The sequence below is a fragment of the Ranitomeya variabilis genome, chromosome 4 (genome assembly GCF_051348905.1).
Source record: "Ranitomeya variabilis isolate aRanVar5 chromosome 4, aRanVar5.hap1, whole genome shotgun sequence".
Taxonomy (NCBI): domain Eukaryota; kingdom Metazoa; phylum Chordata; class Amphibia; order Anura; family Dendrobatidae; genus Ranitomeya; species Ranitomeya variabilis.
This window is the reverse complement of record NC_135235.1, coordinates 770,976,335-771,104,725: the sequence shown is the minus strand read 5'-3', so window position 1 is coordinate 771,104,725 and position 128,391 is coordinate 770,976,335. Positions and strand designations below refer to the sequence as shown.

At 46.5% G+C, this 128,391-nt stretch overlaps 1 protein-coding gene across 1 annotated transcript; it reads right to left on the bottom strand.

The window, feature by feature from the left end:
• Window positions 1–34,254: 34,254 nt before the first annotated feature.
• LOC143766952 (uncharacterized) lies at window positions 34,255–128,160 on the bottom strand. Its single transcript, XM_077254971.1, has 7 exons — window positions 128,136–128,160; window positions 89,669–89,818; window positions 89,360–89,539; window positions 89,153–89,276; window positions 88,972–89,069; window positions 74,467–74,557; window positions 34,255–37,364 (listed from the first exon to the last, which is right to left on the bottom strand). Exons 2-7 carry the CDS (start codon window positions 89,744–89,746, stop codon window positions 35,842–35,844), a joined length of 2,094 nt encoding a protein of 697 aa, XP_077111086.1. The 5' UTR covers window positions 89,747–89,818; window positions 128,136–128,160; the 3' UTR covers window positions 34,255–35,841.
• Window positions 128,161–128,391: the final 231 nt, after the last annotated feature.

The window sequence follows — 128,391 nt, the reverse complement described above, 5'->3', positions numbered from 1 at the left end:
CGTACTCTCCGCAGTCGGCACCCGCTCCGTACTCCCCGCAGTCGGCGCCCGCTCTGTACTCCCCGCAGTCGGCGCCCGCTCCGTACTCCCCGCATTCGGTGCCCGCTCCCTACTCCCCGCAGTCGGCGCCCGCTCCGTACTCCCCGCAGTCGGCGCCCGCTCCGTACTCCCCGCAGTTGGCGCCCGCTCCCTACTGAGTGCGACCAAATCAGCGACATTGGCACGGGATCTAATGTTAAAAATAATAAAACAATAAAAAATCATTATATACTTACCTTCCGGATCCAGCCCAGGCCTTTCCCGCTCCTCGTGACGCTCCGGTGACCGGTCCATGGATTGCAGTCTCGCGAGATGATGAGGTAGCGGTCTCGCGAGACCGCTACGTCATCATCTCGCAAGACCACATTGCACTCTTGGGACCTCTCGCGAGGAGCATCGGTAAACGCCTCGGCTGGATCCGGGGGCCGACGGAAGGTGAGTATAGACCTTTTTTTTATTTTAATTATTTTTTAACAGAGATATGGTGCCCAGATTGCTATATACTACGTGGGCTGTGTTAGATACTGCATGGGCTGTGTTATATACTACATCTCTGTGCTGTATACTATTTGGGCTGTGCTATATACTTCGTGGCTGGGCAATATACTACGTGTCTGGGCAATATACTATGTGACTGGGCAATATACTACGTGGCTGGGCAATATACTACGAGGCTGGACAATACACTACGTGGCTGGGCAATATATTATGTGTGCTATTTACTACGTGGCCTGTGCTATATACTATGTGTGTTATGATTCTGAGGCAGAAACAAGAGTGGACCCTCTGGTCCGTGGAAGGCGACCCTCCGGACGAGCAAGCCAGGTGTAACCAACCCCTATACAGGGATCGTTAGGGAGCAGGCCCGGAGATAACCAAACCACGGTAGCAGGCACCAGGAGAGACGGCTCTTGATAGAGAAATAAACAAAGGAGAGGATTAGGCAGGGATACTTTAGGAGCGAGAAGGGTGGAATCCTGGAGGAACGGGTAGGGACGGAGCAGAGGGAAAACAGAGGCTGACAGGAACTGAGGGAAGCAGGAGGAGAGGGTAAACCGAGAAGAGACTGAGTACGGGGAACTAGAGCTGAACCAGTACGGGGGTTCAGAGCAAAGCACAAGAGACAAAGGAGGCCAGAGACAATAGCAAAAAACTAAAGACACTCAGGCACCTCCTAGCAGGGGAGGCGACCTGATATACCGTGAGGTCCACAGGGATTGGTTGCTGGGGGACCAAGTGGATCAGAACATCCGGCGCTGGAACCAGGAACCGGGAGGAAGATCTAGCGTCGGATCCTGCGCGCCTGCGCAGAAGCGGACATCTGACGGTGCAGTGAAGGCGTGCGCTGAGGACGGGCATGCCGCTGACCGGAAGCAGGAAGTGCGGCAGCGGGGAAAGGAGACGCAGCGGTGAAAGGAACAGAGCGCCGGAGCCTGGGAGAGGAGCGAGCGCTGAGAACGGGGTCGGCAGCGGAAGCAGCAAGTCGGGAGCGGTAAGTATGCGTAGTAACAGTACCCCCCTCTTTAAAATCCCCACTCTTGAATTTGGCAAGAAATTTTTCAAGAAGACGAGGTGCATTAATATTCTCCAAAGGTTCCCACGATCTCTCTTCAGGACCAAACCCCTTCCAATCCACCAGAAAAAAACTCTTTTCCACGAACTCTCTTCTTGGCTAAAATGTCCCTCACCTCAAAAATGTTATTGGCTTGGAGAGGCTGCGGAGAGACACAGGGAGAAGAATGGAAGCGGTTAAGGATAACAGGTTTGAGCAGAGAAACATGAAAGGTATTGGGAATACGGAGCGAGGCAGGCAACTTCAGCTTGTAGGCGACTTCGTTGACCCGACTCAGAACTTCAAAGGGCCCGATGTAACGAGGACCGAGTTTGTAGGAAGGAATTTTGAGCCTAATGTAACGTGAGGCGAGCCAAACCTTATCGCCAGGCAAGAATGGAGAAGAGTCTAGACGCCTTTTGTCTGCGTGAGTCTTCATTTTGACAGACGCCATCTCAAGAGCCTTTTTAACCTCAGTCCATATTGCAGAGAAATTCGAAGTCAAAGAGTCAGCGGCTGGAACTCCAGTAGTGGAAGAAATCGGCAGAGGCATATTCGGATGTTGACCAAAGACAACAAAAAAAGGAGATTTAGCTGAAGACTCACTAGAGTGGTTGTTATAGGCGAATTCGGCCCAAGGCAGAAGGCTTACCCAATCATCGTGGTGAGAATTAATGAAGTGACGAAGATAGGTAGCCACAATCTGGTTAGTCCGTTCAGCTTGACCATTAGTCTGGGGGTGATAGGCAGAAGAAAAATCGAGAGACACTTTCAAAAGCTTGCAAAGCGCCCTCCAAAAACGAGACGTAAACTGAACTCCTCGGTCAGACACGATGTTTTGAGGAAACCCATGAAGTTTGAAGATGGTTGAAATGAAGACCTTTGCCAATTCTGGAGCCGTGGGAAGACCAGGCAAGGGAATGAAGTGAGCCATCTTGGAGAACCGATCTACTACCGTAAGAATGACTGTGCAATTTGTGGATTTTGGTAAATCGGTAATGAAGTCCATGGCGATGTGTTGCCACGGACTGGAAGGCACAGGAAGAGGAAGCAATCCTCCACGAGGTAACTGTCTTGGCACTTTGCATTTCGCACAAGAAGGACATGAGGCGACAAACTGTTCGATATCTTGTCGTAATGAAGGCCACCAATAGTAGCGGGAGACGAGAAGGAGAGTTTTCTTAACTCCGGCGTGGCCTGCCAATTTAGAGGAATGTCCCCAACGCAGAACTGTCTCTCTGTCATTTTCAGTGACTAAAGTCTTACCCGGAGGAGGACAGATCACCCTCAAAGGGGCTACAGTAACGATCTTACTGGGATCCATGATATGTGCTGGCTCCTCGTTGAAGTCCTCAGGCTGCGAAAGTCTGGACAGAGCGTCTGCTCTGACATTTTTGTCACCTGGCCGAAAACGAAGCTCGAAGTCAAAACGGGCAAAGAATAGGGACCATCGAGCCTGCCGAGGATTCAGCCTGTGCGCAGTTTGAAGATAGGCCAAGTTCTTGTGGTCAGAAAAAATCACAAAAGGATGAACGGCTCCTTCTAGAAGATGTCTCCACTCCTCCAGAGCCAACTTTATGGCCAAGAGTTCTCGGTCCCCAATAGTATAATTACGTTCCGAGGCCGAAAACGTTTTGGAGAAGAAGCCGCAGGGGACCAGACGACCGGTAGAGGTTCTTTGGGAAAGCACCGCTCCGGCACCAGTGGCAGAGGCATCCACCTCGAGAACGAATGGTTTATTGATCTCCGGACGATGTAAAACTGGGGCGGAGGAGAATGACTGCTTCAGAAGCAAAAAGGCTTTTTCGGTCTCAGGAGTCCAAGTCTTTGAGTTGGTCCCTTTATGGGTGAGAGCAGTGAGAGGCCGCACTACAGAGGAGAAATGTGAAATAAATTGCCTGTAGTAGTTGGCAAACCCTAGAAATCGTTGGATGGCTTTAGTCCCATAGGGACGTGGCCAGTTGAGAATGGCGCTCACCTTTTCGGGATCCATTTTAAGGCCGGTGTCAGAAATGATGTATCCAAGAAAGGGCAAGGAAGTTTGCTCGAAGAGGCACTTCTCATACTTGGCGTAAAGACGATTCTCTCTTAGACGTTGCAGAACTAGACGAACGCTTCTTCTGTGAGAAGGTAGATCTGCCGAAAAAATCAGGATGTCGTCTAAATACACCACCACACAGGAATAAAGAAGGTCTCGAAAGATGTCATTCACGAATTCTTGGAAGACTGCGGGAGCATTACTGAGTCCAAAGGGCATGACTAGGTATTCGTAATGCCCGTCCCGGGTGTTAAAGGCAGTCTTCCATTCATCGCCAGAGCGAATTCGAACAAGGTTGTAGGCTCCCCGTAGATCTAGCTTCGTAAAGATTCGCGCCCCTCTTAGTCGGTCGAAGAGCTCTGGAATAAGAGGCAGAGGATACTTATTCTTGACTGTAATGTTGTTCAAACCCCGGTAATCAATGCAGGGTCGAAGAGATCCATCCTTCTTCTTGACAAAGAAGAACCCCGCACCAGCAGGGGAAGAAGATTTTCGAATGAATCCTCTAGATAGGTTCTCTTGGACGTAATCGGACATAGCCTTGGTCTCGGCGGGAGAGAGCGGGTAGATTCTCCCTCTGGGAGGAGTGGAACCAGGCAGAAGCTCGATCGGGCAATCATAGGGCCGGTGCGGAGGTAGAGTTTCAGCCTCCTTCTTATCAAAGACATCCAAGAAGGACCAGTATGGAGTTGGTAGTCCGGAGGGAATGGAGTCAGCAGGAAGCGGGGCTACAGGACGAACTGGAAGAAGACATTGGTTTTGACATGTGGATCCCCAACGAAGCACATCACCCGAGCGCCAGTCCAGAGTTGGTTCGTGCGTGCGGAGCCAAGGTAGACCTAGAAGCAGAGCATGGGTTAGATTAGGTAAAACATAGAAAGTAATCTTCTCACGATGGAGAGCCCCAATACGCAGTTCGATCTCTTCCGTAACCAAAGTGATGGTGTCTTGCAAGGGTTTTCCATCCACGGAGGAAATCAAACGAGGAGGATCCAAAGAAAGAACTGGAATGCGAAGCCTCCGAACCGCCTCAAGACTGATAAAATTGCCTGCCGCGCCCGAATCCACATACGCAAGCTCAGAAAAGCGTTTTCGATTGAGAATAAGTAAAACAGACAAAAACAAAGGTTGAGAGGAGTCTAAGTCACCTAGGGAGGCCTCTCTTACCTGTCCTAGGCGGAGGAGTTTTCCGGCCTCTCAGGACATGCCCGTAGTAAGTGTGAAGCGCTACCGCAGTAAAAGCAGAGTCCCTGGGAACGTCTCTCCCGACGACGTTGCTCTGCCATCTTGACTCGGTCGACCTGCATGGGTTCTGGTACGGAAGCTGTAGGTGACGAAGAGAGCTTAGGACTCCCTGACCTGCGGAGAGATGGTAGAGGGCGAACCGACCTCCTCTCTCTAGCGGACTCTCGTGATCGCTCTTGAAAGCGAAGATCAATGCGCGTAGAGAGGGATATGAGGTCCTCTAAAGAGGTTGGGGTATCTCGTCCAGCTAACTCATCCTTAATTCGACTGGACAGGCCCCGCCAGAAGGCGCCAACCAAGGCCTCGTTATTCCACCCTAATTCAGAGGCCAGGGTTCGGAATCGAATAGCGTACTGGCCAACAGATAGAGAGCCCTGCTGAAGATTGAAAAGCGACTCAGTTGTGGAAGCTAAGCGTCCGGGCTCGTCAAAGACCCTACGGAAGGTCTCTAAAAAGGAGGGCAATTGAGAGACTACGGGATCATCCCGCTCCCACAGAGGATTGACCCAGGACAAAGCCTCTCCCTCCAAATGAGACACTATAAAAGCCACCTTGGCTCGGTCAGTGGGATACTGCTGGGGAAGGAGCTCGAAGTGGAGGCGACACTGGTTTAGAAATCCCCTACAGAGTTTGGGATCCCCATTAAACCTCGGCGGCTTACCAAGGCGAGGTGGCGGATGAGGCAAGGAAGAAGAATTTGGGTCCTGTGGAACCGAGGCGGAGGCCGCGGAGACAGACTGCAAATTAAATAAACGATCGTCTATGGAGGCCATGTAGGATAGCATACGTGTTTGCGTATCACGCTGTTGGGAAAGTTCCTGCTGCAAACCCGCGATTTGATTAGCATTACCCGGGTCGGCGGTCTGTATAGCAGACAGGCGGGACTCCATGTTTTTCATGAAAGACATCATGCGCTGTTGATTGTCGCGCATGTGCGCCAACTCCTTCTGAGCAGAGAACGTGGTACCTGCGGGGTCCATGGCCTGAGTGTGCTGTTGTGATTCTGAGGCAGAAACAAGAGTGGACCCTCTGGTCCGTGGAAGGCGACCCTCCGGACGAGCAAGCCAGGTGTAACCAACCCCTATACAGGGATCGTTAGGGAGCAGGCCCGGAGATAACCAAACCACGGTAGCAGGCACCAGGAGAGACGGCTCTTGATAGAGAAATAAACAAAGGAGAGGATTAGGCAGGGATACTTTAGGAGCGAGAAGGGTGGAATCCTGGAGGAACGGGTAGGGACGGAGCAGAGGGAAAACAGAGGCTGACAGGAACTGAGGGAAGCAGGAGGAGAGGGTAAACCGAGAAGAGACTGAGTACGGGGAACTAGAGCTGAACCAGTACGGGGGTTCAGAGCAAAGCACAAGAGACAAAGGAGGCCAGAGACAATAGCAAAAAACTAAAGACACTCAGGCACCTCCTAGCAGGGGAGGCGACCTGATATACCGTGAGGTCCACAGGGATTGGTTGCTGGGGGACCAAGTGGATCAGAACATCCGGCGCTGGAACCAGGAACCGGGAGGAAGATCTAGCGTCGGATCCTGCGCGCCTGCGCAGAAGCGGACATCTGACGGTGCAGTGAAGGCGTGCGCTGAGGACGGGCATGCCGCTGACCGGAAGCAGGAAGTGCGGCAGCGGGGAAAGGAGACGCAGCGGTGAAAGGAACAGAGCGCCGGAGCCTGGGAGAGGAGCGAGCGCTGAGAACGGGGTCGGCAGCGGAAGCAGCAAGTCGGGAGCGGTAAGTATGCGTAGTAACAATGTGGCTGTGATATATACTATGTGGCTGGGCAATATATTACGTGGGCTGTGCTATTTACTATGTGGCTGCTATATACTACATGGCAGTGCTATATACATTTCTGTGCTATATACTACGTGGGCTGTGCTATATACTACGTGGCTGCTATATGCTACATGGGCTGTTATATACTACGTGGCTGTGCTATATACTACGTGGCTGTGCTATATACTATGTGGCTGGGCAATATACTACGTGGGCTGTGCTATTTACTATGTAGATGGGCAATATACTACGTGTCTGTGCTATATTCTACGGGCGCTGTGCTATATACTATGTGGCTGGGCTATATACTATGTGGCTGGGCAATATACTACGGGGCTGTGTTATATACTACGTGGCTCTGGTATATACTACGTGGGCTGTGTTATATACTATGTGGCTGTGCTATATACTACGTGGCTGGGCAATATACTACGTGGGCTGTGCTATTTACTACGTGGCTGGGCAATATACTACGTGGGCTGTGCTATTTACTATGGCTGGGCAATATACTACGTGGCTGTTATATACTACGTGGCTCTGCTATATACTACGTGGCTGTGTTATATACTATGTGGCTGTGCTATACACTATGTGGGCTGTGGTATATACTACGTGGCTGTGCTATGTACTATGTGGGCTGTGCTATATACTACGTGGGCTGTTATATACTACGTGGGCTGTGTTATATACTACGTGGCTGTGCTATATACTACGTGGGCTGTGTTATATACTACGTGGATGTGCTATATACTATGTGGGCTGTGCTATATACTACGTGGGCTGATATATACTACGTGGGCTGTGTTATATATTTCTCTGCTGTATCTGTGCATCATGAATCGTGGTATGTGTTAAAGAGGGGGGCCCACTGAGACTCTTTCGCCCGGGGCCCTCAAAAACCTGGAGCCGGCCCTGGCTTCACTGATTGTTCACGCCCGACCGACCGCGAACAATCAGCGACAGTCGCAGCCCGCGAATTGGCGCGGAATTTGAACCACGCTTCACTAATTGGTCACGGCCGGGCTAATCCTGTCTATAAATTGCATTATTATGAAAACTTCATAAATAAACTACATACATAGTCTAGAATACCCGATGCATTAGAATCAGGCCACCATCTAGTTGTTTAAATAATCAGGTAATGCTACTTGATCACATCTCCATTCTTACCCTTTATGTAAATAATGAATGACGGACACTTGTTAAGTCTAAAAATAGGTTACATGCCTCTGTATAAAGAGACTGAGAGAGAAAGAAACAGCCAGAGAGATTCTGCCAAGACATCCATACATCTCAAAAGGACCAGAGACAGGACAACAGCCATTTTACATTATGGCTCCATCACGAGGGACACAGATCTATCATTCTATAGGAAACAACCTAGGGGTTTTCAGCCTCGGTTAAAAGAATGCAGATCTGCTCCACTGACCATTGCTGAACCATGGATACGTTTGGAGAAGCCAGGTTGTGATCCTCAGATCAACTGGCCTTGTACCTTGTATGGACTAAATGGACTGTCATCTTCCTACACTTATTACCTCCTCTCTGTGTGCGTGCCACAGGTGGAGTAACCGACCCTGGAATATGAAGTCAGGTTGTGATCCTTGGATCAACTGGCCTTGTATGGACTGACATCTTCATACGCTTGTCGTTACCTCCTGTCTGTGTGCGTGCCACAGGTGAGGTAGCGACCCTGGAAGATCTGTAGTAACAGTTGCCATTATCCTGGTGAGTCAGTGGAAGAGCGAGACTCTGTAATGTGCACCATGTTGGGTACTGTGCTGGGACTGTTCTATGTGTTATCTGCCTGTTTTGTGGTACAATAAAGCTTTGCCACACTGTTTTATCCTCACCCTGTGTTGCCTGAGTAGCGTTTTGCTCATGTTAAAAGGAGAGCGGGAGTTCGGCAAGACGATCCCTGCATTTTCTCCTAGCGGGCGGTGCTCATAGCTATCAGGTAGTGACAACGATAGACTTCTGTTGGAGACCTCTGGTTGTCATGCCAACCCATCGGTGACCCACGATCATGTGACGGGGTCACTGATGGGCAGGATTTCTGGCGCACTTGCTGACATGTACCAGCAAAGATGTGGGCCCAGCACTGGAGCCCACATCAAAGGCAGAAAGTCCGACATCGGCGTACATTTATGGCTGATGTCGGAAAGGGATTAAAGGGGTTGTTGTTTTTACAGAGATAGAAGTGGTAATCAATCATGTATACATACAAATAATTACAGAAATACACAGCTTATAATGATAAATAGTATATAGTTAAGACAAGAAAATATAATTTGTGTAAACCATGTGTAGATATAAAAATTCAGGCAAATGTCAAATGTCTCTCCATCTAGTGGCTATGTGCAAAAGTGCCATCATACAGTAAAATGTATCCTAAGAGATTGTCACGATCAACGTTGAAATGAGATTAAAGGGAAGGTGCCGTGATTTTTGATAATTTATTGTAAAAATGAAAATTATCTAAAAAGATGTTTTCACCTAAGCGTAACTCTGTAATGGCTGCTGAACGACACTTTCCATCCTCAAATACGGCAGTCCCTGGGCCTAGGAGACAGTGGTCGGATGCCACCCTATCTCTAACATTGCAGCCACATCAGCTGGGCACGCCTCTGGGCTGCTCAATTCACAGCTGTAGGTGTGGCCAGGCGCCATTTTATTAGAGACCAGCGCTATCCGCTGAGTTCCATTTACACTCTATTGCATGCCCTGTTATGCCGGATGCTGTACTGTTCACTTCCGGCATAACAGGTCTCGGATGGTCTTGCTGCGCATTGTTGAGGAGCTGCAGGAGATCAGGACAGGATACCTGCCGAGCTCCTGGAGACCCGACGAGCTGCTGCCTGCTGTAGACCCGACGAGCTGCTGCCTGCTGTAGACCTGACGAGCTGCTGCCTGCTGTAGACCTGACGAGCTGCTGCCTGCTGTGGACCCGATGAGCTGCTGCCTGCTGTAGACCCAATAAGCTGCTGGAGACAAGATGACCTGCTGTCTACCAGGGATGCTGCAGTGACGACAGGAGTGGGGTGGTGACATCATCCATTGGTAACTATTAGGGCTGCAGAGGTGAAGGGCCAGGAATACTGCTTTTTGAACAGAGGCAAAAATATGAGAGGTGGTTGATGGTGTTAGGGGGGAAATAGCATATGGAGGTTGTGCACGGCATATACGGGGTGAGCTGACATATGGAGGTTTTGCATGGCATATACAGGGGTGAGCTGACATGGAGGTTGTGTGTGACATATACAGGGGGAGCTGCCATATGGAGGTTGTGCGTGACATATACAGGGGGAGCTGCCATATGGAGGTTGTGCATGGCATATACAGGGGGAGCTGCCATATGGAGGTTGTGCATGGCATATACAGGGGGAGCTGCCATATGGAGGTTGTGTGTGACATATACAGGGGGAGCTGCCATATGGAGGTTGTGCGTGACATATACAGGGGGAGCTGCCATATGGAGGTTGTGCATGGCATATACAGGGGGAGCTGACATATACAGGGGTGAGGTGGCATATAGAGGTTGTGCATGACATATACAAGGGGAACTGGCATATGGAGGTTGTGCATGGGACACTGCTCAGTGCGTGCAATGACAGGAGCTGCCGATAAGACCGCTGTTCAGAGCGCTGCGGGGTCATGCTGTCAGATGTCAGCGTGACCCCACAGCTGTAACTGCCACCCGGCAGTAATGCTACCACCGGTACTGTCGGTCACAGCGCTGCTGGATCATGCTGTCAGATGTCAGCGTGATTCCGCAGCTGACTGTGACCCACAGAGGTGAAGCAGGCATGAACCGATGAGGCTACTGCTCCCATCGGGCTATGTCTGGTGTCACTGATAACAGTGACCGCAGGTACCGCTGACGGGAGAGTAGTATAATTTGCGGTTGCCTGTGCTCACAGTTAAAAACAAAGAAGAAAGTAAAATTACATACACATTCACATAAAAATACCCACTATACTCACCTCACACCAAATCCCCAATGCCCTCGTCTCCTAGAAATCATGTAAAATAATAACCAACATACACTGTGTTCCAAATTATTATGCAAATCATATTTCCTCCTATTTTCTCTAAATTACCTATCTGAATTGCAGTCATTGTTATTTTCCAGTCATCTACTATTCTAGTATAATTGCAATGTTTTGGAACAAACTGCCTATGAAAACAGGATCTTTAAAAAAAAAAAATAAACACTCAAAATGCATGTTCCAAATTATTATGCACAGCAGAGTTTTCAACCTTTTTTTTTTTATTTTGAACAAAAAAATGGTCAATTGTGAAGTTCTAAGCATTATCAGCTTATTACAAAATGAAATCAAACAGTTTTCAAGTGAAAACTTTCTTCTAGGTGATGTTACATTTGCACATAGGACCCCTTGTTCGAAAGAAGCTTCTGAACTCTCTCGTCCATTGAATTTCTCAGTTTTTGGATGGTTTCTGCTTCAATTGTTTTGCATGTGGACAGAATCCCCTCCCAGAGCTGTTGCTTAGATGTGAACTGCCTCCCGCCATCATAGACACTCCTTTTGATGATGCTCCAGAGGTTCTCAATGGGGTTGAGGTCAGGGGAAGATGGTGGCCACACCATAAGTTTGTCCTCTTTTATGCCCATAGCAGCCAGAGATGCAGATGTGTTTTTTGCAGCATGAGACGGTGCATTATCATGCATGAAAATGATCTTGCTGCAGAAAGCACGGTTCTTCTTCTTGAACCATGGCAGGAAGTGTTGTTTTAGAAACTCCACATAGATTATGGAGTTCATCTTTACCCCTTCAGGGATCATAAAGGGGCCGACAATCTCTCTCCCCATGATTCCAGCCCAAAACATTACTCCACCTCCTCCTTGTTGGAGCCTTAGCCGTGTTTTCATGGGGTGTCCATCAACCAACCATCCTCCACTCCATCCATCTGGACCATCGAGCGTTGCACGCCACTCATCGGTGAACAAAACAGATTGGAAGTCAGTCTTCATGTATCGTTTGGTCCACTGGAGCCGTTTCTGCTTGTTGCAGTGGATAGAGATGGTCGACAGAATGGCTTACGCACAGCTGCAAACCTCTGAAGGACCCTGCATCTTGTTGTTCTGGGGACGTTGGAGGCACCAGCAGCTTCAAAAACTTGTCTGCTGCTATGACAAGGCATTTGTGCAGCTGCTCTTTTAACCTTACGCAATTGCCTGTTGGAAAGAGTCCTCAATTTTTCCTTATCAGCACGCACACGTGTGTGCTGGGAATCAGCTACATACTTCTTGAGCGATAATCACGATAAAGTGTCTTGGCAATGTTGATTGTAGTCATGCCTTGACCTAAATACTCCACAATTTGTTGCTTCTCAGCAGCCGACACATCCTTTTTCTTTCCCATTTTGGCAATAAATGTCGGCTGCTTAATAATGTGGAACAGCCTTCTTAAGTAGTCTTGCCTTTATTTGGACACACCGGCCAAACTAATGTGCACAGGTATCTGCAATTGCTGTCACTGATATAAAGAGCCCTGACACACATCACCATCAATGAGTTTAGATGACAAACAAAAAAAATTCCAACCTCATCACTCCTAAACTCTATGTGCAGAATCATTTGGAACACAGTGTATACTCCCTGTCCGCCGTAGTCCAGGTAATCCGAGTGTCCCACTGCGATCTTACATGTAGACCAGTCACATCGGGAGAGTGTGAGCATCAGGGTGTGAGCGTCAGTGTGTGAGTGAGCATGAGCGAGTGAGTGTGTCAGCATGTGAGCGAGCACGTGAGTGTGAGCGTCAGCGTGAATGTGGGTGTCAGCGTGAGAGCATCAGCATGTGAGCCTGAAAGAGCATGAGTGACTCAGGGTGTGAGTGTGATACGGCAGAATCCTTGCTGCCTGCCATCCTCAGTGTCAGCATAACTTTGTAGTCACCAACAAAATGGTTCCGCACTGTGTTCCTAAATGTCGTCCTCTCTTATCCCTTAGCAAACACCAGAAGGAGAGGAGAGGAGACATCACACACGTTGGCAGACCCCGCCCATATTTACTGCAGTGCAGTAATGTGAGCTAGTTGTACACTTGGTTTTTGTCAAATTTCAGTAGCTGCTTCCCCAAGTGTTTTTTCAGATTTTACTAAATTATAAACAAATTATATTTTTGTAAGAAAATGTAAACATTAATTCTTTACACTTCTTCAATTGCTGAAAATTTTTTTTTTTATGGCATCTTCCCTTTAAGTGCACCGTATTTATTGAGTATAAGATAAATACATACATAGATATATGTAAATGAATTGTAGATATATCAGTTTATAAGGTCAATAGATACTGTGCACTTATAACTGAATAGCTTCTATAATGAGAGGACACAGAGCAAAGGGTATAAATAGTAAGAAAATAAAGCGCTAACAGTGCATTACATTCCTGGAATAATAGGAGATATAAAGTACAGCAAGTGCTCTATGGAATATTCCAGGAATACAGTACAGCCCATATAGTGTAAAGGAGTAAACATCCTAACAATAGATGGAGATTACAAATCCTGTAGACGACATGCCAGTAGTATACAGATAAGGATGAAATATTTACCACTATTCCCTCTTACGCTCGTTTCGCCCCGTCAGCTTCCTCAGAGGGTATGGATAAGTGTTTCCAACAAACCAAGGTCCTGCACTAATCCAGGCAAGGTGAGTAACTCTGGGATACAGTGGGAGAGTTTCTAAAGGAATTGGGGCTGTTCTCCGGTCACAACTATGGAACACATGACTGAGTCTGCCAGTGTAAGCCAATCACATTGGTGGTTATTGTTTATACCGCCCTGTCCTATCCAGGGTCATGTTATTGGCGTGACACCTAATAGTGGTTGGGACATACCCCTGATGACTTATTGGTGTAAACCGAACGACCTGGGGCAAATGCCAATCAGCTCCCAGGGAGCGAGTATACCCCACGTGGGTAAATGCATCTGGGACGCCCCCGGGTGGTGCGTCATGTGCAGGATCCAGGAAACAGCGTCACGCCATCCCGGGTAACTCCGCCTCTGGGCACCTCCGATTGGATGGCGTCACCGAGGGGGAGTATCCGGAAAGACACTGGATGGAGACTGGACGGGCCCACACCATGCGAGCATTCAGCATCCCCAGTGAAGCAGGAGGCCCAGGATGAACCTGTTGGTAAGACCAAGATGAATAATGCGGCATAGAGCCATCTGGTAGCGATCAGTCAGGTAAAGTGATAGTGAGGGGTGTCAGGAAACAACAATGCATGTGAACAGTGCCAGATGTGAGACCACCAAGGGACCAGTGACCGTGCAACGGGTGAGAAATGCAGAATAAAGTGAGGCTAAAGTTATAAAGATAAAAGCAGCTTAAAAAACAGCGATGGATAATAATATATATGCAAAAGTGGTGTTGGGAAGTGTATACACTGATAACAATGTTTTCTGTAAAATATAGACATATAAATAATCAGTATTAGGGTGTGCACACATTGCGGATTTGCTTGTGCAATTTTCTGCGCGGATTCTTCCTCTCTTCAGAAAACGCAGTTGAAAATCCGTGCGGACTTGATGCGGTTTTTTCATGCAGGTTTGTATGCGTTTTTGTAAACTAAATAGAGATATATTATTTAACAAAAAAAGAAAGAATTGTGATGTCATTTCCTCATCTAACCTTTTCTTTTACATTCTCTACTGAAGAATAATGTTTACACACAGATAGATAGATATGGGATAGATACATAAATAAATAGATGGGTATATCGATAGATCGATAGATGCTGTATCTCAATAAATGATTTTTTACACCTTATTCTGATTTGTTTTTCACATCTTATTTTTATTTTGCTTATATATAAAGTACAGACGAAAAGTTTGGACACAACTTCTCATTCAAAGATTTTTCTGTATTTTCATGACTATGAAAATTGTACATTCACACTGAAGGCATCAAAACTATGAAGTAACACATGTGGAATTATATACTTAACCAAAAAGTGTGAAACAACTGAAATTATGTCTTATATTCTAGGTTCTTCAAAGTAGCCACCTTTAGCTTTGATGACTGCTTTGCACACTCTTGATGAGCTTCAAGAGGTAGTCACCGGGAATGGTCTTCCAACAATCTTGAAGGAGTTCCCAGAGATGCTTAGCACTTGTTGGCCCTTTTGCCTTCACTCTGCGGTCCAGCTCACCCCAAACCATCTCGATTGGGTTCAGGTCTGGTGACTGTGGAGGCCAGGTCATCTGGCGTAGCACCCCATCACTCTCCTTATTGGTCAAATAGCCCTTACACAGCCTGGAGGTGTGTTTAGGGTCATTGTCCTGTTGTAAAATAAATGATGGTCCAACTAAACGCAAACCGGATGGAATAGCATCCCGCTGCAAGATGCTGTGGTAGCCATGCTGGTTCAGTATGCCTTCAATTTTGAATAAATCCCCAACAGTGTCACCAGCAAAGCACCCCCACACCATCACACCTCCTCCATGCTTCACGGTGGGAACCATACATGTAGAGTCCATCCGTTCACCTTTTCTGCGTCGCACAAAGACACGGTAGTTGGAACCAAAGATCTCAAATTTGGACTCCTCAGACCAAAGCACAGATTTCCACTGGTCTAATGTCCATTCCTTGTGTTCTTCAGCCCAAACAAGTCTCTTCTGCTTGTTGCCTGTCCTTAGCAGTGGTTTCCTAGCAACCATTCCCGGTGACTACCTCTTGAAGCTCATCAAGAGAATGCCAAGACTGTGCAAAGCAGCCATCAAAGCAAAAGGTGGCTACTTTGAAGAACCTAGAATATAAGACATAATTTCAGTTGTTTCACACTTTTTTTGTTAAGTATATAATTCCACATGTGATAATTCATAGTTTTGATGCCTTCAGTGTGAATTTACAATTTTCATAGTCATGAAAATACAGAAAAATCTTTGAATGAGAAGGTGTGTCCAAACTTTTGGTCTGTACTGGCTGTATGTATATATATATATATATATATATATATATATATATATATATATATATATATATATATATATATATATATATATATATATATATACACATATACATATACACACACACACACTATTAAAATTATATATTCATATGAAATTTGTACAAATCCATATGTGCTATTTTTTTACACACCCTGTAGTCACATTTGGATTCCTCCTTACTTTCTTGCTTTCTTGTATAATTTTGCTTTTCACTAAGTAATATGTGTATGGTTCTTGTAATTGGGTCATTGCATGTCACATGAACCAATTAATTTTTAATTCTTTTGACATTTTGTTCTCTGGTAATAGTGTTAGAGAATGCAAAAGGTGAAGAAAAAAATATATGTATGTTGATTTTCAAAGTTTTGAAAAATGTGAATTTTTGTGTTTTCTGCCTTTACGTTTCTCCTCATAACTCAGGCCAGAGCCAAGACAAAGAAACGGAAAAGCATTATTGTTCTCAGAATGTTAATATTTTACATGGACTCAAGTGCAAAATTTTGAGAAGCATTTCCAAAGAAACTATACGATATAAAAATGTAACAAAATTCCCATGCACCTCCTACGCTCCTAGCCACATCAGTACAAAAATTCAAGTTGGGATCTCACAGGGATAATACTTCAAAAAATGGCTATATGGACAGTGTCAAACTGAAAATCTTGAATTCAGATCTGCTCAGCTTGCTTCCTGACTTGTCCTGATGGTAAACCAGGAAATCATTGGATAAATCTATAGTGGATACGTGACAGGTTTTTACAATAGTGATGACGTGAGCCGGATTATATCTGGCAGGAAAGACTGTGCGTCTATGAAAGAGAACAGTGAGAAAACGCATGTCCATATGACTCTGCTTCTTGCCAATTTGAAAGAGATCTATAAATTAAAGTAAAATTCAACTTCTGCCAAAGTAGGATTTTCACAATGTGCTGCCCTGCAACCTAAGAATTGTGTCCTGGCTGGGGGATGTAGCACACACTCAGTATGCGTATGTACCGCACACCAGAAAACTAAGCTTATGACTGAAGGAGGTCAACTGAAAGATACTGTAATGCAACAGCAGGGCTGCTGCGTGCAACCACCACCAGGGGATAGGAGAGGGGATAGCACAAAGGTGGACCTGAGGTAATGTCACGCAGTCGCAACTAGATGGCAAAAGTGTCAGACAAGCCGGGTCAGTAACAGATGGTAAACGCGGTATCAGAGGGAATCAACAGTACACAAAGTCAGAAGCAAGCCAAAGAAGTCAGAGCCGGCCAGGAGCTAGAACGCCAAGACGGGAGACAATAAGACAGGTCAGAATGCAAGCTGAGTCATACACCAGGGGGTCAACGCATGGAGGATTAGAACTAAGTCGGGGCGGGATACCAGGTGAGGATGGGCACAGGAATACAGCACAGGGCAGATGACGAATCAGGTTATAATGGGGTCAGCCGCTCTAGCCAGAGGCAGTAACTATAACTGACAAAGCCTGCTGGCAGCGGTGGGGAGAGATAGCCAAACAGAAACCAAAGAGAGGCAGAGAAAGTTAACCCACACATGACTGGGCCGGGAAAAAGATAACAGGTGGCAAAACCCGACCTGGATCATGACACACTAAGATTGGCGAGTTCGACCATGGTGATTACAAAGTATGTGTCTCAAATAATGTGTCCAGAAAAGAGTTCAATCTGTTACCTAAATATCTGCAAAAAATGCCCTCCAGTAATGGCTCTCCAAGAAAATCTACTAAATCATTTTGAAGATTCTATGATAGAAAATATAACTTATGAACAGTGGATAACTGGTGACAGATGGACTCTTGACATTGTTTCTAAAAGTGCAGAAGGCTTTGTAGATCGCTTTTGTGACCAGCTGATAATCCTTAAAGGATTAGTCGAAAACCAAAAAGTAAATTTCAATTAGATCTTTAAAAACTAATAACTTTTGTAATTGAAGTCATTTTCTAATTCCACACCATTCACTCTGTACTGAACTTAGGGTTCTGCTGATATTACCCGCTTCCTATGATGATCAGTTTGAGAATCCTCGGTGCATGATGGGATTTTCACACAATGCATCATCTGCTGGCTGACACTGCTGTCACTCCCCTGATATGTAGCATCATTGAAGGGGGCTGGGACATCCCAACACTTCGCTTACTTAGTTTGCCGCCCTGAAACGAAGCATTATCAGTCACGCTCATTTCGTGGGCTGGTCCCTGGAGTGTCCCCCTTGTGCAATGTCTCCCCCAGTGCCCTGTGTGATGAGAGCAGCGTCCGGTCTGTTATCTGCTTAGCTGAATACTAATAAGCCGGCTCTGCTTACAGTCAGAAATAAATACAACAGTGTACTTATAGTATCGGCGGGCTTACTTTACGATTCATAGTTGTTCATTTGTTCCCCCCAAAAGTGATTTCAGTGATAAAAACTGACATCCCGCCATGTTTGAGCAAGGTCTACTACTTCTCGGATGCCTCTTCTGCACAGTATAAAAATAAGAAAACACAAGAAAGATTTTGGAGTGGAAGCCGAATGGCCCTTTTTTGCCACAGCTCATGGCAAATGTGTATGTGATGATTTAGGATGCCCCGTGAAACGTTTTGTAGCTCGGGCTAGCCTCCAGAGGACATATTCAGACCAAATCTTATCACTCTTGCAACTTTTCAAGTGGAGTGAGAAAATTATTCCTAACATCCAGATCTTGTACTGTACAAACCAGGACTATGAAGAAGAGGAGAGTTTGTTAAAACATTGATTTCTGTGAGCAGAACCCATCAGAGAGACTCAGCAATACCAAACTGTCATCCCATATAGTAGAAAAGAAAGAAAAACAATGAATTTTTCATTCAACAGTGAAGTCCATGAAGGGATTGGAGGTGGCACAAGATTGGCAATGGATGACATAACTGGTGATGTGATATGTGAATATGATCGGCACCGCTGGCAGCTAATGGACTCTCCAAAGATTAATAAAGTAAAAGTGACTTTTCTGCACCCTCCATCATTTCCCTTTGTGTCTCCAAGTAAACCAGATATTTTAGAAGTAAAAAAAAAAATCAGATATAACTCAGGTGGAGGCAAACCCCATAACAGCCGGACATACTGTCACGGGGTTACCGCGACAGTGCGGAGCCAGAAGACTGCAGCGTCTGATAGCTCCTACTCCGGCACTGAGAAAAAGCACTCCTTCATTTTAAAGGTGTTTATTCCTTCTGGCAGAACAGGGGTTAATAGGCCTTGTTGGAAATCCCTGTGCTCACAGCTGTGCTCGGTTAGCCACTCCTTTCCCCTTTATAGTCTGGGTCCTGTTAGAGGAGTTCATATGAGAAGGCGAGTTGGAGAAGTTATGAGTGACTGTTGCTTGGTTTGTATGTGTTTGTGTGTAATTGCCTATCCTTCTCTATTTTGGTTCCCCTACCTCTACGCCCCGATGCATTCCCGTTATATGTGAGTGAATATTTTGCATGCCTGGAGTATTCTGTTTACCCTTGCTTGTGTTGCCTTGTTTATCGGGTTTGTGTACTACAGTGCACAGTAGTGCCCCCTCTTTCCTGGGTGGAAGAAGAGAAGAGACGGAGGGCCAACTCAGGAGATAAGGCAAGGGTGGAGGCCCTGGCATCTTCACCTTCAGAAGTATCACGGGAAGTAGGGAAAGCTAAGGCGCCTCCTAGTGTTAGGGACAAGGAAGGAGCAACTGATCACGGGTCACCAGACAGCTGTGTTGTGACACATACTGACACAAGGAAACAAACATTTTTAGGAAGAGATTGCGGACAAGATCACATTTAACCCAGTAGAAGGGACAAGGTGATGATATATGAAAAAATGCAAAAGCGCAGTATCTAATGTAAATAATTTGTGCAGAAGTGTTGATTGACATAGCTGTGTGGCATGGTGCATTGTCCTCCTGGAAAATCCAGTCCTCAGAGTTGAGGAACATTGCATGAGCAGAAGGAATCAACTGTTTTTCCAGGATAACCTTGTATGCGGCTTGATTCTTAAGTCCTTCGAAAAGGGTAACCTGCCTAATTCCTGCCATGCTGAAGCATCCCCAGATCATCACCGATTCTCCACCAAATTTCACAGTGGGTGCAAGACACTGACTTGTACACCTCTCCAGGTCTCCGTCTAACCATTAGACCACCAGGTGTTGGGCAAAGCTGAATATTAGACTCATCAGAGCAGATTACCTGACTCCAGTCCTCTATGGTCCAATCCTTATGGTGTTTGAGAAACTGCAGTCTGGCACTCCTTTGCTTCTCATTGATGAAAGGCTTTTTTATAGCTTTACATGACTTCAGCCCTGCCTCTAGGAGCCTGTTACAAACTATTCTTACCATGCTCTTCACTCCAGCTGCCATTCCTTTTATAGGTCACTTGATGTCAGCCTGTGGTTGCTGAGTGTTTTCAAATAAGATGATGGTCATCCTGGTCAGTGGAGAGTTGTTTTCGCCCTCTGCCAGTCTGTAGCTTTGTTGTCCCCAATATCTTCTGCATGACATTGTTGTAATGGACTGCCGTCTTAGAAATTTTAAGGATGGAGGCAACATAACGCTCACTGTGTCCCTCTGCTAGTAAAGCCAGAATTGAGCCCTTCTTTTCCTCACTCAAGACTTTTCTTTTCAACTCCTTTGGCATGGCTAAAAGTTATTTTTTCATTCCTATTAATTTTGGGATACTAGCACAGCACTTGTTTTGCCATCCAGCTTGTCCTATTGCAAGAGGATTGTGAACACCAGAGCAGGGTTTTTTATACTTTCCTTCATTACATAAGATTTGGTTCAGGTGATCATCTAATCAGTAGCACATTAAGTAGAATGAGGTGTCCTCTGTTTGAAATTCAACTGACACTGGAATGGAATGGCTGTCAGACATGGAGAGGAGCTGATTTTTATAAAACTGTGCAGTGGTCTCTTCATTTTTGCCAGAGCTGGACTGGACTGGTGATTTACTGCCCTCTGTGCCTGCTCCTCATATATGGTTTTTATCATATATTTATCATCAACTATGTGGGGATTTTATTTTGATTATTATAAAAGCTTTATCATGGGATTTGCATGTTTATCACCTTGGATTTCATGATATGAGATGACACAGACACTGGACTGATAGTGTAAGCTTCGGCCACGGCCGTAGTCATGGCCCACACAGGTGTCAGCTTTAGCGTGCCCTAGCCACCCGCACCACATATACACAGTCCCACTTGCCTGGTTCTCAGGGTCCTTCCCGAGTCACAGAGAAACTTCTTCCTTTACTTTAGTACACAAAGAGACAGAGTCCGGTTCCAACTTTAACCCCTTCATGACCCAGCCTATTTTGACCTTAATGACCTGGCCGTTTTTTGCAATTCTGACCAGTGTCCTTTATGAGGTAATATCTCAGGAACGCTTCAATGGATCCTAGCGGTTCTGAGACTGTTTTTTCGTGAGATATTGGGCTTCATGTTAGTGGTAAATTTAGGTTGATAATTACTGCGTTTATTTGTGAAAAAAACGGAAATTTGGCGAAAATTTCGCAACTTTCACATTTTGAATTTTTATTCTGTTAACCCTCCGTCAGGGGCAACTGATCTGACAGGCGCAGCTCACTTAGTTTAATTTCTCTATTTTCAGTGGTTTGTCTAGGAAACACCCTCCTCTCAGAACCTTCCTAACTTTAAAGGCTGTGTGAAACCCGAGAAGCCTCTTGTGCTGCAGAGCTGCAGGAGATCAGATATCAGTGTTTTGGCTTCTCCGGCTCATTGCCCCTGAATGCGTCACACCTTTGACGGTTAGAATTTGCTGTTTTTACTCATCCCAATTGTTTTTGTAGCTTGTTTTATGAATAACTAGTGCTAAATTTGTGGATTTGTCATAGAAGGTTTTGTTAGAAATAAGAGTGTGCTTCTCAGGCACATTGCGCCCTAACACATATTCTCTCTCTTGCTTCTGAAATGGCGAGAATATTTGACTTGTCCAATGCCCTTCATGTTGAGTAAGTGCAAAATATTCTGCTTGATAATGAGACAGACCCCTTAGGCTAAGTTCACACGTTGCAGAATTGCCGCGGAAATTAGAGGAAAAGTATAATAGAAACATATGCACCACTTCTGCATTTATCACCCACTCATGGTTTTGGCTTACAAATACTGATGAAAAATCCTGACCAAATCCTGATGCAATCCTGAACGTGGACACATACCCTAAGGGGAAGAAAGTGACATTGATTCAGAAGATGATGTGGAAGAATGTCCAGATCTGTCTGATACATATCAAGATGGAGAGAGTGAGGAGTGTCATGATCTCCATGGCCAGAGAACTAGCATAAGCCTATATAGGAACAAGCTCTTGGAAGATGTAACTGTACTGACCATGAACTAAACCTACCGCATCATCTAGAAGTAGCCAGGTAGCATGTCCTACTTTTTATCCCTATATGCCCAGCGCCGGCCGGAGAACTAAATAATGCTAGCAGAGGGAAATATAAGACCTGACTCACCTCTAGAGAAATGCCCAAAAGGAGACAGAAGCCCCCCACATATATTGGCGGTGATATGAGATGAAACAAAAAACGCAGCAGGAAAATAGTTTTAGCAAATTTGAGGTCCGCTTTCTAGATAGCAGAAGACAGAAAGCATACTTTCATGGTCAGTAGAAAACCCTAACAAAACACATCCAGAAATTACTTTAGGACTCTGGCATTAACTCATAATACCAGAGTGGCAATTCCTGATCAACAAGAGCTTTCCAGACACAGTAACGAAACTGCAGCTGTGAACTGGAACCAAAATACAAAAACAAAACATGGACGAATGTCCAACTTATCTAGTAGATGTCTGGGAGCAGGAACAAGCACAGAGAGGCTTCTGATAACATTGTTGACCGGCAAGCATCTAACAGAGAAGCCAGGTTATATAGCGACACCCAGATCTAATCAGAACAGGTGAACAGGGAAGATGATGTCACAAGTTCAATTCCACCAGTAGCCACCGGGGGAGCCCAGAATCCAAATTCACAACAGTACCCCCCCCTCAAGGAGGGGGCACCGAACCCTCACCAGAACCACCAGGGCGATCAGGATGGGCCCTATGAAAGGCACGAACCAGATCAGAGGCATGAACATCAGATGCAGTGACCCAAGAATTATCCTCCTGGCCGTATCCCTTCCACTTGACCAGATACTGGAGTCTCCGTCTGGAAACACGGGAGTCTAGGATTTTTTCCACAACGTACTCCAACTCACCCTCAACCAACACCGGAGCAGGAGGCTCAACGGAAGGCACAACCGGTGCCTCATACCTGCGCAATAACGACCGATGAAAAACGTTATGAATAGAAAAGGATGCAGGGAGGTCCAAACGGAAGGAAACAGGGTTAAGAATCTCCAATATTTTATACGGACCGATGAACCGAGGCTTAAACTTAGGAGATGAGACCCTCATAGGGACAAAACGAGAAGACAACCACACCAAATCTCCAACACAAAGCCGAGGACCAACACGACGGTGACGGTTGGCAAAAAGCTGAGTCTTCTCCTGGGACAACTTTAAATTGTCCATCACCTGCCCCCAGATATGATGCAATCTCTCCACCACCGCATCCACTCCAGGACAATCCGAGGATTCCATCTGACCGGAGGAAAATCGAGGATGGAACCCCGAATTACAGAAAAACGGGGAAACCAAGGTGGCAGAGCTGGCCCGATTATTGAGGGCGAACTCCGCCAATGGCAAAAAAGCAACCCAATCATCCTGGTCAGCAGACACAAAACACCTCAGATATGTCTCCAGGGTCTGATTAGTCCGCTCGGTCTGGCCATTAGTCTGAGGGTGAAAAGCAGACGAAAAAGACAAATCTATGCCCATCCTAGCACAAAATGCCCGCCAAAATCTAGACACAAATTGGGTTCCTCTGTCAGAAACGATATTCTCAGGAATACCATGCAAACGAACAACATTTTGAAAAAACAGGGGCACCAACTCGGAAGAAGAAGGCAATTTGGGCAGGGGAACCAAATGAACCATCTTAGAAAAACGGTCACACACCACCCAGATGACAGACATCTTCTGAGAAACAGGCAGATCTGAAATAAAATCCATCGAGATGTGTGTCCAAGGCCTCTTAGGAATAGGCAAGGGCAACAATAATCCACTCCTCCCCCTGCCTGATCCGCACCAAATTATACGCCCCACGGAGATCAATCTTAGAGAACCACTTGGCCCCCTTTATGCGAGCAAACAAATCAGTCAGCAACGGCAATGGGTATTGATATTTAACCGTGATTTTATTCAAAAGCCGATAATCAATACATGGTCTCAAAGAGCCGTCTTTTTTTGACACAAAGAAAAAACCGGCTCCTAAGGGAGATGACGATGGACGAATATGTCCCTTTTCCAAGGACTCCTTTATATATTCTCGCATAGCAGTATGTTCAGGCACAGACAGATTAAATAAACGACCCTTTGGGTATTTACTACCCGGAATTAAATCTATAGCACAATCGCACTCACGGTGCGGAGGTAGTGAACCCAGCTTGGGTTCTTCAAAGACGTCACGATAATCAGACAGGAACTCAGGGATTTCAGAGGGAATAGATGATGAAATGGACACCAAAGGTACGTCCCCATGAGTCCCCTTACATCCCCAGCTCAACACAGACATAGCTCTCCAGTCAAGGACTGGGTTGTGAGACTGCAGCCATGGCAATCCCAGCACCAAATCCTCATGTAGATTATACAGCACTAGAAAACGAATAGTCTCCTGGTGATCCGGATTAATACACATAGTCACTTGTGTCCAGTATTGTGGTTTATTATTAGCCAATGGGGTGGAGTCAATCCCCTTCAGAGGAATAAGAGTTTCCAAAGGCTCTAAATCATACCCACAACGATTGGCAAAGGACCAATCCATAAGACTCAAAGCGGCGCCAGAGTCGATATAGGCGTCAGTAGTAATAGATGACAAAGAGCAAATCAGGGTCACAGACAAAATAAATTTAGACTGTAAAGTGCCAATGGAAACGGATTTATCAAGCTTTTTAGTACGCTTAGAGCACGCTGATATAACATGAGTAGAATCCCCACAATAGAAACACAACCCATTTTTCCGTCTAAAATTCTGCCGCTCGCTTCTGGACAGAATTCTATCACACTGCATGCTTTCTGGCGTCTTCTCAGTGGACACCGCCAGATGGTGCACAGGTTTGCGCTCCCGCAGACGCCTATCGATCTGAATGGCCATTGTCATGGACTCATTCAGACCCGCAGGCACAGGGAACCCCACCATAACATCCTTAATGGCATCAGAGAGACCCTCTCTGAAAGTAGCCGCCAAGGCACACTCATTCCACTGAGTAAGCACAGACCATTTACGGAATCTTTGGCAGTAAATTTCAGCTTCATCTTGCCCCTGCGATAGGGACATCAAAGTTTTTTCTGCCTGAAGTTCCAAATGAGGTTCCTCATACAGCAAGCCCAAGGCCAAAAAAAACGCATCCACATTGCGCAACGCAGGATCCCCTGGTGCCAATGCAAAAGCCCAGTCTTGAGGGTCGCCGCGGAGCAAGGAAATCACAATCCCAACCTGCTGTGCAGAGTCTCCAGCAGAACGAGATTTCAGGGACAAAAATAGCTTACAATTATTTCTAAAATTCTGAAAGCTAGATCTATTCCCTGAGAAGAATTCCGGCAAAGGAATTCTCGGCTCAGATACCGGAGCATGAATAATAAAATCTTGCAAATTTTGTACTTTCGTGGTGAGATTATTCAAACCTGCAGTTACACTCTGAAGATCCATTATTAACAGGTGAACACAAAGCCATTCAAAGATTATAAGGAGAGAGAAAAAAAAGAAAGACTGCAGCATAGACAGACTGGCAAGTGATCCAATTAAGAGCACAAAGGAAAAAAAAAAAAAAAAAACTCTCAGCAGACTTCTTATTTCTCTCCTTTCTCAGCCAAGGATTTTAACCCTTTAGTGGGCCGGTCAAACTGTCATGATCTCCATGGCCAGAGAACTAGCATAAGCCTCTATAGGAACAAGCTCTTGGAAGATGTAACTGTACTGACCATGAACTAAACCTACCGCATCATCTAGAAGTAGCCAGGTAGCATGTCCTACTTTTTATCCCTATATGCCCAGCGCCGGCCGGAGAACTAAATAATGCTAGCAGAGGGAAATATAAGACCTGACTCACCTCTAGAGAAATGCCCAAAAGGAGACAGAAGCCCCCCACATATATTGGCGGTGATATGAGATGAAACAAAAAACGCAGCAGGAAAATAGTTTTAGCAAATTTGAGGTCCGCTTTCTAGATAGCAGAAGACAGAAAGCATACTTTCATGGTCAGTAGAAAACCCTAACAAAACACATCCAGAAATTACTTTAGGACTCTGGCATTAACTCATAATACCAGAGTGGCAATTCCTGATCAACAAGAGCTTTCCAGACACAGTAACGAAACTGCAGCTGTGAACTGGAACCAAAATACAAAAACAAAACATGGACGAATGTCCAACTTATCTAGTAGATGTCTGGGAGCAGGAACAAGCACAGAGAGGCTTCTGATAACATTGTTGACCGGCAAGCATCTAACAGAGAAGCCAGGTTATATAGCGACACCCAGATCTAATCAGAACAGGTGAACAGGGAAGATGATGTCACAAGTTCAATTCCACCAGTAGCCACCGGGGGAGCCCAGAATCCAAATTCACAACAGAGGAGGATGCTCAAGACATAGAAACATATTACTTTTCTGGTTATTAAACATTTTCTTTTCCACCTGATTAGGTGTATTCTCATTTATTACATTCCTATTAAGGTAACTGATCACTTTTAGAGCACTGAAATTTTTTAAAAAGGAAAATATAGCCAATTTTCTAGCCTGTGCCGGACAGGCGCAATGCCCCTAAACTCGTTATGAAACATATTGCCCCTGACGGAGGGTTAAACCAGAATTATGTGACACAAAATAGTTAATAAATAACATTTCCCACATGTCTACTTTACATCAGCACAATTTTGGAAACAAAATTTTTTTTGCTAGGAAGTTATAAGGGTTAAAATTTGACCAGCGATTTCTCATTTTTACAACAAAATTTACAAAACCATTTTTTTCAGGGACCACCTCACATTTGAAGTCAGTTTGAGGGTTGTATATGGCTGTAAATACCCAAAAGTGACACCATTCTAAAAACTGCACCCCTCAAGCTAATCAATACCACATTCAATAAGTTTATTAATCCTTCAGGTGTTTCACAGCAGCAGAAGCAACATGGAAGGAAAAAAATGAACATTTAACTTTTTAGTCACAAAAATGATCTTTTAGCAACAATTGTTTTATTTTCGCAAGGGTAGAAGGAGAAACTGGACCATGAAAGTTGTTGTCCAATTTGTCCTGAGTATGCGGATACCTCATATGTGGGGGTAAACCACTGTTTGGGCGCACTGCAGGGCTCGGAAGGGAAAGAGCGCCATTTGACTTTTTGAATGAAAAATTGGCTCCAATCTTTAGCGGACACCATGTAGCATTTGAAGAGTCCCCGTGTGCCTAAACATTGGAGCTCCCCCACAAATGACCCCATTTTGGAAACTAGACCCCCTAGGAACTTATCTAGATGCATAGTGAGCACTTTAAACCCTCAGGTGCTTCACAAATTGATCCGTAAAAATGAAAAAGTACTTTTTTCACTAAAATTTCTTTCAGCCTCAATCTTTTCATTTTCACATGGGCAGCAGGATAAAATGGATCCTAAAATTTGTTGGGCAATTTCTCCTGAGTACACCGATACCTCACATGTGGGGGTAAACCACTGTTTGGGCGCACGGCAAGGCTCGGAAGAAAAGGCGCGCCATTTGACTTTTTGAATGGAAAATTAGCTCCAATCGTTAGCGGACACCATGTCGCGTTTGGAGAGCCCCTGTGTGCCTAAACATTGGAGCTCCCCCACAAATGACCCCATTTTGGAAACTAGACCCCCGAAGGAACTTATCTAGATGCATATTGAGCACTTTAAACCCCCAGGTGCTTCACAGAAGTTTATAACGCAGAGCCGTGAAAATAAAAAATAATTTTTCTTTCCTCAAAAATGATTTTTAGCCCGCAATTTTTTATTTTCCCAAGGGTAAAAGGAGAAATAGGATGACAAAAGTTGTTGTCCAGTTTGTCCTGAGTACGCTGATACCCCATATGTGGGGGTAAACCACTGTTTTGGCGCACGGCAGGGCTCAGAAGGGAAGGCACGTCGTTTGGCTTTTTGAATGGAAAATTAGCTCCAATCATTAGCGAATACCATGTCGCGTTTGGAGAGCCCCTGTGTGCCTAAAAATTTGAGCTCCCCCATTTTGGAAACTAGACCTCCCAAGGAACTAATCTAGATGTGTGGTGAGTACTTGGAACCCCCAAGTGCTTCACAGAAGTTTATATCGCAGAGCCATGAAAATAAAAAAAAAATTTTCTTCTCTCAATATTTTAGCCCGCAATTTTTTATTTTCCCAAGGGTAACAGGAGAAATTTGACCCCAAAAGTTGTTGTCCTGTTTCTCCTGAGTACGCTGATACCCCATATGTGGGGGTAAACCACTATTTGGGCACACGTCGGGGTTCGGAAGGGAAGTAGTGACGTTTTGAAATGCAGACTTTGATGGAATGCTCTGCGGGCGTCACGTTGCATTTGCAGAGCCCCTGATGTGCCTAAACAGTAGAAACCCCCCACAAGTGACCCCATTTTGGAAACTAGACCCCCAAAGGAACTTATCTAGATGTGTGGTGAGCACTTTTAACCCCCAAGTGGTTCACAGAAGTTTATAACGCAGAGCCGTGAAAATAATAAATACGTTTTCTTTCCTCAAAAATAATTTTTTAGCCCTCAATTTTTTAATTTCCCAAGGGTTACAGGAGAAATTGGACCCCAAAAGTTGTTGTCCAGTTTCTCCTGAGTACGCTGGTACCCCACATGTGGGGGTAAACCACTGTTTGGGCACACATGTCGGGGCTCGGAAGGGAGAGAGCACCATTTGACTTTTTCAACGCAAGATTGGCTGGAATCAATGGTGGCGCCATGCCGCGGTTGGAGACCCCCTAATGTGCCTAAACAGTGGAAACTCCTCAATTCTAACTCAAACACTAACCCCAACACACCCCTAACCCTAATCACAACCCTAACCACAACCCTAACCCCAACACACCCCTAACCCTAGTCTTAAACCTAATTCTAACCCTAACTCTAATTGCAACCCTAACCCTAAGGCTATGTGCCTACGTTGCGGATTTGTGTGCGGATTTTTCCGCACCGTTTTTGAAAAATCTGCAGGTAAAACACACTGCGCTTTACCTGCGGATTTCCAGTGTTTTTTGTGTGGATTTCACCTGCGGATTCCTATTATGGAACAGGTGTAAAACGCTGCAGAATCCGCACAAAGAATTGACATGCTGCGGAAAATACAATGCAGCGTTTCAGCGCTGTATTTTCCACACCATGGGCACAGTGGATTTGGTTTCCCATAGGTTTACGTGGTACTGTAAACGTGATGGAAAACTGCTACGAATCCGCAGCGACCAATCCGCTGCAGATCCGCAGCCAAATCCGCACCGTGTGCACATAGCCTAATTTTAACCCTAATTTTAAAGGCGCTTAGGACAGGACGGAGGGGTAGGGAACACTGACTGCGGCTGCAGATCAGTCGGTGGGGGGGCCAGATCAGGGTCTCCAGCCATGGCAGATGCTATTGCAGCATCGGCCATGGCTGGATTGTAATATTTCACCAATTTTCATAGGTGAATTATTACAGATTGCTCTGAGTGGCTGTTTCACTTTCAACAGCCAATCAGAGCGATCGTAGCCACGGGGGGGGGGGGGGGGGGGGCGAAGCCACCCCCCCTGGGCTGAAGTATCACTCCCCCTGTTCCTGTAGGTCTGGTGACATTGGAGTTAACCCTTTCACCCGGCCTGCAGGAACGCGATCATTCTGTGACACAGCATATGCGTCACAGGTCGGATTGGCACCGACTTTCATGACGCATACACTGTGTCACAGGTCGGGAAGGGGTTAAATGAACAACTTTACTTGATTCAATACGCAGCATGTCCATATCAGATACAACATCCATGTAGGGTTCCATGCACTTCACAACCTCCACTTTCCCTGTACTATTCCCTAAGCCATTCAGTGGGTGCCCGGGTCATACCATTCCATCCGGTATCGCAGAGTCCTCCCTGTTCAGCTTTACTAGGTTCAGAAGTTCCCTCGTCCGCTTCGCAACAGACAAGAGGGCATCTGAATGAAGTAAGCTGCCACATGCTGAGTGACCTCTGTCCCTGTACTGCTGTGGCTTAAGGTACCGTTACACTAAACGACTTACCAACGATCACGACCAGCGATACGACCTGGCCGTGATAGTTGGTAAGTCGTTGTGTGGTCGCTGGGAAGCTGTCACACAGACAGCTCTCTCCAGCGACCAACGATCAGGGGAACGACTTCGGCATCGTTGAAACGGTCTTCAACGATGCCGAAGTCCCCCTGCAGAACCCGGGTAACCAGGGTAAACATCGGGTTACTAAGTGCAGGGCCGCGCTTAGTAACCTGATATTTACCCTGGTTACCATTTGTAAAAGTAAAAAAAAAAAAAAACAGTACATACTCACATTCTGATGTCTGTCACATCCCCCGGTGTCCACAGGGTTACGCGCTGCTGCTCAGAGCTTCCTGCACTGAATGTGTCAGCGCCGGCAGTAAAGCAGAGCACAGCGGTGACGTCACCACTTTGCTCTGCTTTACGGCCGGCGCTGACGCAGTCAGTGCAGGAAGCTCTCGGCAGCAGTGCGTAACCCTGTGGACGCCAAAGGACGTGACAGATATCAGAATGTGAGTATGAACTGGTTTTTTTAACTTTTACAATGGTAACCAGGGTAAATATCGGGTTACTAAGCGCGGCCCTGCGCTTAGTAACCCGATATTTACCCTAGGTACAAGTGAACACATCACTGGATCGGCGTCACACACACCGATCCAGCGATGACAGCGGGTAATCAGCGACAAAATAAAGTTCTGGACTTCTAGCTCCGACCAGCGATATCACAGCGGGATCCAGATCGCTGCTGCGTGTCAAACACAACGAGATCGCTATCCAGGACGCTGCAACGTCATGGATCGCTGTCGTTCTTGCTGCAAAGTCGCTTAGTGTGAAGGTACCTTTAGGCTACAGCTTCCGTTCCCACTGCTGCTGTCACTGCTGTCCTTCTGGCCCACTGACCCTAGATGGCTGGGATTCTTGCTTTGAACATTGCGGAGGTAACCGCACTGCACGAGCTCTACAACCCTACTGCTCTAAACAGGAAAAACCCTCTGTCTTAACCACAATTGACTCCTCCTAAATAACTATATTCACTAATGTACCTCCATCTAGTTTAATAACTGAGATACTGCACTTTCCTTATTAATAATGTACAAATAACTAGATACAGCAATAAATATACAATAATACAAACAAGGCAATATAAGAAGAGTGGAGCATCACCCGGTCTCAGTACATATACTGTGTTCCAAATTATTATTTTGTGAATGTTTTTCCCAGCAATATGCACTCATGAAGGATGATGATGGAACTCGATATTCTGATTCAAGGATGATTTTTATTTCAAACTAAAATACAACCGGTTTCGACTTCCAGAGCTGCTGTTTTGATGTGAACTGCCTCCCACCCTCATAGATCTTTGCTTGATGATACTACAAAGGTTCTCTATAGGGTTGAGGTCAGGGAAACATGGTGGCCACACCATGAGTTTATCTCCGTTTATGCCCATAGCAGCCAATGACTCAGAGGTATTCTTTGCAGCATGAGATGGTGCATTGTCATGTATGAAGATGATTTTTCTCCTGAAGGCACGCTTCTGCTTCTTATACCATGGAAGAAAGTTGTCAGTCAGAAACTCTACATACGTTGCAGAGGTCCTGCTAGCTGTTTCCCTATGATTCCGACCCAAAACATGAATCCTCCACCTCCTTGCTGACATCGCAGCCTTGTTGGGACATGGTGGCCATCCACCAACCATCCACTACTCCATCCATCTGGACCATCCAGGGTTGCTCAACACTCATCAGTAAACACGACTGTTTGAAAATTAGTCTTCATGTATGTCTGGGCCCACTGCAACCGCTTCTGCTTGTGAACACTGTTTAGGGGTGGCCGAATAATAGGTTTATGCACCACAGCAAGACTGTGAAGGATCCTACACCTTGAGGTTCGAGGGACTCCAGAGGAACCAGCAGCTTCAAATAACTGTTTGCTGTTTGTAATGGTATTTTGGCAGCTGCTCTGTTAATCCAATGAATTTGTCTGGCAGAAACCTTCCTCATTATGCCTTTATCTGCATGAACTCTGTGCTCTGTTTCAGTCACAAATCTCTTCACAGTATGATGATCACTCTTAAGTTTTCGTGAAATATCTAATGTTTTCATACCTGTCCAAGGCATTGCACTATTTAACGCTTTTCAGCAGCAGAGAGATCCTTTTTATTTCCCATATTGCTTGAAACCTGTGACCTGCATAATAATGTGGAACATCATTTTTGAGTAGTTTTCCTTTAATTAGAATCACCTGGAAAACTAATTATCAGGTGATACTCGGGTGACTTGCACTGACAGACACCAATCTGTTTAAAAGTTCAAGCAGCTGCCATAAATCTAGTGGCTCAGATAGCAAAACGGGTACAAGAATCCGGCCAGGTCTTATCAGGAGGGGAGAAGTGCCCTGCCCCTCATCACTGCACAGTGCATACACATAAGACACCTGCAAACAACTATACATAAAAAATAAAAATAAAATAAATTCCAGAATAATAATCTTATATATTCAATGAATACAACCAAAATATATAACCTTCCAAAAAATATTCACCAGACTAATTTAAATAATAAATAATATTTTATTTAGACATAATCACCAAAATATCACCATATTACTTCAGAAAAATGGAAACTTTATTGATTTTGATAATTATTAAAATATTTTTAAAAAAATATTATTAAAAATTAAAATATATATACACAAAATATGGGGGTCAAACACAAAACCTACAGTTGTGGCCAAAAGTATTGACACCCTTGCAATTCTGTCAGATAACTCAGTTTCTTCCTGAGAATGATTGCAAACACAAATTCTTTGGTATTATGATCTTCATTTAATTTGTCTTAAATGAAAAAACATAAAAGAGAATGAAGCAAAAAGCAAAACATTGATCATTTCACGCAAAACTCCAAAAATGGGCCAGTCAAAAGTATTGGCACCCTCAGCCTAATACTTGGTTGCACAACCTTTAGCCAAAATAACTGCGACCAACCGCTTCCTGTAACCATCAATGAGTTTCTTACAATGCTCTGCTGGAATTTTAGACCATTCTTCTTTGGCAAACTGCTCCAGGTCCCTGATATTTGAAGGGTGCCTTCTCCAAACTGCCATTTTTAGATCTCTCCACAGGTGTTCTATGGGATTCAGGTCTGGACTCATTGCTGGCCACCTTAGAAGTCTCCAGTGCTTTCTCTCAAACCATTTTCTAGTGCTTTTTGAAGTGTGTTTTGGGTCATTGTCCTGCTGGAAGACCCATGACCTCTGAGGAAGACCCAGCTTTCTCACACTGGGCCCTACATTATGCTGCAAAATTTGTTGGTAGTCTTCAGACTTCATAATGCCATGCACATGGTCAAGCAGTCCAGTGCCAGAGGCAGCAAAGCAACCCCAAAACATCAGGGAACCTCCACCATGTTTGACTGTAGGGACCGTGTTCTTTTCTTTGAATACCTCTTTTTTCTCCTGTAAACTCTATGTTGATGACTTTGCCCAAAAAGCTCTACTTTTGTCTCATCTGACCAGAGAACATTCTTCCAAAATGTTTTAGGCTTTTTCAGGTAAGTTTTGGCAAACTCCAGCCTGCCTTTTTTATGCCTCGGGGTAAGAAGTGGGGTCTTCCTGGGTCTCCTACCATACAGTCCCTTTTCATTCAGATGCCGATGGATACTACGGGTTGACACTGTTGTACCCTCGGACTGCAGGGCAGCTTGAACTTGTTTGGATGTTAGTCGAGGTTCTTTATCCAACATCCGCACAATCTTGCGTTGAAATCTCTTGTCAATTTTTCTTTTCCGTCCACATCTAGGGAGGTTAGCCACAGTGCCATGGGCTTTAAACTTCTTGATGACACTGCGCACGGTAGACACAGGAACATTCAGGTCTTTGGAGATGGACTTGTAGCCTTGAGATTGTTCATGCTTCCTCACAATTTGGTTTCTCAAGTCCTCAGACAGTTCTTTGGTCTTCTTTCTTTTCTCCATGCTCAATGTGGTACACACAAGGACACAGGACAGAGGTTGAGTCAACTTTAATCCATGTCAACTGGCTGCAAGTGTGATTTAGTTATTGCCAACACCTGTTAGGTGCCACAGGGAAGTTACAGGTGCTGTTAATTACACTAATTAGAGAAGCATCACATGATTTTTCGAACAGTGCTAATACTTTTGTCCACCCCCTTTTTTATGTTTGGTGTGGAATTATATCCAATTTGACTTTAGGACAATTCTTTTTGTATTTTTTCATTTAAGACAAATTAAATGAAGATAATAACAAAGAATTTGTGTTTGCAATTATTTTCAGGAAGAAACTGAGTATTATCTGACAGAATTGCAGGGGTGTCAATACTTTTGGCAATGACTGTACATATCTAGATGGGAAAAGATGTTTAGCAGGACAGAGCGAATATGGAATTAAGAAGGGGAATTGTGGCTAGGGAGAGAAAGCCCAGTAGGTGCTCACCAGCGCTGATTCTACCTGCAAGAATCTTCTTATGCTTTAAATAGAGTCTTCATTGCTAGTGCATAAATCAAGAAGCAGCAGAACATAGCAAACCCCACATTGTCCACATACCAAAGAGGCATACACAGACAAGACAGATCTATAGAGATGATTACATTACCCAGATGCGCCCTTTTAAGCACCTTTCGCTTGTAATGCTTCCTCAGAAAGGGCGAAACGCGTGTAATGTGCAGTTTGCCACGTTCTGCTGCTTCTGGATTTATGCACTAGCAATGAAGACTCTATTTGAAGCAGTGACAGTGTCATGCACATAATGCCACACGTGCCCTATGGAATCGGCTTTGTAACATTTACTGGTTGTACTATTTTTAATATTTATTCATATGTGAATTGTAAACCTGTTCTCTGTATATTGTTTTGTATCTGGGTTTATTGTGAATTGCTATTTACCACTAGGCGGAGACCTTACACCTGAGATATGTAATGATATAGGATGATATGGTATAGAATTGTTATACTTCTTCCATATGGGCTTTCCACTTACAATTATATATACTGTGTATGTAAATGATTTTTCTAAACTATATTTTCGGACAGATTTAGATACATTTTATATATTTACCCGATGATTTTCTCTGCTTAATCTCTTCTTTTTTACATGTTTTTATGTGTTTTGTTGAAATAAAGATATATTTCATACTGAAAGTTTGTTTATGGGAGTAACGTTTGTAGGCTATGTTGTTGACTTCTACTTCTGAATATATGTAGGACCTCATTTGGGCTTTTTATATATATGGTTAGACAAATGAACTGCATATAGCAGCAAAAGGTGTATACATGATAACCTCATACTGCAGGGAAAGACATGTATTTTAGAATACTAAAGAAAGTGATAATACAAAATGACAATATTTAGGAGTATTTCACCAAACTCCATTACAATCCATAAATCCCCATGTCATTACTCACATAACTCTCCACACACTGACAACTTTATTGTCCTTGTCACAGACACTACTTACAACCATATGACACCACTTATTTACGCTCACAATGCCCTGCAGCTGCTCCTATTAACCTTTGGGTATGCCAACCATACCTGCTAATGGCTCTGATGTCATTTTATGTCTCCATTCTGGCCAGAGCTCCCATAAGGTCATCTCATGAGCTGCAAAGTTAGTTAGCAAAAGTTTTTCCAAGATGGCAGCTCAGTCTGACATGGCTGTTCAATATATTTAGTACTGATCATTCTCGTACAATGAGTGTTTTTATATTAACATGGCCAAACATGAGGAATGACAAGGGGTTGTACTAGTAGTGGTCAATCCTTTTAAGAAGATACAATTTTCCTTTAAAGTATTTCCAACATTTTGAACATGAAAAAAGCTTCTCCCCGTATGACTTCCCTGATGTTTATTAAGAGTTGATTTGGGTAGAAAACATTTCCCAGATTAAGAACATGAAAAAGGCTTCTCCCCCGTGTGAATTTTCTGGTGAGAAATGAAATTCGATTTATGTGCAAAACATTTCCCACATTCTGAACAGGAAAAAGGCTTCTCCCCTGTGTGAGTTCTATGGTGATTAACCAATTCTGATTTCTGGATAAAACATTTTCCACATTCTGAACATGAAAAAGGCTTCTCCCCTGTGTGAGTTCTATAGTGATTAACCAAATCTGATTTCTGGATAAAACATTTCCCACATTCTGAACATGAAAAAGGCTTCTCCCCTGTGTGAGTTCTATGGTGTTTAACCAAATCTGATTTACGGTTAAAACATTTCCCACATTCTGAACAGAAAAAAGGCTTCTCCCCTGTGTGAGTTCTCTGGTGCCTAACAAAATCTGATTTCTGGATAAAACATTTTCCACATTCTGAACAGGAAAAAAGCTTCTTCCCAGTGTGGGTTCTTTCATGCTTAACCAAATCTGATTTATTTGTAAAATATTTCCCACATTCTGAACAAAAAGAAGGCTTGTCCCCTGTGTGGGTTATATGGTGCCTAGCCAAAGATGATTTCTTTGTAAAACATTTCCCACATTCTGAACATGAAAAAGGCTTCTCCCCTGTGTGAGTTCTATAGTGAATAACCAAATCTGATTTCCGGTTAAAACATTTCCCACATTCTGAACAGTAAACAGGCTTCTCCCTTGTGTGAGTTCTCCGGTGCCTAACAAAATCTGATTTCTGAATAAAACATTTCCCACATTCTGAACAGGAAAAAAGCTTCTTCCCAGTGTGGTTTCTTTCGTGCTTAACCAAATCTGATTTCTCTGTAAAATATTTCCCACATTCTGAACAAAAAGAAGGCTTGTCCCCTGTGTGGGTTATATGGTGCCTAGCCAAAGATGATTTATTTGTAAAACATTTCCCACATTCTGAACATGAAAAAGGCTTCTCCCCTGTGTGAGTTCTATAGTGAATAACCAAATCTGATTTCCGGTTAAAACATTTCCCACATTCTGAACAGTAAAAAGGCTTCTCTCCTGTGTGAGTTCTATGGTGCCTAGCCAAATCTGACTTCTTTGTAAAACATTTCCCACATTCTGAACAGTAAAAAGGCTTCTCCCCTGTGTGAGTTCTATGGTGCCTAATCAAATCTGATTTCTGGATAAAACATTTCCCACATTCTGAACAGGAAAATCTACTCTCTGTTATGTGAATTTTTTCATGTTTAAGTAAAGTCTTTTCGAGAAAATTATTTCCATATTCTGAATATGAAAATTGCTTCTTTCCTTTAGAATCAATTAATTTTTTAATGCTTATGTTGTGACTTTGATTTTCCTTAGTAGTGGGTAATGAACCAGAAGATGGAACCTGTTTCAAAGTATCAGATGACAGATCTTTGCTATGAAAGGATGATGATATATCTGCAGTAATGGCATTCACTTCAGTTGTGTCCTGTGAGATCTCAAGATTATCAGATTTAAAAATTGAAGATGTCAGCGTTCCCTCTGATCTCCTGGTACAGTCATCTGCTAAAAATAAAACCAATTAATAATTTTGAATAAAATATCCTCAAATGTTATACTTTTGAACATTTCTACTTAAGTTGTTAAAAATAAAGCTTTTTAAAAATATTGAATTATTCACCAAGACAATGACAGTTCACAGTCTAATCTAAAGTCTCATAGCATGAACCAGTGCATAGTTGCGTCCAACGGTTTGTTCATTCTACCTCCCAAACATGGAATAAAAAGCCGCCAAACTAGGTTATGTAGGCGAAAATTATACCAATAAAACTTCTACTCATCTCACGAAATACATGACACCACTAAGGTCCATCATCTGTCAGTGGAAAAACAAAAGATTTCCACAATATTTGTGGCTCAAAACCTCTTGAAAAGCAATATGGCTTCCATAAACCAATCCAGCACTATCCACTCTCCCAAAGTCAAATACCCACTCACTTCTGGGCCTTGTAGTGTGCCCAAACCATATTTAGCATCCATATATTTGGCATTACTATAGTGAGATGAACCCACTTATATTACGTTGTGTGTCTTCTGGAGGACAATCTGGGCATTATGTATTGGATAATAAAATGGCAAATGTGCAATTTTCATGTTGCAACATCCAGTGCGAGCTAATTGCCGTAAAGTGGTTGTGGAGTCAAAATAGTCACTACTCCCATAGAATAATTCACTGAGGGTTATAATTTCCAAAATGAAGTCACTATATGGGGATTTCTACTGCTTTAGTTTTCTGTAATTTTGTTATATTAGGGCATCTGCAAATGGTGTGTCCCCTCTCCACTGGAACCTGCTCCTGCGATGTTTGATTCCATCATCAGGCAGCGCCTTATTTATTGCTGGTAATAGAAGAGACATCGAAACCAGAAGCTTTGGGTGGTGCTGGCTCTGACCAGCCACTAAGATTAGAGTGCCTGAGACAAGTAGTTCCATCCAGCCTGGCAGTATGGGCTTGTGTGCTGTCCAGCAATCTGTTAGCAATCAGCTACCTGCTTAAGCCAATTAGAAAGCACCAAACCCTACTAAAGCTTGAAGCATATTCCCGGAAGCTGCTAGATACAGCCTTATTCACCTCTGGTTCAGTCCTCTGTGCTCAGCTGTTGTATTTGTTTCCTGTTGTAATCCCAGCTCGCTTACTGACTACATTTTGTTACACCCGGGTCTGGCGCTGCCCCCAGTTCTGGTCCCTCACCTGCTCCTGCTCCCGAGGCAGCCCCTGCACCTCTGCGAGGTCCCTGCCAGGATCATTGCTCTCGGTCTATGCCTCGGTGTCCTGCTGCTGCTTCGCCATCCCCCACTTCCTGGCATGCTGCCAGCAGGCCTCCAGGAAGAATGCTTAGGACACATGCCGCGCTCGTACCTCTGGTCTCTTAAAGGGACAGTGCGCATTTTTTAAAAAATATTAATTAACCCCTTCATGACCTTGGGATTTTCCATTTTTCCATGTTCGTTTTTCGCTCCCCTCCTTCCGAGAGCCATAACTTTTTTGCTAGGTTCACTAAATGCTAAAACTGACCTGCCATTATGATTCTCCAGGTCAGTACGAGTTCATAGACACCTAACCTGACTAGGTTATTTTTTATCTAAGTGGTGAAAAAAAATTCCAAACTTTGCTAGGAAAAAAAATAATGGCGCCATTTTCCGATACGCGTAGTGTCTCCACTTTCATGATCTGGGGTCGGTTGAGGGCTTATTTTTTGCGTTCTGAGCTGTCGCTTTTAATGATACCACTTCGGTGCAGATACGTTCTTTTGATCGCGCGTTATTGCATTTTAATGCAATGTCGCGGCGACCCAAAAAACATAATTCTGGCGTTTCGAATTTTTTTCTCACTACGCCGTTTAGCGATCAGGTTAATGCTTTTTTTTTGTTGGTAGATCGGGCAATTCTGAACGCAGCGATATGAAATATGTGTAAGTTTGATATTTTTTTTATTGATTTATTTTGATTGGGGCGAAAGGGGGGTGATTTAAACTTTTATTTCTTTTTATTTTTTTTCACATTTTTTTTTACTTTTTTATTTAACTTTAGCCATGCTTCTATTGCCTCCATAGGAGGCTAGAAGCTGGCACAACACGATCGCCTCTGCTACATAACAGCGATCTGATGTTCGCTGCTATGTAGCAGAATTGCAGGTGTGCTGTGAGCGCCATCCACAGGGTGGCGCTCACAGCTGCCGGGGATCAGTAACCAGAGGTCTCAAGGACCTCTATGGTTATTATTCTGAAGCATCGCCGACCTCCGATCATGTGACGGGGGTCGGCGATGCGATCATTTCCGCCCGCCCGGCCGGAAGCGGTAGTTAAATGCCGCTGTCTGAGTTTGACAGCGGCATTTAACTACTTAGTAGGCACGGGCAGATCGCGATTCTGCCCGCGCCTATTACGGGCACATGTCAGCTGTTCAAAACAGCTGACATGTCCCGGCTTTGATGCGGGCTCACCGCCGGAGCTCGCATCAAAGCGGGGCTTCTAACCTCGGACGTTCTATCCCGTCCGAGGTCAGAAAGGGGTTAACCAATGGCAGCGCACTGATTACTATTTCTGGCCTCTCCATCATAGGGAGGGTGCCGGAGCAACGAGTATCTACTCTTGCTATTTTTGGTTCTGTTCCTGTTCTGACTGCGCTGTAATAGCATTCCATTTTGCACTCTGCTTATACTGTTTGTTTCTGCAGAATATCAGCATCCAGTTGTCCGGCAATCCTAAGGTGACTCCTTCCCCTTTATACTCAAGTGTCAGCCCGTTCCGCCACTCGCCATCCGTACTCCTGGACAACGCTAAAGGTGCCAGAGCCAGCTTCCTCCCATCTACCCAGAATCTGACTACCCTCACCAGAGCCAGCTCCACATCTCATACCCGGTGTCCGTCGGTCTGCTCCACCATCTCTGTTATATTTGTTTACCTGTTTGTCCTGCTGGGACAGCTGCCACGTGTCTGGGGTCACCTGCTGAAGCCTCCAAACAAATGCACCAGCAGGGCGCATTGGACCCGATTAATGATGGCAAAAACACAGGTGCAAAAAATACAGATGAAACAACCACTTTCAATCCAGTATTGGCTGTTTGGCATTAGTGCACAAAAAGAAAAGAGATAATAGTCTGTATGTGGCGTTGTTCACACAAGCAATACAGAGCATCTGGTCTACAGCCTATTACTGACGCACATACAGGCAGGCCGCCTAGTGCTACAAAATGCATGCTTTGTGAATAGAGGCCTACAGTTTACAAAGCCATCTTGGTCCGATGTATTTTTTGCACCTGTGTTCCCGCCATCATTAATCGGGTCCGATGTGCCCTGCTAGTGCATTTGTTTGGAGGCTTCAGCAGGTAATCATCTCTGCTTTTTTCACTGATTTTTTTCAATTTTCTGGAGGATTTTTAAGTCCTCTTTTTGTGTCTGTGAGCTTTTAACCATGTGTCCGGGGTCTAACTGGAGGGAGCACCTGTGTCCCCCAGGTATTCCACTCTGGTCCTGTTCGAGGGATTTTACTATGGATACCTGGGCTCACTAGTTACGCCCCCTTCAGAGCCCACCAGACCGAGGTCCCGAGGTTCCACTCTAAAAATAAAAAACAAATGTGAACTTCATCACCTGTGCCACCATCCCAGAGACCCCCAACTGTGGAGCTTTGCCAAGAGTTGACCCATCTAAGGGATCAACAGGATAAGATCACGACTTATCTTCGCAGGTTGTCTACCCGCATGGATTCTCTGCTGACCCCGGCTGCAACTGACTTGTCTACCAGCACCCAGGAACTCGCCTGCAAGGCACGTAAAAGCAGGGGTGGCATTCAGCCAGTACGACCCGGTACGGGGCAGCCGTTTACTAAAATTTCTAGCTGCCAGCGTTCCGGTAATCAGGGCCGTATTTCCCACGTGCCTAGGGGCGGGAGGATGCGGGGGGGCGGCGCCTGAGCAAGGTGTGTGTTTTTTTTTGTTTTTTTTTAATAATGCGGGGTAGCGCCCACCCAAACCCACCCGCCCTCCCTATCTCCCTCTTCCCCATCTCCCTCTTCTGGCTCCTGTACTGCGCTATCACATATGCTGCAGTGGACGGAGGCCGGGAGCTGGAAGGGGAACACGTCACACTGCAGGCCCCGCCCCCTCCTCGCTGTGGCGCCAAGTTCAGTTTCTGTCTGAGCAGCTGCGGGGCGGGGATGGTGTGAGGTGTGTTGTGTCCAGGTCAGTTGTGCGGTGCTTGGGGTGTAACTGCTGGTCCCAGCATATCCGGCAGCTTCAGAGCTAGCAGGAGAGGCCGGCCCGCTCAGCTACAGACTGCACAGGATTATGCTGACAGCAGGGGCCCTATCCTCACCTGGTAGTGTTAATGCTGCGGTCTGCGGGGACTGGGAGGGAAGGGGCATCGGAGGGAAGGGGCATCACACGGAGCCTCACGCTGTGATTCCCTCTGCTGCTGCCTGTGCCCTGCTGCTGACATGAGGCTGTGAACAGAGGGGGAGGTGCTGAGAGGAACATCACAGTGATCAGGACATGGTTAATGTCCTGCTTCAATTAGGGGGCCTCTGCAGTATGTGGCCGCCCTGCCCCATGTACACCTTCCAGCAAGGCTTGTTTTTATTATTCTGGAGCAGCTGTAGAACCATAAATTCCAGCATTCCCAGCCTTTGTGTAAGGGGGACTTGTACCTTCACGCCCTGACTTTTTTATTCTGTAGCTGCAGAATAACTACAGGTTTAGGTTACATGTCCTGTCGTTCTAATTATGGAGATATAGGACTGCAAATCCCAGCATGCCCTGTGGTTGGTACTGTAGGGACTGCAAATCCCAGCATGCCCTGTGGTTGGTACTGTAGAAACTGCAAATCCCCAGCATGCCCTGTGGTTGGTACTGTAGGGACTGCAAATCCCAGCATGCCCTGTGGTTGATTCACTAGGGACAGGTAGTGATGGCTACTAGCCAACATGTGCGGCACTTGCGGTGAGACAAAAAAACACTGCTAGCAGTGTTTTTTTTCCGTTGCTGCAAGTGCCGCACATGCCCGCAAGTCCCATAGGGAATGAATGAGGCCGTGTGATCTTACTGTACACCGCGCTGAATTACCTGCTTTTCAAAGGACGCCGGTGCATAAAAATCGGACAGCACTCGCATGGTGCGAGTGCTGTAGGATTTTTTTTCTTTGCACCCATTGACTTGCATTGGCGATTCTCAGCTGATATACGAGTGAATTGTCCTGTGCAGTACATTTGCTTTAGTCGTTTGTTTCTTTGAATGACTTTAATACCGTGTGTCACAACGTATTCTTGTCATTAAGGGAGACAAACTGCTTCAAAAAATATGAATCGTGCCACTGGGCATGGCTTATTAGTATGGGCGGGGTTATTGAAAATGGGCGTGGCCAAAATTCCGGCCGCTGCGACTTAGAGGACCTGTTGTTAAAAATTTGAATCCCACCCCTGCGTAAAAGTCCTTGCCTGGCAGCCCCCACCCACTTCCATGGTGACCCCACTCAGTGTCAGGGTTTCATCAATCAGTGCACGCTGCACTTCGAAATCCTGGGGCATATGTTTGCTTCCGACTGAGCCAAGGTGGGCTTCATAATGTCACACCTTGCAGGAGAGGCCCTTGCCAGGCTGAACCCTCTATGGGAGAGAGGGGATCCTATGGTTAATGATCTCCAGTCTTTCCTACAAGCATTTCGCAGGACCTTCGATGAACCTGGTCGTGTCACGTCCAGAACTTCAGCTCTGCTTCGCCTACGTCAAGGAATGCTCACGGTGGCTCAGTATGCTGTTCCGTTCCGCATTCTTTCGGCTGAATTATCCTGGAATAATGCGTCCTTGCTAGCTACCTTCTGGGAGGGTTTGTCAGGAAGAATCAAGGATGAGCTGGTAGGACAGGACAGGCCTACCATCCTGGATGATCTGATTTCACTTGCAACCCCAACAGTCCTGTGTTTTCAGGAACATGCCAAGGAGATCAAATGAAACAAGAGGCCCTACTACCTGGGCTGTACTTCACCTAAGTCGGCTACCTTGTCTTCCTCCCCTGAGCCCATGGAGGTTGATCGTGTAAGTTTGGCCAGCCGCCACCAGGAGGCGCGTCACAAAGAAGGAAGTTGTCTCTATTGCGGTAGTCTTGAACACCTGATTCGTACTTGTCCAAAGAGGTTGGAAAACTCCAGTGCCTAGGTTCCATTGGGAGAGGCCACCCTAGGTAGAGAACATTCCTTTCCATCTTTACAAGTCTCGGTCACCATGTCTTTTGGAGAAATTGAATTCTCTGAACTCTATTTGCTGGATTCTGGAGCTGCAGGGAACTTCATCCAGCAGGCGGTTGTGGATCGTTACCTCATACCAGTCCAGTGTCTTCCTGATCTTTTGCGGGTGACCGCCATAGTGTAACGGGAGTACTGGGTAGACTACAGCTGATTACCCGGGCCCCTGCAATATCCCTCAAACTAGGGAAACCCTGTCTGTCCCTCTCTCAGAGTTTACACTGAAGGTGTGCATGTCTGGGCCGCCAGGCCTGACCCTGAGTCCTGTTTCAGTACTGAGCTGAAACCTCCACCCGCCACCCAGTGATAAGACCTCTCACCAACCCCTACAGAAAGCACAGACAGGGAAAACTAAAAAACGCACCACGCCGCAGACACAGGAAAACACATTAATGTGCACTGGGCAAAACAATACAAATATAGGAAGGAGAAATGTAACGAAGGATAATAGACCACCAGATACGAGATTCCTCTCCTAGACCACCACTCCAGACCGAGATCACCAGGCACAAGACACAAGCTATAATCGGTGACGCCCAAAGCCCAGCAAAACTATTTAAAGGCAATGGGCGTGACTAAGCCTCCAACCCGAGTACCAGCCAGATTAACCCCGGACAATCTGGATCAATCTAGCCGGCGCCACTGAGCATATAGTGGACGAATGAGGAATTACAGCTGTCTGTCGGACGCCCTAGTGTGAACAGCGTCCGACATGACAGTACCCCGCCTTCTACAAGGGACCCCAGGGCCCTCATGACTTATGGGACCCAGCTTGTCCGGATGGCGGCGGTGAAACATACTGACCAGCCGGTCTGCATATATATCCGAGGCTGGTACCCAAGACCTCTCCTCCGGCCCATAACCACGCCAGTGTACCAGGTACTGTAACGTGAGGCGCACCACTCGAGAGTCAACCACCTTGGAGACTTCAAATTCTAAACTGACATCCACCAAGACTGGAGGAGGCATCGGCGCCGCGTCCACAGAACCCACCACCTTTTTTAATAATGATCTGCGGAACACGTTGTGAATCTTATATACCGTAGGGAGCTCCAATCGGTAGGCAACCAGGTTAATGATGGCGGCGACCCTAAACGTACCAATAAACCTAGGACCCAATTTAAGGGATGGTATTTTGAGTCTTATGTTTTTTGTGGACAACCACACCCAGTCACCCACACTCAGGTCCGGACCTGGCACACGTCTACTGTCAGCCACACGTTTGTACCTTGCACCCACGCTCAACAGGCGCTGTTTCACTTTCCTCCAGATGGAAGACAGTTGTGCTCCTAACAGGTCCTCCTCCAGGACACCGGAAGAGCCCCCTGACTCAAAGAACAAAATTGAGGATGGTGCCCGTAAAAACAAAAGAACAGAGACTCCCCAGAAGATTCCTGGCGGTGATAATTTATGGCAAACTCACCCAAAGGAAGGAACGTCGCCCACTCCTCCTGGTTGTCAGAAACAAAACAGCGTAAGTACTGCTCCAAATTTTGGTTCATACGCTCGGTCTGACCATTTGACTGAGGATGAAATGCCGAAGAATGTGACAACTTGATCCCCAGCCGTGAGCAAAATGCTTTCCAAAATTTTGCCACAAACTGAGTACCCCTATCAGACACGATGTCAGATGGGACCCTGTGAAGTCTGACCACCTCCTGCACAAATACCTGAGCCAGAGTCTTAGCATTAGGCAACGAAGGCAAAGACAAAGTGCGACATTTTTGAGAACCGATCAACAATCACCAAGATGACCGTGTTCCCAGCTGAGGAGGGCATGTCCGTGATAAAATCCATGGAGATCTCCATCCATGGCCTACTGGGTACCTCGAGAGGAAGTAGTGTGCCAGCAGGACGGGAGCGGGGTGTCTTAGCCCTAGCGCACGTGGTGCATGCAGACACGTATGAAACCGCATCCTGTCGGATTTTGGGCCACCAAAACCGACGCGACACCAACTCCAAAGTACCCCTAACCCCTGGGTGACCAGCCAGGACAGCATCATGATGCTCTGCCAATATCTTTAGGCGAAGATGGAGCGGTACAAATGATTATTTAACGGGAAGTTCTGGTGGTACTTCCTCCTGAGCCTCGGCAATCTCAGCCTCAACCTCTGTCGTGAGAGCCAAGACCACTACACCTTTTTGGAGGATGGGTACCGGTTCTTCCCAAGGTTCTCCCCCCCGGAAAACACCTGGACAAAGCATCCGCCTTAGTGTTCGTAGACCCAGGTCGGTAAGTAACAAAAAAGTTGATTTGCGTGAAAAACAATGCCCAGCGAGCCTGCCTGGGGGACAGACGCTTGGCTGACTCCAAATAAAGCAAATTCTTATGGTCGGTAATAACAGTAACCTGGTGAACCGACCCCTCCAAAAAGTGTCACCATTCCTCAAAAGCCAACTTGATAGCCAACAACTCCCTGTTGCCGATATCGTAGTTACGTTCGGCGGGCGACAGTTTCTTGGAGAAATAGGCGCATGGACGCAACTCGCTCAAGGATGAGCCTTGAGACAGCACCGCCCTGTTATGGACCTGGTGGTTAGGAGCACCCGGAATGACCTGATGGTTAAACTAGAAATAGGGACAAGCTCTGGGGAAGTGGGAACTCTGCTGACCGCAAACCCTACTCCTATTACACACACTAGAAATAGCCGTGGAGCGTACCTAACTCTCCCTAGACGCCTCTTCACAGCCTAAGAGCTAACTACCCCTAAAGATAGAAATAGAAGCCTTACCTTGCCTCAGAGAAATTCCCCAAAGGAAAAGGCAGCCCCCCACATATATTGACTGTGAGTTAAGAGGAAAGTCACAAACACAGGAATGAAACAGGTTTTAGCAAAGGAGGCCAGTCTTCACTAAATAGTCAGAGGATAGAAAAGGGAACTATGCGGTCAGCACAAAAAACTACAAAAAACCACGCAGAGTATGCAAAAGGACCTCCACACCGACTCACGGTGTGGAGGTGCAACTCTGCACCCCCAGAGCTTCCAGCTAGCAAGGAAATATCATGATAGCAAGCTGGACTAGAATTTAGCAGTACTAAGAAATATATTCAGGAAGCAGTAACAACAAATGAACTAGCAGGGACTTAGCTTCTGCTGGAGTAGACAGGTTATCTGAGAAGTCCAAGAGAGATCTGAACCAATACTGAGAAATTGACAGCTGGCATGAAGTAACGATCTGAGTGGAGTTAAATAGGGAAGCCAGCCTAGCAATAAACGAGGGCAGCTGAGAAAGCCAACCTCGAGGACCAGCAGTTCCACTCAAAGCCACCAGAGGTAGTCCAAGGACAGAACTCACCAAAGTACCATTCATGACCACAGGAGGGAGTCCGAGAACGGAATTCACAACAGTACCCCCCCCTTGAGGAGGGGTCACCGAACCTTCACCAGGGCCCCCAGGCCGATCAGGACGAGCCAAATGAAAGGCCCGAACTAAATCGGCAGCATGGACATCGGAGGCAACAACCCAGGAATTATCCTCCTGACCATAGCCCTTCCATTTAACCAGGTACTGAAGCTTCCGTCTTGAAATACGAGAATCCAAAATCTTCTCTACCACATACTCCAACTCCCCCTCGACCAACATCGGAGCAGGAGGATCAACGGAGGGAACCATAGGCGCCACATATCTCCGCAACAACGACCTATGGAACACTATATGGATGGCAAAAGAAGCTGGAAGGACCAAACAAAATGACACAGGATTGAGAATTTTGGAAATCTTATAAGGACCAATGAAACGAGGCTTAAACTGAGGAGAAGAAACCTTCATAGGAACATAACGAGAAGACAACCAAACCAAATCCCCAACACGAAGTCGGGGACCAACACAGCGACGGCGGTTAGCGAAACGCTGAGCCTTCTCCTGGGACAACGTCAAATTGTGCACCACGTGAGTCCAAATTTGCTGCAACCTGTCCACCACAGAATCCACACCAGGACAGTCAGAAGGCTCAACCAGCCCTGAAGAAAAACGAGGATGAAAACCAGAATTGCAAAAAAAAGGCGAAACCAAAGTAGCCGAACTAGCCCAATTATTAAGGGCGAACTCAGCCAATGGCAAGAAGGTCACCCAATCATCCTGATCAGCAGAAACAAAGCATCTCAGATAGGTTTCCAAAGTCTGATTGGTTCGTTCGGTTTGGCCATTTGTCTGAGGATGGAAAGCCGAAGAAAAAGACAAATCAATGCCCATCTTAGCACAAAAGGACCGCCAAAACCTAGAGACAAACTGGGAACCTCTGTCCGACACAATGTTTTCCGGAATGCCATGTAAACGAACCACATGCTGAAAAAATAATGGAACCAAATCAGAGGAAGAAGGTAATTTAGGCAAGGGTACCAAATGGACCATCTTAGAAAAGCGATCATAAACCACCCAGATGACAGACATCCTTTGAGAGACAGGAAGATCAGAAATAAAATCCATGGAAATATGCGTCCAGGGCCTTTTCGGGACCGGCAAGGGCAAAAGTAACCCACTGGCACGAGAACAGCAGGGCTTGGCCCGAGCACAAGTCCCACAGGACTGCACAAAAGAACGCACATCCCGTGACAAGGAAAGCCACCAAAAGGACCTAGCCACCAATTCTCTGGTACCAAAAATCCCAGGATGACCAGCCAACACCGAACAATGAACCTCAGAAATAACTCTACTAGTCCATCTATCAGGGACAAACAGTTTCTCCGCTGGACAGCGGTCAGGTCTATCAGCCTGAAACTCCTGCAGCACCCGCTGCAAATCAGGGGAGATGGCAGACAGAATTACCCCCTCTTTGAGAATACCAGCCGGCTCAGGGACTCCCGGAGAATCAGGCACAAAACTCCTAGAAAGGGCATCAGCCATCACATTCTTAGAACCCGGAAGGTATGAGACCACAAAATCGAAACGGGAGAAAAACAGCGACCATCGAGCCTGTCTAGGATTCAACCGCTTGGCAGACTCGAGATAAGTCAGATTCTTGTGATCCGTCAAGACCACCACGCGATGCTTGGCTCCCTCAAGCCAATGTCGCCACTCCTCGAATGCCCACTTCATAGCCAACATCTCCCGATAGCCAACATCATAATTACGCTCAGCAGGCGAAAACTTTCTAGAAAAGAAGGCACATGGCTTCATCACAAAGCCATCAGAACTTCTTTGAGACAAAACAGCCCCTGCTCCAATCTCAGAAGCATCAACCTCGACCTGAAAAGGGAGCGAAACATCTGGCTGACGCAACACAGGGGCCGAAGAAAAACGACGTTTCAGCTCCTGAAAAGCCTCAACGGCCGCAGAGGACCAATTCACAACATCAGCACCTTTCTTTGTCAAATCAGTCAAAGGTTTAACCACACTAGAAAAATTAGCGATGAAGCGACGGTAAAAATTAGCAAAGCCCAGGAATTTCTGAAGGCTCTTCACAGATGTAGGTTGGGTCCAATCATAAATGGCCTGAACTTTAACAGGATCCATCTCGATAGTAGAAGGGGAAAAAATGAAGCCCAAAAAGGAAACCTTCTGAACTCCGAAGAGACATTTAGACCCCTTCACAAACAAGGAATTAGCACGAAGGACCTGGAATACCATTCTGACCTGCTTCACATGACACTCCCAATCATCCGAAAAGACCAAAATATCATCCAAATATACAATCATGAATCTATCCAGATACTTTCGGAAGATGTCATGCATAAAAGGACTGAAACACAGATGGAGCATTAGAAAGCCCGAATGGCATCACCAGGTACTCAAAATGACCCTCGGGCGTATTAAATGCTGTTTTCCATTCATTGCCCTGTTTAATATGCACAAGATTATACGCCCCTCGAAGATCTATCTTGGTAAACCAACTAGCCCCCTTAATCTGAGCAAACAAATCAGACAGTAGAGGCAAAGGGTACTGAAATTTGACCGTGATTTTATTGAGAAGACGGTAATCTACAGTATACAGGGTCTCAGAGAACCATCCTTCTTGGCCACAAAAAAGAACCCTGCTCCCAACGGTGACGAAGACGGGCGAATATGCCCTTTCTCCAAGGACTCCTTTATATAACTCCGCATAGCAGTGTGTTCTGGCACAGATAAATTGAAAAGTCGGCCCTTAGGAAACTTACTACCAGGAATCAAATTAATAGCACAATCACAATCCCTATGAGGAGGTAGGGCACTGGATTTGGGCTCATCAAATACATCCCGGTAATCCGACAAAAACTCAGGGACTTCAGAAGGAGTGGAAGAAGAAATCGACATCAACGGAACATCACCATGTACCCCTTGACATCCCCAACAAGATACAGACATTGATTTCCAATCCAATAATGGATTATGAACCTGTAGCCATGGCAAACCCAACACGACCACATCATGCAAATTATGCAACACCAAAAAGCGAATATCTTCCTGATGTGCAGGAGCCATGCACATGGTCAACTGAGTCCAGTACTGAGGTTTATTCTTGGCCAAAGGCGTAGCATCAATTTCCCTCAATGGAATAGGATACTGCAAAGGCTCCAAGGAAAAACCACAGCGCCTGGCAAACTCCAAGTCCATCAAATTCAGGGCAGCGCCCAAATCCACAAATGCCATAACAGAGTATGACGACAAAGAGCAAATCAGAGTAACAGACAAGAGAAATTTAGGCTGTACAGTACTAATGGTGACAGACCTAGCGAACCGCTTAGTGCGCTTAGGACAATCAGAGATAGCATGAGTGGAGTCACCACAGTAAAAACACAGCCTATTCTGACATCTGTGATTTTGCCGATCAGTTCTGGTCAAAGTCCTATCACATTGCATAAGCTCAGGCCTCTGCTCAGAAGACACCGCCAAATGGTGCACAACTTTGCGCTCGCGCAAACGCCGATCAATTTGAATGGCCAAAGACATTGATTCATTCAGACCGGCAGGCGTGGGGAACCCCACCATAACATCCTTAAGGGCTTCAGAAAGACCCTTTCTGAAAATTGCTGCCAGGGCACACTCATTCCATTGAGTAAGTACAGACCACTTCCTAAACTTCTGGCAATATACCTCCGCTTCATCCTGACCCTGAGACAGAGCCAGCAAGATTTTCTCTGCCTGATCCACTGAATTCGGTTCGTCATAAAGCAATCCACGCGCCAGAAAAAACGCATCTACATTAAGCAATGCAGGATCTCCTGGCGCAAGGGAGAATGCCCAGTCTTGAGGGTCGCCACGTAACAAAGAAATAATAATTTTTACTTGCTGAATGGAGTCACCAGAGGAGCGGGGTTTCAAAGCAAGAAACAGTCTGCAATTATTTTTTAAATTCAGAAACTTAGATCTATCCCCAGAAAACAAATCAGGCATTGGAATTCTAGGCTCTAACATCGGATTCTGAACTACATAATTTTGAATACTTTGTACCCTTGTAGCGAGTTGATCCACACAAGAGGACAAACCTTGAATATCCATATCTACACCTGAGTCCTGAACCACCCAGAGGTTAAGGGGAAAAGAAAGACAAAACACACTGCAAAGAAAAAAAAAATGGGCTTAGAACTTCTCTTATCCCTCGTTTGAGATGCATTAACACTTTGTGGGCCAGCTGTACTGTTATGGACCTGGTGGTTAGGAGCACCCGGAATGACCTGATGGTTAAACTAGAAATAGGGACAAGCTCTGGGGAAGTGGGAACTCTGCTGACCGCAAACCCTACTCCTATTACACACACTAGAAATAGCCGTGGAGCGTACCTAACTCTCCCTAGATGCCTCTTCACAGCCTAAGAGCTAACTACCCCTAAAGATAGAAATAGAAGCCTTACCTTGCCTCGGAGAAATTCCCCAAAGGAAAAGGCAGCCCCCCACATATATTGACTGTGAGTTACGAGGAAAGTCACAAACACAGGAATGAAACAGGTTTTAGCAAAGGAGGCCAGTCTTCACTAAATAGTCAGAGGATAGAAAAGGGAACTATGCGGTCAGCACAAAAAACTACAAAAAACCACGCAGAGTATGCAAAAGGACCTCCACACCGACTCACGGTGTGGAGGTGCAACTCTGCACCCCCAGAGCTTCCAGCTAGCAAGGAAATATCATGATAGCAAGCTGGACTAGAATTTAGCAGTACTAAGAAATATATTCAGTAAGCAGTAACAACAAATGAACTAGCAGGGACTTAGCTTCTGCTGGAGTAGACAGGTCATCTGAGAAGTCCAAGAGAGATCTGAACCAATACTGAGACATTGACAGCTGGCATGAAGTAACGATCTGAGTGGAGTTAAATAGGGAAGCCAGCCTAGCAATAAACGAGGGCAGCTGAGAAAGCCAACCTCAAGGACCAGCAGTTCCACTCAAAGCCACCAGAGGGAGTCCAAGGACATAACTCACCAAAGTACCATTCATGACCACAGGAGGGAGTCCGAGAATGGAATTCACAACACCGCCCCCACTCCAACCTCAGACGAATCGACTTCCACGGTAAATGGTTTCGATACATTCGGTTGCACCAGAATGGGAGCTGAAGCAAAACTGTTCTTCAGAAACTCGAATGCGCGCACAGCAGGCTCAGACCAGGCGGAGAAATCGGTACCTTTTTTTGTCATGTCAGTGAGCGGTTTAGCAATGGTAGAAAAGTTTTTGATAAACTTTCTATAATAGAAAACCCAAGGAACCGCTGGAGCGCTTTTAGGTTATCAGGCCGTTCCCAACGCAGCACCGCTTGCACCTTAGCGGCGTCCATTTTAAACCCAGAAACTGACACAATATAACCCAAGAAAGGCAACTCCTGAACCGAAAATACACATTTCTCCAATTTAGCATAAAGCTTATTCTCTCTGAGTAGCTGTAACACCAGCCTAACATGCTCTAAATGAGTATCACTGTCGCATGAATAGATGAGAATGTCATCAAGGTACACAATAACGAATTTTCCCAGGACATGAGAGAACACATCGTTTATGAAATGTTGAAATACAGCAGGCGCATTTGTCAAACCAAATGGCATCACCAGATTTTCAAAATGACCCTCAGGAGTATTAAAAGCCGTTTTCCACTCATCCCCTTGACGGACTCTTATGAGGTTGTACGCCCCCCTGAGGTCAAGCTTAGAGAACCACCTAGCACCAGCCACCTGATTGAACAGATCGGGTATCAGCGGCATAGGGTATGGGTCACGAACCGTAATCTGGTTTAACTCCCTGAAATCCAGACACGGGCGTAAACCGCCATCTTTCTTCTTAACGAAGAACCCTGCTGCCACAGGCGAGGACGAAGGCCTGATGTGCACTTTGCTCAGACTCTCAGGGATGTAGTCTTTTAAGGCTTGCCTCTCAGGACCAGAGATGTTAAACATCCTAGCTTTCGGCAATTTGGCCCCTGGATTTAACCTAATAGTGCAGTCATAGGGACGATGTGGTGGCAATTCTGAACAACCCTTCTCAGAAAACACATCTGCGAAATCCAGCAGAGACTCAGGAATACTAGGAGTCACAGCGGACACACACGTGGCCAGGCAATTCTCCTGGCAGAATCCGCTCCACTGGATGATGTCCTGGGTTTTCCAGTCAATCACTGGGTTGTGCATAGCCAACCATGGAAAACCCAGAACCATTTGGGCAGGCAGATTACTGAGCACCCTACATGTAACTTGCTCCGAATGTAGGACCCCAATGTGGAGTTTAACCTCAGCCACAAACTCAGTAATCTCCCCCTGTGGGAGAGGAGCGGCATTGATGGTGACCACCCGGATAGGATGAGGCAGTTTTTCGATCCTGAAACCGGTTGTGCGCGCAAACTCCTCATCAATAAGATTAGTGGCAGAACCACTATCCACAAACACAGTGATTGGCAGCTCTCTGCCAGCGACCATAACTTTGGCAGGGAGCATGCATTGAGAAACCACAATGGAGGATATGCATAAGTTCAGATTGGCCTCCTCCACACCCTCTGAGCTTAGTAGTTTTTCTGCCGTTGCGCTTTTATTAGATAGCAGAGGACAATTACACAGGTCAACAAAAAAAATTTTTTTTTCTGGTGTCCAAAATATTTTAATGAATTTGGGGTATTTTTGGGGTGCTGATTCTGAATATGCTATCAGTTTTGCCAGATTGGCTCAAGTTTTTGACATTTTTGGTATCTTATTTATAGCACTTGTTGGTAAATGCGACGCATCATCTCATTAATTTCTTTGGATTAGTACTTGAACTGAGCAGTTCTCAATATAGTTTTGTGTTAATTAGTGTTCTAAAAGTTTGTTCATAGCTTGATTTTTGCACTAACTTTATGTTGTTGTCTGTTTTCCAGTGAAAAGCATGAACTCATCAAGAAGAAGTTGTCTTAACGATCCAGACTCATTCTGTTACATTTGTGGTGAATACACACTGCCAAAACATAAAAGAAACATAACAGACTTCGTAAAAAAAGTGTATTTTGCCTATTTTGGGGTTATGCTTGGGGACCAAGACAAGTTTTGGGCACCACACATAGTGTGCAAAGCATGTATCGAATTATTACGAAAATGGAGCAAAGGACAAAGAAAAAGCTTCAAATTTGGTGTTCCAATGGTGTGGAGAGAGCCAAAAAATCATCATGATGACTGTTATTTCTGTGCAGTGCAAGTGCAAGGATTCAATAAGCATAAGAAACGAAAATGGGAGTAACATGGAATCTGCAAGAAGGCCTGTCCCTCATTGTGAAGATGTGCCTGTACCTGTGTTTACCATAAATAACAGTCATCATGATGATTTTTTGGCTCTCTCCACACCATTGGAACACCAAATTTGAAGCTTTTTCTTTGTCCTTTGCTCCATTTTCGTAATAATTCGATACATGCTTTGCACACTATGTGTGGTGCCCAAAACTTGTCTTGGTTCCCAAGCATAACCCCAAAATAGGCAAAATACACTTTTTTTACGAAGTCTGTTATGTTTCTTCTATGTTTTGGCAGTGTGTATTCACCACAAATGTAACAGAATGAGTCTGGATCGTTAAGACAACTTCTTCTTGATGAGTTCATGCTTTTCACTGGAAAACAGACAACATAAAGTTAGTGCAAAAATCAAGCTATGAACAAACTTTTAGAACACTACTAATCCAAAGAAATTAATGAGATGATGCGTCGCATTTACCAACAAGTGCTATAAATAAGATACCAAAAATCTCAAAAACTTGAGCCAATCTGGCAAAACTGATGACATATTCAGAATCAGCACCCCAAAAATACCCTAAATTCGATGAAATATCTTTGGCACCAAAAATGCTGTTGACCAGTGTTATTAACATAATGACCAGTTTTACCACAGCAAAAACAGGCTCTCTGCTTCCTGAGCAAAGGAGCACGATGCTTCACATGTGACACCCCAGCGATTTGCATAGGCTCTGTGGGCTCACCTGCAGCAAACTCACGTGTACCTACGCTCTCTCCCATAGGCGGCATCTCTTGCACGCCCTGACGCAGACGGCGATCAATGCGGACAACAAGACTCATAGCGGATTCTAGAGAAGCAGGAGTCTCGTACATCAGAAGGGCTTTTTTAACCCTTCCTGAAACCCCATGAACAAACTGACTCAGCAGCGCGGGATCATTCCACTGTGTATCTACCGCCCAGTGGCGAAATTCAGAACAGTAATCCTCCGCCATACGCTCCCCCTGGCGGATAGCGCAAATTTTAGATTCTGCTAGACCCATTCTGTCAGGATCCTCATAAATGAGTCCAAGAGCAGAAAAAAAAACTCCACTGAGTTATATGCAGCAGAATCAGATGGTAAAGAAAACGCCCATGCTTGAGGATCCCCGTTCAGTAATGACAACACCAGGCCCACACGCTGGGCCTCATTACCTGAGGAGATCGTGCGCATACGAAAATATAGTTTACAAGATTCACGAAAAGTAACAAATTTACTGCGTTCCCCAGCAAACCTTTCAGGTAAAGGAAACTTTGGCTCAGCAACTCTGCCTGCAAATTCAGCTTGCACATTAGATACTACTAGACCCTGTTGCTGAACTGCCCCCTTCAGCTCAGTGAACCTGCAGGGACAGCGCCTCCAACTGGCGGGTTATGGAAGTCATGGGATCCATGGAATACAAAAAATAAGGCCAATTATAATGTCACGGGGGTACTGGGTAGACTACAGCTGATTACCCGGGCCCCTGCAATATCCCTCAAACTAGGGAAACCCTGTCTGTCCCTCTCTCAGAGTTTACACTGAAGGTGTGCATGTCTGGGCTGCCAGGCCTGACCCCGAGTCCTGTTTCAGTACTAAGCTGAAACCTCCACCCGCCACCCAGTGATAAGACCTCTCACCAACCCCTACAGAAAGCACAGACATGGAAAACTAAAAAACGCACCACGCCGCAGACACACAGGAAAACACATTAATGTGCACTGGGCAAAACAATACAAATATAGGAAGGAGAACTATAACGAAGGATAATACACCACCAGATACGATATTTCCTCTCCTAGACCACCACTCCAGACCAAGATCACCAGGCACAAGACACAAGCTATAATCGGCGACGCCCAAAGCCCAGCAAAACTATTTATAGGCAATGGGCTTGTGTTATGATCCGGTGACTTTGGAGCCGCATGACACTTTCTCAGGAGAGGTGGAATCTGTACTGACCGCAAACCCTGAACTATCTCAGCAACTAGAAGTAGCCGTGGGGTGTGCCTAACAAACCCTAGACACCTCGACACAGCCGGAGGACTAAATACCCCTATAGATAGAAATAGGAATACTAACTTGCCTCAGAGCAGAACCCCAAAGGATAGGCAGCCCCCCACAAATATTGACTGTGAATAGGAGAGGAAAGACACACACAGGCAGAAAACAGATTTCAGCAAAAGAGGCCACTCTAGCTAAGCAGGGAAAGATAGGACAGAATACTAAGCGGTCAGTATTAAAACTCTAAAAATATCCACAGCAGAAAATACAAAAAGTTCCACAATCTAACTAAAGACATGGAATGTATATCTGCAACTCCTGAGAATCCAACCAGACTGAAAAAATACTGATACAATCTAAGCTGGACAAAAAAACACTGAATAAAACTAAATTGTTAAGCACACAGCATGTGTGCCACAAAAAACAGACACTTATCTTTGCAGATTTGGTAGCAAGGCAGAAGGAACCAGGCAAGGACATAACCTCCAAAAACAATGGACAACTGGCAAGGACTAATGAATCCTGCCCGCCTATATACCCCAGTCAGAACTGCAATCAGCGGATACACCTGACCAGGGCTGCAACCCAGAGACAACTGCATTACCACCTACAACCACCGGAGGGAGCCCAAAAACAGAATTCACAACAGGCGTGACTAAGCTTCCAACCCGAGTACCAGCCAGATTAACCCTGGACAATCTGGATCAATCTAGCCAGCGCCACTGAGCATATAGTGGACGAATGAGGAATTACCGCTGTCTGACAGACGCCCTAGTGTGAACAGCGTCCGACATGACACATAGATGGCAAACCACTGACCGAGCCAGTGCGGTTTCAAACCAAGTCTGTGGAATTCTGGGTAGGTCTAACACATTTTGAAAGAATCTGTTTATATGTGTATCCCGCTGTGTCTCATCCCTTACTTTTAGGTCTTCCATGGCTTCAGATGCATAAACTGGCCCTAAACTGGAGAACAGGAGAGGTTCTGCGTAGGGAAGATTGCTGCATGGAATGATGCCTAACCTGGATTCATCCCGTTTCACCTCCAGTCTGACCAGTTTCCCTGCCAGGGTTACCATCCTCTTACTGGCCCTTCTCTGATGTTTTTGGGAAAAAAGAGGCTGAGAAACTACCTCCACAAAGGTCGTAGGACTGTCCGATTGACCCTCTCCCCAGAACATCTCCTCTTCGCAGGGGAGTTTATCCTCTTTCTCAAGCAGAGAGACTCGGGCCATGTTGGACTACATCCAAGAGAACCTGGCAAGAGAATTTATTCGAAAGTCATTTTCATCGGCTGGAGCGGGATTCTTCATTGTGAAGAAAAAAGACGGATCCCTGCGGCCCTGTATTGACTACCGGGGCCTAAAGCAGATCATAGCAACAAACAGATATTCATTACCTCTTATTTCAGAGCTGTTTGACCGTCTCCAATGGGCCAGGATCTTTACTAATTTGGATCTCAGAGAGGTCTACAACCTGATCCAAATCCGAGGAGACAAATGGAAAACAGCCTTCAACACCCGTGATGGCCACTACGAATACCTGGTAATGCCGTTTGGCCTAAGCAATGCACCTGCGGTCTTTTAGGATTTTGTTAATGACATTTTCAGGGACCTGCTCTATACTTGTGTCGTTGTCTGCCTGGACGACATTCTGATCTTCTCTGCAGACTTGGCCTCGCATTGGAGGCAAGTGTGTCTGGTACTACGAAGACTCAGAGAACAGGCTTTATGCCAAATTCGAGAAACGCCTCTTTGAACAATCCTGTTTGCCTTTCCTCGGTTACATTGTATCTTCTAGAGGATTAAAGATGGACCCTGAGAAGTTGTCCGCCATACTCAAGTGGCCTTATCCGTCTGGACTAAAAGCCACACCACAATTTCTGGGGTTCGCCAACTACTACCGGCAGTTCATCCCACACTTTTTCACCTGAGTGGTGCCCATCACAACTCTAACCCGGAAAGGGGTAAACTCCAAGGAATGGTTTTCCGATGCAGAGAAGGCCTTTGTTTCTCTCAAAAAGCCTTTGCTTCTGCACCCATTCTCCATCGTCCAAATTCTAATGAGCAATTTTTCCTTGAGGTAGATGCTTCCACCATAGGTGCAGGAGCGGTTCTCACCCAAAAATCATCTACCGATAGGATGGTCTGCTGTGGTTTTTTTCTAAGGTTTTTCTCCCTAGCAGAGAGAAACTATTCCGTTGGAGATCGGGAATTGTTGGCTATCAAACTACCTTTGCAAGAATGGAGACATGTTCAGCACATTATTGAACACTTTCAAGGTTAGTTTCTGTTGCCTCTATTGATCTTGCCCGACTTCCCCCAAGGAAAATTCCCGTGACCTCCTCGGAACGTAATCGTGTCCTGCGGTGGGGTCATTCTTCCAAGTTGGCTGGCCACGCTAGTCAGAAAAAGACTCTGCAACTCATCACCCGTTACTACTGGTGGCCTGCCATGGGTAAAGATATCCAAGAGTATGTTGCAGCCTGTCCTTCATGTGCCTGTAACAAAATTGATAAACGCCTATCAGCCGGTAAGTTACAGCCTCTTCCGATTCTGTCCACTCCCTGGTAGCACATTGCGATGGATTTCATCACGGATCTTCCTATTTCTTCTGGCTGTTCTGTGGTATGGTTTGTGGTGGACCGCTTCTCTAAGATGGCTCACTTCATTCCGCTACCCGGTCTTCCGTCTGCTCCTGAACTTGTGGATCACTTAATTCAGCATATCTTCTGTCTTCATGGATTTCCTCTCCACATCGTGTCCGACAGGGACGTCAAGTTCATCTCAAAGTTGTAGAGAGCAGTCCGCAAACTGGTTAAAATAGAACTATATTTCTCTTCAGCATACCATTCCCAATCCAATGGGCAAGTGCAGAGGACTAATCAAATCCTGACAAGATTACTGCGCCTCTTCGTCAACGCACACCACGACGACTGCGTAGAGTTACTGCCCTGGGCGGAATTCTCCTACAACAACCAAGTGAGTGAATCTTCTGGAAAATCTAACTTTCAGATTGTGTTTGGACTCCAACCCGGAATTCCTCTTCCTATCTGTGGACCATCTGGCATTCTGGCAGCCGATACCTTTACCGAGGATTTCTCGAAAATTTGGAATGATACCAAGACTGCTTTGGAGAAAGCCTCACAACGCATCAAAAGGCATGCGGACAAAAGACGTTTGGATGCTCCCACCTTTCGTCCCAGAGACAAGGTATGGCTCTCCTCCAAGCACATCCTACAAATTAGGTCCCCGTTTTATTGGTCCCTTTGAAGTCTTGAGACAAATCAACCCAGTCTCTTACAAACTGAAATTGCCTACTTCCTTACGTGTGCCTAACTCCTTTAATGTTTCTCTCCTCAAACCAGTAGTTTTGAGTTCCTTTTTCAAGGACTCGGTAACCACTCCAGATCCTGTCTCTGGGGATGATGTTTTCGAGGTAAAGCATATCTTGGTGTAATAATTATAGGGGATAACTCAGGAGACTCTTTGCATGGAACAAGACAACTACAGGACACAGTTTTATAAGTGGTAAAGTCTATATTATCACATGGTGATTCAAACAGGTGCAGAGAGAAACTCAAGTCCACAACACTTGGTGCAAATATCAAATGTAGCTCAGCAGTCTATAGGAAACTTCAGAGGAAAATGCAATCACGCAGAAAGTCTATGAAGCACATTTATTGTTGAGGATAATTGACACAAATAAATCCTTGTCTTAGTCCAAACACAGATAGATAAGCTTATAAGGCAGTTCAAATCACATCTTAGCTCAACCAGAGAGGACTGGTTAATAGTCTCAGGTTTTTGCAGAGCAGAAACAGCTTACTTGTCCAGCAAATGCAGATGGAAGTAAACACGAGCAGCAGATGAAGGGGGATTACTGGAACTAGTGTATGCAGCAGGAACTCAGAGCAGAGTAGCAGAATCACCACACAGGTTCACAGGAGCAGGTATATAGCTAGGGAGTAATCAGAGGTCAGGAGCTGGATGCAAGGCAGAATACTCTAGCACAGACTGAAGGCTGGGGTGGAGTTTTATAGCAGGAAGACACAGTACACATGAGACCAAAGACGCCATCTTGGAAAAGGGCAGTAATGCACAAAAGGTAAAAAATGTTCAGAGTCCTGACATTACTTCCTCCTTAGAAGTGGCCTCAGGACGATCCAGGACCTGGTTTCTCAGGGAATCTCTGATGAAAACGAGAAATCTTCTGTTGGGCATTGATGTTTTTCACAGGTTCCCAAGAGTCTTCCTCAGGGGGATATCCCTGCCTTCTTATCAGATATTGGAGACTATTCCTGCGAATCCTGGAATCAATAATTTCCTCCACCACAAACTGTTCTTGCCCATCAATCACCACAGGCTGGTGAGGTGGCACAACACGTCCCTGGAAGGTATTAGGAGATACAGGCTTTAGTAAAGATACATGAAAAACTGGGTGTACCTTCATAGTCCTAGGCAGCTTCAGCCGGCAGGCCACAGAGCTCACAATACCATTGATCTTGAAAGGGCCAATGAATTTCTGTCCAAGTTTTTGTGAAGGAACGTTTAACTTCAGATTCTTAGTTGCTAACCACATGGAATCTCCTACCTTGCACATGGGTGCAGGTTTACGGAATCTATCAGCCGATTTCTTATAACGTTCTTGAGCTGTGGTCAGGGATTCTTTCAGAACCTCCAGCTTTTGTCTCATCGCAGTCAGCCTTTCCTCCACTGCCGGAACCGGAGAATTAATTGGAGACCTAGGTAAAATACACAGATGATAACCCAGATTGGCAAAGAAAGGTGTAAATTTAGTGGAGGCGCTCTGAGAATTATTATATGAAAATTCGGCTAACGGCAGCAACTCCAACCAATCATCCTGGAAATGGCTAACATAGCATCTTAGATATTATTCCAGCGTCTGGTTGGTACGCTCAGTCTGACCATTTGTCTGTGGATGGTAAGCGGAAGAGAGACAGACATTAATATTGAGTGCAGAGCAAAACCACTTCCAGAATCTTGAAGTGAACTGTACTCCACTGTCAGAGTTGATCTCATCCAGAACCCCATGCAACCGAAAGACATTCTGTATAACCAAGTTCACTGTATCTTTAGCTGAGGGGAGGCCGGTGCATGGAACAAAATGAGCAGCTTTAGTCAGGCGATCAACTACCACCATGATTGTATTCATGCCCCCCGATGTAGGCAGCTCCACAATAAAGTCCATTGATATAGACCCCCAAGGATGGGACGGAACAGGTAATGGTTGTCGAAGACCCGTAGATGCCACATGAGGAGTCTTGTAATGGGTTCATACCTCGCAAGAGAGAACATAGTCCTTGGTATCATTCAGGCAAGTTGGCCACCAGAAAAATCGGCTCAGGAACTCTTGTGTCTTCTGTACCCCCCTGTGACCAGCCAACTTGGAGTCATGTACCAACTTGAGGATCTGCAGACGGATGACCTCAGGGATGTAGATACGTCGATCTCTGAACCACATGCCACCCTTAAAGACAAGATTAATATCCACAGGTGGGTTGGCCAGAAATACATCACCGTCATAGGCCTCCCTGCACTCCTTCCACAAGTACTGATCGTGGATAACTCCGATGAAATTGGCATCAGATAGAATGGTCTTGGACGGGTGTCCAGGTACGGAATCCGCAGCATGGATTCGGGATAAAGCATCAGCCTTACCATTACGAGAACCTGGACGGCACGAGATAACAAAGTTAAATTGATTTAAAAATAAGTTCCAACGAGCCTGACGAGGAGAAAGACATCTAGCGGATCTAAGGAACTCTAAATTGCGATGGTCAGTTAGCACTATGATCTGTTGTGCAACTCCTTGCAGATGATGCCTTCATTATTTGAAAGCAGCAATAGCCAGCAATTCCTTGTCTCCCACGTCGTAATTCTTCTCTGCTGAGGTTAGTCTACGGGAAAAGAAAGCACAAGGATGTAGCAGACCCTTCTCTCCAGTTCTTTGGGAGAGAATAGCCCCCAAAGCATTATCAGAAGCGTCCACTTCCACAATGAATGAAAGTGTTGGATCAGGGTGTATCAACAGCGGTGCTGATGTGAAACAGATCTTAAGCCGATCAAAAGCTTCTTGAGCCTGTGATGACCACTTAAAGGGCTTTTCCTTCTTTGTCAAAGAAATAATGGGACGGACAATATCAGAAAAATTTCGAATGAAGCGTCTGTAGAAATTTGCAAAACCAATAAAACGTTGGACCTGCTTAACATTCTTGGGTACCGGCCAGTCAAGGATAGCCTGAATCTTACCAGATTCCATGTTCAGCCCCTGGGGAGAGATGATATAACCTAAGAACTGTATCTCAGAACGATGGAACTCGCATTTCTCCGGCTTAATATACAGATGGTTCTCTTTCAGAAGTCTTAAAACAGTTTTGACATGTTCTTCATGTTCATGTAGAGAGTCAGACAAGATTAGTATATCGTCCAAATAGATCACCACAAACTGGTCCAAAAAATCTCTGAAAATGTCATTAGCAAGGTGTTGAAACATTGCAGGAGCATTATAAAGCCCGAAGGGCATCTTGATATATTCAAAGTGTCCATACCGGCATCGGAATGCTGTCTTCCACTCATCCCCTGGACGAATACGCACCAAATTATAAGCCCCACGAAGATCCAGTTTAGAGAACACCTTAGCATGGCGGACTCTTTCCAGTAATTCGGGAATCAGAGGCAAAGTGTAAAGGTTTCGTACGGTTAACTTATTGAGTTCCCGATAGTCAACACAGGGTCTCAGGGTCCCATCCTTCTTTTTTACAAAAAATATAAGTGCCCCTGCTGGTGAGGAAGAAGGACGTATGAAGCCTTTGGCCAGATTTTCATCAATATACTCCTTTAAGGCTTGAAGCTCAGGTGCCACCAAAGGGTATACGTTACCAAAAGGAATAGCTGCCCCAGGAAGCAGCTCAATGGGACAGTCATAATGCCTGTGTGGAGGAAGCTTATCTGCATTCTTCTTATCACAGATATCAGAGAACTCTTTATATGCTGGAGGTAAAGAAAATACCTGTACATGTGGTTCCGTAGCCGTGGACTCAGGGACAGCTTCTGTTAACGCTGCGTTGCTCCTTGTTGGAAAGATAATCTCCTTGGTCTCCCAGTTGATAATTGGGTTCTGAGAACGCAACCAAGGAATGCCTAAAATCACAGGAAAACGAGGAGAAGAAATTAGCAAGAAAGAAAGTTGCTCCTGATGATTAGGCTCCAACAAAATTTCAAGGGGTACGGTCTCTTGATCCACAGGCCCAGAGATTAGAGGTGACCCATCCACTGTTTCCATGGTAATTGGAGAGGCTCTTTGCTGAATTTCAATACCATGTTCCTTGGCAAATGTGATATCTATGAAATTGCCACCTGCACCAGAGTCAATCATAGCTGCACTGGAAATCCACTGTCCTGAACACAGGATCGTAATAGGGAGAGAACAGTGAGAGTTCTTCTCCTTCAGCTCCTTGGGGGGTGAAGTCATAGAAAGTGAATGGAATACAGCGTTTAAAGGCAGGCTACATTCAGAGATGTCAGATTCATCATCACAGTTGTCATACTCCCCTACTGCTGCTAGCACCTTGTTAGGCCATCTAGGACACTTAGGACAATTGTTTCTACTGCAGCCAGTCTGACCACTTCTTGATCATAGACTTTCACAAAGGCGATGCTCCCGGTGCTCATTGATCTCGCGCCTCTGAACAGAATCAATTTGCATGGGCACCTCCTCCACCTCCCGAGAGGTTTTACCTGCAGGCTCTTTGGAAGGAAGGGAAAAGTTAGAAATACAGTTATATGCAGCAAATTTATCCTGCCTACGCTCAGTAAGGCGAATGTCTATGTGCACACAATGCTGTATAAATGTCTCTAGCTCTTGTGGTGACTCAGAGCGAGCTAGTTCATGTTTTATAATACTAGACAGACCCCTTTTAAAAATAGGCAATTGTGCATAACTGTCCCAATTGGTATCTACCGCTAATCTCCTGAATTCAGTAGCATATTCAACAGAACGTTTTGCCTGGCGTAAAGACAACAAAGCAGATTCAGCGGTTGCACGGCGATTAGGGTCATCAAACATTAATGCCATAGCAGCCAAGAAATCATCCAAGTTATTTAACCATGGGTCACGAGACTCAGTCATCGGGTTCGCCCAGGCGAGCGCTCGTGAGGTCAGTAGCATTATTACACACAATACTTTGGATCTATCAGTAGGAAAACGGTCAGCATGCACATCAAAATATAGCATACATTGATTCACAAAGCCAAAAAATTTGTCGCGATCACCATTAAATCTGAATGGGGGCAACTTAGGTGTGCTAGCTGATGGCGGTTGCCCAGAGGGTAAAGTCACTTGTGCAGCTATTTGCGTGCTTATGTCCTGAAAAGCCCGTCCATACTGGGACTCTATGCCAGCAAGTTTGTTTTCCTGGGCTGCCATGCGGTTGCTCAAGTCCTGCAAAGTCTGTCCAAACACTTGTTGATTGTGTTCAAAGCTTCCAAACTTCTTTTGCAGACCTTCCACATCCTTCTGCAGTGATCTAATTATGGAAAACACCTGCTCTAATCTGCTTTCTGCAGTCATTGTTCCAGCAGTCTCCTTTTTTTTTTTAGGCTAGAGTATCCTGTAATAATTATAGGGGATAACTCAGGAGACTCTTTGCATGGAACAAGACAACTACAGGACAGTTTTATAAGTGGTAAAGTCTATATTATCACACGGTGATTAAAACAGGTGCAGAGAGAAACTCAAGTCCACAACACTTGGTGCAAATATCAAATGCAGCTCAGTAGTCTATAGGAAACTTCAGAGGAAAATGCACTCACGCAGAAAGTCTGTGAAGCACAGTTATTCTTGAGGATACTTGACACGAATAAATCCTTGTCTTAGTCCAAACACAGATAGATAAGCTTATAAGGCAGTTCAAATCATATCTTAGCTCAACCAGGGAGGCCTGGTTAATAGTCTCAGGTTTTTGCAGAGCAGAAACAGCTTACATGTCCAGCAAATGCAGACAAAGTAAACACGAGCAGCAGATGAAGGAGGATTACTGGAACTGGTGTATGCAGCAGGCACTCAGAGCAGAGTAGCAGGATCACCACACAGGTTCACAGGAGCAGGTATATAGCCAGGGAGTAATCAGAGGTCAGGAGATGGATGCAAGGCAGAATACTCTAGCACAGACTGAAAGCTGGGGTGGAGTTTTATAGCAGGAAGACACAGTGCACATGAGACCAAAGACGCCATCTTGGAAAAGGGCAGTAATGCACAAAAGGTAAAAAATGTTCAGAGTCCTGACACTTGGCCACTAAGAAAGTAAGGGGTAAGACCTATTACCTGGTGGACTGGAGGGATTTTGGTCCTGAGGAGAGGTCTTGGGAACCTAAAGAGAACATCCAGGCCCCTCTCCTTCTTAAAAGATTTCACACAGGCTTGAAAAAGAGGGGGCGTAAAGAGGGACATACTGTTACACCCGCTTCTGGCGCTGCCCCCAGTTCTGGTCTTTCACTTGCTCCTGAGGCAGCCCCTGCACCTCTGCCAGATCCCTGCCTGGATCCTCACTCTTAGTCTGTTCCTCGGTGTCCTGCTGCTGCTTCTCCCTCCCCACTTCCTGGCACGCTGCCAGCCCAGCAGGCCTCCAGGGAGAATGCTTAGGACACTTGGGTGCGTACCTCTGGTCTCTTAAAGGGGCAGAGCACATTTTTTTGAAAATCTTAATTAACCAATGGCAGCGCACTGATTACTACTTCTGGCCCCTCCGTCATAGGGAGGGTGCCAGAGCAACGAGTATCTAATCTTGCTATTTCCGATTCTGTTCCTGTTCTGACTGCGCTATAATAGCATTCCATTTTGCACTCTGCTTTTACGGTTTGTTTCAGCAGAATATCATGTCCAGTTGTTCGGCACTCCTAAGACGACTCCTGCACCTTTATACTTAAGTGCCATCCCGTTCCGCCACTCGTCATCCGTACCCCTGGACAACGCTAAAGGTGCCAGAGCCAGCTTCCTCCCATCTACCCGGAATCTGACTACCCTCACCAGACCCAGCTCTACATCTCATACTCGGTGTCCGTCGGTCTGCTCCACCATCTCTGTTATATTTGTTTACTTGTTTGTCCCGCTGGGACAGCTGCCACGTGTCCGGGGTCCAACTGGAGGTAGCTCCTGTGTCCCCCAGGTATTCCACTCTGGTCCTGTTCAAGGGATCTGGGTTGTTCAAGGGTGCATTCGTGCACTATTATTTGTGTACTTTTATTCAAAGTACTTTTTTCTAAGTATTCAGCAGTTATAACATGGCAGAATATAACAAGCATCTCTTTTCTCTTCATACAGGTAAACATATCATTCATTCTCTGAACTGAAATATCCTGCATGTCTATTGCTCCATTCCCTGACAGCAAGCAGCTTGAATGGTATCTGACTCATTCTATCCTCGGCATTGAATCCTGCATATATCTATATATATTAGTCATCTAATTATGCATTTGTTTGTGTTTATAGATGTTTAACTCACTTCTGCTTGTCCTTATGCAGAGAGATCGCATAACTGTTTCAAAGGGGTTTATGATCCATGTAGACCTGGACATTTGTTTATCTGATCACTACATTTATTGTGTCCTGCTGTCTCAACTGAGTTAAGGTACCTTCACACGAAGCGACGCTGCAGCGATAGCGACAACGATGTCGATCGCTGCAGCGTCGCTGTTTGGTCGCTGGAGAGCTGTCACACAGACCGCTCTCCAGCGATCAACTATGCCGAGGTCCCCTGGTAACCAGGGTAAACATCGGGTAACTAAGCGCAGGGCCGCGCTTAGTAACCCGATGTTTACCCTGGTTACCAGCGTAAAATCTAAAAAAAACAAACAGCACATACTTACATTCACGTCCCCCTGCGTCCACTTCCTGACTGACTGAGCGCCGTACAGTGAGAGCAGAGCGGTGACGTCACCGCTGTGCTGCTTTCACTTTCACTTTGCGGCGCTGAGTCAGAGGAGGAAGCAGACTGCAGGGGACGCAATGTGAGTATGTGCTGTTTGTTTTTTTTACATTTTACGCTAGTAACCAGGGTAAACATCGGGTAACTAAGCGCGGCCCTGCGCTTAGTTACCCGATGTTTACCCTGGTTACCAGTGTAAAATATCGCTGGTATCGTTGCTTTTGCTTTCAAACACAACGATACACAGCGATCGGACGACCAAATAAAGTTCTGGACTTTATTCAGCGACCAGCGACATCACAGCAGGATCCTGATCGCTGCTGCGTGTCAAACGAAACGATATCGCTAGCGAGGACGCTGCAACGTCACGGATTGCTAGCGATATCGTTATAATGTCGTTTCGTGTGAAGGTACCTTTAGATTGATTGTTAACAAGAGGGGGAGAAAAATAAGTGAGATCTAAGAGATAGCCTTCTATAAATGTTGACATACTTCATGCACTATTATTCGTGTACTTTTATTCAAAGTACTTTTTTCTAAGTATTCGGCAGTAATAACATGGCAGTTAGACAGGGCAGGAGACAGGTAAGACAATCTAAATCTATTCCCTGTTCATTTGGAACAGAACAAATACTCACCATATGTATTTGTATAATCTATATCCTGGCTGCTGCACTCACTCACATTCACCGCCCTTGCATTAACTCTCTACACTCCATCCATATCGGCCCCTCTGTCCCTGCCTCTCCTCTGTATAGCACTCATGCTCTGTTCACATTGCTTATCAGCGCAGATCCATTCAGTCCCACCATCCAACACAAGAGACGCTCTCACAAATCACTTAACCATCTGCTCACTCTTTCTATCCTCCTTCTCCTAGTCGCTGGAGACATCTCTCCCAACCCCGGCCCCCCATGTTATAGCCAGTCAAACCTCCCAATTGCTACACCCAGAAACCCCTCTAACCTTATTAATATTCCATGCATGCCTTCTGTCTCTTTCAATTGTGCCCTTTGGAATTCTCGCTCTGATTGTAATAAACTCTCCTTCATTCATGACTTCTTCCTTTCTAATTCTCTTAATCTCCTGGCTCTTACTGAAACCTGAAATCCAGCAGTCAGACACCACTGCTGCTCTTTCATATGGTGGACTACACTTTTCTCATACCCCAAGATCAGACAACAGAGCAGGTGGAGGCGTTGGTCTGCTCCTTTCACCCAAATGTACCTTCCAAGTTATCCCCCAAGTACCCTCACTTGTCTTCCCTTCCTTTGAAGTCCATGCTGTCAGACTCTACGTCCCCTTCTCCATGCAAGTGGCGGTGGTGTATCGTCCTCCCGGCCCCTCTCATCAGTTCCTGGATCACTTTGCCACCTGGCTTCCACATTTTCTCTCCTGTGACACCCCCACCCTTATCATGGGTGATTTCAACATCCCAATTGCTTCTCCCCTTTCCCCATCTGCTTCTCACCTTTTATCTCTAACCTCCTCTTTCGGCCTCTCGCAGCATACTAACTCAACTAACCAACGTATGAAGATGGAAACTCCCTTGACTTGGTCTTCTCCCGGCTTTGCTCAGTGGATGATTTCACAAACTCCCCTCTCCCTCTCTCTGACCACAACCTTCTTTCATTCTCTATCAAGAACTGCCATCCCGCTCAGGTCACCCCCACTTTCCACACTTATAGAAACATGCAGGCCATTAGCACCCAGAAACTCACAAAGAACTTGCAGTCCTCATTGGCCCCAATCTTCTCCATCTCATGTCCTGATTCTGCTCTGAAGCATTACAATGAAACCTTGCAAAGTGCCCTGGATGAAGCTGCACCTCCTATACTTAGAACAACTCGGCACAGATGGCGACAACCGTGGCACACGCTGCAAACACGTTTCCTGCAGCGTTGCTCCAGGTGTGCCGAACGTCTGTGGAGAAAATCTAATCTACCCGAAGATTTCATCCATTATAAGTTCTTGCTTAAAACATACAACTCTGCCCTTCACCTCTCCAAACAAACCTATTTCAACACCCTCAACACCTCACTGTCAAATAACCCTAAACGTCTCTTTGACACTTTCCAGTCCCTACTCAACCCAAGAGAGCAGGCCCCAACCACAGATCTCCGCGCTGACGATCTGGCCAATTACTTCAAAGAAAAAATTGACCACATTCGACAGGAAATCATCTCCCAATCTCTTCATATCATGCACTGTCCTCCCTCCCCCACTGCATCTAGTTCACTCTCTGACTTTGAACCAGTTACAGAAGAAGTAGTAAGCAGGCTACTTGCATCTCCTCGCCCGACCACTTGCACCAGTGACCCCATTCTGTCACATCTCCTCCAGTCCCTTTCCCAGGCTGTCACCTCTCACCTAACAAGAATATTCAACCTTTCCCTCACTTCCGGTATTTTTCCCTCCTCATTTAAGCATGCCATCATACATCCATTACTTAAAAAACCCTCCCTCGACCAAAATTGTGCCGCTAATTATAGACCTGTCTCTAATCTTCCCTTCATCTCCAAACTCCTCGAATGCCTGGTCCACTCCCGTCTTACCCGCTATCTCTCAGATAACTCTCTTCTCGACCCTCTTCAATCTGGCTTCCGCTCTTTACACTCTACTGAAACTGCCCTCACTAAAGTCTTTAATGACCTACTGACAGCTAAACCTAATGGTCACTACTCCATGCTAATTCTCTTGGATCTCTCCGCAGCATTCGATACTGTGGATCATCAGCTCCTCCTCACTATGCTCCGCTCCATCGGCCTCAAGGACACCGTTCTCTCCTGGTTCTCCTCCTATCTCTCGGACCGCTCCTTCACTGTATCTTTTGCTGGTTCCTCCTCCTCTCACCTTCCCCTTACTGTTGGGGTTCCTCAAGGATCAGTCCTAGGCCCCCTCCTCTTCTCTTTGTATACTGCCCCTATTGGAGAAACAATCAGTAGATTTGGTTTCCAGTACCATCTCTATGCTGACGACACCCAATTATACACCTCTTCTCCTGTTATCACGCCGACCTTTTTAGAAAACACCAGTGATTGTCTTACCGCTGTCTCCAACATCATGTCCTCCCTCTATCTGAAACTGAACCTGTCAAAAACTGAACTCCTCGTGTTCTCTCCCTCTACTAACCTACCTTCGCCTGAAATTGCAATCTCCGTGTGCGGTTCCACCATTACTCCAAAGCAACATGCCCGCTGCCTTGGGGTCATCCTTGATTCTGAGCTTTCATTCACCCCCCCACATCCAATCACTGGCTCGCTCTTCTTATCTGCATCTCAAAAACATTTCTAGAATTCGCCCTTTTCTTACTTTCGACTCTGCAAAAACTCTTACTGTCTCACTTATTCATTCTCGTCTGGACTATTGTAACTCTCTACTAATCGGCCTCCCTCTTACCAAACTCTCCCGCTCCAATCTGTCCTGAATGCTGCTGCCAGGATCATATTCCTCACCAACCGTTACACCGATGCCTCTACCTTGTGCCAGTCATTACACTGGCTACCCATCCACTCCAGAATCCAGTGCAAAACTACTACCCTCATCCACAAAGCACTCCATGGCTCAGCACCACCCTACATCTCATTTCTGGTCTCAGTCTACCACCCTACCTGTGCCCTCTGTTGTGAACTCTATTTTTGGGCTCCCTCTAGTGGTCACAAGCGGTACTGTGTAGTATTGTCTTTCTGCAGGTTGGCTTTATCAGCTGGTTCGTTATCCTTGGTTGGTTTCCTATTTAGCCCACCTGGATACTCAGTTCCTTGCCTGCTATCAATGTATTCAGTGCTCTTCAGATTCCTGGTGACTACCTTGCTCCCAGTCTCTCCAAGACAAGCTAAGTTTTTGTTTGTTCAGTTTCTGATTATCAGCGTTCATCATGTTTTTTAGTCCAGCTTGTTAAAATGTGATTTCTTACTTGCTGGTTGCTCTAGGGGACTGAGTTTCTCCCCTCACACCGTTAGTTGGTGTGGGGGTTCTTGAAATCTCAGTGTGGATATTTTGTAAGGGTTTTTTACTGACCGCATAGACCCCTTTTCTATTTTCTGCTATCTAGAATTAGTGGGCCTCTTTTGCTGAATCTGCGTTCACCCCTGTGTATGTGCCTTCCTCTTACCTCACCGTTATTATCTGTTGGGGGCTTCTATATCTTTGGGGATTATTTCTCTGGAGGCAAGAGAGGTCTTTCTTTCTCTCTAGGGGTAGTTAGTTCCTCAGGCTGGCTCGAGACGTCTAGGATTTTAGACACGTTCACCGGCTGCCTCTAGTGTGGTTGGATAGGTTCAGTTTTGCGGTCAGTCCAGTTTTCCACCTCCCTAGAGCTTGTCCTATGTTTAGTCACCTTGCTGGAGTAATTTGTGATCCTCAACCACTAAGGATCATAACAGTATAAAAACTTAGCTTGTCTTGGAGAGACTGGGAGCAAGGTAGTCACCAGGAATCTGAAGAGCACTGAATACATTGATAGCAGGCAAGGAACTGAGTATCCAGGTGGGCTAAATAGGAAACCAGCTAAGGATAACGAACCAGCTGATAAAGCCAACCTGCAGAAAGACAACACTACACAGTACCGCTTGTGACCACTAGAGGGAGCCCAAAAATAGAGTTCACAACAGCCCTCCGCTCCGCTAATGACCTCAGGTTAGCATTTTCAATAATCAGAACCTCCCACTCCCGTCTCCCAGACTTTACACGTGCTGCGCCGATTCTTTGGAATGCACTACCTAGGTTAATACGATTAATCCCCAATCCCCACAGTTTTAAGTGTGCCCTAAAAACGCATTTGTTCAGACTGGCCTACCGCCTTAACGCATTAACCTAATTATCCCTGTGTGGCCCATTAAAAAAAAACAAAAAAAAAAAACATAATCAGGTTCCTCGCATCATGTTCTCATACACTTTATGCAGTTAATAGCCCTCTGTGTCTGTACTGCTACATACTTAGGCTGTTAACTGGTTCATGCAGCTTTACATGAACACCCGAGCCTTACACTATGGCTGGTCCAAATAACTAAAGCAATTGTTACCATCCACCTCTCGTGTCTCCCCTTTTCCTCATAGTCTGTAGCTTGCGAGCAGGGCCCTCATTCCTCCTGGTATCTGTTTTGAACTGTGATTTCTGTTATGCTGTAATGTCTATTGTCTGTACAAGTCCCCTCTATAATGTAAAGCGCTGCGGAATATGTTGGCGCTATATAAATAAAAATTATTATTATTATCTTACTACGGATACCTGGGGCTCACTAGTTACGCCCCCTTCGGAGCCCCCCAGACTGAGGTCCCGAGGTTCTACTCTAAAAATAAAAAATGAATGTAAACTTCATCACCTGTGCCTCCGCTTCCATTCGTTACATACTTGTATCTTCTGATTTTGTACTTTCTCTGCCCTCCTGGATATGACCCAACTACCTGACTATTCTTCTTGCTATCTCACTTCACAGAATAGCTGGTAACACCATGGCCCAAGCCTAGAGGTCTCTGTGTAACTCCAGATCCATGTAGAGGGGTTAAAGGATGATGAGCAAGGCAATCACTGGGATCTGGAAAATGGAGTAGATAGAGCCAAGCCTTCTCATGGTGGAGATCTTTTGAGCTGCCAGGTGATCACTAACAGTGCTCCCAATACATTGTGTCTGCAAACTATTCCAGCAAGATCTGCATATGAATAGCAAAATGGCGCTCCTTCCTTCTTAACTCTACCATGTGCCCAGAAAGTAGTGTACAACCATATTAAGGGTATTGTTGGATTCAAGAGACATTGGAAAATAATTTGTACCGTCCATTTGTTTCCTATTATCCTGGTGAAACCTCTCTGGGGTAATTAGAGCACGGGGCTCGGTGACTTCACAATCTAAACTATCGGAAGCTCCAATATTTTCTGTCAGATGAGTTTCAAGAAGAAATATTACACATTTATAGAGAACTTTTTATAATAGTGCAGAGCTAATGTGTCTTAAATTTAGATCTCAGGCATTTGGTAATGGAGACCTTATTTTAAAGGCTACCAGGTAGTTGCAGACTCATAAGTGAGGCAGGCCGATGCCACCATCATCAAACTACCATACAAAATGAACCTGTACAAAAAGAACTAGAATAACAAAACATATTATTTGGATTATAAGGCGCTCCGGATTGTAAGACGCACTCCAAATTTTGAGGAGAAAAATAGGAAATATATTTATTTATTTTAAATGGTGGTGCCTCTTATAATTTATGCGTTTTATTGCTTACCAGGGGTGGTGGCTGTGGTGAAGCGGGGTCCCAAGATCGCTGTTTGAGGGGGGGGTGATGCTGCAGGTCTCAGGGTGGGATGAGGGGGTGTCCAATGTGCAGTGAGCCACTGTGAGTGTTTGGTGCTGCTGGGGTGCCTGGCAATGTTACCTGGGGTGTCTGCTGCTGCTGGCACCCGGGGTAGCCGGCGCTGCCGCTGCTGCCCAGGGTTGCTGCCACTGCAGGGGGGCTATGCGACATTTCGTGAAAGGCCAGAGCCCCCCGCATGTCCATGGTTTCCTCCTGTGCGGTGGACTCCGTGAAAATGGCGGCCGGGGCGGCACATGAGCAGATACAGATCTCGGTATCAAGATCTCGGGAGATGAGATTTCAGCGCTGAAATCTCCTGCAGGCGGGAATAAATGTATATTACAGCCATCAGCCACGCACAGCTCAGAGATATATCATGGCACCGGTGTGATGGGTTTATGTAGATTATCACAATCCTCCTGGAAGTTAGTTGGTTTTAATACAAATTGAAAAGTCAGGATAAAGGGAAACTCTGTTATTGTCCAGAAATTCACACTTGGCCTCACTGCACATTAAATGTTGTCCATCATAAAAGTGATGTTTGGCCAGAAAGACTGGACCTGGTCTTGTCGGGACCATATGATCACATTCAGCAGCACAGAAGGGAGAGAAGGGAGATTCATCCGATAAGATCTCAGGGTTCTAGGAAGCCAACAGCATCATTACCCTCCACTTTCTCTTACAGGCCCATCAGAATATTTTTCTTCAGGTGATTTTCTATCTTGTCAGCACATTCTACGTACGCTGTCATTTGGCTTTATAGATCACAGATCTGGGCAGGTAACAGCGTCTCCTAAACCCAGGGGGTAGGTGGATCTACCAGGTGGTAAGTTCTATAGAAAAGGTCTTTCAATGACCAAAGTCATTAGAACAGTTTTGGGTGGAGGAGAATGTTGTGGTCTAGAGGTAAAATGGTGATCATGGTAATACGGCCGGACTACACCACCGATAAAGCAGCCACAGCCGGTGATGAGAAGAATCTGTGACTTCTCTGCATTTAGTGGTCACTACTCACCTGGGTAGTCATATGTAGGAATCTCCTCTTTACACCACTCATCCCCCCTCACATATGTCTCTGTAGTATTAATATGGGTCAGATCTTCACCCTGAAACAAATATTATAACAGTCACCGATAGATGGAGAAGTCCCATCTATGATCAGCTCTAATCCTGCCATCTCCACCGCTCTCATCACACAAGTTGTTGGAATATGTTTGGTGCAACAACTCCGTTCCTAAGAGTGTTTAGTTGCTAGTTTTGAATGTTGTTTATAAAGTTTAAAAAAAACTCTCCGAGGCTCACACAGGAAGAGCATGTGACTGTATTTCCTGTGTATGTGTGTGACAGAAGCAGCCTGCTGCACAGATAGAGACACACAAATGATTTATTCCTGATCTATTAACCCCTTCATGACCGTGGGATTTTTCGTTTTTCCGTGTTCATTTTTCACTCCCCTCCTTCCCAGAGCCATAACTTTTTTATTTTTCTGTCAATATGGCCATGTGAGGGCTTATTTTTTGTGGGACGAGTTGTACTTTTGAACGACATCATTGGTTTTACCATGTCGTGTACTAGAAAACGGGAAAAAAATTCAAGTGTGGTGAAATTTCAAAAAAAGTGCAATCCCACACTTGTTTTTTGCTTGGCTTTTTTGGTAGGTTCACTAAATGCTAAAACTGACCTGCCATTATGATTCTCCAGGTCACTACGAGTTCATAGACACCTAACATGACTAGGTTATTTTTTACCTAAGTGGTGAAAAAAAATTCCAAACTTTGCTAAAAAAAAAAAAAAAATTGCGCCATTTTCCGATACTCGTAGCGTCTCCATTTTTCATGATCTGGGGTCAGTTGAGGGCTTATTTTTTGCGTGCCGAGCTGGCGTTTTTAATTATTCCAATTTGGTGCACATACGTTCTTTTGATCGCCCGTTATTGCATTTTAATGCAATGTCGCGGCGACCAAAAAACGTAATTTTTTTTCTCGTTACGCTGTTTAGCGATCAGGTTAATGCTTTTTTTTATTGATGGATCGGGCGATTCTGAACGATACCAAATATGTGTAGGTTTGATATTTTTTTTTATTGATTTATTTTGATTGGGGCGAAAGGGGAGTGATTTATACTTTTATATTTTTTTTATTTTTTTCACTTTTTTTTTTAAACTTTTGCCATGCTTCAATAGCCTCCATGGGAGGCTAGAAGCAGGCACAGCACGATCGCCTCTGCTACATAGCAGCGATCGGCTGTTCGCTGCTATGTAGCAGAAAATGAGGTGTGCTGTGAGCGCCGACCACAGGGTGGCGCTCACAGCTACCGGCGATCAGTAACCATAGAGGTCTCAAGGACCTCTATGGTTACAATGGAGGAGCATCGCCGACCTCCGATCATGTGACGGGGGTCGGCGATGCGCTCCTATCCGGCCGCCCGGCCGGATGCTGTAGTTAAATACCGCTGTCTGCGTTGGACAGCGGCATTTAACTAGTTAATAGCGGCGTGTGAATCGCGATTTCACCCGCCTCTATTGCGGGCACATGTCAGCTGTTCAAAACAGCTGACATGTCCCGGCTTTGATGCGGGCTCACAGCGGAGCCCTGCATCAAAGCAGGGGAGCTGACCTCGGACGTACTATCCCGTCCGAGGTCAGTAAGGGGTTAAGCTTGTCATATATTGTGGATAAAGAAGCTCTGTTGTCACACGCTTGGCGAGTATACTGAATAATCTGCTGCCAACAGATTATGAGCCCAGAGTGAGACAGAACTCCAGAGTATCACAGCAACAGAAGCCCAGAGCAACAGAGAAGATGTCCACTGGCAGCAATCCTGTCAAATTCTCAGTGCCAAGCCTCACTAACCAGAACAACCAGACCTGGAAATTCAAGATGAAGATGCTGCTCATAAGAGAAGGTGTGTGGAAATATACTCAGGAACAAGTGCCTCATCCATTACCAGGTGATTGGCTAGAGAAGGATCAGAAAGCACGATATCCCTCAGTGTAGATCAGGGGTCTCAAAGTGCATTCCTCGAGGGCCTCAGACCATGCATGTTCTCAAGATTTCCTTAGCATTGCACAAGGTGCTGGAATCATTCTGTGCAGGTGATTAAATTATCACTAGTGTTGAGCATTCCGATACCGCAAGTATCGGGTATCAGCTGATACTTGCGGTATCGGAATTCCGATACCGAGTTCCGATACTTTTGTGGTATCGGGAATCGGTATCGGGATCGATATTAATGTGTAAAATAAAGAATAAAAAATATACTCACCTCTCCGACGCAGCCTGGACCTTACCGATGTAACCGGCAGCCTCCGTTCCTAAGAATGAGCACTTGAAAGACCTTAGATGACATCGCGGCTTGTGATTAGTCGTGTGGCGGTCACGTGACCGCTCACGCGACCAATCACAAGCCGCGACGTCATCTAAGGTCTTTTAAGCGCTCATTCTTAGGAACGGAGGCTGCCGGTTACATCGGTAAGGTCCAGGCTGCGTCGGAGAGGTGAGTATATCAATATTTTTTATTTTTATTCTTTATTTTACACATTAATATGGATCCCAGGGCCTGAAGGGGAGTTTCCTCTCCTTCAGACCCTGGGAACCATCAGGATACCTTCCGATACTTGGTGTCCCATTGACTTGTATTGGTATCGGCGATATCCGATACTTTGCCGGTATCGGCCGATACTATCCGATACCGATACTTTCAAGTATCGGACGGTATCGCTCAACACTAATTATCACCTGTGCCATAAAAGAAAATCCTGAAAACATGACCTGCGTGCAGCCCTCGAGGAATGCAGTTTGAGACCTCTGGTGTAGATGATAAATCAGGTTGTACATATATGCAAGTGTGCAACTGCAAAGGAGATGTGGGATGAGTTACAGAAAGTGCATGAAAGATCAAATCTCAGCAATAAGCTTAATCTTAACCCATTACTTGCCAAATTAAACATTTTACAAGTACAGATTTTTCAGAAAATGGCGTCCCAATATTCATTTAAAAATGACAATGACATGATTTCCTATTTTGAAAACATTCATTTTACAAACACAACACAAAAAATTGGACCTAATTATAAAAATTATAAAATATTAGTTGCTAGAAGCTAAAGATTAGGCATCCCAAAAAAAGGACATTGGTAGATAATGGGTTAAGAGAAAGTTGTATCAGTCTAAGCTAAGTGATGGACAGAATATGCAGGACTGTATAAGAAACACCCTAGAGATTGTGGAGCATCTCAAGGGTATTGGAGAAGAAATTAAACATTTTCATGTTGCTGCTTAGTTACCCCCAGGGAAGTGGGGTACTCAGTACCGGGTCAGGTCGCAAGGGGGATGTCACGGTGACTGCAACCCGGTCCGTGGTCCTGGGCCTCAACGTTAAAGGGAAAGGTCTTTAAAGGGATATATGTTCAAAGTTTGTTGTGACACCACCTGTGGTGTTCGGTCAGTAGTGGGACTGACGCTGCATTAAAGGGGGATGTTGCAGCAGCACGGGTGTTACACTTCCCACAAGTGAAGCCGGGTCCCCAGGTGTCCTGTGGTGTGTGGGATAGATGTTGATGGGTGCCGGTGAATAAATAGAGGAGACAAGTTGTAAGTCTTTACCTGGTTTACTATGGGTGACAGGCCACAGTCCAGGGCACCGGCCACAGTCCAGGGCACCGACAACAGGTCCATTAGGAGTCCAGGCAGTCCAGAGACAAGGGGAATCCCCTTGGCAAGTTATGTAGAAGCTTTCCACTTTGCGCTTGCTGTGTCTGAGGTCCCTTCTGCCACTAAGTGTTCCCAACAAGTCCTTATTCTTTCCCCTGTCCTGGGACAGGTACCTGTATGGTAGGCAGCTTGAGCCATACCTACTGGGGTCCTTTCATGGTGACTCCAGGTGAAAATGGGCAAAGTCCATGAAATTCTATGCCCTCTGGTTCTGCTCTGTGTCTTATGATTTCACAAAAGCCTCGGGCTCCCGGTACCCGGTTTCTGCGCACCGACTCCTTGGAGGCCTTCTAGTAGCCTTCTGGAGTCCTGTATCTCCACTGTGCTCTGTCCCTGTCTGTCCTCGCACACAGACTCTCTGTACAGACTACACTCTAGCCTGAACTGAACTGAACTCCTCCTCCAAACCAAGATCTTTATCCAGGGAAGCTGCCCTAAAACAGGGTTTTGAGTTCCCCCTCCTGGCCTGGATTTGGAAGGTGCTGTGCGTGTCATTACCTGCCAAAGGGAATCTCACTTGTCTCCAGGCATAGCACTACCCTCCCCGAGAGGAAGGCAGCACTACTGTGGTACCCGAACTCTTGGGTGCCACACTGCACTTCTAGTAAGTGGTCTTCCAGAGAGTTATGATACACTTGTGACTGCACTAAATGCACGGCCAGATGATGAGCTGACATTTGAGTATGTTAAAGGCAAACTTGTGGATGAATTCAAGAGAAAAATGCAGCATGTAAGCAGCAGTAATCAATCCAGAGCAGAAACAGCATTAAAAGACACAGGATTTCCCTAAATATAAGCGCAATCTAAGAGAAACTCGTGAATGCTTTGCCTGTAAAAAGCCCCAGACACCTTAAAGCAGACTGCAGAATTTGGAAAGCAATAATGAGTCAGCTTAAAAAGCAGAACAGTCATCAAAAGGTTAAAACAGCTGTAAAGGAAGATTCTGCATGTGCTGAAGATGCATTTAACACCAGAACAAGCTCACCTGCAAAGTGTATATGGTGTATAGATTCTGGTGCAAGCAGCCATATGATAAATAACAAGGATTTTTTCACTGACCTTAATGAAAGCAAGTCAGAAAAGGTCATATTAGCTAATGGTCACTATATGACTTCAGAAGGAGTAGGATACGGCTACCTCCACTGTCCTGTTAACTCAGCAGAAAGATCCCAATAACGGTGTAATGCTGCTGCAATGCAATAGCGCAACCTCCACCAGGGGGTGCTGGTGAGGGGAAAAAGGTTGCACTGACAGCGTAGCACCACCGTGCAGCAGCGCAGGCCCCACTAGGTGGCAAAAGAGTGGTCAGACAAGTCGGGTCGGTAACGGACAGGAAACACTGTACCAGAGGAAACAGCAATACACGTGGTCAGATACAAGCCAGAGAAGTCAGAGCAGGTTGGGAGCAGAGATGCCAGAGACATTAGACAGTCAAACAGGTCAGAGAACAAGCTGGGTCAAATACCAAGGGGTCACAGCACAGGGAACAAACACTAAGACGAGCAGGGCAATAGGAGTGGGCAGACACGTGAACTCCGTAAACGGGCAGAGGACAAATCAGGGTGTAACGGGGTCAACCGCTCAAGCCAGGGGCAGAAACTATAACTGACGCTGCCAGCAGGTAGCAGAGGAATGAAATAGCCAAAAAGATCCCAAAACGAGGCAGAGAAAGTTAACCCCCGCATGACCAGGCCGGGGAGAGAATAGCAAGAAACAAACCCCAACCTGGATCATGACAAAAGGATGTTCTCTATGTTCCCAGCCTTGAAAGCAATCTTCTGTCAGTAAAGAAAAAAGTGGAATGTAGTTACTTTTAGAGATAACAGCTGCATCATTTCAAAGAAGGGTCACACTCTTGCAGAAGGAAAAATCCAATATGAACTTTATCAGCTAAAATGTAAAGAAAGAGTGTACAGTGCTAGACAAGATCTGCATAAGAACTGTATGCATGTATGGCACAGACATCTTGGTGATGAAGTGCTCTAGTTGTCTTAAAGGGAAAATGTCCAGAAAATCCTTTCCTAAAACAAGCACCACTAGATCTGCACAGTCTCTGGATCTGATACATACAGATGTGTGTGGTCCAATGATTGTTCAAACTCCTAGCAAGAAGAGATATTTTCTCACATTTATTGATGACAACTCCAGATATACAGTTGCCTACCTGCTTCACAGTAAAGATGAAGTTCCATAGAAACTTGAAGAATATCTTGCTGTAGTGTTTAACAAATTTAGAAGAATGCCAAAAGTCCTGCGTGTAGATAATGGAACCGAATATACAAGTGGTAAGGTGCAAACCATTTTGAAAAAGGATGGAATCCCAGACTACCAATCCATACAACCCAGAACAAAATGGCATTGCAGAGATAAAGAACCGTAGTCTCTGTGAAAGTGGAAGAAGTATGTTGTTTGATGCAAATCTACTTACAAAGTATTGGGGAGAAGCCATCATGACAGCTTGTTAAAAACCATTTTATTCTATCATCTTTAAAATAATCTATATGGCAGAAGTCCTTAATATACTCAGGGGGCATCAAAAAAGGTCATACTGCTGCAGACTGCGCGTTTCGACCTTCTTAGGTCTTCTAGGAGAAGAAGGCAGCAGTGTGCCCTTTTTTGATCGCCCTTTGTATATTAAGGAATTCTGCCATATGGACTAATTGGCACAAGCCAATAAAATGGTTTTTAAGTGCCAAGCAGGAAAGATTTGCTGGAATTTTGTGTTGTATACTGTGGCTATTACATCATGGGTGTGCCTCTCCCATTTGAGCAGATCTCCAAAGGACGACAGAGCTGGCTGAAACTTTTATTATTTGAAGATTATGATGCAACATTTTCTCCAGTTGTGAAGCAAACCACAATCAGAACCTTAATGTCCGTAGCTGCAGTTCAACAGATGACAGTGAGATATTTTATTAAAACAGCCTTCCTACATGGTGACATTGAAGAAGAGTTGTACATGAGCCAACCCAAGGGGTATATTAAAAAGGGTGAAGAATTCCTTGCCTGGAGAAGTGGTGATGGTGAACTCAGTCGAGAGGTTCAAGAGAGGCCTGGATGTCTTCCTGGAGCCTAACAATATTGTATCTTACAGTTATTAGGTTTTTAGAAGGACGGAGATCTGGGGATTTATTCTGATGGAATATAGGCTGAACTGGATGGACAAATGTCTCTTTTCATCCTTGCTAATTATGTTACTATGATTAAGAACACCTTGTTTGTAAAACGCAAAAATCTCTCTATGGACTTAAGCAGTTAGCAAGGGCTTGAACAAAGTTTTGATGGATGAAGGATTTAAAAGATCTCCAGCTGATCCATGTTTATATGCGAAAAATGTAGCAAAGGAGTGGATGTATGTTCTCCTATATATAGACGATGTAATCATGTCTCATCAAGATGAAAAAGAAATTCTAAAGCTAGGAGAAATTCTCAACCAGCACTTTGAGACTAAGGACCTTGGAAATGGAGTGACATATTATTTGGGAATCCAAATCCATAGAGAGGAAGATGGGAGTTTTCTTCTCAACCAAATTTCTAAAATTTCCGCAATCCTAAATCAGTTTGGAATGTCAGAAGCCAAAGATGTGTCAACACCAATGGATCCGTCCTACCTAAAGTTGGAAGGAGAAGATCTGCTACCCAGCAATGAGAGCTACAGTCAAGCAGTGGGGGCGCTTCTGTACATAGTAACCATAACTCGTCCGGATATCACAGCCACAGTCGGAATTCTCTGTCGACATGTAAGCAAGCCATGCCAAAGAGAGTGGAATGCAATTAAGAGAATTCTTCAGGGCCGGACTGGCCATTGGGCACTTCTGGCAAATGCCAGAACGGCCGGTCCCTCTAATGGGCCGCTCGATCACCTCCACTCCCTCTTCAGCAGCATGTCTGGCAGGCGCAGCATTAGCTTGCCTGCACACACAGTCACGCTGCACCGATGAAACCAGCAGGACCAGTAAGGGGCGGCACTGTGCTGTTCTGTGCTGTTCTGTGCCGCCCCTTGGCTCTGCTGATTTCAATTCTGCAGCGCGATCATGCACACAAGCAGGGGGCGCTGTGCAGGTCTGCCCCATGCAGAAGTTTTAGGCCTCCCGGCACTGTACTGTACCATCAAGTTGTACAAGTGCCGGCCCGGACATCCCAGGATTGCAGACACACCACATGATGTGAGGGTGGACGTCACCTGCGAGCCGGCCGGGCTGAGAGGAGCTTCAGTGATGAGGTCAGCAGAGCAGGGGGCCGGGGCAGGAGGTCTCTGACAGAGTCGGATCTTGTCTGGCCGTGGTGTCTGCAGTCAAGCTGAGGCCGGAGAGATGATTTATTGTCCAGCTTGAAGCTTCACACAGATGGGGTCGCGCTGTCAGTGGGGTCATCAGCTCCAGTGTGGCCTGATCTGTGTGCAGGAACATGCTGCAGCAATAACTCCCAGCAGACAGCTGTATACAGGATCATAGGCCGATCACTCCTGAGCCTGGCTGCAGGACATCATACACTATATATATATATATATATATATATATATATATATATATATATATATATATATATATATATATATATAGCCACTGTATATTATATCATGTATGTCCTGTGGCCCGGTCCAGGAGCAATCGGTCAATGCATATGTTATAATATACAATATACAGTGCACATATGTCACTCATATCCTATACTATGTGCACAGACATCTGATCTTATATACAGGATAATATGTGACCAAGGCACCAATGCACGCTGGGGACGTCAGAGTCCTGGCGCATGCTACACTGCGTTGCCTTGCCACTGGACTTGTCAGGATCCTGGGTTAGATGAGTATATGATTTTTTTTTTTTAATTAAGACTTGTGATGTGATGTGGGGGCATAATAAACAATGGGAGACCCTTCTACGTAGTGTGTGGGACTCTGAAACTTTGTGGGGGGGCCCTCATACAATTCAGGGAATAATTCAGCATCTATTATACAGCTTGTGGACTAATGCAAGGGTCACTATACAGCTTGGGGACTAATGCAGGGGCCATTATACAGCTTGGGGACTAATGCAGGGGCCATTATACAGCTTGGGGACTAATGCAGGGGCCATTATACAGCTTGAGGACTAATGCAGGGGCCATTATACAGCTTGGGGACTAATGCAGGGGCCATTATACAGCTTGGGGACTAATGCGGGAGCCATTATACAGCTTGGGGACTAATGCAGGGGCCATTATACAGCTTGAGGACTAATGCAGGGACCATTATACAGTTTGGGAGCTAATGTGGAGGAGCATTATAGTGTACAGTTTGTGAGCTAATGTGCGGAGGCCATTATACAGTCTGAGGGCTACTGTGCTATTCAGTATTTTGGGGGAGCAGTGGGGACCTCATACTCTGTATAGCGGAGCTGTGGGCCCAATATACTGTGTATAGGGGAGCTGTGGGACCACCATACTATGTATAGTGGAGTTTAAGGCCCATAATGCTGTGTAGAGGGCAGTTGTGGGAACATCATATTGTGTATAGAGTGACTGTGGGTGTATTATACTGTATATAAGGGAGCTGTTTGTCCATCATAATGTATATAAAGGAGTTGTACATTGGGGACTCAGGGGACTTTAGTAGATGTTAACTGGGCACTTAAGAAGCATCATTGTTATAGGGGCACTCAGAGTATTATGGCAGTCATGTGCACAAGGGGCATTATTACTTTCTAGGGGAAAAATGTGGATACTGTTTTCAAGTGCATTTGCACAGTGCATTAATATTTTCTAGTGGGGGCAATTTTACCATATAGAGGGCACAAAGGCATTATTACTATTTAAAGGGCACAGTGGTGGCATTATTATGTAGGGCAGTAAAAGGAGTGCTGTTTTTGTACCACACAGCAGGTGCAGTAATAGGGACACATGAGGCAGCAGCGGCTCAGTATTGGGGTATCAGGTGCAGTAATAGGGACACATACGGCAGCAGCGGCTCAGTATTGGGGTATCGGGCAGTAATAGGGACACATACGGCAGCAGCGGCTCAGTATTGGGGTATCAGGTGCAGTAATAGGGACACATACGGCAGCAGCGGCTCAGTATTGGGGTATCAGGTGCAGTAATAGGGACACATACGGCAGCAGCGCTCAGTATTGGGGTATCAGGTGCAGTAATAGGGACACATACGGCAGCAGCGGCTCAGTATTGGAGTATCAGGTGCAGTAATAGGGACACATACGGCAGCAGCGGCTCAGTATTGGGGTATCAGGTGCAGTAATAGGGTCACATACGGCAGCAGCGGCTCAGTATTGGGGTATCAGGTGCAGTAATAGGGACACATAGGCAGCAGCGGCTCAGTATTGGGGTATCAGGTGCAGTAATAGGGACACATACGGCAGCAGCAGCTCAGTATTGGGGTATCAGGGGCAGTAATAGGGACACATAGGGCAGCAATGGCTCAGTATTGGGGTATCAGGTGCAGTAATAAGGACACATACGGCAGCAGCAGCTCAGTATTGGGGTATCAGGTGCAGTAATAGGGACACATAGGCAGCAGCGGCTCAGTATTGGGGTATCAGGTGCAGTAATAGGGACACATACGGCAGCAGAGGCTCAGTATTGGGGTATCAGGGGCAGTAATAGGGACACATACGGCAGCAGCGGCTCAGTATTGGGGTATCAGGGGCAGTAATGGGGACACATACGGCAGCAGCGGCTCAGTATTGGAGTATCAGGTGCAGTAATAGAGACACATACGGCAGCAGCAGCTCAGTATTGGGGTATCAGGTGCAGTAATAGGGACACATAGGCAGCAGCGGCTCAGTATTGGGGTATCAGGTGCAGTAATAAGGACACATATGGCAGCAGCGGCTCAGTATTGGGGTATCAGGTGCAGTAATATGGTCACATACGGCAGCAGCGGCTCAGTATTGGGGTATCAGGTGCAGTAATAAGGACACATATGGCAGCAGCGGCTCAGTATTGGGGTATCAGGTGCAGTAATAAGGACACATACGGCAGCAGAGGCTCAGTATTGGGGTATCAGGTGCAGTAATAGGGACACATACGGCAGCAGCGGCTCAGTATTGGGGTATCAGGGGCAGTAATAGGGACACATACGGCAGCACCGGCTCAGTATTGGGGTATCAGGAGCAGTAATAGGGACACATACGGCAGCAGTGGCTCTGTATTGGGGTATCAGGGGCAGTAATAGGGACACATACGGCAGAGGCTCAGTATTGGGGTATCAGGGGCAGTAATAGGGGCACATATGGCAGAGGCTCAGTATTGGGGTATCAGGGGCAGTAATAGGGACACATATTGCAGCAGTGGCTCAGTATTGGGGTATCAGGTGCAGTAATAGGGACACATACGGCAGCAGCAGCTCAGTATTGGGGTATCAGGTGCAGTAATAGGGTCACATACGGCAGCAGCGGCTCAGTATTGGGGTATCAGGGGCAGTAATAGGGACACATATGGCAGCAGCGGCTCAATATTGGGGTATCAGGTGCAGTAATAGGGACACATACGGCAGCAGCGGCTCAGTATTGGGGTATCAGGTGCAGTAATAATGACACATACGGCAGCAGAGGCTCAGTATTGGGGTATCAGGAGCAGTAATAGGGACACATACGGCAGCAGCGGCTCAGTATTGGGGTATCAGGAGCAGTAATAGGGACACATACGGCAGCAGCGGCTCAGTATTGGGGTATCAGGGGCAGTAATAGGGACACATACGGCAGCAGCGGCTCAGTATTGGGGTATCAGGAGCAGTAATAGGGACACATACGGCAGCAGAGGCTCAGTATTGTGGTATCAGGTGCAGTAATAAGGACACATACGGCAGCAGTGGCTCAGTATTAGGGTATCAGGGGCAGTAATAGGGACACATACGGCAGCAGCGGCTCAGTATTGGGGTATTAGGTGCAGTAATAGGGACACATACGGCAGCAGCGGCTCAGTATTGTGGTATCAGGGGCAGTAATAGGGACACATACGGCATCAGTGGCTCAGTATTGGGGTATCAGGTGCAGTAATAGGGACACATACGGCAGCAGCGGCTCAGTATTGGGGTATCAGGTGCAGTAATAGGGACACATACGGCAGCAGAGGCTCAGTATTGGGGTATCAGGTGCAGTAATATGGACACATACGGCAGCAGCGGCTCAGTATTTGGGGTATCAGGTGCAGTAATAGGGACACATGCGGCAGCAGGGGCTCAGTATTGGGGTATCAGGTGCAGTAATAGGGACACATGCAGCAGCAGGGGCTCAGTATTGGGGTATCAGGGGCAGTAATAGGGACACATACGGCAGCAGTGGCTCAGTATTGGGGTATCAGGGGCAGTAATAGGGACACATACGGCAGCAGCGGCTCAGTATTGGGGTATCAGGTGCAGTAATTGGGACACATACGGCAGCAGTGGCTCAGTATTGGGGTATCAGGGGCAGTAATTGGGACACATACGTCAGCAGCGGCTCAGTATTGGGGTATCAGGTGCAGTAATAGGGACACATACGGCAGCAGAGGCTCAGTATTGGGGTATCAGGTGCATTAATAGGGACACATAGGCAGCAGCGGCTCAGTATTGGGGTATCAGGGGCAGTAATAGGGACACATACGGCAGCAGCGGCTCAGTATTGGGGTATCAGGGGCAGTAATAGGGACACATACGGCAGCAGCGGCTCAGTATTGGGGTATCAGGTGCAGTAATAGGGACACATACGGCAGCAGCGGCTCAGTATTGGGGCATCAGGTGCAGTAATAGGGACACATACGGCAGCAGCGGCTCAGTATTGCGGTATCAGGTGTAGTAATAGGGACACATACGGCAGCAGCGGCTCAGTATTGGGGTATCAGGTGCAGTAATAGGGACACATACGGCAGCAGAGGCTCAGTATTGGGGTATCAGCAGGATGAGGAGTTTGCAGTTCGGGAATAGATGGTGATGAGGCTGGAATATGAGATGTGAAATGTGTCTTTGTTGTAATCTCTGCAGACGAGTTGTGGCTGGAGAAGTTGTCATGTCGGTCTGGGCCAGATGGAAAAGAAGGTAAAAGTGAACGAGTCAATCAGAAAGAAAGTAATCTGTAAGTCATTATCTGTAAGCCGTGATGTCATCTAAGGTCTTTCAAGCGCGCATTCTTAGGTACAACGGCTCCCGGTTACGGCGGTAAAGTCCAGGGCGCGTCAGAGGGTGAGTATATCCCTATTTTTTATTTTAATTCTTTCTTTTACACATTGATATGGATCTCAGGGCCTGAAGGAGTTTCCTCTCCTTCAGACCCTGGGAACCATAGAGGATACCGTCCGATACTTGGTGTCCCATTGACTTGTATTGGTATCGGGTATCGGTATCGGATTAGATCCGATACTTTGCCGGTATCGGCCGATACTTTCCGATACCGATACTTTCAAGTATCGGACGGCATCGCTCAACACTAGTGGTGCTATATCAGTGAGTAAAATAAATACATAAATATTAGCTCATTGGTATCTGACAATTTGCATCACTGTCCATCAGCTACTGTGTATGAAGAGGCCGCAGCACCATGTAGAGCGCAACATCATCTTCATTATCTATGAGACCCCACTCTGTGTGTAAAATAGCAGTTTTGCCCGCTCCTACACCTATATAGTCATGTTACACTCCCCTCACTTCTTGTGACCTACAGGTGTACAAAGATATTATACAGTCACCATGTGACAAATGGGCCTGTGTACCTTCAAATGCCAGGGCTGAATTTTAGTCCCAGTCCGGCCCTGGAATTCTTCAATATCTTAAAGAAACTCAAAGGCTAAATCTTAAGACATCTTCATCAGCAGATCTCACTCTCAGAGGTCAGGTGGATGAAAATTGGGCTGGAGATTCAAGTGATCGAAAATCAACTAGTGGTTACTTGTACAAGTTAGGAGAAAATTCAATTTCTTAGTCCAGCAGAAAACAAGTGTCAGTTGCATTATCTTCTACGGAAGCAGAATATATGCCTGCTGCTTATGCAAGTCGAGAAGTAACTTGGTTGAAACAACTTTTGGAAGACTACGGCAAGCCATTAGCTCAACCAACAGTTATCTTGCCAGCAGTAAGAAGATTAGTGCAAGGACTAAGCACATTGATATAAAATATCACCACTTACGTGACTTAGTAGGATGTAGAACGTCGTGTGCTTGAGTTTGTTTATTGCGAGTCTAACAAGATGTTAGCTAATGGTATGACAAAGCCATTATCAAGAGCCAAGTTTGTGGACTTCAGAACCGCAATGGGACTAACAGGATAAGTAGTGGTTGAGTGGGGGTGTTGGAATATGTTTGGTGCAACAACTCCATTATGAGTATTTGCTAGTTCTGTATGCTGTTTACAGAGTAAAAAAAACCTCCCATAGGCTCACACAGGAAGAGCATGTGACAAATGTATTTCCTGTTTTCCTGTATATGAGAGAAGCAGCCTGCTGTAGATGCTGCACAGATAGAGACACACAAATGATTTATTCCTGATATATTAAGCTTATGCTATAGTGTTCCCGATTGTTCCTGAATAAACAAGTTCTGTTGCCACACGCTTGGAGAGAATCGTGAGTAATCCGCTGCCAACACAAGTGCTGTGATGTCTTAAGAGAAGTATACAGTCTACATCACGTCAAATAATTATTCTCCTCTACTCCTTTTTGGTCAGAACTCTTCTGGAACACTGTGTCCAGTTCTGGGCACCACATTTAAATAAAACAAAGAAAAGAGAGAGCAAGTTCAGAGAAGAGCTACCAGGATGGTGAGATAAAACAAGACTGAGCACAAGACCTTCACCGGCGTCTACACATCATAGGGGAGATCTCCTGACACCTTCTCTCCATCTACCTGATGATCCTGAGGAGCAATGGGATCTTCTTGGTTACAGTCCTGTGGAAGAAGAGGACGGGGACATCGCTCTGGTGTTGTCCTCTTACTGGATAGAACTGCAGGAAACACATACAGGGAGTGAATTCATTCTTTACATACAGATAATTATAGGCCGTGTGTATTTAGTCCTGTCTATTACCTGGAGATGTGAGGGGCTGGGGAACCTCCATTATGACGTTCTTGTACAGATCTCTGTGTCCTTCTAAATACTTCCACTCCTCCATGGAGAAATAGACAGCGACATCCTGACACCTTATAGGAACCTGACACATACAATGATACCGTCATCCCCCCGATCCCTTCATAGCGTTACTGTATAATGTCCCAGCATTCCCAGCAGTGTCACCTCTCCAGTCAGCAGCTCAATCATCTTGTAGGTGAGTTCTAGGATCTTCTGGTCATTGATGTCCTCATGGATCAGGAGGTGAGGTGGAGGCCCCGTGATTGGGCTCCGGGGTCTTCCCCATCCCTCAGACACAGGGTCCTGACAGCGATCACTAGAGGTCTTCTTCACCACTGTGTAATCCTGGTAATGGAGAGACACATTAATAAATCTCACTACAGACATTTCCAGAGTCCTCACCTCTCCAGTTCTGTCCATCTGTTATTCCCATAGATAAGAATGATGTAATGTGACGTCATCAGAATCTCTCACCTCCCCAGTAAGCCGGAAGAGGATCTCTAGGGTGAGGTGGAATATCCTCTCCGCCATCTTGTCTCTGTCCATATCCATCTGTGATGGGTAAATCAGGACAATTCTCTTCTGTAGAAGATCTTCACTGAGAGGATCCGATATTGTAGAGACCTGAATGAGAAGATGAGCCGATGTAACATCATAAGAATCCTGTGTAATAATACAATTACTGGAGATAATAAGGGAAACATATGAGGAGATTTATTATTTTGCAGTATTTAGTTTCCTTCTTTACATCTACTAATAAAACCTATATATTTAGGCCACAGACAACAAGCAGTTTCTTCCTCGGAGTTGGCAGCTGAATACGTTCCTCATAGACTCATCTTCCATAACGCTAATTCTCGTCTCATTTACCGACCCTGGAATCGGCATTAGCAATACTGCAGGAGATATTCATTACACGCGACATGAGAAATAACTACTTCATGATGAGGACGACATCTTCATCTTCTACTACGGCTCTAGAGACATATGTGGCCAGAGTCGGTCACTGACTCCATCACCACCGGCCTCTATATGAAGGTTTCCCGTCTTCCCCGCACTGTAATCTTCTATCACGTTAGATCTCAGCTCTGATTCACACACACAGAAGTTTGAGGCTTTTAGAAAAGATTTTTTTGTTTCCATAATCAACGCGGACAGAAATGATCTGATCCCAAAGTCTCCATGTACAGTGATTTATGGGGTTTATTTCTGGCCTTAGGCTTTCTTATATTACAGGAAAAACACCAGGGAAAAAAAACAGATATTAAAATGATTCAAAAGAAAAATTGGCTCCAATAATTCTTGTAAAAATAAAAAAACATAAAAAAGCAGAAGACATTTTATTATATGTTATCAAGTGAAACATTTTTTTTTTTTACAAATCAACTCTTTTGGGAACCATAACATAGATGTGCACCGCAGGGACGGCACAGGAGCGGCTGCAACAAAAACCCTGGCAGTTTAACCACTTGCTCATGTGAAAAGCAAACATGGCATCTAAGAAGGTGTAGTCAGAGAAGAGAGGGAGACACAAAAGCGCAAATAGGGTCTTATCAAACGTTACACAGTGTTGCCCACCAAGAGAACTACTCACCTGGTGAGAGTGGAGAAAGGACATATATTAATAGTGGCTGCTGAAGATCCACTGGTCAGTGCAAGACCTGATTGAAACATACACTTAGGTAGGAAAAAAGGATCCTCCCTGCGCTGCCGCAAGAGGAATTCCAAAAATTGTAGAGGTTTCAACGTGGTTTATTCTACGCGTTACAGGGTTCAGGTGACCCCTTCATCAGGACATAGAACAAATATTGTACCTTGGTACAATATTTGTGGTATGTCCTGATGAAGGGATCACCTGAACCCTGAAACGCGTAGAATAAACCACATTGAAACCTCAACAATTTTTGTAATTCCTCTTGCGGCAGAACGGGGATGGTCCTTTTTTCCTACCTAAGTGTATCTAAGAAGGTCTGACAGAGTTCTGTTGAATGCCCCTCCGCTTCCAAGTACTCGGCGGCCTAGTTACTACGATACTTACATACCTAATAATGGTGTCTGGGCCTGCAATGACTGAAGGTCTATTAGGTCAGGCCAGAGGCGGCATCCAATAAGATACCTTTTAAAGTGAATCTGTCACCTCATTTTGAGGCTATAAACTGTGGCCACCACCATTAGGAGCTTATCTACAGCATTCTGTAACGCTGTAGATAAGCCCCCGATGTAACCTGAAAGATAAGAAAAACAAGTTAGATTATGCTCACCCAGGGACGGTCTGGGTCCGATGGGTATCGCTAGTCCGGGTCAGGTGCCTCCCATCTTCATACGATGTTGTCATCCTCCTTGCTTCTGTCAGGGCCCCTGCGCAGGCATAATTCTCTGCCCTGTTGAGGGCAGAGCAAAGTACTGCAGTGCGCAGGCATCGGGAAAGGTCAGAGAGGCCCAGCACCTGCGCACTGCAGTACTTTACGCTGCTCTCAACAGGGCAAATCAGTATGCCTGCACAGGAGCCGCAACAGAAGCAAGGAAGAGGACGTCATCGCATGAAGATGGGAGGCGCCGGACCCGGACCTGCGATGCCCATTGGACCCGAACCGGGACCGCCCCTGGGTGAGTCTAATCCAACTTGTTTTTCTTATCTTTAAGGTCACATTACAGAATGCTGCAGCCATCTTACATACCCCGCACCTAAAGACAGGGGGCATGGCATCTTCTGCCAACAAATAGTAGACTCTTGACAGAGCGTCAGAATTGCCATGCAGTTTCCCTGGCCTATGCTCCACATGGAAGTTAAAATAATGAAGTGCTAGGAACCACCTGGTCACTCGGGCATTATTCCATTTCTTCTCCCTTATCCACTTCAGTGGGCATGGTCTGACACTAGTCTGAATATCCTGCCTAAGAGGTAGTACCTTAGAGTCTCCAACGTCCACTTGAAGGCTAAACATTCCTACTCCACTATGGAATAATTTTTCTCACAGGATGACAACTTTCGGCTAAGATACCTTATGGGGTGTGCTCTTCCCCGTTCTCCTCCTGAGATAAGACAGCGCCCAAACCGACATCCGATGCATCCATTTGGACCACAAACTAGTTGGAGAAATCAGGTGCTACTAGCTTCGGCTGTTTACACAGGGACAGCTTCAGTTCCTGGAAGGCCATCTCAGATTCTGGAGATCACTTAGCCATAGCTGACTTTGTCCCTTTAAGGAGGTCTGTCAGAGAGGCAGCTACCATGGCGAAGTTTGGGATAAACCGGCAGTAATAGCCCACAGTGTCCAGGAATGCCCTGACCTGCTTCTTTGAGAGGGGTTATGGTCAACCCTGGATCGCTTCAACTTTATCTGGGGATTTTTTTGCCCCTACCTACAACATAGCCCAAGTATTTCACTTCCTCTATTCCCAAGGCACATTTCTGCGGGTTTATGGAAAACCCCGCCTTCCGTAGAGCATCAAATATCACCTGGACCTTGCTCAAATGGCTTCCCCAATCCTAGCTGAAGATCACAATGTTGTCCAGATAGGTCACTACGTACCTCTTTTGGGGGAGCTAGGATTCAGTCCATGGCTCTCTGGAATGTGGCTGGAGAGCCTTCTAACCCAAACAGCATCCTAGTGTATTGGAAGCCTCCATCTGGCATTGAAAAGACAGTCTTCTCTTTGTCATTTTGTCATCTTGGAACATGGGGATTTGCAAATGCCCTTTTGTGAGGTCAAGGGTAGTAATGTACAGTGCCTTGCGAAAGTATTCGGCCCCCTGGAACTTTTCAACCTTTTCCCACATATCATGCTTCAAACATAAAGATACCAAATATACATTTTTGATGAAGAATCAACAACAAGTGGAACACAATTGTTAAGTTGAACGAAATGTATTGGTTATTTTAAATTTTTGTGGAAATTCAAAAACTGAAAAGTGGGACGTGCAATATTATTCGGCCCCTTTAACTTAACACTTTGTTGCGCCACCTTTTGCTGCTATTACAGCTGTAAGTCGCTTGGGGTATGTCTCTATCGGTTTTGTACATTGAAAGACTGAAATTCTTGCCCATTCTTCCTTGGCAAACAGCTCGAGCTCAGTGAGGTTTGATGGAGATCGTTCGTGAACTGCAGTTTTCAGTTCTTTCCACAGATTCTCGATTGGATTGAGGTCTGGACTTTTACTTGGCCATTCTAACACCTGGATATGTTTATTTGTGAACCATTCCATTGTAGATTTTGCTTTATGTTTGGGATCATTGTCTTGTTGGAAGACAAATCTCTGTCCCAGTCTCAGGTATTTTGCAGACTCCAACAGGTTTTCTTCAAGAATGGTCCTGTATTTGGCTCCATCTATCTTCCCATCAATTTTAACCATCTTACATGTCCCTGCTGAAGAAAAGCAGCCCCAAACCTTGATGCTGCCACCACCATATTTGACAGTGGGGATGGTGTGTTCAGGGTGATGAGCTGTGTTGCCTTTACACCAAACATATCGTTTGGCATTGTTGCCAAAAAGTTCGATTTTGGTTGCATCTGACCAGAGCACCTTCTTCCACATTTGGTGCGTCTCCCAGATGGCTTGTTGCAAACTTTAAACAACAATTTTTATGGAAATGTTTGAGAAATGGCTTTCTTTTTCTTTTTTTTTTAATTTTAAGTTAAAGGGGCCGAATAATATTGCACGTCCCACTTTTCAGTTTTTGAATTTCCACAAAAATTTAAAATAACCAATACATTTCGTTCAACTTCACAATTGTGTTCCACTTGTTGTTGATTCTTTATCAAAAATTTACATTTGGTATCTTTATGTTTGAAGCATGATATGTGGGAAAAGGTTGAAAAGTTCCAGGGGGCCGAATACTTTCGCAAGGCACTCTACCGAGCCAGCCCTAGCCTCTCAATTAATTCATCGACCCAGGGCATCAGGTACGCATCGGACTTAGAAACTTTGTTCAGCTTCCCATAGTCATTGCAAAACTGCCATTCTCCATCTGGTTTTGGTACTAAGACTATTGGACTGGTCTTGGACTCCTCGATGAATCACAGACTCAGCATCTGCTTCACCTCTTTTGAGATCACCTCTCAGAGTGCTTCGCGAATCCGATATGGCTTCAAATTAACCTGAACAAGAGGCTCCTTCAGAACCTCATGCTCTATGATCTTCATACAACCTGGCAGCTTCGAGAACAGGTCACTGTTCCACTGTAGCAACTCTCGGGCACTGTTTGCTTTTGGGCCTGTGACAGCGTCTCTGCCACCTTAACTTCCTCCACGTGCACTTCAGGCTTGGCTACCAAGCATGGAGCTCCCATGGGCTCCCTATCTTGCCATGGCTTAATCAGGTTGAGGTGGTATACCTGGTAGAGCTTCCTTCTCCCTGGTTGGTGGACTTTATAGTTGACGTGGACCAGCTCTCGGGTGATACACTTGGCAGAGGAGTTATGTAGTGGAATGGCCTCCGGGTAACACGTAGCATAGTCCAGTACCACCAAGATAAACTGATGTCCTCTGGCAACCAAGGGTCCCACTAGATCCATGGCTATGTGATCAAATCGCACCTCAGTAATAGGCAACAGCACTAAGGGGCTACGAAAGTGGGCCACTGGGGAAGTCAGCTAGCAGGTGGCACAGGACCTACAGATATTCATAGTAATATGTTATGTTATGTTACTATGTTACAGATATTCACAATACCATGGTGGCAACTGGGCCAGTAGAACCTCTGGAGGAACCGTTCCTGGGTTTTTTCTATGACCAGGTGACCACCTAACACATGTGCATGGGTCATGTGTAACACTCTGTGTCTGTATGGCCCTGGAAGCAGTAACTGCTCAATTACCTCCCCTCTCAGCTTTGTGACCAGATATATTCACTCCCCATTCATGGCAAAATATGGGTATCGGGTATCAGTTCCCGACTCTTGAGCAACACCATTATCCCCTTTCTGACCTTGGATGGGATAGTACGTCCGAGGTCAGAACCCTCGCTATAATGCAGGCTCCAGCGGTGAGCCCGCATCAAAGCAGGGACATGTCAGCTGTTTTATACAGCTGACATGTGCCCGCAATAGCGGCGGGTGGAATTGTGATCCATCCGCTGCTATTAAGTAGTTAAATGCTGCTGTCAAGCGCTGACAGCAGCATTTAACTAGCGCTTCCGGCCATCGGCATGACAACCAGAGGTCTATTGAAGACCTCTATGGTTGTTGATGCCGGCTTGCTGTGAGCGCCACCCTGTGGTCGGTGCTCATAGCAATGCAGCAATTCTACTACATAGGAGCGATCTGATCATCGCTCCTATGTAGCAGAGCCTATCAGGCTATGCCAGCTTCTAGCTTCCCATGGAGGCTATTGAAGCATGGCAAAAGTAAAAAAAAAAGTTTTAAAAAATATGAAAATAAATAAATAAAAGTTTAAATCACCCCCTTTCGCCCCATTCAAAATAAAACAATAAAAAAAAATCAAATATACACATATTAGGTATCGCCGGGTTCAGAATCGCCCAATCTATCAATAAAAAAAAGGATTAACCTGAGTGCTAAAAGGCGTAGCTAGAAAAACATTCAAAATGCCAAAATTACGTTTTTTTGGTTGCCGCGACATTGCATTAAAATGCAATAACAAAAGAACCTATCTGCAACAAAATGGCATCATTAAAAACGTCATCTCGGCACGCAAAAAATAAGCCCTCACCCAACCCCAGATGGAAAAATGGAGACACTACGGGTATCGGAAAATTGCGCAATTTTTTTTTTAGTTTTAGCAGAGTTTGGAATTTTTTTACCACTTAGATAAAAAATAACCTAAACAAAAAACAAGTGTAGGATTGCACTTTTTTTGCGATTTCACCGCACTTGGAATTTTTTTCTTGTTTTCTAGTACATGACATGCAAAACCAATGAAGTCTTTCAAAAGTTCAACTTGTCCCACAAAAAATAAGCCCTCACATGGCCATATTGATGGAAAAGTAAAAAAAAGTTATGGGTCTGGGAAAGAGGGGAGCGAAAAAGGAAAAACCGAAAAAAAGCTGGGGTCATGACGGGGTTAAGTACTGTCACATTATCAAATGCCCCTTTTAGAGTTAAATTCCTGAGTTGGGCGTTCAAAAGTTTCTCCTGGTCATCTCCAGCTCAGAAATGTTGTGTGCTTGTTAAAAATGCCTCATCCTCATTGCCATTAAGCACACAAAACAGAAGCCTGTCAGCTGCGGATGAAATTTTTCATTATCCCACCGCTCTGCCAGCAATATGTCATGAACCAGGGTTGTTTGGCTGCCCCCGGTTCTTTTCTGAAGGAGATTTATTTATCCCACTTCCGGTTTGGAACTCGCAGCTCTCTGGCACCCCCTTACCCTCAGGTCAGTCAGGGAACTGCACCTAGGATAATTAGCTGCCAAAAAGGCTGCCTGCTATGTACTGGCTATTGGGCATACACTGCAGTGAGGATGAAATAATTATTTCCAGCCACAACCGAGCAATACACTATAAAAACCCTGTTCTGTCACTGCCAGCGTTACCCACCAGAGCAGGACATTTAGCTCGCCACCGGCTCCTATTTCTTAATTAATAACGGCCGGGTAAGGCGCCAACCCAATTAGTAGCATAATTTACTTCAGAGGATGTGAAAGTATGTTAAAGAACAAGGAGAAACGAAGATAGTAATTGTATATATTTGACTCCAAAAGGTAGGCAGTGTTTACAAAACTATAGTGTATAGTATATTGCCCAGCCACGTAGTATATTGGCCAGCCACATAGTACATTGCCCAGCCACGTAGTATATTGCCCAGTCACGTAGTATATTGGCCAGCCACGTAGTATATTGCCCAGTCACGTAGTATATTGCCCAGCCACTAGTATATTGCCCAGTGACTTGGTATATTGCCCAGCCACGTAGTATATTGCCCAACCACGTACTATATTGGCCAGCCACGTAGTATATTGCCCAGTGACGTAGTATATTGCCCAGTCACGTAGTATATTGCCCAGCCACGTAGTATATTGCCCAGTCACGTAGTATATTGGCCAGCCATGTAGTATATTGCCCAGCCACGTAGTATATTGCCCAGTCACGTAGTATATCGCACAGCCACATAGTATATCGCACAGCCACGTAGTATATTGCACAGCCCACGTAGTATATTGCACAGCCCACGCAGTATATCGCACAGCCCACGCAGTATATCGCACAGCCCACGCAGTATATCGCACAGCCCACGTAGTATATCGCACAGCCACGTAGTATATTGCCCAGCCCATGTAGTATATTGCACAGCCCACCTAGTATATAGCAATGTGGGCATCATATCCCTGTTAAAAAAAAAGAATTAAAATAAAAAATAGTTATATACTCACCTTCCGGAGCCCCTGGATCTAGGAGAAGCGGCCGGATCCAGGAGAAGCGGTTACCGACGCTCCTCACACGCTCCGGTCTCAAGAGTGCATTGCGGTCTCGCGAGATGATGATGTAGCGGTCTCGCGAGACCACACGTCATCATCTTGCGAGATCGCAATGCATGGAGCGGTCACCGGAGCGTCGCGAGGAGCGGTAAAGGCCGGCCGATGGACGGTGAGTATATAACGATTTTTTATTTTTTTTATTTTTAACATTACATTTTTTTACTATTGATGCTGCATAGGCAGCCTTAATAGTAAAAAGTTGGTAACACAGGGTTAATAGCAGCGTTAAGGGAGTGCGTTACACCGCGGCATAACGCGGTGTAACACAGCCATTAACCCTGTGTGAGCGCTGACTGGAGGGGAGTATGGAGCGGGCACTGACTGCGGGGAGGAAGGAGCGGCCATTTTTCCGCCAAACTGTGCCCGTTGCTGATTGGTCGTGGCTGTTTTGCCACGACCAATCAGCGACTTGGATTACATGACAGAGGCCGAGACCAATAAATATCCGTGACAGACAGACAGAAAGACGGAAGTGACCCTTAGACAATTATATAGTAGATATTATAAAATGAGACAATTATGTATATACAGACAATTACAAATTAAAAAGGGATTAAAGGAAGAAAATAAACTTACAGTTCTCTCATATGATGGCTGACCATGCGGCTGAGGGGAGGAGAGCATATATCCCAATGCATCACAGAGTGTCTATCAGCTAGTTCCCTGGACAAAAGACTAGTGCAAAAAGAGGTCTAACTATCTTATACGGTACAGACCAAAAGTTTAGACACACCTCATTTAAAGATTTTTCTGTATTTTCATGACTATGAAAATTGTAAATTAACACATGTGGAATTATATACTTAACAAAAAAGTGTGAAACAACTGAAAATATTCTAGGTTCTTCAAAGTAGCCACCTTTTGCTTTGATGACTGCTTTGCACACTCTTGGCATTCTCTTGATGAGCTTCAAGAGGTATTTAAATCTTTAACCCCTTTCTGTCATTGGACGTACTATTCCGTCCATGTGGGGTGGGCCCTACTTCCCAAGGACGGAATAGTACGTCCAGCGCGATCGGCCGCGCTCACGGGGGGAGCGCGGCCGATCGCGGCCGGGTGTCAGCTGCCTATCGCAGCTGACATCCGGCGCTATGTGCCAGGAGCGGTCACGGACCGCCCCCGGCACATTAACCCCCGGCACACCGCGATCAAACATGATCGCGGCGTGCCGGCGGTATAGGGAAGCATCGCGCAGGGAGGGGGCTCCCTGCGGGCTTCCCTGAGACCCCCGCAGCAACGCGATGTGATCGCGTTGCTCCGAGGGTCTCCTACCTCCTTCCTCGCTGCAGGTCCCGGATCCAAGATGGCCGCGGCATCCGGGTCCTGCAGGGAGGGAGGTGGCTTACCGAGTGCCTGCTCAGAGCAGGCGCTGGTAAGCCTGCAGTGCTCTAAGTCAGATCAGTGATCTGACAGAGTGCTGTACAAACTGTCAGATCACCGATCTGTGATGTCCCCCCCCTGGGACAAAGTAAAAAAGTTTTAAAAAAAATTCCACATGTGTAAAAAAAAAAAATAATAATTCCTAAATAAAGAAAAAAAATATATGATTCCCATAAATACATTTCTTTATCTAAATAAAAACAAACAAACAATAAAAGTACACATATTTAGTATCGCCGCGTCCGTAACGACCCAACCTATAAAACTGTCCCACTAGTTAACCCCTTCAGTAAACACCGTAAGAAAAAAAACGAGGCAAAAAACGCTTTATTATCATACCGACGAATAAAAAGTGGAATAAAACGCGATCAAAAAGACAGATATAAATAACCATGGTACCGCTGAAAGCGTCATTTTGTCCCGCAAAAAAAGAGCCACCATACAGCATCATCAGCAAAAAAATAAAAAAGTTATAGTCCTCAGAATAAAGCGATGCCAAAATAATTATTTTTTCAATAAAATAGTTTTTATCGTATAAAAGCGCAAAAACATAAAAAAATGATATAAATGAGATATTGCTGTAATCGTACTGACCCGAAGAATAAAACTGCTTTATCAATTTTACCAAACGCGGAACGGTATAAACGCCCCCCCCCCCCCAAAGAAATTCATGAATAGCTGGTTTTTGGTCATTCTGCCTCACAAAAATCAGAATAAAAAGCGATCAAAAAATGTCACGTGCCCGAAAATGTTACCAATAAAAACGTCAACTCGTCCCGCAAAAAACAAGACCTCACATGACTCTGTGGTCTCAAATATGGAAAAATTATAGCTCTCAAAATGTGGTAACGCAAAAAATAATTTTTGCAATAAAAAGCGTCTTTCAGTGTGTGACGGCTGCCAATCATAAAAATCCGCTAAAAAACCCGCTATAAAAGTAAATCAAACACCCCTTCATCACCCCCCTTAGTTAGGGAAAAATTAAAAAATTAAAAAAACGTATTTATTTCCATTTTCCCATTAGGGCTAGGGTTAGGGTTAGCGCTAGGGTTAGGGCTAGGGTTAGGGCTAGGGTTAGGGCTAGGGTTAGGGTTGGGGCTAGGGTTAAGGCTACAGTTAGAGTTGGGGCTAAAGTTAGGGTTGGGGCTAAAGTTAGGGTTAGGGTTTGGATTACATTTACGGTTGGGAATAGGGTTGGGATTAGGGGTGTGTCTGGGTTAGAGGTGTGGTTAGGGTTACCGTTGGGATTAGGGGTGTGTTTGCATTAGGATTTCAGTTATAATTGGGGGGTTTCCACTGTTTAGGCACATCAGGGGCTCTCCAAACGCGACATGGCGTCCGATCTCAATTCCAGCCAATTCTGAGTTGAAAAAGTAAAACAGTGCTCCTTCCCTTCCGAGCTCTCCCATGTGCCCACACAGGGGTTTACCCCAACATATGGGGTATCAGCGTACTCAGGACAAATTGGACAACAACTTTTGGGGTCCAAGTTCTCCTGTTACCGTTGGGAAAATACAAAACTGGGGGCTAAAAAATAATTTTTGTGGGAAAAAAAAGGATTTCTTATTTTCACGGCTCTGCGTTATAAACTGTAGTGAAACACTTGGGGGCTCAAAGTTCTCACAACACATCTATATAAGTTCCTTGGGGGGTCTAGTTTCCAATATGGGGTCCCTTGTGGGGGGTTTCTACTGTTTAGGTACATTAGGGGCTCTGCAAACGCAATGTGACGCCTGCAGACCAATCCATCTAAGTCTGCATTCCAAATGATGCTCCTTCCCTTCCGAGCTCTGCCATGCGCTCAAACGGTGGTTCCCCCCACATATCAGGTATCAGCGTACTCAGGACAAATTGGACAACAATATTTAGGGTCCAATTTCTCCTGTTACCCTTGTAAAAATACAAAACTGGGGGCTAAAAAATAATTTTTGTGGAAAAAAAATGTTTTTTTATTTGCACGGCTCTGCGCTATAAACTGTAGTGAAACACTTGGGGGTTCAAAGCTCTCACAACACATCTAGATGAGTTCCTTAGGGGGTCTACTTTCCAAAATGGTGTCACTTGTGGGGGGTTTCTACTGTTTAGGTACATTAGGGGCTCTGCAAACGCAATGTGACGCCTGCAGACCATTCCATCTAAGTCTGCATTCCAAATGGCGCTCCTTCCCTTCCGAGCCCTCCCATGCGCCCAAACGGTGGTTCCCCCCCATATATGGGGTATCAGCGCACTCAGGACAAATTGGTCAACAACTTTGGGGGTCCAATTTCTCCTGTTACCCTCGTAAAAATACAAAACTGGGGGCTAAAAAATAATTTTTGTGGGAAAAAAATGTTTGTTTTATTTTTACGGCTCTGCATTATAAACTTCTGTGAAGCCCTTGGTGGGTCAAAGTGCTCACCACACATCTAGATAAGTTCCTTAGGGGGTCTACTTTCCAAAATGGTGTCACTTGTGGGGGGTTTCAATGTTTAGGCACATCAGTGGCTCTCCAAACGCAACATGGCGTCCCATCTCAATTCATGTAAATTTTGCATTGAAAAGTCAAACGGCGCTCCTTCCCTTCCGAGCTCTCCCATGCGCCCAAACAGTGGTTTACCCCCACATTTAAGGTATCAGCATACTCAGGACAAATTGTACAACAACTTTTGGGGTCCAATTTCTTCTCTTAACCTTGGGAAAATAAAAAATTGGGGGCGAAAAGATAATTTTTGTGAAAAAAAAGATTTTTTATTTTTACGGTTCTGCATTATAAACTTCTGTGAAGCACTTGGTGGGTCAAAGTGCTCACCACACCTCTAGATAAGTTCCTTAGGGGGTCTACTTTCCAAAATGGTGTCACTTGTGGGCGGTTTCAATGTTTAGGCACATCAGTGGCTCTCCAAACGCAGCATGGCGTCCTATCTCAATTCCTGTCAATTTTGCATTGAAAAGTCAAAAAGGCGCTCCTTCCCTTCCGAGCTCTGCCATGCGCCCAAACAGTGGTTTACCCCCACATATGGGGTATCGGCGTACTCGGGACAAATTGTTCAACAACGTTTGGGGTCCATTTTCTCCTGTTATCCTTGGTGAAATAAAACAAATTGGAGCTGAAGTAAATTTTTTTGAAAAAAAGTTAAATGTTCATTTTTATTTAAACATTCCAAAAATTCCTGTGAAACACCTGAAGGGTTAATAAACTTCTTGAATGTGGTTTTGAGCACCTTGAGGGGTGTAGTTTTTAGAATGGTCACACTTTGGTATTTTCTATCATATAGACCCCTCAAAATGACTTCAAATGAGATGTGGTCCCTAAAAAAAAAATGGTGTTGTAAAAATGAGAAATTGCTGGTGAACTTTTAACCCTTATAACTCCCTAACAAAAAAAAAATTTTGGTTCCAAAATTGTGCTGATGTAAAGTAGACATGTGGGAAATGTTATTTATTAAGTATTTTGTGTGACATATCTCTGTGATTTAATTGCATAAAAATTCAAAGTTGGAAAATTGCGAAATTTTCAAAATTTTCGCCAAATTTCCGTTTTTTTCACAAATAAACGCAGGTAATATCAAATAAATTTTACCACTATCATGAAGAACAATATGTCATGAGAAAACAATGTCAGAATTACTGGGATCCGTTGAAGCGTTCCAGAGTTATAACCTCATAAAGGGACAGTGGTCAGAATTGTAAAAATTGGCCCGGTCCATAACGTTCAAACCACCCTTGGGGGTAAAGGGGTTAAATGAGAAGGTGTGTCCAAACTTTTGGTCTGTACTGTACATGTGCCCAAAATCAATGCACTCCCCCTGTGGTGACCTCACTGGGTTCTGAATACTCCTCTTTCTTGAAGATATGAAAAACCATCTCTACACATATCTCGGTGTATGAACCTCATAGAAAGATGACACCAGTGTCGTTATGCTCAGTATGACATGGGGGTTCATTTAAGTATAAACATGAAGTGGATACATGACCTGCTTACAGAGAAATCCATTCCTTGCATTTTGTTGGGTTATAATCCAAGAGCTTTTAGTGGGGTATAGATCTCTCGGTGGACATTCGGAATATGTAACTTTTATATCTCTATCAATAACTGGGCTCAAGTTATGCCCTACTAAGTTTTTACATGAACAAAAGAGCACGTTACCACAGCTGCCTTTAGCCAGCTTAAGGCCATAAACTACTCAGTGGGGGCTGCTGCACGCTGGTATCAAGTTGCACAGAGTGTGTAGTGAGAAGAATAGTTTCCTATGCAGTGTGAAGAGAGGGTGTCAGAAAGCCCACAGAGTGTGTCTGTAAAGCCATGGAACCTTCAGGAAGTAATCTCAGAATATGGCATATTTATATTATCGTGACACCCAGTATGGGGATGCTCCAACCCCTTGCTTCCCCAAGGAACTCTCGACCGCCTGGTTCCTCTCCACCAGGCTCACTACGTCATCCTCATTACAGAGATGTCCCTGGGCAACCCAGGATTGCACCGGCCTTGGTAGGGAGTGTATTAACCCATCCATGACAACCTTCTTCACCATCTGTGCTGGCGAAGGAGGATTCAGGTTGCAACCATTTTTGGATGAGGTGTAGGAGGTCAAACATTTGGGATCAGGGAGGTTTGTCACTGCGATAGGCTCACTGATGCACCTGTTGCGTCCTGACAGTGAGAGTCGCTCCTAAGCGTGCCAAGATCTCAGCTTTTAACTTGGCGTACACTTTTGCGCCCTGCAACGCCAACTCATAATGAGCCTTCTGTGGTTTCCCTGTTAGATATGGCACCAGTACCTCTGCCCACTGCTCTGAAGGCAATTTCTCCCACTCCGAGACCCTTTCAAACACAGTCAGGAACTCTGCATCTGCTGCTGTTGTTAATGCTGTCACATCTGTTGCTGCTGGAGATTAGCCTGCACCAGTTGGGATTTGTGCCCGTGCTTCTTGCACTAACTGTAGAGGTCTGTACTCACTCAGCTGCGGTTGAGGTCGGCACAGGAAGCGGTATTGCTGCAATGTCCAGGCAAGTTTATTTAAACTTCATAAACTGCTCAGGATAGCAAAACAAAAGAACAGCCTTTTCTGGCACAAAGTGAAAACATAATGTATAAAGTCCATACAACATACAGCAGGTCCGCCCGCTCAGGATAGTGTCCGGTTATTTAGGCCTTAGCACAGACCAACACACAGGAGATCCACACATCTCCAGCTCCAGACACTGAATGAGAGAGACAGCCTCCATTTTATCTGCCAAACCACGCCCCTGGCAATGGGACATGTAAGCAGTCATTCCCACCTATCACTGAAATGGCCTAATAACACTCTCAGCACTATATGTGCTGGAGCATGCGTCTGAGCTCACATCACCGCAGCTAATAGCCGCGATGACACATATCTCCCCTCAAGGACTTGTCCGGCGCCCATCTTACACCCCATGAAAGAACTGATTTTGGGGGGTTTGTTCGACTATATAATGTATTTGGGGTCTTCCCGACAGATGATGTCAGGGCAGAGAAGGATCTGGCATCCTGAATTTCAGAGGATAATCCGTTTGTTCTTCCTGTAGATAATCCTCCGCTAGAGGAGTCTGGAGGCGACTCTCTCATACCGACCACAGGAAAGCTGGAATATTTGTGTGTATGGGGGAGTCGGCAGAGATGGCCGTCTGCCAAATGACCGTTCAGCCAACTCTTATCTCATGTGTAAAGGGCCGTTAGTATTACACTGACAGGCAGTGATGATACACGGCACTACAGTAGTACAGGGCATCACCGGAGCCATCAGAGGCTTGTATGTTGTATGATCGCTCTAATCAGAGGTGTTTAAAAAAGTTCATAATCATTTAGAAACAACAATACTAATGTTTTAACTCAGGAAGAGTTCAGAAATCAATATTTTGTGGAATAACAATAATTTTTAAATCACAGCTTTAATGCGTCTTGGCATGCTTTCCACCAGTCTTTCATACTGCTTTTGGGTGACCTTATGCCACTCCTGGTACAATAATGCAAGCAGTTCTTCTCTGTTTGATGGCTTGTGACTATCCATCTTCTTCTTGATTACATTCCAGAGGTTTTCAATGGGGTTCAGGTCTGGAGATTGGGCTGGCCATGACAGGGATTTGATGTGGTCCGTGATTGACCTAGCTGTGTGGCATGACACATTGTCCTGCTGGAAAAAAACAGTCTTCAGAGTTGGGGAACATTGCCTGAGCAGAAGGAATCAACCGTTTTTCCAGGATAATCTTGTATTCACATGTATAATCTTAGATTCACATGTCCTTCGCAAAGATTAAATTGCCCAATTCCAGCCTTGCTGAAGCATCCGCAGATCAACACCTGGTCGTCTAATGGTTAGACGGAGACCTGGAGAGGCGTACAAGCCACAGTGTCTTGCACCCACTGTGAAATTTGGTGGAGGATCGGTGATGATCGACACGATTATTAAATGCAAATTCTCCCATGGGTAACGAAGAGCACCAATCATCCTGTCGAGATGTGGCAAGACACCATATAATCTGCTCCAAAGACTGATTGGTCCTTTCAGTTTGACCGTTGGTCTCAGGATGATAGGCTGATAAAAAGGTCAAATTGATACCCAGTCTTTTACAAAAAGCCCTCCAGAACTTAGACACAAACTGCACTCCTCTATCAGACACTACACCCATAGGTACACCATGTAATCGCACAACATGCTCAATGAATAGTTTCGATAAAGTCTCAGCATTAGGCAGTCCCGCCAATGGTACAAATTGCGCCTGTTTACTAAACCTTTCCACTACTACCCAGACCACAGTTTTGCTATTGGAAGGTCTGTGATAAAATCCATGGACAGATAAGTTCAAGGTCTATCTGGTATTGTCAATGGCACCAATTCCCCGGCCAGCTGGTTATGGGAGGTGTTAGCGCGGGCACTTGTTTCACAGGAGGACACAAATATAGCGACATTGGAAGCAAACGAGGACCACCAAAACAGCCTAGCGATGGCTTTATGCATGGCCGAGATTCCAGGATGCCCACTAAAAGCCGATTCGTGGAACTCCCGGAGCACCCTTAACCGATATTGGACCAGCACAAATAACTTGTTATCAGGCACAGACGGAGGAGCAAGAGTCTGGGCCTCCTGAATCTCCTGCTCCAATGGCCGAGGAAACCCCAGCCACAACTACTCCGCGCTGAAGAATGGAGGTTCAGGAGGTGACATTGGATCCAAGCTGCGAGATAAAGCATCAGCCTTCACATTCTTGGACCCAGGCCTAAAAGTGATAGAAAACTGAAATCGAGAAAAAACTGGGGTTAAACTTTTGGGGGACTCAATGTACGACAGGTTCTTGTGGTCTGTAATGACTGTCATTCGATGGACAGCCCCCTCCAAAAAATGACTCCATTCTTCAAAAGCCAGTTTAATGGCTAAAACTCCCAGTTACCCACATCATAATTCCTTTCAGCAGAGGAATTTTTTTTTTTCGAAAAAAAAGGCACAGGGTCTTAAATTGGTTAATGTGGTGGTCCCCAGGGAAAACACCTCCCCCACTCCCACGTCCGAGGCGTCCACTTCCACGATAAATGATACAGATAGGTCACCTTGAATTAGTACAGGGGCAGACATAAAACATTCTGTTAAAAAAGAAAACGCCGCTAAAGCTGGAGCTGACCAGTTTTTGAGATCAGCCCCCTTGCAAGTTAAATCCGTGAGGGGTTTAACCACCTGAGAAAACACCTTGATGAATTTTCTATAATAATTGGCAAAACCAAGACCTTTAAGATCTCTGGGTTGCACCCAATCCACAATAGCCTGTACCTTTCTAGAGTCCATATGAAACCCATCAGCAGATAAAATGAACCCCAGAAAGGACAGTTCTTGAACAAAAAATTAACACTTCTCCAGTTAAGCAAAGAGGGAGTTCTTCCTAAGCCTCTGGAGGACTGCACGAAGGTGACCCATGTGGTTCTGTTTATCAGCAGAATATAGAAGGATATCATCCAGATAAACTACCATGAATCGCCCAATAAAATCAGAAAAAACATGATTAATAAAATTCTGAAATACCGCTGGCGTGTCAGTCAAGCCAAAGAGCATAACCAAATTCTCAAACAATCCCTCGGAGGTGAAAAATGCCATTTTCCACTCATCCCCCTCCCACACACGGACGAGATTATACGCTCCCCAGAGGTCCAACTTAGAGAACCACCTGGCCCCAGACAATTGTACACATCAGGAATAAGAGGGAGGGGATAAGAATTTCTTAAGTTTATTTTATTTAATAAGCGAAAATCGAGGCATGGGCGTAAACCACCATCTTTTTTCTTAACAAAAAAGAACCCTGCCACCACAGGAGAAACAGAAGGACAAATGTACGAAGGCTCTCGAAGATAAACTCCTTCAAAGCAACCCGTTCAGGGACAGAGAGATAGTACAAACGGGCCTTGGTCAATTTGGCACCAGGAATGAGATTAACAGCACAATCAAATGGGCGGTGTGGTGGTAAGACCTCAGCCTCCTTTTGAGAAAACACATCCTCAAAATCCTTCAGGTACTCTGGAATACCCTCCAGACTGATGGATTACAAAGATACATTGACAATGCATCCCTTCGAACAATTAGGACCCCAATTAACAATGTCCCGTGATTCCCTGAATCATAGAATCCGAGAATGGTAGAGTTGGAAGGGACCTCCTGGGTCATCTGGTCCAACCCCCTGTTCAAAGGATTCACTAAATCATCCCAGACAGATGTCTTTCCAGCCTCTGTTTGAAGACTTCCATTGAAGGAGAACTCACCACCTCTCGTGACAGCCTGTTCCACTTATTGATCCCTTTTGACCCTAACTGTCAAAAAGTTTTTTTCTAATATCTAATCTGTGTCTCCTCCCATTCAGTTTCATCCCATTGCTTCTAGTCTTTCCTTGTGCAAATGAGAATTAAGATGATCCTTCTACAATGTGACAGCCCTTGAGATATTTGTAGACAGTCTCTTCTCAGTCATATTTTTTGCACGCTAAACATTCCCAAATCCTGTAACCGTTCCTCATAGGACATGGTTTGCAGACTGGTCACCATTCTGGTCGCTCTTCTCTGAACTTGCTCCAGTTTGTTGCTGACTTTTTTAAAATGTGGTACCCAAAACTGGACACAGTATTTCAGATGAGGTCTGACCAGGAGTAGAGGGCAATAATGACTTCTCGTGATCTAGACTGTATGCTTCTGTTAATACATGCCAGAATGATCGGGTTATGTACTTGTAACCAGATAAACGCCAACACCAATCCAGAAGGAAGATTGTCCAGAACAAAACATGTAATACGTTCTTGATGACAGGACCCCACCTTGAGGATAAACTCCTCGGAGACAAACTTAATAACATTATTAGCAAGTGGTGTTTTATCAATGGCCACGATATTAATGGGAGTTCCCAACCTGACTGTCCCTATCTTACATTTGGCCATCAAGTCAGAGTCAATCAAGTTCAAAGATGACCCGCAGCCCATAAAAGGTGAAGTGGGAGCACAACAGTTCTGGACATAAAGTTCCACTTCCAGCTGTAACTTAAACAATGAGGAAATAAGTACCTGAGAGTCTGGGCAACCTCCTCGATAGTTACCCAGACTTAGGCGTTTCCCGGCACTTTGGGAATCGAAGGACAGGAGGGACAGTGCTTTTTCCAGTGTCACGGACTACCACAGTAGAAGCAGAGTCTCCCTTCCCATCCTCGTTTCCACTCATTTTCCATGAAGGTGGTGGCCCCCACCTCCATGAGCTTGGAATGTGGTGTAATGTCCAGAATACTCAGAAGTAATGGAACTTCCCATTGCATAACATCCCTCTCCCATAGGCTTCAATCGAGCCGGATGGCCTGAGTCATAGTCTCCTCCAAGGAACTAGGTGGTGGATGGAGAGCCAGAGCGTCCTTCATACGATCAGACAGTCCCCTCCGGAACTGGCACCTGAGAGCAGAGTCATTCCAGGACCCCTCGGGGGACTATCGTCTAAACTCCGAACAATACCACTTGGCTGAAAGCTTTCCCTGAACAAGACACATGGTAGTCTCCTCTGCCAACCTGACTCGGTCTGGTTCATCATAGATAAGTCCTAAGGCCTCAAAAAACCTATCCACCGACATCCGTTAAGGGGCAGTAGGGGGCAGCAAGAAAGCCCAGGACTGAGGGCCCTCCCTGAGCAAGGATATAATTATCCCCAACCGCTGACTCTCATCCCCAGAGGATCGAGGTGTAAGCAAAAATAATAATTTGCAACTCTCCATGAACGTACGAAACTTATCCTTATCACCAGAAAATGTGTCAGGAAGCTTGACCAAGGGTTGGGGAGGTGACAAGTGAGTGGTTAGAAGAGCCGGGTCAGTAACAGACAGGGAATGCAGTACCAGAGGAAATAGCAATACACGTTGTCAGATACAAGCCAAAGAAGTGGGAGCCAGTCAGGAGCAGAGATGCCAGAGACGTGAGAAAGTACAACAGGTCAGAGGACAAGCCGGGTCAAATACCAAGAGGTCATAGCACGGGGAGCAACAGTAAGACGAGAAGGGTAGCAGGAGTGGGGAAGGCACGGGAACTCAGGAAACGGACAGAGGACAAATCAGGGTGTAATGGGGTCAACCGCTCAAACCAGGGGCAGGAACTATAACTGACGCTGCCTGCAGGCAGCAGGGGGACTGAACTAGCCAAACAGATCCCAAAACAAGGCAGAGAAAGTTAACCCCCTCACGGCCAAGGTCGGGGAGAGAATAGCAAGGAAAAAAACCCAACCTGGATCATGACATCAGACCTCCCACTCCATTTTAAAATGGGGATAAGAGTCCTATCAACGATAAAACTTCCTCATTCTTCTGATCGGTGCAGTTTCTAATGGTTGGACGTAACTGATCACCTATCGTTTGGAGCCCATGGATCAGTGATAACTAGTGTTGAGCATTCCGATACCGCAAGTATCGGGTATCGGCCGATACTTGCGGTATCGGAATTCCGATACCGGGATTCCGATACTTGCCGCGTATCGGATACCGGAATCGGAAGTTCTAAGATTCAAAAAGCAGAAATTCAGCCAATGAGATTGATTCCAAGTGTGGGCACATCCTGTTTAGCATGGAGGGCATGAAACTACTGGCAAGGCTGTGATTGGCTGGTGTAATGATGTCATGATGCAGTTTAAAAGTCGCTGGCGCCATTTTGCGATCACTCTGCTGTGAATTCAGTTAGTGACAGGACGCTGTTTGCTGACTGAGGGACAGTTTAGAGATAGCGATTTGCTTCTTTGTGCTTTCCAAAGGCTAATTTAGCAACCGCTGTGTTCACCTACTATTCACCTTGCTTTTGCCTTGTAGCGCTGTTTTCACAGCGATCTGCAGGGTCTGTGTGTGTGTGTGTGTGAGTGCAGCCCAGTCTCCAGTCTGAGTGCAGCCACATAGGCCATCCATAGTTGGTTGTATTCAGTTCAGGGAGGGTGGTTCATTGCCTCATACTGTTCCTTTTTTTTTTTTTTTTCCAAAGTAGTGTAGTCTGCTGCTAATTTATTCAAAAAAATCCTATTAGTGTCTTTCCACCCGTCTCCAGCTAATTTGTGGAAAAACACTACATAGGATAAAGTAGAGGAGGGTTTTTGGGCCTTGCAGCGCCGTTTACGGCTGTCTGCACGGTCTCCGTGTGACTGCAGCTCGCCCTGTAATCTGTGAGCAGCTGTAGCCTGGTTGTCTCCAGCTCAGGGTTTTTCACTGCGTCATACCGCCAAATCAATTTTCTTTTTTTTCAAAGTAGTGTAGTCTGCTGCTAATTAATTTAAAAAAATCCTATTAGTGTCTTTCCACCCGTCTCCAGCTAATTTGTGGAAAAACACTACATAGGATAAAGTAGAGGAGGGTTTTTGGGCCTTGCAGCGCCGTTTACGGCTGTCTGCACGGTCTCCGTGTGACTGCAGCTCGCCCTGTAATCTGTGAGCAGCTGTAGCCTGGTTGTCTCCAGCTCAGGGTTTTTCACTGCGTCATACCGCCAAATCAATTTTCTTTTTTTTCAAAGTAGTGTAGTCTGCTGCTAATTAATTTAAAAAAATCCTATTAGTGTCTTTCCACCCGTCTCCAGCTAATTTGTGGAAAAACACTACATAGGATAAAGTAGAGGAGGGTTTTTGGGCCTTGCAGCGCCGTTTACGGCTGTCTGCACGGTCTCCGTGTGACTGCAGCTCGCCCTGTAATCTGTGAGCAGCTATAGCCTGGTTGTCTCCAGCTCAGGGTTTTTCACTGCGTCATACCGCCAAATCAATTTTCTTTTTTTTCAAAGTAGTGTAGTCTGCTGCTAATTAATTTAAAAAAATCCTATTAGTGTCTTTCCACCCGTCTCCAGCTAATTTGTGGAAAAACACTACATAGGATAAAGTAGAGGAGGGTTTTTGGGCCTTGCAGCGCCGTTTACGGCTGTCTGCACGGTCTCCGTGTGACTGCAGCTCGCCCTGTAATCTGTGAGCAGCTATAGCCTGGTTGTCTCCAGCTCAGGGTTTTTCACTGCGTCATACCGCCAAATCAATTTTCTTTTTTTTCAAAATAGTGTAGTCTGCTGCTAATTTATTCAAAAAAATCCTATTAGTGTCTTTCCACCCGTCTCCAGCTAATTTGTGGAAAAACACTACATAGGATAAAGTAGAGGAGGGTTTTTGGGCCTTGTAGCGCCGTTTACGTCTGTCTGCACGGTCTCCGTGTGACTGCAGCTCTATCTGTTGTCAGTTCAGCCCCCAAAAAATAAATAAATAATAAAGTTCACCAAACACACCAGTTACACCACTTTACATTTCTGTAGGCCACATTAGCTCATATTTGTGTCTAGTCCACACTTTAGATAATTAGTGCTTCTTATACCTGTTAGGAGGAGTTGCTCAGGAATAAGCACACAAATCCGTTAGTACTTTTCTGCTTATCTTTATCAGTCAACCAAGATGAAGAAGGCAGTGAGTAAGGCACGGGGGCGTGGGAGCCGTCGCGGAGCAGGGAGGGGACGTGGGGATTCTGTGCCTGCTGCGGGCACCGGTGACTCATCAGCACCCACTTTCACCAGGCAACAGTCGTTCATGCGAAGCTTTGTGTCCGAGCGCCGTACACCGCTGCTGCGTGAAGAACAAATTGAAGCTGTTGTCGGATGGATGGCAGCTAATGCATCAACTTCCATTAGTGCCACATCCTCTCAGACACAGAGCACTGGAGAGCAGCCATCTGTCTCTTCACCACCTGCCAAATTGCCCAGGCAGACAGAGAGCCCAGGACAGGAGCCGTCTCTACTTCTGTTCTCTGAATCTCTTGGCTTGGAAACAGGGGGCCAGCCAAGCAGCATTGGAGAAATGGAAGAAGAGGCAGGGTGCAGTGATGCCCAACAGCTTTTTCTGTCTTCCTCTGAAGAGGCGGGTGGGCCAGTGGCTCCGGTCACCACATCGCAGGCCGCATCAGCTGATGATGACACTCAGGTGCCACTTACTGGTGCGTGCTCTGCTGCTGAGACTACCCAGGAGGAGCAGTTGGGGGCAGAGGGTAGTGTAGATGATGAGGTCCTCGACCCATCTTGGCGTGAGGGACAGGAAGGTGGTGGGAGCAGCTCTGAGGAAGAGATTCCCCGTACGGCCCAAAGAGGGAGAGGGAGGGGGAAGACTGCGGATCCTGCAGCCTCCGCTTTGGCACCCGTTAGGAGCATGTCTCTTCCAAAAGCCAAAAAGGGCGCTCCCAAGACTTGCAGTGCCTGGTCCTTTTTTGACACAGTTGCAGATGACATTTGCTATGTCAGATGCAACGTGTGTCATCAAAAAGTCAAAAGAGGTCGAAATGTCAGCAACCTCAATACCTCCAACATGTGGAAACATGTGCGCAACAGGCACCCGGCGGAGTTAGAAAAACACACTGAAGAGGTAGGCCAACCAACAGCGGCAGCTACCACCTCTTCAGCTCGTGTTGCCTCTTCCTCTACCTCACACGCAGCTGGTTCGGCGTCCTCCCAGGATCGCCGTGGAAGAACCTCTGCCCCTGTTGTCCAGAGACCCGCTGTAATTCCACCCGCAGCGCCACTTTCCCAGTCATCCACACACTCCCAGCCCAGTCTACAGCCATCGGTAGTACAGGCATGGGAGAAAAGGCGGCCTTTCTCGTCAAACCACCCACGAGCACAGGCTCTGACTGCAGGCATTGCCAAACTTCTGTCACTGGAAATGCTGTCATTCAGGCTGGTGGAGACTGACAGCTTCCGTGACTTCATGTCATTGGCAGTCCCACAGTACAAAGTGCCCAGCCGCTTTTACTTCAGCAGGCAAGCCGTCCCTGCCCTGCAGAAGCATGTGGAGGGACACATAAAACACGCGCTACTGAACGCCGTCAGTAGCAAGGTCCACCTCACCACCGATGCGTGGACCAGTCAACATGGACAGGGGCGATACCTTTCCCTCACTGCCCATTGGGTTAATGTCGTTGAGCCGGGTACAGACCGTGCGAGTGGCGCAGGACGTGTCCTGCCCACTCCAAGGATTGCAGGAATCCATTCTGTACGCATTGACTCCTCCTCTTACACCAGTTCCTCAGAATCATCGCTGCAGGAGCCGTCACAGTCCACCTCCACATGGACCCGTGATGAACGTGTACCTGTTACGACCGACATGAGCACAGCCGTGGCCAAACGTCAACAGGCCGTGTTGAAATTAATTTTTTTGGGGAATCGTAGCCACACAGCGCAGGAGCTCTGGAATGCCATCAAGCAGGAGAGCGATGTGTGGTTTGTGCCAGCGAATCTCCAGCCAGGCATGGTAGTGTGTGATAATGGCCGAAATCTGGTGGCAGCTCTGGGCCTCGGCAACCTCACTCACATCCCATGTCTGGCACATGTGCTCAATTTGGTCGTGCAGAGCTTTTTGAGGGACTATCCGGATCTTGATGCACTGCTGCACAAGGTCCGCCTAGAGTGTGCTCACTTGCGGCGTTCCAGCACGGCAAAAGCGCGCATTGCGGCTCTGCAGCGCCGACACCGCCTGCCGGAACATCGCATCATATGTGACCTACCTACCAGGTGGAATTCCACGTTACATATGTTGGAGCGGTTGTGTGAGCAGCAGCAAGCTGTAATGGAGTACCAGCTGCTTCAGGCGCAAAAAAGTCGCAGTCAGCGCCGTACAGACTTCACAACCACAGAGTGGGCCACTATGAATGACGTCTGCCAGGTTTTGCGTCCCTTTGATTATTCCACGCGGATGGCGAGTGCAGATGATGCACTAGTCAGCATGACTGTCCCCCTTATCTGCCTGCTTGAAAAATCACTGCAAGCGCTAAGGGATGATGTTGTGGAAGAGGTGGAGGATGAGGATTCACCATTTCCATCATCTTCTGGACAGTCAGCGCCACGTGGTTCCTCACAAACGCGTAGGCAGGGGACCGTTTGTGAGGAGGATGAGGAGGAGTCAATGGAGGAGGAAGACATCGTCCAGAGGAGGGAGTTACACAATTGTCCAGTACTCAGTGTGTACAGCGAGGGTGGGGTGATGACGAGCGGGCAGAGATCACGCCTCCAGCAGGGGACAGCGTTTCTTGGGCAGTTGGCAGTCTGCAGCACATGGTGGATTACATGCTGCAGTGCCTGAGAAACGACCGCCGCATCGCCCACATTCTCAACATGTCTGATTATTGGGTGTTCACCCTCCTCGATCCTCGCTACCGGGACAACGTAGAAAGCCTCATCACACCGTTGAACCGGGAGCGAAAAATGCGGGAGTACCAAGACACACTGGTCAATTCCATCATCTTCTCCATTCCAACTGAGAGAAGTGCTGCTAGTGCATTCCAAAGCAGCTCAGTGCGTCCAGGCCGTGGTGGAGGCTCTGCACAAAGAGGGAGCAGAAGCAGTGCCTCTGCCCAAGGCAAGACCAGTATGGCCGAACTGTGGCACAGTTTTCTGTGCCCGCCACAAAAGTCTACACCATCACAGACGGCTCCAGTCAGCAGGAGGCAACGGTTCCGTCAGATGGTGACAGACTACATGTCTTGCCCTCTTGCTGTACTCCCAGACGGCTCTTCCCCTTTCAAGTTTTGGGTCTCAAAGCTGGATACATGGCCAGAGCTAAGCCAGTATGCATTGGAGGTGCTGTCTTGCCCTGCGGCCAGTGTATTATCGGAACGTGTCTTTAGTGCTGCAGGTGGTGTACTAACTGACCGTCGCATGCGACTATCCTCCGATAACGTTGACCGGCTTACTTTCCTGAAAATGAACAAGGCCTGGATCTCGCCGGAATTTGCCACTCCTCCTCCTGATTGAATAATTAGGTCACTGTATACGTTATCCAGGTCTCCTGTTGTGTTCATCTTTCTACCACCTGAACTTAAATTCCTGGGCTCCAACACCGCCAGTTGAGGCTCAGACGTGCCGTCTGCACAGTCAAAACATACGACCCAGTGTTATTGGGTTTCAGTAATGTCAGCTGATCCCCAGCTGTGTAGCCGGCAATGTGTCATGCGACCGCCACGCTGACACAACAACTGAAATGTAAGGGAATCTGTCCCCCCCCCCCCAAGGCGTTTGTTACTGAAAGAGCCACCTTGTGCAGCAGTAATGCTGCCCAAGGAAAAGGTAGCTATTTTTGTTTAGCTCCTTGCACACGCAGAACTTAACACTTATAAAATGTGTCCACTGATACCGTAAAACCGTCCCGGAGGTGGGACTTTACTTCGTAATGTGACGCAGCCCAGCCGTCATTCCTACCCCCCCGGCGCCGCGCACCGGCTCCTCAGCGTTGTTTTATTCCGTCCTGGAGCCTGCGCTGTTATGTTATCCCGTGGCCAGGCACACTTAGCGCTGCCCGTCTTCTGGCATCATTTGGTGTCTGGATGGCTGCGCCTGTGCGGCCGCGCTGGCAGAGAGCCCGCCTCGCAGTGTCTTCTGATTTAATCCCACTGGGGGCCTGGGATCCATGGACATGCGCAGTGCATATCTGAACCTCCACCTCTCACTCATTTCCCTATGGCTTCTTCAGACTGTTCGGTGTCAGCTGGTCCCTAACAGCATGCCACGGCCGTGACACCGCACAGTCTGAAGAAGCCATAGGGAGATGAGTGAGAGGTGGAGGTTCAGATATGCACTGCGCATGTCCATGGATCCCAGGCCCCCAGTGGGATTAAATCAGAAGACACTGCGAGGCGGGCTCTCTGCCAGCGCGGCCGCACAGGCGCAGCCATCCAGACACCAAATGATGCCAGAAGACGGGCAGCGCTAAGTGTGCCTGGCCACGGGATAACATAACAGCGCAGGCTCCTTGACGGAATAAAACAACGCTGAGGAGCCGGTGCGCGGCGCCGGGGGGGTAGGAATGACGGCTGGGCTGCGTCACATTACGAAGGAAAGTCCCACCTCCGGGACGGTTTTACGGTTGCAGGGGACACATTTTATAAGTGTTTAGTTCTGTGTTTGCAAGGAGCATGATGAAAAGAGCCACCTTTTCCTTTTGCATCTTTTGTGCTGCACAAGCTGGCTCTTTCAGCTACAAACGCCTTGGGGGGGGGTTAAAGGTTCCCTTTCGACTTTCTCAGGCTTCGGCCTACATTGTGTTCCTCTGCTTTTCCACCTGTCCCTGGGCTCCAACACCGCCAGTTGCCGTCCAGAAGTGCTGTACGCACAGTCAACAGTCCCTCCTCTGTTATTGGGGTTCAGTAACGTCAGCTGTTCCCCTGCTGTGTGTGTGGCAATCCCTCCTACCTCCTCCAACCTCCTCCTCCTCCACCCGTCCCTGGGCTCCAACACCGCCAGTTGCCGTCCAGAAGTGCTGTACGCACAGTCAACAGTCCCTCCTCTGTTATTGGGGTTCAGTAACGTCAGCTGTTCCCCTGCTGTGTGTGTGGCAATCCCTCCTACCTCCTCCTACCTCCTCCAACCTCCTCCTCCTCCACCTGCCCCTGGGCTCCAACACCGCCAGTTGCCGTCCAGAAGTGCTGTACGCACAGTCAACAGTCCCTCCTCTGTTATTGGGGTTCAGTAACGTCAGCTGTTCCCCTGCTGTGTGTGTGGCAATCCCTCCTACCTCCTCCAACCTCCTCCTCCTCCACCCGTCCCTGGGCTCCAACACCGCCAGTTGCCGTCCAGAAGTGCTGTACGCACAGTCAACAGTCCCTCCTCTGTTATTGGGGTTCAATAACGTCAGCTGTTCCCCTGCTGTGTGTGTGGCAATCCCTCCTACCTCCTCCAACCTCCTCCAACCTCCTCCTCCTCCACCTGTCCCTGGGCTCCAACACCGCCAGTTGCCGTCCAGAAGTGCTGTACGCACAGTCAACAGTCCCTCCTCTGTTATTGGGGTTCAGTAACGTCAGCTGTTCCCCTGCTGTGTGTGTGGCAATCCCTCCTACCTCCTCCAACCTCCTCCTCCTCCACCCGTCCCTGGGCTCCAACACCGCCAGTTGCCGTCCAGAAGTGCTGTACGCACAGTCAACAGTCCCTCCTCTGTTATTGGGGTTCAGTAACGTCAGCTGTTCCCCTGCTGTGTGTGTGGCAATCCCTCCTACCTCCTCCTACCTCCTCCAACCTCCTCCTCCTCCACCTGCCCCTGGGCTCCAACACCGCCAGTTGCCGTCCAGAAGTGCTGTACGCACAGTCAACAGTCCCTCCTCTGTTATTGGGGTTCAGTAACGTCAGCTGTTCCCCTGCTGTGTGTGTGGCAATCCCTCCTACCTCCTCCTACCTCCTCCAACCTCCTCCTCCTCCACCTGCCCCTGGGCTCCAACACCGCCAGTTGCCGTCCAGAAGTGCTGTACGCACAGTCAACAGTCCCTCCTCTGTTATTGGGGTTCAGTAACGTCAGCTGTTCCCCTGCTGTGTGTGTGGCAATCCCTCCTACCTCCTCCTACCTCCTCCAACCTCCTCCTCCTCCACCTGCCCCTGGGCTCCAACACCGCCAGTTGCCGTCCAGAAGTGCTGTACGCACAGTCAACAGTCCCTCCTCTGTTATTGGGGTTCAGTAACGTCAGCTGTTCCCCTGCTGTGTGTGTGGCAATCCCTCCTACCTCCTCCTACCTCCTCCAACCTCCTCCTCCTCCACCTGCCCCTGGGCTCCAACACCGCCAGTTGCCGTCCAGAAGTGCTGTACGCACAGTCAACAGTCCCTCCTCTGTTATTGGGGTTCAGTAACGTCAGCTGTTCCCCTGCTGTGTGTGTGGCAATCCCTCCTACCTCCTCCAACCTCCTCCTCCTCCACCCGTCCCTGGGCTCCAACACCGCCAGTTGCCGTCCAGAAGTGCTGTACGCACAGTCAACAGTCCCTCCTCTGTTATTGGGGTTCAGTAACGTCAGCTGTTCCCCTGCTGTGTGTGTGGCAATCCCTCCTACCTCCTCCAACCTCCTCCTCCTCCACCCGTCCCTGGGCTCCAACACCGCCAGTTGCCGTCCAGAAGTGCTGTACGCACAGAGCCAAACACCTCGCCAATGTGTTAGTGGGGTTCAGCACCGCCAGCTGTTCCCCTGCTGTGTATACGGCAACGTGTACTGCGACCGCCACGCAGGCACAACAAGTTAAATGTAAGGGAACCTGACCCCCCCCCCCCCCCAGGCGTTTGTTACTGAAGGAGCCACCTTGTGCAGCAGTAATGATGCAAAGGGAAAAAGTGCCTCTTTTCGTGATGCTCCTTGCACATGCTGAACCAAACACTTATGAAATGTGTCCCCACACAGCGTTAAACCGTCCGGTAGGTGGAACTTTCCTTTGTCGTGTGACGCAGCACAGCCATCATTTTTACCCCCTTGGCGCCGTGCGCCGCCTCCTCAGCGTTGTTTTAATCTGTCCCGGAGCCTGCGCTGTTAGGTTAGCCCTTGGCCATGCACACATGTTGCGCTGCCCGTCTTCTGACCTCATTTGGTGTCAGGCTGGCTGCGCCTGTGCGGGTGCGCTGGCCGAGATCCCGCCTCGCAGTGTCGTCTAATGTAATCCCACCGCGGGCCTGTGATCCGTGCCCGTGCGCAGTGCATATCCTCTCCTCTCACTCCCCTCCCTACGGCTTCTTCAGACTGTGCGATGTCAGCTGGTCCCTAATAGCATGCCACGGCCGTGACACCGCACAGTCTGAAAAAGCCGTAGGGAGGGGAGTGAGAGGAGAGGATATGCACTGCGCACGGGCACGGATCACAGGCCCGCGGTGGGATTACATGAGACGACACTGCGAGGCGGGATCTCGGCCAGCGCACCCGCACAGGCGCAGCCAGCCTGACACCAAATGAGGTCAGAAGACGGGCAGCGCAACATGTGTGCATGGCCAAGGGCTAACCTAACAGCCAAGGCTCCGGGACAGATTAAAACAACGCTGAGGAGGCGGCGCACGGCGCCAAGGGGGTAAAAATGATGGCTGTGGTGCGTCACACGACAAAGGAAAGTTCCACCTACCGGACGGTTTAACGCTGTGAGGGGACACATTTCATAACTGTTAGGTTCCGCATGTGCAAGGACCATAATTAAAAGAGCTAAGTTTACCTTTTCCAGCATTAGTGCTGTACACAATGGCTCTTTCAGCTACAAACGCCTGGGGGGGGGGGGGGGTTAAAGGTTTCCTTTCAACTTGCTCGAGTGCAGGCTTCGGCCTACACTCCGCTCCCCCTGCTCCTCCTGCTGACCCTGGGCTCCAACACCGCCAGTTGGGGCCCGGTACTGCTAGCTGCACAGAGAAAAACACCTCGCCAATGTGTCAGTGGGGTCCAGCACCGCCAGCTGTTCCCCTGCTGTGTAGCCGGCAACGTGTCCTGCGACCGCCACGCAGACACAACACACCCAAAGCTGCCGCCTGTGCAGGCTTCGGCCTACACTCCCCTCCCCCTGCTCCTCCTCCTCCTGCTCCTCCTCCTGCTGTCCCTGGGCTCTAACACACCGCCAGTTTTTGCCCAGATGTGCTAGCTGCACAGAGAAAAACACCAGCCAATGTGTCAGTGGGGTCCAGCACCGCCAGCTGTTCCCCTGCTGTGCAGCCGGCAACGTGTCCTGCAAAAGCCACGCAGACACAAGAACTGAAATTGAAGGGAACCTGTCCCCCCTCCCCCAGGCGTTTTTACGTTATCCAGCCACCTTGTACAGCGGTAATGCTGCATGTGTGCAAGGTGGCTCAGAAACGTATTCTCCTCGCACATGTGGAACTGAAAACACGTCTGCAATGTGTCCTCTGTGTGACCATTTAACCGTCCCGGTGGTGTGACTTTCCTTTGTAATGACACGCTGCAACCCCCTTGGTAGCGCTGCCCGTCTTCTGGCATCATGGTTTGGCTGCCTGCGCCTCTGCGGCCGCCCTGACCCACACAACGCCCCTCGGTGTCTTATTTATTGGGACTGCGAGGGTGTGATTGATGGGCAGGATCAGTGCATCAGTTCGCCTGTCCCTCCTCTCCTTCCGCCTTCTTCGGACTGTGCGGCTTCATGGCCGTGGCATGCGATAAGGGATCAGATGACGCCGCATAGTCTGAAGCGGGTGTAAGAACCCAAGCGAGAGGCGAACATATGTACTGCGCCAGGCCATGAATCCCAGCCCCGCAGTGTTTAAACTATGTCAATACACTGCGGGGCTGTGATTCATGGGCATCGCGAACCGCACCGGCCAACATTAAATGAGGTCAGAAGATGGGCAGCGCTAACGGCGCTAGGCCAGGGGATAACACGACAGCACAGACTCCTGTACAGCAAATAACAACGCTCAGGAGGCTGCACCCAGCACCAAGGTGGGATTCTTGACATCTGTGCTGCGTCTCATTACAAAGGGAACTCGCGCCTCCAACACAGTTTGACTGTATAAAGGGCTAAATGTTATACGTGTTTCATTCAGCGTGTGCAAGGAGCGAAATTAAAAGAGCAACCTTTGACTTGTGCAGCACTACTGCTGCATAAGCTGTGGCTCTTCTACTTTCTAACCCCTGAGGGGGGGTTAAAGGTTACCTTTGAAATTGGTTCAAGTAGGCTTCGGCCTACACTCTGCTCCCCCTGCAGAGCCCGGGCTACAACACCGCTCGTTGCTGTCCGGAAGTGCTGGCTGCACAGAGCCAAACACCTCGCCAATGTGTCAGTGGGGTCCAGCACCGCCAGCTGTTCCCCTGCTGTGCAGCCGGCAACGTGTCCTGCAAAAGCCACGCAGACACTTGCTCTTGTACCTTCTGCTCCACATCCTGGTTCCAGTACCGTCAGCTGGTTCCGGGCAGAGCCTTTGGCTTAGGTGCCTCCCTCTGGGTATCCGAGTTCCACCAACGTCAGGTGGTCCTTGGTAGTGCTTTCAGGCACGGGTACCTCCTGCTTAGTAACCGGGTTCCAGTAACGTCAGCTGGTCCTCGGTAGTTCCATTGGCTCTTGGACCTTCGGCTACCCATCCGGGTTCCAGCACCGTCAGCTGGTTCTCGGCAGTGTCTTTTGCTCTTGTACCTTCTGCTCCCCATCCTGGTTCCAGTACCGTCAGCTGGTTCCGGGCAGAGCCTTTGGCTTAGGTGCCTCCCTCTGGGTATCCGAGTTCCACCAACGTCAGGTGGTCCTTGGTAGTGCTTTCAGGCACGGGTACCTCCTGCTTAGTAACCGGGTTCCAGTAACGTCAGCTGGTCCTCGGTAGTTCCATTGGCTCTTGGACCTTCGGGTAGCCATCCGAGTTCCAGTTCCATCAGCTGGTTCTCGGCATTTTCTCAGCCTTCTTGTACCTTCTGCTACATTTCCAAGTTCAAGAGACTAAACACGATGACCCGGAAGAACACCCCTAAGATGACGACGACACCAGAGACGACAACCACCGTGATGACGACGACCCTGGAGACGATGACCCTGAAGACCACCCCGATGACGACGACCCCGGAGACCACCCCGATGACGACGACCCCGGAGACGACGACCCTGGAGACGACGACGACCTGGAAGACCGAGAAGCAGAAGAACAAGAGGCTGCAGAACAAAGAGCAGAAGGACATTAAGCATAACACAAAATATCAGAGCAAAAAAATATTATGTAAATTATAAGCAGAAGAAGACTAAGCAGTGTATGGGGGTGAGTCCGTTCCTCCTCGTGGTGCCCCTGGATAAAGCCTGATGCTGCAGGCCAAACTGAACGCGGACAAATGTAACTGGTTTGTGACAGGCAGAACGGAAGGTGTAATCTTCAAACTTTTATAGATAACAACTACGGGAATGCCTGTCACAAATAAGAATATGATGAAGAAGTTGAATATGATGAAGATAATAGTAAAATAAAAAGAATATGAACAATGTAACCCAAAAAATAATAGGTAGAAGATGAAGAAGAAGATGAATAAGGTGAAGAAGTTGATGTCAAAGAAGCTGATGATGAGGATAATTAAGAAGAAAGCGTGGGAGAAGTAAAAAAGAAGGTGAAGGGCGTGGAAGTAGTGAAACATCAATATCTGACATAAAAAAAAAAAAAAATAACATAGTCACATTCTTTCTAACGCCGAACTTCATAAAAAAAAATTAAAAATCCTGCTATTCTATTACATTGGGCTAAACCTCTGTCCCTTTAATATCTCCGCCACGTCCCCCAATACATCCTACATTATTCTTAGTTGTTTTCCTTCATGTAGAATGAACCTACAAGTTTATAAAGGGTTTATTTTAATTCCGATATTTTCGTCCCATTGACTTGCATTGGGATCGGGTATCGGTATCGGATTGGATCCGATATTTTGACGGTATCGGCCGATACTTTCCGATACCGATACTTTCCGATATCGGAAAGTATCGCTCAACACTAGTGATAACTTGTTTTAAAGGGAACCTGTCGCCCCCCCCCTCAGGCGTTTGTAACTAAAAGAGCCACCATGTGCAGCACTAATGCTGCATTCTGATAAGGTGGCTCTTTTAGTTATGCTCCCTGCACACTGAAATAAACGCTTATAAAATGTGCCCCTCATACCGTGAAATCGTCCGGGGGGCGTGTCTTTCCCCCCTAATTCAGATGCCTCCCAGACGTCACTCCAGGCCTGTGAGCACCGAGCGCCGCCTCCTCTTGCTTCATTAGCGTTCCCGGCACCTGCGCTGTAAGTATTTTTTCCGGGCATGCGCAGTTGCGCTGCCCTTTGAACTTACAGCGCAGGCGCCGGGGATGCTAATGAAGCAAGAAAAGGCGGCGCACACAGGCCCGGAGTGATGGCTGTGCTGCGTCTGGATTAGGGGGGAAAGACCCGTCCCCGGACGATTTCACGGTATGAGGGGCACATTTTATAAGCATTTATTTCAGCGTGTGCAGGGAGCATAACTAAAAGAGCCACCTTGTCAGAATGCAGCATTACTGTTGCACAAACGCCATTAATGTAAACTACCGCAATTATACATCACAGTTATGGGGGGCGCACAGTAGATGGGCCACTATAATCAGGATAATGACTGACAGATATTTGCATATAGCTGTAGGTTGGGCCCCTAGGGTCCATTCCCATTGTGGGCCCCTGACACCCCAGTCCGACCCGGTGTATATATGTGGTGCCCCAGGGTCCTGGTCGTCACAGAAATGTTGCTTCCCCCCACGGGGAGAGTGATGATGGAGGCAAGGAGGGATAACTGCATCCAGGTGCCACAAACAAGCAACATATTCACACTCCGGGCCACAAGGGGGAGCTCTAAGCCTATTACTAGGTGACTCCCATATATATATTGTGGTTTTGGAGGGAAAGGAGGTCAGACCCTTAGGGAAACCATCCCTGACAGGTGTGGGTTCCTGTCAGTGCACGGAGAAGGTACACGGAGCTGTGCATGCCCTGAGAGCTGCAGCTCCCAGAAAGAGACATTCAGAAGCTGAATATATTGCAGCGAGCGTGCAGGAAAGCTAAGCACAGGAGAGGATATCAGAGGGAGACAAGTCAGGAGCAAGCTGCCTCCTTCTGACCGGTAGCCGGAACACCGAGGTTGTAAGGACCTCTACGACATACAACAGAGACCGGCAGGACAGCTAATTGCTAGTTACCTGTCCGACCTTATACCCAGGAGGCACGATGGCACCCCTCAGGGGCTGGGGCATGGTAGAGTCCCTGTAAAACGCCTCAAGCCACCAGTCATATGGGTTTGTCCTATCCATCCGGGGGACAGAGAGAGAAAGATAACATCTGTGAGGACCTTATTCGAGCTTAAGCAGTAAGGGACTACACCACCACAGCGCGAAGGAAGGCTTATAATTCCACCTGGACAAGTGGACTCCTAACTTGCCTCCAAACCCGCCGGACTCAGCTTGCCCTGTGATCTGGTGCTCTGGACTGTGGCTGCTGAAACCAACAGTAAACAAGGTAAAGAGACTGCAAACCTGTGTCCTCGTTCTTCACTGCACCTTTCACCATTCCATCATCCATTCACCGGGAAGCCCTGGGGATATACTTCACCTGTGGGAAGGTATACCATCTAGCTGCCATAACATCACCCCAGCGGACCCCTTAAAGCAGCGTCGGTCCCCACTGACCAAATACCACAGGTGGCGTCACAAACTCTTTTCCCCTTTAAAGACCTTTTCATTGGACACCTCTGGGCCACGGATCGGGTCGCCACCGTGACATCCCCTTTGAGCCGACCGGACTCGGTACAGAGTAACCCACGGCCCACTGGGGGCGATCCACTATGAGAAGATTATACTGTGTGTGGGGGTATAGTGGTACTATGAGAAGATTATACTGTGTGTGGGGGTATAGCGGTACTATGAGAAGATTATACTGTGTGTGTGGGGGTATGGCGGTACTGTAGGAACATTATACTGTGTGTGGGGGTATGGCGGTACTGTAGGAACATTATACTGTGTGTGGGGGTATGGCGGTACTATGAGATTATACTGTGTGTGGTGGGATGGAGGTACTGTAGGAAAAATATACTGTGTGTGGGGGTATGGTGGTACTGTGAGAACATTATACTGTGTGTGGAGGTATGGCGGTACTGTAGGAACATTATACTGTGTGTTGAGGTATGACGGTACTATGAGAACATTATATTGTGTGTGGGGGTATGGCGGTACTGTAGGAACATTATACTGTGTGTGGGGGTATGGCGGTACTATGAGAAGATTATACTTTGTGTGGGGGTATGGTGGTACTGTGAGAATACTATACTGTGTGTGGGGGTATGGAGGTACTGTGAGAACATTATACTGTGTGTGGGGGTATGGCGGTACTGTAGGAACATTATACTATGTGTGGGGTATGGTGGTACTGTGAGAATATTATACTGTGTGGGGGTATGGCGGTACTATGAGAAGAATATACTGTGTGCGGTGGTATGGAGGTACTGTAGGAACATTATACTATGTGTGGAGGTACAGCGGTACTGTGAGAACATTATACTGTGTGTGGGGGTATGGCGGTACTATGAGAACATTATACTGTGTGTGGGTGTATGGCGGTACTATGAGAAGATTATACTGTTTGTGGTGGGATGGAGGTACTGTAGGAACATTATACTATGTGTGGGGGTATGGTGGTACTGTGAGAATATTACACTGTGTGTAGGGGTATGGCGGTACTATGACAAAAATATACTGTGTGTGCTGGGATGAAGGTACTTTAGGAACATTATACTGTGTGTGGGGGTATGGCGGTACTGTGAGAATATTATACTGTGTGTGGGGGTATGGCGGTAGTATGAGAAGAATATACTGTGTGCGGTGGGATGGAGGTACTGTAGGAACATTATACTGTGTGTGGGGGTATGGAGGTACTGTAGGAACATTATACTGTGTGTGGGGTATGGCGGTACTGTGAGAACATTATACTGTGTGTGGGGGTATGGCGGTACTGTGAGAATATTATACTGTGTGTGGGGGTATGGCGGTACTGTGAGAACATTATACTGTGTGTGGACGTATGGCGGTACTATGAGAACATTATACTGTGTGTGGGGGTATGGTGATACTGTGAGAACATTATACTGTGTGTGGACTTATGGCGGTACTATGAGAACATTATACTGTGTGTGGTGGGATGGAGGTACTGTAGGAACATTATACTGTGTGTGGGTGTATGGCGGTACAGTAGGAACATTATACTGTGTGTGGGGGTATGGCGGTACTATGAGAACATTATACTGTGTGTGGGGGTATGGTGGTACTATGAGAAGATTATACTGTGTGGGGGTATGGCGGTACTATGAGAAGATTATACTGTGGGGGGTATGGCGGTACTGTAGGAACATTATACTGTATGTGGGGGTATGGTGGTACTATGACAACATTATACTGTGTGTGGGGGTATGGCGGTACTATGAGAACATTATACTGTGTGTGGGGGTATGGCGGTACTATGAGAACATTATACTGCGTGTGGGGGTATGGCGGTACTGTAGGAACATTATACTGTGTGTGGTGGGATGGGGAAACTATGAACAGAACAGATTTGGCACTAAACAAAGGAAAGGGGTGCGGGGAAGAATCTGAGGTACCAGCAGGGCCGGACTGGCCATCGGGCAGTTCTGGCAAATGCCAGAAGGGCCGATGGCAGTAGTGGGCCGCTCGAGTGTGCCGCTGTCGGCACACTCCCCACGCTGTCGCGGCACACTCCCGGCCCCGCATTCAACTATACCGGCGTCATAGACACCGGTACAGTTGAATGCAATGATGGAGGAGAGAGCGTCTGCTGACGCCCCCTCTCCCATCATTCCCCGCTCTGCCTGCCGCTGACACTGCGGGTGCGCGATGACGTCATATCATCGCGCACCTGCTGTGTGACCGGGCGGGCAGACTGCGACTGCTGAGACCGGAGCAGCGCGGGGCACGAGGAGAGAGGTGAGTAGTGTGTTTGGTTTTTTTTTATCACTGATTGATGACTGGATTGTGGAGCTGGGGGGGGCTGCCTGCCTGCCTGCATGCATTACATTCTGTGGGGGCTGCCTGCCTGCATTACATTCTGTGGGGGCTGCCTGCCTGCATTACATTCTATGGGGGCTGCCTGCATGCATTACATTCTATGGGGGCTGCCTGCATGCATTACATTCTGTGGGGGCTGCCTGCATGCATTACATTCTGTGGGGGCTGCCTGCATGCATTACATTCTGTGGGGGCTGCCTGCATGCATTACATTCTGTGGGGGCTGCCTGCCTGCATTACATTCTGTGGGGGCTGCCTGCATGCATTACATTCTGTGAGGGCTGCCTGCCTGCATTACATTCTGTGGGGGCTGCCTGCATGCATTACATTCTGTGAGGGCTGCCTGCCTGCATTACATTCTGTGGGGGCTGCCTGCCTGCATTACATTCTGTGGGGGCTGCCTGCCTGCATTACCTTCTATGGGGGCTGCCTGTCTGCATTACATTCTATGGGGGCTGCCTGTCTGCATTACATTCTGTGGGGGCTGCCTGCATGCATTACATTCTGTGGGGGCTGCCTGCCTGCATTACATTCTGTGGGGGCTGCCTGCATGCATTATATCCTATGGGGGCTGCCTGCCTGCATTACATTCTATGGGGGCTGTGCTGCATTATATTGTATGGTGGCTGCCTGCATTACATTCTATGGGGGCTGGCTGCATTCCTTTCCATGGGCCTGTGCTGCATTATATTCTATGGGGCTGGCTGCATTCCATTCCATGGACCTGTGCTGCATTATATTCTATGGGGCTGGCTGCATTCCATTCTATGGGCCTGTGCTGCATCATATTCTATGGGGCTGTGCTGCATTACATTCTATGGGGCTGTGCTGCATTACATTCTATGGGGGCTGCCTGCATTACATTCTATGGGGGCTGCCTGCATTACATTCTATGGGGGCTGTGCTGCATTATATTCTATGGGGACTGAGCTGTAATGCTGGATACAGCTGTAATTATATGTTAAATAGTCGTGTTACACTCCCCTCACTTCTTGTAGCCTACAAGTGTACAAAGATATTATACAGTTACCATGTGACAAGTGGGCCTGTGTGACTTCAAATGCCAGGGCGGAATTTTAGTCCCAGTCCGGCCCTGGGTACCAGCTCATGGTAAAGTGCCCGAGGCAGCTGGGTGTGGGGCAGAACCTGCTTACAGGGCATAATGGGGGCATTACACTGTGTGGGGCCAAGAAAGGGGCCCTGTACTAGGAGAACACTCCGCTCCTCACTTCCTGTCCTCCATAGTTGGCTCGTATGTATCTATTACAGGAAACAGAACAACAACGTTATGGTTCTTCTAAAGAGTCTCCTCCGTGCAGAAGGGGTTAATGTCCCCGGCTGCGCTCAGTACTGGGGAATCTCCACATACCTCCACCTGCAGAGCCGCACTCCACAGATATGGCTGCTCTGTGCGCACAGGACCTGTGATGAGGTCACAGGGGGAGGAGTCAGGGGTCACGTGATCCGCAGTGAAGACGCTACATGGAGACTTCTCCTCAGTCAGTGACATTCCCGCCATTATTCGCCCTCACTACTGGCACAATCACCTCGCGCCGCCTTTTCTACACAATGTTCTGTGTGGAATGTAACGTGTGATTTCTCTGGAGACAAATAGACCCCACACA

Bases quoted from the DNA above. Each gene is read 5' to 3' on its own strand.
- LOC143766952 (XM_077254971.1), bottom strand. From the start codon at position 89,746: ATGGATATGGACAGAGACAAGATGGCGGAGAGGATATTCCACCTCACC. The intron at 89,540-89,668 runs GTGAGAGATTCT...CTCCATTACCAG, and splicing joins TCTTCCGGCTTACTGGGGAG to GATTACACAGTGGTGAAGAA. The intron at 89,277-89,359 runs GTGACACTGCTG...TGTATGTGTCAG, and splicing joins TTGAGCTGCTGACTGGAGAG to GTTCCTATAAGGTGTCAGGA.